The sequence below is a fragment of the Adelges cooleyi genome, unplaced genomic scaffold (assembly GCF_023614345.1).
Source record: "Adelges cooleyi isolate 19-005CV unplaced genomic scaffold, UGA_ACOO_1.1 ACOO_flye_CR_arks_rails_tigmint_CR_PRNA_247, whole genome shotgun sequence".
Classification (NCBI taxonomy): Eukaryota; Metazoa; Arthropoda; class Insecta; order Hemiptera; family Adelgidae; genus Adelges; species Adelges cooleyi.
In genome coordinates this window covers 5,628,709-5,772,887 of record NW_026095912.1, presented here as the reverse complement: position 1 = coordinate 5,772,887, position 144,179 = coordinate 5,628,709, and the positions used below count along the sequence as shown (strand labels likewise).

At 30.6% G+C, this 144,179-nt stretch overlaps 12 protein-coding genes and 2 non-coding genes across 17 annotated transcripts in view; 7 read left to right on the top strand and 7 right to left on the bottom strand.

The window, feature by feature from the left end:
- LOC126837107 (calpain-A-like) overlaps positions 1–30,085 on the bottom strand; it is a 43,184-nt gene extending 13,099 nt beyond the window's left edge. Inside the window, exons 1-2 of one of the 3 annotated variants that reach the window (XM_050570905.1) lie at positions 29,687–30,085; positions 19,467–19,578 (exon numbers count right to left, since the gene is read on the bottom strand). In XM_050570905.1, coding sequence (XP_050426862.1) covers positions 19,467–19,578; positions 29,687–29,790 — 216 coding nt within the window. In that variant the 5' untranslated portion in view covers positions 29,791–30,085. Of the gene's footprint in view, positions 1–11,648; positions 12,071–19,466; positions 19,579–21,918; positions 22,125–29,686 lie in introns of those variants that run through there. The other 2 variants (XM_050570906.1, XM_050570907.1) reach the window with 2 other exon arrangements.
- Positions 30,086–33,281: 3,196 nt separating this feature from the next.
- On the top strand, positions 33,282–37,531 carry LOC126837114 (protein FAM8A1-like). Its single transcript, XM_050570918.1, has 4 exons — positions 33,282–33,779; positions 33,849–33,966; positions 36,236–36,365; positions 36,466–37,531. The coding sequence occupies exons 1-4, from the start codon at positions 33,503–33,505 to the stop codon at positions 36,802–36,804; spliced, it is 864 nt and encodes a 287-aa protein (XP_050426875.1). The 5' UTR covers positions 33,282–33,502; the 3' UTR covers positions 36,805–37,531.
- Positions 37,532–39,099: 1,568 nt separating this feature from the next.
- LOC126837118 (uncharacterized) lies at positions 39,100–41,538 on the bottom strand. The gene is made up of 2 exons (XM_050570924.1): positions 41,455–41,538; positions 39,100–39,708 (listed from the first exon to the last, which is right to left on the bottom strand). Exons 1-2 carry the CDS (start codon positions 41,479–41,481, stop codon positions 39,307–39,309), a joined length of 429 nt encoding a protein of 142 aa, XP_050426881.1. The 5' UTR covers positions 41,482–41,538; the 3' UTR covers positions 39,100–39,306.
- Positions 41,539–42,619: 1,081 nt separating this feature from the next.
- On the bottom strand, positions 42,620–43,681 carry LOC126837117 (uncharacterized). Its single transcript, XM_050570923.1, has 2 exons — positions 43,584–43,681; positions 42,620–43,168 (listed from the first exon to the last, which is right to left on the bottom strand). Exons 1-2 carry the CDS (start codon positions 43,608–43,610, stop codon positions 42,764–42,766), a joined length of 432 nt encoding a protein of 143 aa, XP_050426880.1. The 5' UTR covers positions 43,611–43,681; the 3' UTR covers positions 42,620–42,763.
- Positions 43,682–44,677: 996 nt separating this feature from the next.
- Positions 44,678–46,109, bottom strand: LOC126837121 (uncharacterized). Its single transcript, XM_050570926.1, has 2 exons — positions 45,990–46,109; positions 44,678–45,068 (listed from the first exon to the last, which is right to left on the bottom strand). Exons 1-2 carry the CDS (start codon positions 46,011–46,013, stop codon positions 44,727–44,729), a joined length of 366 nt encoding a protein of 121 aa, XP_050426883.1. The 5' UTR covers positions 46,014–46,109; the 3' UTR covers positions 44,678–44,726.
- Positions 46,110–50,459: 4,350 nt separating this feature from the next.
- On the bottom strand, positions 50,460–51,793 carry LOC126837120 (uncharacterized). Its single transcript, XM_050570925.1, has 2 exons — positions 51,682–51,793; positions 50,460–50,887 (listed from the first exon to the last, which is right to left on the bottom strand). The coding sequence occupies exons 1-2, from the start codon at positions 51,721–51,723 to the stop codon at positions 50,519–50,521; spliced, it is 411 nt and encodes a 136-aa protein (XP_050426882.1). The 5' UTR covers positions 51,724–51,793; the 3' UTR covers positions 50,460–50,518.
- A 4,125-nt stretch (positions 51,794–55,918) lies between these two features.
- LOC126837122 (neuropeptide SIFamide) lies at positions 55,919–63,612 on the top strand. Its single transcript, XM_050570927.1, has 3 exons — positions 55,919–56,023; positions 61,173–61,351; positions 62,611–63,612. Exons 2-3 carry the CDS (start codon positions 61,219–61,221, stop codon positions 62,706–62,708), a joined length of 231 nt encoding a protein of 76 aa, XP_050426884.1. The 5' UTR covers positions 55,919–56,023; positions 61,173–61,218; the 3' UTR covers positions 62,709–63,612.
- Positions 63,613–67,537: 3,925 nt separating this feature from the next.
- On the top strand, positions 67,538–114,621 carry LOC126837110 (uncharacterized). Its single transcript, XM_050570915.1, has 8 exons — positions 67,538–67,993; positions 106,641–106,742; positions 107,375–107,478; positions 107,728–107,879; positions 109,671–109,898; positions 110,742–110,889; positions 112,432–112,576; positions 113,167–114,621. Exons 1-8 carry the CDS (start codon positions 67,906–67,908, stop codon positions 113,406–113,408), a joined length of 1,209 nt encoding a protein of 402 aa, XP_050426872.1. The 5' UTR covers positions 67,538–67,905; the 3' UTR covers positions 113,409–114,621.
- On the top strand, positions 102,985–103,056 carry Trnah-gug (transfer RNA histidin (anticodon GUG)). Its single transcript has one exon. It is a non-coding gene; the product is annotated as a tRNA-His (tRNA).
- Trnah-gug (transfer RNA histidin (anticodon GUG)) lies at positions 105,205–105,276 on the top strand. The gene has a single exon. It is a non-coding gene; the product is annotated as a tRNA-His (tRNA).
- Positions 114,622–115,827: 1,206 nt separating the features above from the next.
- On the bottom strand, positions 115,828–119,271 carry LOC126837111 (E3 ubiquitin-protein ligase Bre1-like). Its single transcript, XM_050570916.1, has 7 exons — positions 119,136–119,271; positions 117,813–117,966; positions 117,384–117,579; positions 117,121–117,312; positions 116,936–117,054; positions 116,586–116,784; positions 115,828–116,426 (listed from the first exon to the last, which is right to left on the bottom strand). Exons 2-7 carry the CDS (start codon positions 117,939–117,941, stop codon positions 116,299–116,301), a joined length of 963 nt encoding a protein of 320 aa, XP_050426873.1. The 5' UTR covers positions 117,942–117,966; positions 119,136–119,271; the 3' UTR covers positions 115,828–116,298.
- A 213-nt stretch (positions 119,272–119,484) lies between these two features.
- On the top strand, positions 119,485–124,169 carry LOC126837109 (uncharacterized). Of its 2 annotated transcripts, XM_050570914.1 has the most exons (9): positions 119,485–119,884; positions 120,761–120,884; positions 120,962–121,089; positions 122,177–122,264; positions 122,343–122,610; positions 122,668–122,792; positions 122,886–123,024; positions 123,089–123,540; positions 123,654–124,169. In XM_050570914.1, the coding sequence occupies exons 4-9, from the start codon at positions 122,196–122,198 to the stop codon at positions 123,810–123,812; spliced, it is 1,212 nt and encodes a 403-aa protein (XP_050426871.1). In that variant the 5' UTR covers positions 119,485–119,884; positions 120,761–120,884; positions 120,962–121,089; positions 122,177–122,195; the 3' UTR covers positions 123,813–124,169. The 2 variants fall into 2 exon arrangements, with proteins under 2 accessions (XP_050426871.1, XP_050426870.1); XM_050570913.1 differs by lacking the exon at positions 120,761–120,884.
- Positions 124,170–128,266: 4,097 nt separating this feature from the next.
- LOC126837115 (uncharacterized) lies at positions 128,267–130,529 on the bottom strand. The gene is made up of 2 exons (XM_050570919.1): positions 129,989–130,529; positions 128,267–129,364 (listed from the first exon to the last, which is right to left on the bottom strand). The coding sequence occupies exons 1-2, from the start codon at positions 130,446–130,448 to the stop codon at positions 129,069–129,071; spliced, it is 756 nt and encodes a 251-aa protein (XP_050426876.1). The 5' UTR covers positions 130,449–130,529; the 3' UTR covers positions 128,267–129,068.
- A 5,157-nt stretch (positions 130,530–135,686) lies between these two features.
- Positions 135,687–143,965, top strand: LOC126837113 (uncharacterized). The gene is made up of 6 exons (XM_050570917.1): positions 135,687–135,947; positions 141,888–142,012; positions 142,094–142,318; positions 143,254–143,389; positions 143,678–143,810; positions 143,869–143,965. The coding sequence occupies exons 1-6, from the start codon at positions 135,696–135,698 to the stop codon at positions 143,952–143,954; spliced, it is 957 nt and encodes a 318-aa protein (XP_050426874.1). The 5' UTR covers positions 135,687–135,695; the 3' UTR covers positions 143,955–143,965.
- Positions 143,966–144,179: the final 214 nt, after the last annotated feature.

The following is a 144,179-nucleotide window of genomic DNA, read 5'->3' as shown; positions in this document are numbered from 1 at the left end:
ATAGTATTGAAATCTCAAGTTTATAATGCCGTAGAATACAATATAGATAAAACATAATAAATTCACTAATATAATTTATCTTTCGGACACAGTAGTTTATCAGTTATCACCAAATTATTTATGCAGTCACTTACACGCAACGACTTATTATGGTTTAATATGTAAACTCATATAATAAAACAATTCACAAAATAATAACCGTTACCATAATTATTTTATTTATATTAATAACGTTATATTATATTATATTACTGCGTAGAATAGTGTCACGTGTTCTGTGTTAAGTAGAACACCAAAAAAATATATATATATATATATATATATATATATATATATATATATCTTTTCGTGTTATTTTTTTAATTATATTAGATCAAAATATTAGCTGAACCTGATAAATGTGACTTTAAATACACAATTGATTTTTGGAAATAGTAAAGTTTAGTAAGACAATTATTTTTTTATATTTTACACCGTCACGGCGTTATCCAGACTGTTAACTACAGTATAATATTTTGTTGTGTACCGATATTTGGCTACAACACAATAAGATAGTAAAGAAAATTCAAAAAGTGTTAAAAAACAATCAAGATAAATAGTTTATACTAAAATAAAAAATAGGTTCAAAAAAGCACGTTCTAGTTTTTATGGCACGAACAAAACAACCAAAAATAGGTCAAACAATATTGTGGCGGACAGAAAAAAATGTTAATGAAAAAAGAAACAATTCTTATTTAATTACTATATTATGTACATTATATTTCAAAAGAGCGTGGACCGTTCTAAGACTGTCTGGGAAATTAGTGTAACGGCCTAAGATCACGATCGCCAATATTATTGTTCTATTTCGAAACAATGCTGTTATTTGTCGACTGAAATAAAATATAGGCTGAGAAAAATATAACGTCAATGCTTTTTTTTCTTCTATTTGCATGCTCTCGTGCGTATTACATGTCGACGACAGCAAATGGTTCGTCTATACGCAACACATGGCCATTTCAAGGAGTAGTCTATAGGCAGCATTACATATTCGGGTGCGCTTAATTTTGCCCAACGATAATAATTTATTGTGTATGAAACACTTAATATTATAATGTATCATATTTTACATTACCTATATGGCTATATCAGTTTTTTTGTTTACATACCAGCCTTAACAAAACATAAAAACCCACCAGCAGTACAACTGAAATTGTATATTATTCAACCATATTACATCCCTTTACACTGTAGTTGTTATTCGATAAAACACCTGTTCGGATCTAACAAATAATTAAAAGGGGCTAACGTTGACGGTGCAATAAACACATTATTATATTATACACACAATACGCATTGTCCTTAATAGATTTATACAGAGATATCAACTGAAGATGGTTTTAACAGGATAGTCGGCTGTTGGCAACTGAATTTGGCATTTAAAAAGTAAAACAATTAATAGAGCAATAAAAACCGTGGTGTTTATCGCTCAAATGAGTAAAAATTCATTAAAAAAAAAAATCTTAAAATATTCACTACAACAAAAGTTAATTAATTTGTCATTTCTTTGTGAAACACTGTATAGCAATAGGAATTAGAAACGCTAACCCTTTTTGTTTAGCAACTAACACAATAGAATTGCATACCCTTTACGTATTGTACCATTAAACTTGACCTTGTTAACGAGCACGCGTTATCAAACTAGCATAATAGTATACCCGAAAAACCAGATATCTATTCAAAGGTTGTCCACGAAATTAGGTCGTGATATAAACAATTTAATGAACAACAATATTATTGTACGCCTAAAGCTTATAAATAAAATCCAAAAGCAACAAATCCTCCAGTGTAAAGCTGATTAATGTTTTTAAAATAAAGTGAAAATAATTTTGGGGAAATATTTTTTCTTGTAAGCATACAAATTTTGTTACCGTTTTTATGATATTTTGCTATAAATATTCGTATTTATGGGAAATAGTATATATCATTTTTTTTTTTCTTTCGGAGGAAAGGAGGTGTTTTTGTTCTGCCCAGTATTATTGTTAGTATTGGATCTGTTATTCATATATACCAAAATATATGGCAACGCATTATATTGGCACAACGGATACAAAATTTACCGACTAACCGTCTCGTGTTTCCTTAACTTAGTCATTACTCATAAGCATGAAACACGTATATTTATACGTGTATTTACACATGTATATTTATATATTTATAACCGTTACATCAGCCCATAAGATCATCACGTGTGCCAGTATTGGTATTTTTTTTTACACGTAGACGACAAGCGCATAACATCGGTTTTTTAATGCATACAATTGTATTACTTTTGTTATGTATCAGTCGCGTAGGCGTGTCAAGAGTTACACGGCTAATCACCACATTTAATGTGTTAAGTGTTCCGACACGTTTGCTGTCTAAAAAAGGAATAAACATTTCACGGTCAAAATACAGACAGCGATCGAATTTTTTATTTATTTTTTTTAAATAATTTGCCGTGTCAAAACAATGCTCGATCGGAAAAGTTTAGGTCAATTAATTCCCATGACTCTTTTGGACGCCTCAGTCGCCGGAAGCATAAGCGACTGTGACTAGGATTCTTTGAACCCAAAATCATTGTCTATCATACCGAAATAAGACCTAAACAATTATAGAGAACCTAACCTATCTTGGTACAATATCTATATTATTATATATCTACACCTGTAGGCAAGGTGACAACAAGACCACCACTGTTGCATGATGTCACTATTTGTGTCCTTGTTGTGAACACCGTTTGAGAACATTCGAATTTATTAGAAACTTAAAGTGTGTTATTATAAAAAGGCGAGGAAAATATTATGACTGAAATTTATAACTTATTTTTAATTATAATTAATTTTTATTGATATTTGATTCTAGACAAATGTTTTCTATTTGTTTAATCCGATATAATTTAATTTAGTTTGTTTAATCTGATTTGCAGCCCTGTTTGCTTTACTTCTACAAATTGTGGTAAAAAAATATATATATTAAAATAGAACGCCTAACAATATAAATATGTTTACAGGTATCAATGTGGTAAAGAGATTTTTTTACAACCACTAAATTGTTTAACATACAATACATGGTCAATTGGACATAATTTTAAATCGCATTTAAAAATCGAAATCAAAAACGTTTATTAAAAATAATCACTACTATAAAAAGTGTTTAATTCCATTTGGCATTAGAGAATAATCAGATAGAAAGCATGAAAACGATTACAGAAAATGTTAATATTTTTTAATATCTCTAATATAAATATACTGTTTAGTTTTTAAAAAATATTTGTTCTGTTAGTATAATATTATGTGGGAAATAAAACAAGGACTATAATATACATATGTTTTGTATTTATAGTATTGGCTTTTAAAAAAAACACCAATTTATTTTAATATACTAATTAAGTAACGAGTAACTTATTCAATGTTGGGCGATAACAATGTTTCATTTGACGGTTAAGTTACGAAAATTAATATTAAGGGAATTGCATGCGGTCGGTTTTTTTTAGTCAAAAAACACAAATTTTATTCCATTGCACAGGCCGAACCAGTGATCCTATTAGCAATCTAAAAACAGATTACCACCTTAATCAAATATCTAACGAAAGACATAAAAGTTAAATATACAACAGTGAATATTTCTTAATGAATTCACCGGTAAGTACCTATAATCATCTTAAATCGAATCCAAAAATGTCGTTAACAATTACTATTGCTTTGTGCATTTCAATATTCTCGGTTCGGGTTTTAAACACGTTCTGCGTTAACGGTTAATCAATTGTTCAATTTAACAGAAAACACCTTGGCCATTCATAGATAAGAAAAAAAATACTCTGCTATAACTGCAGCGATACCGTGTAAATACCGCTTCGGTGATCCGAAGCCGACAGACAGTCTTGACATTACCTTGTTTTTAAGTTTGTTTTTTTTTTTTTGTACTAAAAAACAACGGTTATTTGTAAAAATTAACGTTCCGATACAGTAAATTATAAGTGCTAGTTTGAGTGATAATGCTACTACCGGAAACCAGACGCGTCACGCCTTCAAGAGGGCACCTACTCGAGTCAAGTGTAGTTTTGGGTTTGATAAATGCAAGTTACAACACACAACGTTATTTGGGTCGTATCGATTGCAGCTATCGAATATGATCATCCCGAGATACTTATCAGAAAATAACACAAAAACCGGAAAATTGACATGTGGTTGTTCTTTTTCATACTTAGGCTATGTAGGCAACACACATTATTATTATCATTATTTGTGGTTGAGTATACCGTACAGTTCAGCTGTTGTACATCAAAAGTAACGGTTGCGCCTTTGTGGTTTTCATATTACACGGCAAGCTTAAGCTCAAACTTGTAATCTGAGTTTTTAGGAATCGTGCATCTAAGCGAAATCCTCTTGGGTCTAATATTACAAAACCACATGTTCGATCAATCCGGTCGCAAGGTCCACCACATCATATGCAGAGCATTTTTTTATGTGGTGTAAAATATGCTTAGCCGGGAAAACTCTCACACCTTGTACAGTAGTCTGATAACAATAACTTTTGTTGTTGTTGGAAAGATGAAGACTATGATTTTTGATTACGGTAATAAAACCCAAGAAAAAAAATGTATAAAAAACTTGGAATGAAAATTGGTCATATTCAAACTCTTATTACAGCGTTTGGAAATAGGATTTTTTAAACGAAGTCCGGTTTACCATTTAACTACTCTTTCTCATTTTAACGAAAAAAAACTATAATTATGCCCTTTTTTAGGATTTTACATAGGTTTCGTTCTGTAAATATTAATAATAAATAATTATACACCTATTTTTTTCTCTTATAGTTTACACATTCAGAGAATAGTTTTAAATAATAAAGTAACATACAATTATTGGTTAATGTAAGTATGTTTTATTTAGAAAAATAATCAATATATATTTTTTGTAGAAAGCAATTTAACTAAAATAAAAACTTGTACCTATTATTCATAATTTTGTCCCTAGACAACAAGGATTTTAGGAAAACATGTAGTAACTTATGTGTAAATTGAAACACTGCTTTAAATAATATTATGTGATTCGAACGTTCGAACATGCGTTTGGTAATATTAAATCCAATAGGATTTCGCCTTCATGTACAGATGTCCAGTTTCTTAAAAGCTCAGATTACAAGTTCTTAGTATTAAAAATAGCTAATTGAAGTGCGTTTAAGTTTGTAATAAAATTAAAAAATTTTATGAATCTATTTTTTTACAAATAGGATGTATAAATATATATAATTATACATTTACTCGGGTTATATTTTACTATCTCGACGATAATTATTATTCATTCTGGTTGGATAATAAAATGAAATGTCGATGCCGGCCAAGGGATAAATATAAGAAATCGGTCAATGTTTTTTTTCTCTTCATCTCTCGCATCTTTTTTTTTTTACTAAACAAAAACAGCCGGCACATGTGAACACAACTCATACATCATACATAACATTATTATTTAGGCCACTGGCGGTAAATCATAACGAAATGTGTAATTTCTTTAACCGACCACTTTTTCATTTCGTCTGGATTTCGCAATTAAATGTGCTTGTCACATTTCACGACGTCAGATAAACAGACAACAATTAACGATAATAAGTGTGTATTAGATTTGTATTAATTAATGTGTAACACTTCTCAACGGCTATATTAGTTCTAAAATCTCAGCTAATTACCTTTTAAACGATTCGATGAATTATTTATAATCGAACGAACGATTAACATGGTATGTACATCGACTGTTTTTATTTATTGTTGCAGGTTGGTTAACTTGCCATTCATAATAATCTAAGTCGACAACAAACAGGATTGTAATTTCAGATGAATAAAAAAGCGGACAACATTAGGCGTAATATAAACAAATATATGTTTTATCGAATTCGGGGCTGTTTTCAATTAGTCATTATCTGAAATGGTCATTGCATTTTTTAATACTGAAATAATTAAATACTCAAAGATGCCGGATCGTCATAGTTCTTTTTAAATATACTGGAGTTGAAACGATTAAAACTATAAAAACAGAATTCTACTTTTATCATTACACTAATCGAATTATGACATTAACATTGACATTATTTTGGAAGATATTATAATATTATTTTAATGGTATGGATGGAAATTGCGCTTATCTAATGTCAACCCGGCAACGTTTTGAGTCAAATAGTGGGCTACGGTTGTGTATGAAAAAAATACTGTGTGTGTATATTGTGAAAAATAGAAAATATTATGGTTCCACCGATTAAGTGAAAGAGATCAACGGCCGTAAAACGAATTTCATTCTCAAATAAGAGAGAGAGAGAGAAAGCTGACCTAAATATAAGACCTGGCCGTGGCGCACAAACATTTGAATATTATTGTGTTTTTTTATTATTATAAAAAGGACAGCCAACCTCTGTTCACAATGTTGGTCATAACCATACATAAATATATACTATTAGTATATTGTTTTGTTTGGGTTTAAATGACTTCCGTACGGTGTCGGCACAGTAATATTCTCGGCGGTTATTTTTCTTACTAGAACTTAAGCTTGTTTGTTTTACTTAACATAACTAATCGAAAAAAAATTTATCAAGTATAATGTTAATTAATTGTTGTTGATTTTGGATATAGTAGTCTTATCGTATCATTCGTAATGAACAGAAAATTGCATTTTATTAGAAAATGATAATTGATCATTAAGGACCAATTATAAAAAAAAATGTATTTTCATAACATTGATTTTGGTGAAAAATGTTTTGTATATGGTCTTAACAAAGAACCAAATTACAGTGATATTTGTTTTTACCCGCTAACCTTACGGAGTCATCCGTTTTGTGTATAAGATAATCAAAACCGTCATTTTTCTTATTATTGGTTCATGCACCAAACAGGAAAAAAAAACACTTTTGATATGAACAAATTAATAAATGGCGTCGGTCGGTTAGTCGTCCGTCGTGAATAACACAATATACAGTGTGATCCAATTGACGTAAGACACTTATTTTCGTTGGAAATAATTACAACTTGTAGATTTTCTTTTTGGAGAAATTTTAGTTAATGTTATTTTGCAGTGTGCAAATTTTCTTCTTTTTGGTAAATTATAGAATTTTACCAACTTCTGAAACTTAAATCGTGATGTATAATTAACATTGAGTGTTATACGTTAAATGGGTCACCCTGTATGTTGGTGGTTGCGTTTTCTGTTGTGCGTGAAAATATCTGACGCCGATCTGTTTAGCGTCAGACAAGTGTGTCTATAACAATATTGTTATATCAATATCATAATATATACTAATTTATTCTCTGGGAAACGAGAAAAGAGAATATTTTCGTATAAAATAATCAAACCGCCTCGGACAGACGACAACAGTTAACCGATGACCAAGGTAAAAAACACAATACACGAGGGTTCACCGCGTAAAACAAATAGAAACTCATTCAAGTGCCTGTATCATAACAAATGCATTCTACTCTGTCGTTAGGTAAAATTAAAATAATATTAATATACACTTTTTTGGAATTAACTCTTTTATTTAACTCACGTTAGAACGTGCCGGTCGAGAAGTGTATTTGATATTATATTGCTTAACCGGTTTTTTAATACGCATCTAAAAAACGCGGTGAGATATTCTCTTAAAAATTTCCTAAGACGACGAAGTTTCTTGTTGTGCATCGAGTTCGTCGATAAATAACTCTTGAGTAATTAACGTTATATGCATTCAAAAATAGTAGATATGTACAACAATTTAACGCTAAAAAAAACCAGTAAAATATATTTTATTAATTATTATTTATAGTTTTAAAGCGAAATACCAGGGCTGGGAATAAAATACGTTGACTTGTCGAACTGAGTTTTAAATTAAGCAAGGTTTTTTGTGCTCATTAACTTGACTTTTTACTTTTTGGATTAATAACCTATAACTATCTAATCCATTAATAATTAAAAAATAATCATTTTTTTAGATTTCGTGGAGATAATTAAGTAGAGAATTTTGTGTAGTGAAAGTAAAATAATGAGTTTATTCATATAAACTTAAGTAAAATTACGAACAAGTTAATGTAGGCCTGATACAGGGAACTAAGTTCACTAAACGTTTAATCAATCAAACTTGTAGTTTTATTAATAATTAAGGGCGCAATTTCCCTAATGAAAAGTGAGAAAAACATTAAACTTAGCTTAAACACTGTCAATCTAATATAGAATAAAAAAACCGAAACTTTGTAAGAATCATTTTGTTACTCTGGTTTTAAATTTGTACAAACAAATCTATCTGAAATAATGCCCGATTCTATTCGTCATCAAACACCATTTAGCTATGTGGTAAATACAATCATATTAGATATGTAAAATTCATACAATACTGCTTTATTTACAAGACCTAAAAACGTTTTCAAGTCAACGCTCTTTATTTTACATATTATATTCCAATTCACTTATAGTTACTAAATTGCAACTGTTATTAAATGAAATTAAAATCCATAGCAATCAGTTCGACCAATAAAATATAGTTTTGAATAATCGCCGTTTTCAGCTATTACAACGATTGTGTAAGTAATTGGTTGTAGTCAATTGGTTGTAGTTTTCGTTTGCTACTAATTAGTAACAATCGTATTTGATAATTTTAAAATGTTAACACATTAATGGGTTGTAATTAAAAAGATATAGAAAACCTAAAAACACAAATAATAATATGGTTAGTTTCACATTATTATTATTCGTGTGGTTGAGAAGCATCTATGTTTGTACTTATGTAAACTCAATTCCAGAACGAGTATAATAGTATTATGTGTGCGACTTTTTGACGCTGAACCCGGGCATCTCTGTTGGAACAAGAAAGGTTTAAAATATTCAAAAAAATGAATATACTTAAACAAAAGCGTTGTCGGTGCTTTTGAGTGTGACTATCCAGGCAACACAGTCACGTCTTTCTGGTATAGTCGGGTCCAGTCAGCCGTGCTTAAATAATATATTGACGACGTTTTTCTTTTCTTTTTTTTGGGGGGAGAAATCGACCCGTAATACTATGCATCACAACGGTGATTACTGTAATTACTATTATTGTTAAGAGCACTACCTAATAGGCATAATTAAAACGACTTTGCTTCAAGTATCGTTAACACTGAAAACCATTTTTCTCATGTCAAATCAGTGTGTGGGTATACACGACGCATCTAGAAATACCGTCGACTCATCAAGGATTGGGCTGTGGGCACAATAATAACCTAATAATATTAAACCTAATGTAGTTTAGCACAAACTACAAAGTACCTATGGACTATAATACCTGTATTACCTACCTATCCGGGTAAGACAGCTAGTGTTGTTATTTTACAATAATTATCAACTGTTTAGACACCAACCGTTGACGGTGTATCGTATTTACATTATGCAACAGGTAGGTAATGTACATATTTTATTTATATTAAGTTACAATAGTAGAAAACCACTAAAGTAAACTGGCGACGTCGAAACTGAACCCAAATAAGAACTCAAGGCATTAATGTGATCAGCCCGTTTGTACAGTTGGACAACCAAAATGAGTGTACAAATTTAAAAAAAAAACAGCTGACAACATAAAGTTACAATCGCATAGATTATGATTGCATTACCCTATTTGGATACGTTGTTAAAATTATACTTAAAAAAAAATAACTCTTTTTGTTGGCTTCGTATCAAAGCTAAGAAGGCTGAGCGATGTGTTTTATATTTCGTTGAAAAATTATGATATTTAATTACCAACATGAATTGTAAAAACATTTTTATATCATGTTTTTGATAAGAAAACAAATATTAATGACATAACTTTCATAATATTTTCTATATTTTATTAATTTGAAAATTGTACATGTTTTTTTAATTATTTAAAAGAATTACACCTCCAATATTTCTCAGCAAACTATTTCATAAATATTGTTAGCGTAAATTCCAGAAAAATACTGCGTTTTAGTGGTCAACATTTTTTTTTGTTTTAATCCATTTTTCTTCCGTCAAAAACAGTAATACTATGACATAAGTGATATACGTGCAACATCCTTGAGTTAGAGATGAATTTTAAAATTAGTTAACATAATCAACGCACTTACTGGATGGTAAAGTGTAACGTTAAAATCAATAATAAGTAAAGAACGAATGAACAGCAGCTGCTGTTGTTAAGATAAGTTTAAAAAATATACTTCAAGCATGATACCTATATTGTATTCAATATAAAATGCTGTGTTAGCATATTACAATATTATAATATGTGTGTCTGTTGTTGGTAATTAAGCTACCAAATAATATTCAGCGCCATTATTATATTTTATAGTAACAGTGTGAACGTCGGTGGCCTTGGTACGGCGTTTACGGTACCTATTCCTGGAGTAGAATGTTTTCAGAAGACTACTTTATAATTTGGTGGGTACAACAAAATGAAAAAATAACATAATAACGTCGGTTAAATACTATCGCGTTAAAACAATTATTATTACTCAACCTGGACGGTCGAGTAGTACTCGTCCTTGACTTTCTTCTAGAAAATAATACAGGAGAAGAGGATATCGGAGAAAAGTGTACTAGACGCTCTTTCTTCTTCTTCATATATATTTTTTTAAATATTTCCATTTTAATCGACCACATTGAACCTCTTTTTAAATTTAAAAAAAACAACGCTAGATCCTAATCTTTTAGGTTATAATAACGTTATTGATTGATGAAGGCGGCACGCATGGTTTAAAGACCCAACCGGTATAAATTAATATATTTTAACGGTTCGATAAGATATCTTAAGTTATCTAAACACACACTCGGGCTTGACTTTAAACGTGTGTGCATATAGATGTATAACTTTTAATTTATTCTTTATTTTTTATTTTATTTTTTCAAATATTTTATCTTTTGGTCGCTGCACGAGAAATCCGTATGTTGGTATTCGCATACCAAAATATCGTTTGTGTTTAAAGAAGACTTAAAGCAAATATAATTTATGACGTTTCCGTTGGGCATCGATAGCCGGTAGCAATAAATAATATAATAATTAATATTTATATCTATGTAACCCCCAGTTTTTATTGTTATTATCGTTTGTACAGCTGACCGGTGTAAATGTCAGGTAAATAAACCGTACAGGCGATCGAGGTCGTCAATCCCGGCAGATCCTACATTGATCACTATCATATATTATTACGTTACACATGAAAGGTACGATTTGGTTAATTATGATTAAAAAAAGTCGCTTTTAGGCCTAATATTTTAAGTTCTGTAAGCCACACCAGGTGTTGGAAAGCCGGCAAAATTACTGCCACACGCATAGACGCCCCGGGCCGTTTGAAAATTTCACAGTGCGCCAGGACATAAAAATATTATTGTAGAAAATACTATGTATAAATTAAGGTTTGGTGATTTCAATACATTTCGTTAGAAACCGCGGGCCTTTGACTATTAATTGACTGCCATAACCCATTGCCAACGGCTTTTTTTAGTTAAGTCTCTCAGAATATTTCTGACTTCGGACGTGCTCATAAAAGCCGGTAAGCTGTCATTGAGGGGCCATAGTAAATCTCAATCGGCTCGTTAAAACCAACCCTGAACACGGTAAAGGCATGCCTTAGAGGCCTTAAGATAATAGAAGCATTCCAAAACTCTGGTAGAGTAGATACTCACCACTTTCAGATGTCTCAACGACGGCAAGACCTGTTGCAGAGAGCTCAACACACTGGTTATATTGTCGCCGGTCGAGTGATCAGTGCCGTTCAATAGAGACATGGCGGTGTCTTTAAATCCAATTTCCATCGCCATTTATACCGTCGTGGTTGGCGTTTTTTTTGGAATGTATATTTATTTTTTTGTGTTTTTTTTAGACACCTTTTACGCACAAACACACCTAAACTTCCCGCACTGTTTAATTTTTTTTTTGTTTTCAACGCGACCCGATCATCACTATTGGGAGTGGAAAAAATATAAGTATTCGGTTCTAGAAAACGATATCCCGGTGTTATCCTGCGAGGATCACAGAAAAAAACGCCGCATGTAATCGATATTCGGGCCACGGCAACGACCTGTGGACGACGACTGTAGTGTTGTCAGTCGCCGCCGCCACTTGTTGATACCGCTTCGCCTCCCTCCCCCTTCCCCGGATCGTCACTTTCCTATCAGGTGCCCCACTCACTTGCTTAGGTGTACCCGCGAAGGTATTCTTCCGGCCATCTAACCGGTTTGGCTGTGACTATGGCATAGCGGGTGTATATTATCACGAGAGGAACTAATAATAATTATTATTATTATTAAACATATTCGCGTGTACCGAGTGCCAAGCGCATCACTGTAGATACCTATATATGCACTTGTTTAAAAGAAAAAATATACATTTCATTCTATCCGATACCATTGGAGTAGACGATTGCACGCAACAGCCACTACTCACAGTAGAGCACACTTGGAGATGCTCAATTTAAAGAAAGCCACCGACTTGGGTGCAGTAGAAAAGAGCACGGTTTTATTTTAACTACCAGAAATTACGTAGCCTATAAGAGCACACATTATTTGACCGCCTCAGCATTAGATCAATCAAAAAGGATTTTTTTATTTTAACGCGTATTAACCAATTTTTTTTGTAGAATTTAGTGATAGAACGACATGATTCCTAGAACACTGGAAGAATATTTTACGCTCAAAAGAAACGTATCTCCATAATTAATAGTTACTAATTAATTTAAAATAGAGTAAACTTAACTTTGAATTAATACTAAAACACTGTTACTAAGCTGAGAATATGATAATTTTCATCAGAATTGAAACTAAACGTTAACTTCAACCAATTTTATACCGATGTAAGTTAAATTTGAAAAACATTGAATGTTTCCAGTTATACCACAATGATAATCCTCGGATAAAATTTAAAAAATTTATAATATTTAAGTTATAATTGTTTTTAATTTATGAGATCTCAAAACTATAATATGTATCGTTTATTAAAAACCAATAGACATGCGAAAATCTGACATTTTTCTTTGGTATAACAAAAGTATGAAAATGTTTTATTAAAACTGTACCAAAAAACAAAAAGTCTTATGAAAAATTGCAATAAGAATTGAAGTGACGCGAAATGACAATTTTTAAAATCAAGTTTTTTAGTCTAATCATGATTTTGTTTTCTAATATTTTGTTTACAATTTTCCTTTAATTTTTTAAAGATATATTGAAAATTACGGATGAACATCACCCTTATAAATTAGAATAAATTGAATTACCTGAATATTTTTTGTAAGAAGTTGCTTATTAATACACTTTTAATCACTTCAATCGTAACAGTAAAATGTTTTACATGTCCCATTTGTTTTCTGATCTTTTGCCTGCGATAAAATTTAAAAAAATATTACTGAGAACCTATAATTATCCCATCGATAATCGGTTTTTTTAAATCTCCAAGTCGTTTTATTTCTAAAGCCGCAAAAAAACAAACTCGCTTTGCAGTTAACATTAATGATAATTGCCATATACCTACTGCAATAAGTTGGAAATACTTGAAATCAATGAGATTTATGTTGAACATTAGTTAAATGTAATGGAATTGATTGAACAAAGTAATGTGAAGTATGTTACGCCATGTGAAGTCATGTCGAGTTCAAGGTCGGCTAAATGCACTGGAGTCTAGACGAAGCCCGAATTTAGCGACTGTTCAATGCAACTATTTCAGACTAATTTCAATTAGTTTAAAGGTTATAGGCATGTTGTATAAGTACCTATCTAACATTATCCTTTGTCAACCTTTCTTTATCCAGACGTACACTAGTTTACTATTTACAATCAACTTTTCACTATTAGTATACTATTATTCAAAATATGAATTATAGTACCATTTAGTTGAACGAAAATGATTTAAATTTTCACTAAATAATATATTCATATATTGGTTTTGTGAAACAAAAATTATTATAGTATGCAATGTAATACCATTGAGTATGGTAATACTCATTTACATTTCAGTAGAGATTTTCAAATTTGTATAGCATTCCTTGTTTCCGTCTATTTTGTTATAATTATTATTAAATAAATTAGCTTAGACTAGCAATAAAACAAACAGTATCTTGTACATCGATAAGTCTCCTAGAACGTGAACAACCATTATCGATTGTATCTGACAAAATATAACTGAACATAATTTTTAACATCACTCATTGTACGATATTACTGCTGTGTTGAAAAAACAAGTGGAACGTGACAAGCGGGGCCGGCAACATACTGTTTTTTTTTTTAATTAAAAAAATGTTATAAAAATGCCATCCTTACAAGACCTGAACTGACAATGTAAGCAAACACATTTATAGCAACAAAAAATACAACGTCGGTGGTACTAATTCTAGAACGTTGAATCCCACAACCCTCGGGTCCGAGTCGTGTATCGGTTATAGGTTATAGGTTATTTTGTTTCAAATTGAATTATCTCACAGCGACGACTGACAAAAAAGTAGCGGAACTAAAAAATTGTAAACAAAAATCAACTATAAACTATTGTACTGTTTTCGAGAATCTGTCTTTTGGCAGTTTTTTTAGATAAACGTGTGTGTGTCCCTAACACATCAAACGAAAGTGTATAAAAAAAAAAAAAAATTATATTACGAGTAAATTTCATTTTAGCTCTTTTTCTCTCTAATGAAATTTTATAAAAAAAAAAAAAGAAAATATTTCAGGAAAGTAGCCAAAAAGTCGCATGATATGTTAAGACGGAAGATCATTAATTTTGCAAACACGTTTTTTTCTTACACTTTTAATATATTGTACATATTCTATATATTGTTTACTTTTTTTTTATACTGCCACAGCATCACATTTTTATCGGTTCGCCGAAGCGGTTTTGTTTTAAACCTGAGATGAGTTTGTGTGTTTGCCATATTTTTACTTTTAAGTTTTTAACCGCAGGTAAATTTTGTCTTCTTTGAAAAAATAAACTCTCAGCGTCTTTCCAGCGGTTCTCCTTAATTGACCTACCGCAATAATATTGCGTTGTGTAATACAAATTTTATACTGACATGAGATAACAACATCTTGTTAAACTGTAAGTACCAATTATTAACATTATATTTTCGAATATCAAATATACCTATTAGGTACAATAATTATAATCCACGAGTATCCATGAGTACAAATTGTACATTTAATAACATACTCCAAACTAGCTGTTATAGTAAGTAAATGACTGTGAATTTTTTTCCCCCAAGTCGTCAAGTTATCAAATTATATGATAGACGATTTGTCTGAGAACTAATGATGAGCGTCGACAAACGTGTTAGGGGACAAAACAAAATATTATTTGATATATTTTTTTTTTTACGAAACTGACTTGGTAAAAGAATAACGTGACAACAATCATGTGGAAATAACTAAAAGCCCACGTAGTGCCATCTAAAGTTTTTTGAACTATCATCGCCAAAAACCTCCGCACACTCACGCATAATGCTTTAAAAAAGTAATGCGTGTGTTCGAGTGGGAAGTAAATGTATTAGGAGTGACCAAATATCAAACGAGGACAGATTAATACAGCCATAGTGTAATCCAAAACAACATAGTACTAGGCACACAACAAAATTGTATTTAGGTATAATGTTATTTAGCTTAAAAACATTTTTTACCCCTTTTTTGCAAGACATTGTTTACAGGCAACGATTCCTCTTAATCTGGCTATAAACGTTTTTTATTCTGTTTTGCATCATTCAAGATGCCTAATATCATATTATTAAAATAACAATTTGAATTTTGTGTGCGCACAACTACAAAGTTGTTTTTCTATTAAAATAACACTTGAAAGACACTGCAAACAGTTATCAATAGGTATGTAATACTATTTTTATGTAGTGCATAAAATAATTTATTCTTTGAAATAATTTTGTAGTAAGAATTTCAACTATTACTTTATTTGAATACATTTTTTTTTTGGTCAGTTATTACTTTACCGTTTCTAATAACAAAGTACAACAACATTTGTTATTTCTTTTAGAACAAGAACCAAAATACATTAATTTTATAGATATTTTTCCAGTAAGTCAGAATCTTAAGTATTGAAATCTATATATTCTGGTTCATATTCAAAAATTGTACTATACATTGTAGATTTTTTTATTCAATAAAATTGTTTTTTTATTAATTATACACTACTGGATATACATTTTAATCGATTTTTTAATTAAAAATCAAAATAATTTGAGTTAGTAATTAATTGAAAATTAATTTAAACAAATTTGTATTCGTCAAATTTATTCGTTCCTTCAAATGTATTTAAAATTTGTATTCTTATTTGAGTTTATATGAAATTAATTACCAGGCCTGAGTAATACCTATACTATATGCACCCAAACGAAGTCTATGTACAATCTGCAAATTATAATCTATATGAACTCATTCTTAGGGAAAACGTGATCACATGCGTTTTATTGGTATTCACTGTTAATTTTTTATGATGTTTAATACATTATAGCACATTATTTTATACAGTTAAAAGTAATATTTGGAGAATAATAATGAAATGTTGCTATTAAAAAAATAGAGCTATTACAACTAATTCATTCTAACACACGATTTATAAAAAAATGTAACATTTATTTTTTAGATAGGATAAAAAAAAAGATTAAAGAACTATAAGGTCTCAGAATTCTTTCTTACTCTCTTTATAGGAATTAACATAACATTTTTACTAGAAAATATTCATGTTAAATCGTCAAAACTGCTTGAGCTACCATGTTCGCTTGGTTTTAATAAATAGAATCTTATCAACAGAACTTGACCTTACCAAAAAAACAATTGAACAAGACCGACATAAGGGAGGAAATTGTTACAAAATGACAGTTTAGATAAAGAGAGAAGTTATAAAACTAGTTAGGGTACATATGTCAAATTCGCCGTTCTTGGGATCTATTAAAATTCAAGGTATAAGTTATTTGTCTGGTCGGGAAATTAGAGGAAATTTCAACTGAGGGTAAGTAATCGTAAGTGATGTGTTTAAGCGCGATTCTGCCGAACAAGAAGAAAGGAATTTAGAAAGGTTACCGAAGGAGCCTTGTTAATAATTAAGGATACAATAAATATAAGTTACAGCAGCTATTGTATTGCTAACGAGACCCCGACACTTTCTTTCCGTTGTAAATATTCTATTTGAATCTAATTCCAAGTATGCATGTGAACTCTTTTTATTTTTTTCTGATGTCGTCTGATGTATACAAATAAGTAAATGGGCACGCGTGACACGAATAATGATAACTTATTCTTCAAACGACCCATGCTTGACCGTAATACTGTTACTATTTAAGCATTACTCAAGAAAAAAATGCACCGACAATAATTTCACGAGCTTGCCGGCACTTTTTTAATATTCCCCAAACGCATATACAAACGAAACGTTGCATTTTTTTGGTTTATTAAAGTATCTATAAAATATATACTATGGCAGTTGGATGTCTACTGAATATTTTCTCTCGTCGTACAGGTATACTGAGAATAAATTTAAAAAAAACCGCGGTAAAACAAAAATTCTACGCGAGTTCGCATCTTTGAAGTTCGCCCGTTCGATAAAGCTATTATTATATAATTATAATAATAGCTCGTTGCATTTCAATGGCCCGGCAAACATAATACATAGTAGTATGTAGTACATTGTAGCAGTATTATCATTCAAAATATAATATTATTTAATACCGTATACGTTTCAGTGGTAATGAAAAGAAAATTAAAACCACATTGTACTTTTGCAACTATAGCAATATGGGTTTTCAATATAAAATATCATTTATAGCTGTCATTGTCGCTACTCAATCTTGATTTTCGACAAATCCAAGTAATACATTATAATATTTACTGTGTAAAATATTATAAACTATAATATTGACCGTTGTAAAAAGGGTCATATTATTATATTATGTACAAGAACAAAATGTTTGATTAACATATTATAATAAACAAAGACTAGAAAAACTGACGTTCATAAAATATTTAAATTCTCGAAAACTATAGCTTTTTAGCTTTAATGTGAGTTTTATTAGGAAGGTATTGATTTTACAATGCTATTTAGTTAGTTTGACAGTTAGCTGTTAGAATGGATTTTTTTTGCATAAGCATATTATCTTGACATTTTAAATTAAAATAACTGTCAAAGGGAAGCGGGGAATGATGAACAAAGGGTTCACTGACCGACGCATTTAAAGCACAATCAGGATTTTAATCTTATAAATGAGGAGCGTTCTTCTACCCGACGACAACAGCGTATATAGTGTATATTATAACTACATAAGATGTGCATGGGTTTCAACTTTCACCCATCAGTCCTGGGCTTTAAAATTCAGTTTTTACATTATAATATTACATATACATCTGCATATTTATATGTTATACAGTTCTGAATAACATCTTATTTTTCGACGACATTTCATATAATACGCAATATTAATAGTAATTACTATTTTAACTAGGCCGATTCGCTTCGTAGTGAGTTATTCCACTATATACAATTGTTTAATTAAAATAAATATGATAAACATTTAACATAATAGTATATTTTGTTTGCTATTGATTACAGTAATCATGCAATGTTGCGTTTTATGAAAGTAAATTAATTTATTTGCACTTGCCAACTACGATGGAGTATATTTTCAATTATACAAATAAAAACTGCATTTTTAAAACGCTCTACGCTCGTCTACACACAACAATATTATAAGATAACGTTGTTTAATAAAACGATAAATGATCGTTTGGACGTCTTCCAACAACACTGCCGGTTTACCGAGCCAATGCGATAATAAAATAATAGCCTAATATAACTAAAAAAAACTTATAAATTATTTAGCCTAGTCGCCTACGTCGAAACCATGTTGTTGTGTGACTACTATACATATAAGTTTACTAGAATTTATTTTACATTTTTATCCATGTTATTAAACTCTATTCAGTCGTAAGATTTAGGGGGAATGATCGCTGGTTAAAAGGTGGTGTATTCTTATTCTGAATAGAGTTGTTCCCTTCAATGGAAATATACTCCTCCTTCGTCATTCTTACGATTACACAATGAAGTGATTGCACATACATTAACCCTCTAATTTGCATTTGAATAGCTCACCGAGACCCATGTGTTTTGCAACCTATCCGCCGCGACTTTGGTGTTTCATTTACTAAGTGTTGTTACTTGTCAATGTAAAATTAGTACGTACGATTTTTTTAATGTAAAAATGCGTTATAAATTATACACACGTTGAATTGCAATTTGAATACAGCATTTATAGTTCGGAAAATACTGCATAGAGATTTAATATGCTTTAAGGATAATAATATTATTACTATAAACACATCATACACATAGGTACTTCAGTTTGCCTAACTATTAGCTGGAAAGGAATCGTTTGACGAGAAGGGAAGTAGTAAAAATTACCTATTGTATAAACTCTCAGTGCGGTATACTTGGAATTAAAGCTAGTTAATAATACTTAATTTGTCTCTCACTTTATAAACGGATAGTCCGGGGTATCCTCTACTCCCATATTCCGTCGATCCTCGTCTGGTCAGTCTTTCCTTGAGGTTGTTGTGGCCGTAAAAAGGATCCGTCGGATGCAACCTTGTAACAAATAAGAATAAGATGAGATAGTTTAGATTAGAAAATGTATTAAAGTTTCAATTCATAATGAGCTAAAATTAAAATGATTTAGTAAAATAATTAATAACGTTAAAAATATAAGCAAATTCGAAGTATAACTTTTGTGTATCTTTTTATCGTTTATTTACATAAGATTAGGTTTTTGATTTTATTGTTTCTTTATGTAAACAAATACAAGAGACTGTTTAAAATTATTAACATGTCTTTAAAAAAAAAGTGCAAATCCAGGAGATGGGTTAAAGAGCTTAGCCTTCTCTCCGGATTACTTTTTTAATTTAATTACCCTTACCAACTATTAATTATCATAGTTAAGATTTGTTTTGATACATTTTTGACGTGCATATGACTTATGGCGTGATCATTTTATTGCAGAGGGGATGAGGATGGGTCAGCTTATATTGTATAGGTTCAAAGTGCCATAAGATAATATATTCATGGTTCAATGTCTTTCCTTCTAGTTAGAGGTGGTATTTTTATTTTTATTGTAGACTACTCTTCGATACAGATATATATAGGGTGATTCTTTTATCATGAACCAGTCAATATCTTACTGAGTTTAATTAATAATTGAATTTTTTTTTTTTCATATTGTTTTTATACAATGTGATCTCAATTTTTCACAATATTTTTCGATTTTACCCCCTCCCAACTTAGATTTGTTGATAGCAACTTTTGAAAATTAAATGGTAACATATATTTTATAACTTTTTTAAATAGAGAATGTATTACAAATTTTAACTGGTCGATAACCAGTTTCGGATAACAATTTGTGAAGTTATTAGAGTTTAAAAGTTAGGATGGGAGGGAAGTGGAGTGTAGTATTATTTTTATCTGCGCGCATTTCCCAACCGCACTTCCCCTCCCATCCTAACTTTTAAACTCTTATAACTTCAAAAATAGTAATCCGAAACTGGTTATCGACCAGTCAAAATTTGTAATACATTATTCTCTATTTAAAAGGTAATAAAATATATACGTTACTATAACCATTTATGTGTTAGTGGCCTCTATGAAAACCACTTTTATTCGTATGGCAGACACGCAGAATTATTTTAATGGTTCGGAAATTATCCATACTGTGACATATATGAAGGCCACTTGTAAAAATACCCTAGATGGGCAGAACTATTTTTTTCATTAAAACGTTCTTTTAGAATAGTATTACCATTCGACTAATTATTTGTAACATTTTTGCTTAAGGGGACATCAATGATACTTTAAAATTAAGTCTTGTAGATGGTGGCTGAAATAGATGCCACCAAACTATAAAGGGCTATGAATTTTCCTTGACTTAGATTAATTATGTACTTATTTTATACCTTCATAATTGTAGAAGTGTCGATGTATTATTAAATAAAATTCAATCGCAATCATTGAATGAAAATTATTCTACTTAGCATAAAATTCTGAGAAAATGAGTGTCTTACGTTAGATGGATCACCCACATTTTCGGGACCTATAGATTTAAACTATTTGTGCTCATAAATCTTCTTTGCGCAAATAGTTACCTTAATAAATAATATCCTACTAAAAGCTACAAAATTTATGATATCAATGATATATAATTTAATCATTTTAATTTACTAACATTTTATAATCAGCAATTAAAAATACATTTTTTTCTTAAATAGTTCTTTTTGTATTTTTCTTGAATTCAAAACTAGTGTAAAACAGAACAATCGTTTATCAATAGAACACCATCTATTGCCATTTTTATAGATTTTAACTATAAAACAAACATTTGACGACAGATTTTTTAATAGATATTATAACAGCATAATACAAGTATAATACTTAAAGCTGTGTCAAAAATATGAATGAAAAATAAATAAAAAATGTCCTTCTTCTTATAAGAGGATTAACTAAATTTAACCAATTTTCTCAAGTATAAAACTAGAAATATGAGTCAATATTTTTTTCGAGTTTTAGTTTCAGTTTTAAAAGAAACTTAGATTAGGACTTCGGAAAGTACTTTTAATTTTTAACTACCCTTACCACACGATATTTCTAAATTTTTATTGATAGTACATAATATAGAAAAGACAGTTGAAACCAAGGGTGCTTTAGAATAGAAAATAAACCAATAAAATTACAAATTTGTAGTATTATAAAATAAGATGACACGAAAACGGAATGGCGTTTAATTGTCTGAAGTATTGGATGAGTTAAGGTGTGTAGACACAAAAAAGTTAAGTGGATTATGAGATTTAGTCGGGGTAGGAAAATATTAGAGAAAAGACAAACGAAATCAGCATGTTGAACTTGTGGGTTATGTGCAGCAATAATGGCTTAGACACTCACTTGTTCAGAGATTCTAAGAACTCGGTAAAGAACAGCTGTCTGCTTTTGTTGATCGTATAACGGTGTTCGCTTATGTATGGATAGGCCATGGTTTTTGACTACAATTAAGTTTCAAGTTGCAACGTCTAACGATGCACAACAAAATGCATACACGCGCTACACAATCAGCTCCAACGGCACAGAGCAACATTCGACCGATATCAAATTAATTAAACTGAAATTGTAAAATATTATCATGCACACATTAGTGTGCAAAAACCGAGGTCTAGGTTACGTCATAATAGGTAAAAAAAAACTCAAAACTCATAAGGTTGCACTTTCAATATATATAACCGATAAATAAAATATTATGATATAGGTACACTGCACATTAAAAGGCTGCTGTGCTTTTCCGATAATAAGGCGGCGCACGAACAACAACTGACAGTACAATAGCGATACCTAATATTAATAATAGCCACAATAAGTACAATGTAAGTATGCGGTACGTTTTACAGCAGTAGGGGAAGTCTAAATAGCGTCAAATTGTCTACATGAATAATAGTATTATAATAATAAGGCATAATATCTTTAATAATAACAGTTGTCCCCTGTTCCTTCGATATGAGGTATACCCATAGAGTTTGTACAAACCTTGTTTTGCATACAATTGGAATAATTATATTTATTATTCGCGTCCGGCTCGTTAATACCTGACTAAACTATCGCAACCACAATTTGTACTACATTGTTGCGTTTTTAACAAAAAAAAAAACACCTAAATATCTATTAATGTCCTCAAGTGCAATTATACATAATTAAAAACAGTTAACTTGAGCTAACAAATAATGAATAATAATCGTACTTAAAGAATGAACAATTATATTTTAGAAAACAAATTAAACTTGTGAAAACAAAAAAATGTAAGGCACATAGGCATCTGCCTATAATTTTTAAAATTCAAGATCAGGATTTTTCGGGGTTAATTTTGGTTTACTAGTTTTTAATTTAAATCATTTTTGAGGAGTACTAACAACTGAGAGCGTAGAGACTAGAGTAAGTTAAACTCATAAGGCAGATTGGTGACTTGTTTTATACCTAAATATGTAATGTATTTCATTTTACTAAATAAAAATATATCAATTAAATGAGATACGTTTGTTATAATTAATTTTTTTTCTTAAACTCAAGATTTAGGATGACTAAATCTGATTTAAAATCACTGTAAAATGGTTGTATCAATAAAGGAATATCCAACAGAGGCGCCACACTGTGCCAAGAAAACAGCTTCAGGGAGTAAGAGCGGTTTGCTATGAGTAATATTATTTTTACACCAATGGGTGCTAATGGATACTTAAATAGACTTCCCTGCTGGGAAACGAGGTTGGTCTTTTTAACTCGGCAATGTGTATTTTAATAAAAGGCGATGTTGCTCATTTTTGCGTTTTTGAATGAGTTTTGTTTGTTTTAAGTATAATTATTATGATGATAATAAAATTAATATTATTTCTTATTACGACTTCTACCTCTCCAATGTTGTCTTTATTTTGCTTATTAGCCATTTTAATAGACAGCCTTTTCAAAAAGTCGGATGTAACAATAACGGTCCGATGACCGTTCTCGTTTTTGTTTATTAAAAACAAAATATATTGTATTGCAGTAATTGTATTTAGCCGTTTTTTGGCCGTTTACGCGGAAACTTTTGAATATCCTTAATGGAAAAACGCATTAAAGTAATATTATTAAATTGTTAAAAAATATTGATGCGAAAAACCCGAATTCCATTGGGTCTGGCTTGTTAATAAATTACACACACTTTCGAGCCCTCGCATGCGAATTTCAAAATATTATGTGGAACGGACTCGCTACTTTTTTATTAACGAGATGTAAGTATAAATGTTAATGAGATTATTTTAATTAATTATAAAGTTGTTATATTAATTTTAAAATTATGTATGTGCTTAATATATACTCATACGGTATTGTTATCCCTGAAGAATTGTTTACATAAGCCTCATGCACTGTACATTAGGATCACCTTTATTACTATTATTATTTATTAAAAAATATATTGTCGAATAACACTTTATTAGTTACACCCATCTTATACCTTATTAACAAATATTAATGGTGAATATTTTACATTCAACCAACGGCTGCTTGCATTGTACATTTCAAATGACCGGACGTTAGTCTCAGAGTCATAGATTTTGACGATTAAATTAAAACAGTGTTTTCTTATTTGATGGCCAACGGTTTACAAGCGGAATATAAGTCGAATTTGTCTTTATTTTGACTTCCCTTTAATCATACTCGTAACTTGACAACTAAAATGGCCTTTTAGTAAAATAATTCAAAGCAACTGAACATGGTTGTTCTGCGATTTTCACATTTCTTTCAACATACTCAACTAGAATTATAATAAAAGTATGAGCAGTTTTGTTAGTATTGTTGATAACCAAAAGAAGAAGCGAAACGTCGAGAAAAACATATTTTTAGTATTTAACGACATGGTTTGCAACATCTTACATCAGCCTACTTCCTGATCGTGTAAGCGCATTAATTAAAAATCTGGAAATCTTTTTTGCTATTACTATAGCATATACCAGTACTATGATTTAGTATTTACAATATGGTTAGACGGTTGTGCTAAATATATATATTTTTTTCTAACATGTGTTTAAGTTTTCATGTTGACATATTATATACCACGCCGTACACATTGTTCCTAAATTAATTCAGAATATATATTTTAGTTTCTCTATACACACGGCCGCTTACTGTTGACTATATTTAGTGTTCTCTGTAGATAAATGTATTTATTATGTACTCGTTCTGTGAAATATTTTGAAAAAGAACGGTTCATGCACATGGATCCAACCAAGTTGAGCTTATAAAAATAGTAAACAACTAATTTAATTTATCAGCTAATATTTTGGATCGTCGTATAGACATTTTGATCAATACACAATATTTTTAACAGTCATAGAAAATAATTATAGGATAATTATTTATAAGAACTGCTAATAAATGGATTGTTTTTAACTAACTGATTGCGTTGAGCATGTTGGGAAATCTGGGAGTGTTATTTAAGCTCTATTTGCGTTACGCAAATAAATAATTATTTTTTTAATATTTAGTTACCTAAAAACAATACGTATAACTATGACCTATTTTGAATGTTATCAAAAAACGTATTTTCTATTAGCACAATAACAATTATTGTGATTCACACATTAAAAACATTTCAAACTGCACTGAACAGAAGCAATCGCATCATTCAGTTGACAAAAAAATAATAAACAATTTTAGAAGTTTGTCAAAGGTTTGCGAATTGCGTCAAACGCCATATCTATCTATTTAACTTATGTGTTTTGTGCATTTTAAGAGGGAGTAGGTGACCTCATTCACGAAAAGTGCAGCTGTGATTACCACAAGTTAATAGACCTTTGAACCCGTAGGAAATCAATTTTAATTTATAGTGTACTATATTGTAATATGTTAAATATTTGTCCAACTTTGATAAGGCTAATCAGAGGCGTCGGTTCTCTTAAATTTAATTGCAGTAAAATCTAAGGTCACTTTGTATGGTCGGGGGAAAATGTAGTTTGCAAAATGCGGAACCTTAGCACGAGCCGAACATTGATTATTCGAATATTGTTTTAAAATAAATAATATTTCCTATCGAAATTAACCGATATTAAACAGAAAAAACATGCGTTTGTCGTTAAAACTAGAAATCAATTTCACTAAGACGAGAACTAAGATAATGGCCACAAACAACTTACACATAATTAAGAGCAAAACTCGTTAAAGATGGTTTTCACAACACTGTTTTGTATAGCAATTTGAATGATATAGGTACGTTGGGAATTTTCTGTTGTTACGTGCCAAGGAAAAATAACGACAACATTTTAGCTGCTAACGACATTTTAATTGAAATTAGTCATAATATGTATACAACATTTTCTTTAGGCCTCTCATTTTGTACTTTAATAGAACCATATGTCTATGGTAACATAACAATCTACAGTTCCTTCCTTTTATTTGGAATGCAAAAGACCAAACAATGTTTAAATCACACCGAACAAACAATTTTAGTGAAGAATAACTTCTTCAATAAATTAGTTGAAACATCAAATCCAATCAAATTTGGACCGTACAAAGTGTCTGCGTTCTGCAATCCACATTTTTCACCGACCGTACAGTGAGCTAAAACTAAAATCTATATAATATTAAGCCCTCCTCCTACTGACCTAAGTATTCCCAAAATAATTGTTAAACCCTATTAGCATTGTTTTTCTTATAATTTTTCATCCACTCTCATTATTATAATATAAATCTATTGTTTATATGATCGCATACATGGTTCAGCCCCTTGAGACCAACAGCTATATTCTTTGAAGGTCGTGACCTAACGTATATTGTTATCTAAATTATTATAATAAAAAAATGTCTAGAATTTAATACAATTATTAAAGTGTATTATGTATTGTAAGTGTATTGTGAAATATCTACAATATTTATTGGTTCAGTAAAAGAGTAATTTCATAAGTAATTCAATTTTTTATCAGCCTACCATGACGATCATTTACAACGTTATTGTCTATTGACTTTTTTTTGTCAATATTGGTCAGTTATAAACTATTTTACTTAGTTGGTAGAGATCATAGAATTTAAACATTTGTATCACATTTAAAAACGAATACTTCACGGCGTACATTTCTGTTGTTTTTATACAGTGATTCATTAAGATTACCACTAAAACTAATTTAAGTACACAGAAAGTGAATTAAAAAAATGATCAAGCCAACAAAACAATATCCTAGGTGTGCAATGTGTATTGTTGTATGAATGTTTTCAACATTTTGATAGGTATTAGGTGCCTAACGACTGTTATAAATTGAAATGAGACGGCTTAAAATTTAGCTAGTATTTTTACACCTCAATTACAGAAGTGGGACGTCCATTTAAGAAAAGACTAGTAAAGTAGAAAATCTAAGGTAAACTCGAGACAGAGACGGTTTGTAAAGGGAAGGCGGCGATTTAACGGGGGGGCCACAGGCGCCGAATCGTTAATAATAGTTGTTGTCTAGCGCCGCGGGTGTTCTGAGCTTTTTGCAAATGTAAAATGCTCAGATGACCATCAAAAAGGCAGACAGTATATAAAATAATATATTAACCGAAAATAATTTTAAAAACCGCGACCTTCGGCCAAGTGGATCTGGCAAACGCCTGCCGGAGAAAATTAAAGAAAAACGGACCGTAACACGACTATTATAATATTCTGTCGCCCAATAGGTTTTTTTTTTTTTTTACCACTAATAATTATTATGAGACGTTGGCCGGCAACTAAGTGTATTTTTACATTGACAACACATGAGCCAACACGCCGACGTTTTTCTGGTGATAATGCATAGCACACGGTAAGTCGTAAACGAGAATTAGACTTTCTTGTCAAAATCACATAGCCTTTGAAAAAAGTTTTCACTGACGGCTGTGAGTTTCACGCTAAGTATTTTGTAGATAGGTATTTACATTAAAACCAGACATTTACGGAATTTTGTTTTTAATTAAACCGACCTCGAGTATGTTTACTATAGTGCGATGGAAACAATATAATCAGAAAAAAAGGGCAACCTCTGACACTAAGCAAAAACAGTAGTGTACGTAAGCAAACAAAATAGGTACCTATACTAGTGTTTTGCAATGTAATCATTGTGAGCAGAATGATAGTTAATGGGAGGACATTTTAATTGAATTAAAATCTATTCACATCGTCGTTCATGAGCTTCTCTTCTTTTTTTGTTTTTTAAATAGAACTTGATTATCCAACGCTATTATCAATCGTCTGTGAAATGTAACTTTTTATTCCAATATCCATTTAGACAGCTAATGGATTTGGCTAATATGTATAATCGATAAAAATGAATCTGTATTGTTCAACACAGTTTTCTGTAAAGTAGTGTTATGTAAAGTAGGCTAATGAACTCATTTTGTCATTAGCGAAGTAGGTGTACAGCGCCAAAACACATTATGTATTTCTGCTTTGAAAACACTTATGAAATACGGTGAGTAACGAATTCGAAATGTATGTGCCATATTTGTTGTGTTTTAAAATCTACAGTGGATCCCGACAATTTAATAAAGAAAGAACAGAAGCCGTACACGAAATAACCAAACCGAATGCCTCAAAAACGAATCAATAAACATCCACAACACGTTAAAATGTATCAAACACTATAAAAAAAATGAAAAAAAAAACAATTGTATTATATCCTTAATACTAGGAATTAGACAACTTTTAACTTGGATCACCCTGGTTTCTGCTTAAGTTTATGGTTGTAAAAGCCAATTGTCTATAAAAAAAAAACTAGCAAAGAGTTACGTGAGATAGAATTAAGTAAGACGATATCAACCCGCTAAAAAATAATTTTGTTTAATTAAATTTAATTAATTCATATTTTTAAACAAGAAGGATATAGCTTAAATTACCCCCCCCCCCTGACATGATTAGGTGGTGTACATAAGACAGAAAGAGGATTCATTATACTTATATATATATATATAATATATATTAGTATTACCTGTTAATGTATTGAAAATTATTTAAATAATTTGATTTTTTAAATTAAATTTTTTCTTAAATTCGTATTGTAAAATATAACATTAATTAAGGAGATTGAAGGTGGTCTGTTTTGAAGACCAAAAATTCTGACTTCGCAATGAGTACTTAAGATAGTACAATTTCAACTCTGTAAACATATAATAATTTCTTTGAATATTTTACTAGGTTATTTTAGCAAACAGATTTTTTATTTTTTGATGTAAAAAAAATCGTTTAATTCTAGAAAAATTATTCAATTTTTTTAATTACAAACAAATTTAGTTTTTTAAATAAAATTCTGTTTTCAACATAACTTGGTAAATAACCCAACATTTTCTTATACTTTAGTAGAATTGAAATTGAATTAATCAAAACTCTAATTTTGTCATATGAAAAGCATATTTTTACCACAAAAATGGCTTTTACTCATAGACAAATTATATAAGTTAAAAATAATACTTTTTTCTTACACATTGCATACATAAAACTCCTTAAAACCCGTCAGCTTTCAATCCCAATAACTTTTCAATATTTATTTGAATAAGTTCTAACAGAGGACCAAATTCAAATTTGTTCAGCTTTATAAATATTTGATCCAATTTCATTTGATATTTTTCAGCATGTCAAATTCACTCAAATATCAGGCTGTAATTGGAAAGTTAAATTCTCTCCTCATAATGGAAATTTAAGACGTCAGATTCTGTAGTTTTGGGATTATATTAAAATTTATCAGATTCGGTGAAAACCGAAGTATTCCACTTGATTTTTTTTGTACAAGAGTCAGCCCCTCCCCCTCAACTTAAATTAAATGTACGCACCTAACTGTGAAGAAGGGATTATGTCACATTAAGTCACTACATTATATCTTTCGACTTTACTAGCGGACTGTCAAACAAAAGAACGCTACTTACATATGCACAAATAGTGCACATCTTAAGCACCCCCAGGCTCAAAATTAGGGCACCCCAAAATTTAAACCACAATCCTTGATTTGTACGCATAAAGTTGTAATAATTTAATTTGTTATAATTTTGTTCAATTATTTTTTTTTAGAATATTTTTTATTTCAAATATTTTCTTTTATATCTAATGGTTTGAAGATACCTAAGAATTATGTTTAGTCAGGTGTACATAATTTTAGCACCCCCTAAAATGTAGGTCTTATTGCACAGCCGGACTTACCCATCAATAACAAACGGTCGGAAGCCGGGGTTGAAATAGAAACCGGCGTTATCCGTTCTTCTGATCTTGACGATGGGCGTGTGCTTTACCGGTACGAGCGGCATTGTGGCTATCACTGGTCGTCGATCTAGTTGAATTTGATTGAAAAAAAGACAAGCGACTGATTTTAAGATTTGAACAAAAAAAAAAATATATATATATATATATGCTTCTACACGTATATTGAGTAGTCCCCCAAAAAAAAAAACCGACAAACGCAAAATAACGCCACAGCAGACGGCGACGGTCGTGGCACTGCGGCAGCGTAGCTGTTTGTACACGTTGGCCGAACACACTATACTGCCGTATGGTCGCAGCGCCGTTAAGTCACTGACATACAGACATGATAAGTATATCCATGTGGTGAAAAGGGATCGTCGTAAACAAATCTAGCGATGACGTCCCAAAATAACCATTCACACACACACACAGCACAATTATAGTATACACACACATGTGTAAGCGCACCTCAGTCTCCGCCGGCGCTACCGGCCACAGATGGAAGAGCTGCAAGTCACAAGACTGTGCGTTAACCCGTTGACGAGCTTGTTTCTAGATAAAAAGTCGATTTTCACTAAAAATAATTGTTCTGTAACAATAAATAATAATGCTAAGGTCGGTCTAAATGATAATGTACTCGAACACGTCAAGTTTACTGCGATTAAACAAAATATTCATTATTTATTAAAACACTAAAATAATTATGAACACAATTTGAATGAACGTAGTGTTGTGTATACGGCGATGGGTCAGTACATAACTAACGTGATAACTGATTACTAACTGATACGTTTATACAGGTAGACCTTATCTAATACAACAATTACGAGTATTATATTATGCAATAATGTGCAAAACTATATGTATAATAATAATATATAAAAAAACTTTTATGAAATATAGACCTTTTATAATTTTATAATAAAATAAAGAATTTTTATAAAAAATAAAATTTTACGAAATTTAGAAATTTTATAATAAAAAATAGAATTTTTATGCAATTTAGTAATTTTATAATAAAATATAGAATTTTTATGCAATTTAGTAATTTTATAATAAATCAGAATTTTTATAAAATATAACAATTTTATGGAATTTAGAAATTTTATAATAAAAAATATAATTTTTATAAAATATAAAAATTTTATGAAATTTAGAAATTTTATAGAATTTAGAAATTTTATAATAAAATATAGAATTTTTGTAAAAAATTTAGTAATTTTATAATAAAAAATAAAATGTTTATGTATTTAGTAATTTTATAATAAAATATAGAATTTTTATGAAAAATGGAATTTTTATAAAAAAATATAGAATTTTTATGAAAAATAAAAATTTTATAATAAAATATAGAATTTTTATGAAAAAGAGAATTTTTATGAATAAACTAACCTTACATAACCTAAACCTATTCTAAATCTATTCTAAACCTAATCTAAATCTATTCTTCTAAACCTAACCTAAACCTATTCTCTAATCTGTTCTTCTAAACCTATTCTAAACCTAACCTAAACCTAACCTAAACCTAACCTAAACCTAACCTAAACCTAACCTAAACCTATTCTAAACCTATTCTAAATCTATTCTAAACCTATTCTAAACTTATTCTAAATCTATTCTAAATCAATTTTAAATCTATTCAAAACCTATTATAAACCTAACCTAAACCTATTCTAAATATATTCTAAACTTATTCTAAACCTATTCTAAATCTATTCTAAACCTATTCTTAATCTATTCTAAACCTAACCTAAACCTATATATATATATATATGTATACATATATTTCATAAAAATTCTATAATTTATTATAAAATGTACATTATATATATCGCGTCCCGTATGAATCTAGCAATTCGTGATAACGATTTTCCGTTTGGACTGCAGTGGTTACCGACTGGTCACCTAAGAAATCTCATAATATCTACCGCTAGAGGCCGCATCATATACCGTCACAACTGCCCGGCCGGCGGCGACGGACCCATCGCCGCGGCCCGGCAAACGCGATACCACCGCCGCGCGGCGGTCACCGAACAACTATCGCTACCGTTCTGTTATAGCCAAGTCCCACGGAAAAATATTAAAAATATAACCCCCGGCGAGTACACTTTTTAACTATACCGGTCCTACAGGAAGTTTTCTTTATTACATTACATTGATTGAGAGTAACTCACAATAATCCGACAGGTTTACTGACCTACCTACATTTTATAATATTCAATTCAGCCATATTATTGTATTAGAATATGTGACATCTGTTTTCTGTATGAATTGTAAAGGGTGTTCCCTATCCATTAATATTTGCACTGTCGTAGAAATAGAAATATTGAAATAATATTTTTTTAAATATAAGATTACATATCATAACAAATTAGGCATATTTTAGAAATTAAATTTAATACATTGTAGGAAAATAAGCAAGAGCACTTTGGCGTTGTGAATGTTGGTTTTGCACTTTAAATGAACTTACTTTACCTACGATCTCCGTATTGAAATGATAATAATTTAAAACCCAATTATGCCTAGTACTAAACTAGTTTTTCTTTATTTTTCAATATTTTCATAAAACCCAACTTTTAAATTTCTATAATTATCTGTAACATTGGGAAGTTTTCAACTTTGTGTCGTGTTCTATTATGACAAAAAATCAATTATAGTATATACTGCTAAAAACCATGCCTCGTTCAAATTAATTAATTACATATTTGAATAAATGTTTGATACATAACATCAATATAAAAGATGAAAATCAATTTCATGGCTTGTGTCACTTTTAATCAACAAAAACAAATCTCGAAAAGTCAAGAAATTTAACAGCATAATATAAATGTTTTTAATTTATAACTTAATAATAATATGATAAGATAAAATAAGATAATTTTTTAACCAATAATAAAAAAAAAATATTGTATATTATAATGTGCAATTGATAATAATTAATGAAAAATATACTATAAAATGTATTTAATGAATTTAACATTAAAATTATGTCCTTAAATTTATCAGTAGCTAGTCCAAAATGTTTTTGTAGAGTTGGATTCAGTGGTGGGCTGGACAGTGTTCGGCCCATTATAGAAATTAACTCATTCGGCCCGCCGGCAGTACTAGTGACAACATTTATTTAAATAGTAATTTGTAATTTCCCTGTCTGTACACCTAAATGTGTAAATCTAAGACAAAATACTGTAAAAATACCAAGTAAATAATGAGTAAAATACTGACAATAATATAATATAGTATATTTTCATAATACAATCATAATAGTCGGTGCTCGGTGGTCAAGTATTCTTATCATGTATTGTCGAAGTAAAATACTTTCGTGGTATAACAATATCGGGTTAACTGTTGTATGATTTATTTTATTACTTTACGATGCCGGAATATGTTGAATTCGGACTAACCGTCTAATCGTAGCAATTGTATAATGTTCGAAGTAGATTATATTCGTGGCAAATGACTGATAAAGCAATGTCGGAATAATTTTATGTCGTGGCATGCAACATTCGTGGTAAGTGTGCAAACCCACCACGGCGGTCCATACGGAAAATCGTTATCACAAATTGCTAGAATGGAATTGCTAGTTTTATGCTCGTTCAATATTAGCGAAACTTTCAAAGACGTGTTTAATATTTTGTTTTGCATATGATTTTATTTGATTTCACATTGTTAATAAAGTATTTTATTGTACGTTCCAGTAGATTTTGTCGAACGACGTGTTCGCACTAATATTATCGTTTCGATTGTCTTAAGATTCCGGAGTGTTAATTGCGTAAAATAATGGATAAGAAATCATCTGACAATGGCGATTCGATACCGAACGATGCAAATAACTTCAAAAAGTCCAGTAAAGAACGAAGAGAAGAATATTTTAACCACTTACGTTCATGGTTAGCCACTGTGAACAGTTATCAGGTATTTTACAATCATTTGCAAAAGGAGACATTGCAAAGTATTCAACAACCGAAGCCGCCAAAGATTGCAACGCCTCACCAGAACGTACCTCGACAAGCATCTGCTCAGCAAACGGAGGTCGATCGCAATCATTATTTTAATGGTATTCTTAATTTTTAGTACACAAGTCAAATTCTCGTACATACATTAACCGAGATTTTATTTGAAATAGGTTACACGTGTCGAGTACCATCATTGTGGAAGCGTCTTGCAGCAGAGTTTATTGATTTCATTTTGTTAAGTCTGGTTAAATTCCTGGTTGCTTATTTGGCTATTGATTCTTTGGAAATGTAAGTTACCTTTTGTATTTATGGGGCGTTTTACCATATTTATTTAACTAAAACTACAAATTTTTGATAAAATTCAATTTTTTAATTATAACCATCACCAACTTTATCAAAATGTTAACAGTTTTATATACTTTGTACAAGTATTCCTTTTTATATGTCTGCGGCAGAACCGCAAAAATGAATAAGCAGGTCTTTTTGCAAAATAGACATAAACAACATTATTAATTATAACTCGCATTTTATTTCATTTCGTCAAATATTTTTTCAATATATATTCATTACATATAATACTATATCATTTTCATATATTTTTCAATTGAAAAAATGAATTTATTTATAAGGCAAGTGGAAGTTGCATAAAATGTAATTTATATATTTTATCGATACACCATTAAGTAAAAATACGTTTTATGCAAACCTTGTTTCAAAATATAATTTTTTTAAGTTTTGGTTTGTAAAAACTGTATTGTGGTTTTTTCATTATGTTAATATTTTCTGCCATTTTTGTATATAAGGTGCTGGTGTAACAAGCTTAAAATTCAGTACATTTTGAAAATTGTTTGCGACCAAAGTATAAACTTATTTTACTAAAATTGTTGATAAACATTTATTATACTTCATAAAAAAAATAGATAGTGGTAATTCACGACCCTCCAATCTAATGATATGCTAAATAATGTTTCAAGGATAATATTTAAAGGTTTCTCTTTTAAAAAGTTTAAAAAAAAATTGATTTAATGTTTTTTAAATTAATTTATCAAATAAAGACTCCAGGTGCCTCCTTAAAGTAATGATAGCTAGCTTCGGTTTACGTTGCAAAACTTTTTTCTTTCATAATTAAAAAAATTGCTTACATTTTTTATTCTTTATTGTAAAAAATGCCACTCGCACAAAAGTAAATTTTTTTATTTTTTTAAGTCAAAACTCGGCTAAAATTTTAATTTAGAGTTTGAACTATAATGTATACTTATTAATACAGTAATGAGGATACTTTTTTGATTGCCATTTTTTTTTGTCAGACTATCACAGTCATTTCTATAGGATAAATTAAAAAAAAATTGCCCATCAAAACTAACTGCTTTGCGCGGATTAATATTTTTCAGGCTTCATGTATAGCTAAAGAAAGATATTCATACATATTATACCTGACAAAGTTATCTGTGCTCCAGCATCCATATTTTTTCGACATATCTTATACAACCGACGCTATATAATTCTTAAAAAAGTCCTTTCTTAATTAATTAATTATTCAGATAGAGCACAGATAATGGTGTTGTCTGTATTATGTGAAAATTTGGTTTCTTAGTTTTGATTACAGCCTTTTTAAAATTACGCTGCACAAGGCGGATTTTTTGAAGAAAATAACGAGTGTGTAAAAAATGGCTTAAACTTTATTCCTTTAAAAATAATGTTATGGCATTTTTGCAAAACACATTTAAGGTAATGTTTATCAGTTTTTCGAATGTACATTAGAAAACATAAAACATATCTTACAAGGTGTTTTGCATGATTCTTTAATTAGTTATAATAACACAGATGTACAAAATAACAGTCAATTTATAGACCCGGGAATACATATGTGTTTTTTACGCTTCAATTCCAATTACGTTGGTCGTGACTCGCCATCAGGTCAGATTTTTGAAATTTGTTTATTGGTTGCATTAAGTTGTCACAGTAACTTACAGCAGATATCGTAGAAATTGTACGTACATTTTAATATGACAACTAAAGGGAAATATATAGCTTATCGTTTAAAAAATTACTGTAAAATTGGAGTTCCGTTGTTGTCGAATATCCGTTTTCTATAACCCAATCAGGATTTCTTTCCGAGAAAAATGGGCGATAGAGCGATGAGTAAGAAGAGTGGTAACACCAGATTTCTTCATTGAGAGAAACTAAATAGGTTATGGAATGAAGAAATGCTCAACTATTATAGTTTGTCTCTTACAAGAGAAACCAATGTAAAACAATACGAATGGCTCGTTCCACTGCATTCCATTTCTAATTTTTTGATATTTTACAAATAAAACCACAATTTATACATACCAATTGCTAAAAAAAAGCTCAGCCATGTATGCGGATTTGCTATCAGCGCTATTAATTACCTTTTAAAGACCTTTGGCTGCTTTGGTTTTAAACCATGTAAACCAGTGTAATTAAGAACTATAAGAAAAATAGTTTAACTATTAACCGTCTTAAAATTTTAAAAAAATGTAATTTGTCTAATACATTTTTTTTTTATAACTATTTTTCGTTTAAATATTTTTAGAAACTTCACAAAATATAACAGTATCATAATGCAAGATGACTTTAACGTGGATTACGATACAGCAGTAGAAATGACATCTGAGCTATTATTTCTTGAAGTTACTCATCGACTAGTGGTTTGCTTATACGAGGTAAACATAATATACAAGTTGAAATTAAGTGTCATAGTATTTTTATCTCAAATTATTATGTTTTTTTCAGAAATTAGTAATATAATATATTTTATTTCAGATATATTGGTTGCAAAGTGGAAATTCATTCGAAGGTGGAGCGACGATTGGTAAAATGCTGTTAAACATAACGGTTGTAAACGCCGAGAAAATTTACCATTTACGAGGTCAGCCACCTCATGTCATTGTGTTGTCGCCTGGCGGCGATTTGGGTTGGCAACAAGCGCTATTGCGGTCGTTAACTAAAAATTTTATTTTCGCGTTTTTGTTTCCGCTGCCTTTTATTAGTGCCACAGCCAATCAAAACAGATGTGCTTACGATATCATATGCAATTCTATGGTAGTAGAATGTGTAATACCGTTACGGTGTGAACGTTCAGAACTTCAACCCATCACATAAGTAACTCTCACAAAATAAATTGTTCCTAACTGTTTGTATGACTAATTATATCGTTTCATCGTTTTTTCTATGTATTCTTTACCGTTTTCTTGCTACAAAAATGCAATTACAGTTTTAAATTTGCTAATTACAAGTATAAACCATTGGCGTGAGTTATTTGATGTGATTTATTTCATATTAGTATACTGTTATAATCACATAAAATATATTGTAGAACTATAATTTATAACCAAGGCCACTACGGCCATAAAGTTAAATAAAACTCCTAATTTGTTATCTTAAGATTTAATATTAAAATAAAAAAATTAAAATTTTGTTTTTTTATCGACAACTGTTTAAATTATTTGTGGTAGAATAATTTTCTATAAAGGAATAATTTTAATACTGGTGCATTATGTATTATACTACTTGTACTGTCGTCATTTCAGTCACAAAAAATACGTAAATGTAAAAAAATTTGTCACATATTAGAAAAAAAATGTTTTCTTTTTAATCAATAGCCACTTTTTTCTTTCTATCATTTTTTACCATTATTTTGATATAATTAATATTTTTTCAAAAATAATGACTTAGAATTTGTTCTAAACCCTCATTATTTTTAATAATTTACTCTATTGATATTATTAGCTATTGTTTTTATTATTAGTTATTTACTAATTATTGTTGTATCGGTTTAGTTGCTTACCAAAAGGGGCGTATTTATATTATCACATTTAAATTTAATAACTAACTTTTATTATTGTATATTTTTATTTTATTAAAAAAATTGGTACATGTACGTATAATATAGATTCAGAAATACATTTTTAGTGTCTATTTGCTATTTGTATAGTTTATAAGTATTTCATGTAATGGGGCAATATATATATTTATGTATTACACAAATTGATTGTTGATTTTAATTCCCTGAATATTATTGACCAAGTATTTCAAACTACCGGTAAATTTTGTTTTATTGATGATTACTAAATGAGATTTTTTTTTAATAATCAAAGTTTATATTAAACCATAAATTGTATTTTTAGTATGATTTTGTGAACGTTATATACCAATGATATTTTAACGGTTTAATTATATGAATATAAGACTATTTTTGAACCGGATTTATGACCTTTTATTACAATATCAAACAGCTGTAAACTGTGTGTAAAAAAATGTTAAGGTTCATAGAAAAAGTTAGTCATTTTTACAATTTTAGTATATATTGATGATTACAAGGCAAAAGGGTCCAATCGACATTTATTTTAGTTTTTAGGAAAACTGTGAAAATGTTTTTTGGTGATTTTTTTATAATATTGTAATACATATTTTAATAATAATATTGTATATAAATTAATATTTTAAATACATAAATCCTATCATTGTCATTTAGACCCTATTTATTGAGAAAAACAAATTATTAAGTCGTTTCGCTATTTATTTATTTGTTGTTCTTAAAGTAAACTTAAAGATTAAATTGTTCAATAAATAATGGTCACAGTTGTTTTTGAGCATAGATGAAGCACATTTTCCTACGTCCAATTGATCTAAAGTTGTATAAGAATAATCGCTTAGACCCTTTGCTGTGTAACCGTTAATATAATATCGATCTTTAAATTAATACGTTAAAACATAATAAGAGTTACTCGTTAATCTAAAAGTTACTGGAAAAGGATTTAACTGTCCATCTTAGTTGTTAAAGCACACAGATGCACTAAACAGTTAACACTTAAAACGCTTTCATAACAACATTATCAATTTTAACCAAATATTTACCCACAGGAAAAGCAACAATAACACTATAAATGGGTCTTAAGAAGGTTTATGTTTTCGTCTTTATTAAGAAAACAAACCCGTTGCTTTTAGGTTTGATGTTTGCTTGTAAGAAACTTTGTTGTTAAATCTACAACTTAATATTGTACAAATTATAAACCACAGAACTTGCAACACCATTATGTTATAGATAAGGAAGGTAGTGACTGAAATGCGTTCAGCTCAATTCTTTCAGTTTAAAGTGCTAAGCACAACCGGCATGGTTAACCACCCTAAATTATGTGTATGATTATGACTTACGTTATATCTATATTTCGAAATGCGACAGCAGGATAAAAATTAAATTGATTTAATAGTATTGTTAAGGGATCTGTCTTTTTGACCTTTTAGACCAAAGTTGTTGACCATTTCGGATGGTCTGATTCCATCTCGTATATCTATAAAGATATACGGGTTCTTCGGCTACTTTTCAAGAAACGGAAGAAATGGATAAGTTAAAAATAAGACCTTGAAACTTTAAAAAAAAATTGTATAATCACTTTTTTCTTAAGTATTGCCCATGTAAAACTACTTGAAAACCGCTCATTTCCAATTAAATTATATGTATAAATACTTTGCGCTAATTGAAAAATCATACAAACTAAATAGTTAAATGAACAAAACCGAGTAGACTTTTTTCATATTTTTATATTATTATTAGTTTTAAAGCAACTAATAGTTTCCGAATTCGATTAGATGCATATTAGTTTATTATTGCGTTATAGGACAATTGAAATCATCTAGCTTTAAATCTTTACAGCCGTCTATTTTTTGTTTATTTTGTATTTCGATCATTTCATTAGCGTCTGCTAAGCGTTGTGCTTGCGTCTGTTTATTATTATGAACATTGATGACAGTCACCAAGTTGTTAAAAGCCTGGTCGTATGCTTTGTTTTGTGCCGCAGTTGGGTTCTCCGGGTCCTTAGCCTTCTGGGCTGCTATCCAGTCAGCCACTGCGCCTGTCAATTCATTAAAGTCTCCTTGATGATTAAGAGCGTAAGCGGCCAAAGTTTCATCGCAAACCTGGTTAAATGTATCGAATCTGGTACATTCATTTGGGCCAAATCCATATTCAGCCACGACAACCGATCCGTGTTGAACCAACGCGATTGCCTTTAAAACCAGCATAACATAATATATTTAGTTCATTGGAACGCTACCGCTCTTGACTGTATTACATCATGAACCAAAAAACACACACATACCATAGAGTAAGTGTAGAAGGGACGCAATTTCGCTAAAATAATCGAGAATAGGGGTGGGGGGATTAGCATTAGGAAATATTAACGAATACCCATCATCACTTACCTATGGTATGAAACACAAATAATGTTTGAGGTAGTAAGTTTAAAACTAGGGGTGCTAAGCGCATCCAAGCTATTTAAAATTGCGCCTATGAATAGCAGTGCAGAAAACTACTTATCTGGGTTGACGAAAAAACCCGAATCCCATCCTCCCACAAAAAAACCCCAGTGGGTTTTGTTCAAGTCGTATCCACTTTTAATTATAATAGGTTTATCTTCCTCGCCCCATTTATCTACTTTTCTCACTATTATAACATACAGCAGCTTCTTCTTCGTTCTACCTCTCCTTCTAACTATATATTTATTTTTAACTAGTCAGAAAGAAAACCCGGACGGAGCATATTGGGGAAGGGGAGGTCATAGTTCCACAGAAATTATTATACCGTAAAGTGATAAAATCACTTTCAAATAAACACTTCGATGTGTATCTGTAGATATACAAGCAATATCAATATTTTTAGTATTAGTGTAAATTGGTCATTCTATTCAAAATCACCTGATGTGTGTGCGAGTGGATTTTGCTAAATGCCTCAAACTTATATATCCTATGCAGAATGCAGATAGTTCCATAAAATAAAAAAAGTGAAGAAAAATATTTTTTTTTTGGATTTGGGCGATGCAGTATTCCGTAAGTTTGTTGTAGAAACACCCTAAGTTCACGACCAAGAAAAGTCCTAATGATTAATTATGATATCGAAATGAAACTTTCACTGAACAATTGTAATTTAAGTTTTCTTTTTCAAAACATTTTTTGTAGCTAAAAATTGAAAAACATATTCGACATTTTTTATTAATTTCATTAAATTTTAATACCAACTCAAGGTCAAAATTTAAAAAAAAATTATTCTGCTACACATCAAATTAAATTCTCTTGATTCATAATTTTTTGTGGACAATTTCTTATTTTTAATTATTTAATACTTAAAAATTTGAGAAAAAAAATGATTATTATAAAAAAGAACACTTAAATTACAATTGTTTAGTGAAAGTTCCATTTTGATATCGTGTCGTGAACTTAAGAGATTTTTGACAACAAATTTGCGGAATATATTAGCATCCTCTAAGTCAATTTTTCGATTTTATGTAACTATTTGCATTTGCATAGGATATCTAAGTTTGAGGCATTTAGAAAATTCACTCGTTACACACATTAAGTTATTTGGCATGGAATGACCCGAATACGATTAGGGTAGTCAGTCCAGTTATAATAATTTATTGCCGTTGTTACCCGTGTATTGAATTTAACAGTGGGTAGATATAATGAAAATATTTTTCTGAAAACTATTGAAAGTTGATTTAATTAAATTCTAGTAACCTAGAAACAACTCTCCCCTTAGCTTTTCTGCAAGTTAAAACTATAGATCCAATTTTCCAAATTTATAAATCTATTACAAAATCATAGACGGCCCCTCCCCTAAATTTTCAGCTGCGGGCACTTTTGGGTCCAGGCACAAAAAAATAATAATTAATAAAAACACATCATTGTAAAAACAGTGCCTACCTTCTCAGTTTTCTCAATTTAATTTGTAAAATTTATAACCAATATAATACTTACCGCAAAAATAAAAAGTGCTGCATTCATCTCGGAAAAAACTACCAATAAAAAAATAAAATATATATAGGACAACAGTTATTGTAAAAACTGATTTGGAATTTTACTATAGCGTGCCCATTTATACCTAGGTAAATATCTGAGTATCACAGTGAATCATTGCAATAAAAAAAATAAGTTGTTTTTATTACACCAATAAATACTTTTTCATGATTAATTTGCAATTATGATTTTTTAATTATAACCCTTTTTTTTATTTAGGGTTTTAATAGTTAGTTAGGTAAGTGTTTATGCATTTTTATCAAAATTAACTGTTTACTTAGATAATATTTAATTTTAATATTACGTTCTAATTATTTTATGTGCACAGCTGAATAGCGTAGTATCGTTTGAAACCTTGAAAAGTCAATTTGATTTGAAAAATACAAATACAAAACTTGTAAGTCATTTAGTGAAATTAAAATTGTGGTAAAGTGATTATTTCATACATCCCTACAACACCTAATTATCGAGTAGAAATTATTAAAAAAATAATATATTGAGATTTACAAAAATAAAATTGATAAAGATCGTTATTTTTCTTATTTTTATTTTCCTTTTCACATTCAGTCGGACTAATAGAACCAATAAAGTAAAATCTAAAATAATATTATTGTTCCATTCTAGATATATATTCAGTCTATGTTTCAGACTTAAATCCTTAAAAACGTTGCTTGAAAAAGTGAAATAAAGAAAAAATTGATATCCCTTCTAGAGGAAAGGGTCCCTTAAAATCCCTTTTTGGTTTGTCAATGTTGATTGGTAGTACTCACTGCTATACTTTCTAATTTTCCCTTTTTTAACGCATTCTTAAATGTATTTTAATTTGCCTGTTTAGTGATCTTACTTATTTTTGTTAATCATGGTACGGCATTTTTGTTGACATTGACCTTTTAAGACTAATATGAGCAGAGGTATAGATTTATATAGATGTAGAAGAAGATGAGTAGGTAATTATATATTATGTAACTCAGCATTTTATGAAAATATATTATAATTGGACAACGGATAATTATTATTACGTATATTTCTACAATGGGGGTTTCACTATTGAATAGTGATACTCATTAATTTAGTATAATCTCAAAAATAGTACTTATCTCTTAATAAGTAAAATTAAGGTAGGTAATGTAAATTTCGTAATTAAAAAATATTGGTACAAAATAGAGTGTATTGCTTTTCAATGATATTATAATTATTATTATTAGCGTCGCTAATTTTTTTTTTTTTTTTTGGAATACAATAGCATAATATATATCATAGTTATTGTGGATCAACATACAAGATTGTCTTGATTCAATTTTTTACAGTCTTCGGTATGCTGTTTATTTTTTTTTTCTTGTATTTCGACAATTTGTTTCTTGAAGTCCTGTATTTGCGCTGTACTAAGTGTTTCGCCATACTTGTTGACCGTTTCTTTCAAGTAATTCAGGGCATTCGTCGCCGCAGCATACCTATTGTCATCAGGACTTTGACCATAGAGAAACAGTTTTACAGTGTAATTGTTGGCAGCCAATTTGAATTGTCCCCATTCAGGATGAGTTGCGCCGAAATCGCTCAATGAGAAAGTACAAACCCCTTTTAACGAATCGTACAGCTTACAAACTACAAGAGGTTGAGTGATAGGTTGTTTAGTGTCTTCAGCGTACACCAACGCATTTTGAAATAATGCGATCATCTAAATGTTAACACAAAACATCGACTACAGTTCAAAATAATTGGAAACATTTTTTTCTAAGAAGCTATTCTCGGGCTGATAAAAATAAAATTTAAAAATACTTATAAAAAAAAAAAAGCTTAACTATGTTCTTATAAATTATTGTTATGGTCCGCAACATTCAATACTTTATAGAGAGTTTATCATCAGATTTAAAAAACAACAAGATAGGAGTAACAGTGTGGAAAAAAAGTTGACATGAAAAATAGATAATAAATAGGTATGTGACGCACAGGCCTCTGCTGGAAGTTAATTTTATCAAAATAATTTATTAATGTTTCGTTATGTATTTACTAATCTATATGAACGTTAAATCGTATGCTTAAGTTTGTACAATTTTTGTTTATAATTAAATACAATAAAGTAGAAAAGTTACCGCAATGACGATAAGTTCTGCGTTCATCTTGAAAATAGTTTATTAACTCAGTTGTCCGAAACAATATAAATACCTAATTATTGCATTAACATTAAGCTTACGACTGTGGAAACTGATTTGAATGGCTGCTATAAATACCGTATAAATGTAGGTATATTTACTTCAACTCCAGTGTCATACAAATATCGTTAAATTGTTGTCGACAAAAAGCCTGTTAATTTTTTTAATATTCAAATATAACCCAAATATTGGGATATTGTGTTATTATAAATACTATGAATTATTATTTAATCAATTTTAAATTATATTTTCCGATGAATCCAATACAATTACAGTAGGTATTTTGATGTGCCATTTTGATTTACTGGTCTGATGCCCTTGTCGGTGTAATTTACTCACCTGCTGTTGTCATGATATGATGAACGGTTAAACGGTAAAAAAAAATTGGTTTTATAATATTATTACATTATTAGACTAATTTCATTCACACTACCAATTTATCATAACTGACATCAAAAAAATAGGTTAATTAGTAAAAATATAAAAAAAATCAAATACTTTTTTGTCTAAAAAGGTATTATCATATAAAATCATATTATTATATCGAATATTTACTTCCAAACGATTTAACAATTTTTAAATCTCAGCCTTGAACATTTTAGGTATGGGATATTTTTTTATTTTTAGAAATTACCCTATTAAGTTTCAACCAATAATTAAAAAAATCCTAAAAATAGATACTTCTAAAATAAGTATAATATGATTCGTTTTGTTTTAATATTAATTTCTGAATATTCTGCTGCTGCTGCTGCTGCTTTTTAGCTGACTAAATTTATTTAAGTCATTTTAGAACGTTAGGAAGTTAAACTTTTTTTTTTTGTAAGCTATGCATTTCATATTATACAATAGTATAATAATCGAATATAATAGTATGTTAACAATATATGTAATTACACTATCAATTTTAGAAACTGCAGTTTTTTCGTAGTGTCGTCTCGGAAAATACATTATATATATATATATATATATATAATTAGATAACGATAATGTGAAGTTTGTACTTACAAAGTACAAGATAAATAAGTACACACAAATATTATTTATTTATTTATTTTGTTGTCAATTTACAAATCAAGTCGTGATTCAACACTTGATATCACTTATTGCTATCGGATCACATTCTTTCAATCCGTTTTGCAAATCAACCATTTCTTGTGCTGCAGCAGCTATATTACCTTCTGATATATAGATGTTGAACTGAGTGATCAATTGGCTGTAAGTCACGTCCCTCGAGGCTGCCTGCGGTCTGGACGGATTATCAGTTGATGAAAGCACTTTTAGCGCTTTGATGAAGTTGTCAATAGCTGGACGTAGATATTTCATCTCTGGGTGTTTTATAGCGTAGGCCTGTATTGCCTCATTGCATACTGCACTAAATTTATCGAACTGGGTGCAGCCAAAAACGTTATCAATCAACGCGATTACCTTAAATACAACAACAGGCATTTTCGTTATATTAAAATATAAAACAATTATTTTCCTTCAAATATTTGTATGCTTTTCAAAACTCTTTTACAACAAATTTGGTAGCTCGATCAAAGTTTACTATAAAAGTTATAAATATTAATAGCGGACAAGATGAATATAATGATAGTAAGCCAAGTTCGTATCAGTGTGGTGTAAGGGAAGGAAATTTAAGGGTAAAAAAAGTAAGAATTGCCAGATATAGAGGTATACCCAAAAATAATTAAACGGATGTTATGTATGGAGTGACGAATAGAGGAACATTTTAATATAATTGTATAAGATAAGGCGATTATCTAAGTATAGGAAAAAATATGTAGACTATGAAGTATCAGATTATAATATTTTTCCAATTTTAATAAATAGGAACAAGTGAATTTGATCGTAATCCGACGCAATACCAGGTGATTGGTTATTAGGTATGACCCAGTCAATAACATAAAAGATAATACACTTTTTTTAATAATTTTTTTCTATACTTTCATAGTTATTAGTACGGACAAATTTGGTATAAGTTAGAACGGGAGGGGAAGTGCGGTTGAGTAATGCGTACATGTAAAAATATCTCTACTCTCCACCCTTCCTCCCGTCCTAAATTTTAAACTTTAATAATAAATATAGTGATTTTTTTGTTTATTTAATACTTTGTATCTTCCATAGCCTCGCAAGTCGCATTAAGATGTCTGTTTTTACTTGTATTTTTAGTAGTTCAAAGTTTAAAAATTAGGTAAAATTTTAAATGAATCTTAGTTTGATAAGAGGAATATTTTTTTTTCTAAATAGTTAAGTGATATTTATACCTAATAAATATCACTTTTAAATAACAATTTTTATGTTTTTATACTGGAATATTGTAAACACTCAAACTGCAAAAATACTTACGACAATACTCAGTGCAACTTTCATTCTGAAACAAAATTGGTACCTTATTACCACGTAGTAATTTAAAACCAAAAAAATCTACAGCCAGTTAAATAGGTACTGTGCAAACTAAAATGGAATGCTACCAAACTACACAATTTATACCTATGCGAAACCTATACTCACTTTTTAGCGGTGAGTTATTGTCAAAAAAAACGCCTGTATTTTTTTTTCAATTATAAATTTTGTAAATGTTAAATCAATATGGATGTATGATTTGTGTGAATAATAAATAATTAATTAAATGTGGACTGTGGTCTATATAGAAGGTAAGTACGTAGTTATAAATTACAGAGAGAAATTCATAAATACTAAATAGTGGGAATGTCAATGCTAAGATAACTTTATAGGTTAGATGGGGACGCCAGGCGATATAACTATTATTGTTAATGTTTTGTTTAATCAAATGTTTCGACCACTTAAGTATTTTGTAAAAAATAATATTATAATTATGTAAACAAATTAAAATCACATCTAAATGGTTTTGTTGGAATATTTTTTATTAAACTTAATATTTCGTCACATTAACTTCTTCTAGTATAATACAACAATCGTATAAATTAATGAACAAAAATAGTTTGTTAAAATATAATTAGTTTGATATTAAATAAAACCTAACCTTATCCTCCTTACCCGATGAACAAAACTGAAAACCAATATGTAATAATATTTAGAATAAATATTATGAGAATTGTTTTTTAAATTAAAATAATTACTAATTTTGTATGTTTTTAAAATATCAAGACTATTTTAAAGTAGGTACACGTCATATTATAGAATTGAGAAAAAAAATGTTTTACAATATACCTACTTGTAGGATACAAATCAACAGGCGTTGTTCATTTTTGCAACCTGAATTTCAAAAAAATTCATAGGCAAAACTAGTTATTATGCATTTCTCTACAAGAACTATTGTAACTGAAAGTGATAAAATCACTTTTAAATAAACAGATCACCTAGCAGTTAAACTACTTATATGTATCCTAGAAACAATACACCGTTATATGATTAATATGTTTGTTATTGATTTGATAACGTATCCATTAGCAAACCTCTTGTACTTAGACAGTGACCATTATGGATTTGCAATCGAACGAAAGGCGTGAAGAGTTCAAAAAGTATTTGAGGGATTCGGACATGCTGGAAGCTTTCATCAAGGTGATAATGAGTATATACGAAATGGAAGACAAGTCAGATGACCCTCTGGACTACATCCGGACCACATGACCGAAACTATTGAAGAAAAAGAAACGTTGGCCATGTTGAAAAAAAAAACACGAAGATCTCATAGCACAGATAAACGCCACAAAAGAGGAAAAATTGAAAATAGCCAGAAAGCTGAGAGAGCTTAAGCATTTGGAAAAATATGGAGAGCGGTTGGACGAAATAACCAACGGGGACAATTACTGCACTAAAAATGAAATGGATGAGTGAACGCGATAGGCAGTGTTAGTCCATTAAAACATTATTTACATTATTATTATTGTGAAAAATAAATTAAGATTTACTTTTTGAAAAAAACAAAAACTATCCCAATTACTCGTGAGAAATTTTCTAATAATTATTATCTAAGTATGTAATCGATTATTTTTTTTAATCATTTTTGGTTAATGATTTTTTAATTTTTTATCGCACTTCTGTGTCAAATCACCACTAGCCGCCACTGAGAATTTTAAAATCTTATTTATACTATAATAAGTAATACAATATCAATATGCATTACCCTATGCATTATTATTTGTAATTATATTTTATGCACTTTCATAGTATTAAATTATTATAGTGAACAAAGTATAATTGTACAGGGAGATTTTTTTATCATGGGCCACTCAATATCTCACTGGGTTTAGTTATTAATTACATTTTTTTTCACCTTTTTTTTAACTTACATACCAAAACTGTTTGCTCGAAACAGCTTTAATATGTTATAAATTAATTATCTTATATTAGTGCATTAATGTGTCGGAAAAGCTCACTAGAATTTTACAGAACAAAAATTACTTTTTCAGTTGTTGAAATGCTTAAAAAAAACTTAATCTGCAAGATTATTGTGTTGACCGGCAAACGACGTCGGACAAAAAGTTGTAACGGCGCGACTAAGATGTTTAAACTCATTAAATAGTAAATACCTATAGAGTTGTATTTTAAAATATGTATGATAATCATTTTTTACAACGTCTGTGCACATGTCCTATGGCTTGGAAACAGTGTTGGGAATTATCTAGATAATTTTATCTAGATAAAGTATCTAGATAAAAAATTGTAATTAACATCTTATCTAGATAAAAAAAAGTAAATCATCTTATCTAAATAAAAAAAAGTAAATCATCTTATTATCTTATTTAGATAAACAAATCGGTTATCTGAGGTAGTTAATCTAGATAGAAATTGTAACTATTTTTTAAGTTATTTATTCGTGGGTTTTACAAAAACAGGTTTTGGGATCCGACGAAACGTATAATGTAGTCCTAGCCTAAAAATATTGATATACCTAGGTTCTAATGAATAGTGATTAGTGATATAAGAATATATTATTAATACATTGGGGTTGGCTTGTTAGACAAGTCCAATATTCCATTGTAATCCAATGTATTTTAGTCGATTATACCAAAACGTCTTTTACCTATTTTTAATAGGTAGAAGTAGATAAGAGTTATATATGTATTATCGTATAATTTATTATTTATATTCGTAGTTCTCGACTACAGTGCTCAGTTTTTATTTAATGTTGATAATTTTTTTCCCAGTACTCTCGAAATAATTACTAGTGCTATATAAAACGTGTTTATAAGAATTTTTACGATAATAATTTCAAGATTAACATAGACCAAAATCCCAACAAAAAAAATGGTCGAAAGTGCAGGTGTTTATTTGAGCAGAATGATTATAAATTATATTTTACAAATATATATACATGTCAGGCGAGTCCTGTATCAGTAACTACATATAGGGTAAAGAGTAAAGAACATAAAAGTAAAATAGTAAATAGTAATACAAGTCCAATAAACAATCAGCCGTTTCCAAAAAGTTATTTGTATTTTCAATCAAAATAAAATAACAAAACTTTGTAATAAACATTTTAAACATAATGTGGGCTCTTTGTAGTCCGTAGACCGTATGTGGCCAAAACGATAGTTAAGCCTCAAAAAAGAACAATATGTTTATAAATAGTTTCAACCGATAATGAAATGTCCCGTCATCGATTATCGAGTTTGATAAACTCGTATTTACTTTTTATACCTATTTATACTATTACTGTTGCCTACATAAAAGATGACATAAACAGAGTACATGAAAATAATAAATGACAAATGAACAGAGTAGCCATAAATCACGAAATCTAATATAAGGAAAATTTGCTCTTTGACGTAACTGTCCATTTCTTAGTACCTACGTCTTATTGGTTATTAAATTATTCTGTAATCTGTGAAAATACTTTGTTTCACTCATACATTTTCGTATAACATTTTATGAAGGTTAAAATTTAATTTATCTATTTTTCATCTAGATAAAATTGTATTTATCTTTATCTTTTAGCTAAATAAATGTTAAATGAATAATTTAATATCTTATCTAGATGATATATTACTCAATTATCCGTTATCTTATCAAGATAACTTTATAGTTATCTTTTCCCAACACTGCTTGGAAATAAAAAATTCGTCATGTGCGGGATATGCGTACAAAGTGAGAATATGCCAATCGTTTTGGAATTCGCATTGGTCAGACTAGGATATTTACATAGTATCATATTATTATTATAATATTATTTGGAACAGAGTTGTGGCAATAAAATATTATTTCGGTAAAAAACTCGCATGTAAAAAAAAACATACTGATAAGAATGATACTCGATAAGTAGATGAAAATAAACTAAATATTTTAAAGTGGAACACAGGATTCCCACTTTAAAATATTTTAATTTTGAAAATTTAAATTTTTGATTTAGTTAAAACTTGTTTATGTGTCATGCTTACATTTGCATGCTAATTATTTTGTTGTAATTATTATTTTTAATTTAACAATTTTTGTTTGATAACAGTTATTTTTATATTAATACTATACGTCGTTGTACAGTGTGCCAGTAACATAATGTTACAATTTTTTTTTTAAATTATTCAAAGACTGGTGTCATTTGAGATTTATAGATTTATAATTAGATACACGTTATTAATATAAGAACCAATTCATGCAAATGCTTAAATATTCTTATGAATAAGAGTATTGCAATTTATTTATGTATTATAATATGTAATTAAATGCATATATTATTATTCCACTATATATTAATAGATTAATGATCAGTAATCTTATTTGTGTGACTAACATGTTGAATACATAACCTTATATATGAATAATATTATTAACCTTAAAAAAAACAAATCAAAAGTTTAAGTACACGAATATAAGTAAGGTTTTAATATATTTAATTTATTCGTGCTCGACTTGTGTTAAAAATGTCGAGTACAATTTATGTACCTATTATATTGCTATGGACAACTTAACAGTTCCACTGTTAACGGAACAATGCATTGTTTGTCATCTTTGTTTGCACCGTTTTGTATTTCCACCAATTCGGCATCGTAAGCCAATCGTTTCTTTTCTTCTTGTGAGGTAATTTCGTTGAAAGCTGCCACCATAATTTCGTACGTCTTTTGCACATTGTTTTTCAGGTCTTGGTCAGGCGAGGACGATACCGATGCTTCTATCTTTAACGACAACCAACTGACAAAGGTTGGTTTGAGATTTGGCATATCTGCGGTGTGCTTTTCAGCAAACATGTCTAACGTGGCAGGGCATGCGTTTGTCAATTTATCAAAGTAGGAACAACCCTCAGCGATATGAACCAATGCGAAAACCTTTAAAACAAGAAACAACGTTAATCGAATATAATGAAAAGCCAATAAAGTTTAACACAATATATATATATATATTTATCAGGCGGGATCAACACGATGCTAATAGATATTCTCGTGTAGGTTTTGCTCTACACTTCAATTTGTAGGCAACGTATAAGGTAAAACATAGGTAAAAGATATTACACTTTTATTAAAATTAATATCATCGTTCACAGTGTAGTAAAGTTGCAATAAGTTGTTTAATTAAACGGCATTAAGTTCAGTTTCTGTGTTTTTTATTTATTTGATCAAAAACATATTGTCAACTATGAAATGTACACGGAAACTTGACGAGAATTATTGAATAATGTGTAAAAATTAAATTAGATTTCGTTTCACGTGTAATAAATTTGTGAGAAATATATGTGGCAAAGAAATTAGATTTCTCTTCGAAGTATTTATTGAACTCAAAAAAAGGATTTTGCTTGATTATTCTAATAAAATAAAACTACACATTTTTCCATAAGTAGGTAACACTCACAAAAACGCGATTATGAAGTAAATTTTTCATTAGCCGATTATTTTAGTCAAATACTAACATTTTTTCTGTTAATATACTTAAAATTTATATTTTAAAGCCTAATATTTGTTCTATGATTTCATTTGAATAACCGATTAAAGTAAGATAAGTAATACTTGTTGATGTTCATATTAATAATTTTCTCACGACTGATTGTACCTACTTTAATTATCATAGTAATATAACCAATACAATTTATTATATTATACTATTTATTATTATTATTTATACATACCGCAAAAATAACGTGAGAATTGTAAATTGCAAACTTATACATCTTACTAAAAAAAAATTAAGTTATAAATATGTATTAATTTATAACAAATAAATTAATTCTGAAATAAACGAATACTTATGTAGGTATAATAACTAGGTTAACTTTTATTAAAAAATAAAATGATTTTGTGTGATAAAACTCCATATTACCTATTTATATATTACCATATTACCTCCATATTACCTATGCAATTCTGGGCACGACACTTGTTTGACAGCATTAATAATAATTATTATTCACTTGAATTAATTGCCAGGAAAAATGTGTTTTTAATTTTGTTTTCATTGAACCAACAAAATATGTTAATGATTTATACGCAAATAAATCAATTTGGTGTATAAATGTTAGTTTGCATGCAATAATTTAGAGCGGTAAATATTGGATATGAAGAACAAGTAGGTGCTTTGCAGTATTTCCTATTCAGGCTTTTGAGGTCTGAGATTTATTTGATAGCAAGGGCGTTCAAGAGAGGAGGACAACTTCTTCCCTGCAAGCTAAAATAAATTGTATTCGATTTCCCAAAATCGCAAAATACTTTTTTGGTAGCCACGCTATGCAGATAAAAGGATTTCATAAACAATAATAATTGTTATCCCTCGTAGGGTATACTTTATAAGAAAAGTTATCGTTGATGTAAGCAAAGGTCATACTCATTAACCTGTAATTGATTAAAGTTAAATGAATAACTCTGCTCCGACTCAAAACCTAAACATCCCAAATGTTGGGTCAAATATTTAACGTTTAATTAATGAAAATATATTTTTTTAAATAAATTAGAAACATTTTTAAATTATACATAAATAAATAATCTATAATGATATCTAAATATGAATGATAATTATAGGTTAAAAAAAAGAAGATTACACAAATTGTCTTGTACAATTTACATCTTGTCAATTAGGCGGGAGTAAAAATTAAAAGTTAATGTTACAATAAATAGCATACATATTTATTTTTGTTTGTTTTTTAAGAAGATACCTAACCAAATTTAAAAAGCCCTCGTGCAGAATATGTATAAGTATATAACGAATATGATTATTATCAGAGTACAGCTGGCGTCGAGTTGAGTGAATAAGAAGACTCCATTAGGTAAAACACTTGAACAATTAAAAGTAATGTACATAAAATCTTAATTTCTTTTTGTTAAACTTTGATAAAAACAGCATGTGATAAAGAAATGTCTAAACCTTAGGCAGTAAAAAGAAAAGACAGATTGTTCTAGAGCCGGTTAAAAAAAACGAATTTTATTGTTAAAAATGTATGAAACGTCTGCAAACATATTTAAAGAATAATTATTTAGTTTATAAATGATTCTTCCAAGACGGTCGTTTAAGACGTTACGATGTTGCATTATATGATTTCAGCGGTGATTAACGTTCTTCTTGAGTATATTTTCTTTTATGCATTCTCCTTTTAATGATGACCCTAATAAAGTACAAAAAATAAAGATAAGAACAAAAATTAATTTTATTTCTTTATTTCTTAATACTCCAATAGAATGCCGTGAGTTTATTAAGGGAGCAATACAATCTTTTATCCAACGTATTTATTTTTTTGTTTATATTTAAAACAATTGTTTATTTTTTTAACGGGATTTTCTTATTATCTGGACTACTAAGTAACACCGAGTGTCATCACATCTGTACATAAATTAAATATATCATTCGGACTCAAGCAGATAACAGATAAAGACAACTAAATAGCTTTTACCTAACTGAACTGGCTATCATGGTGGAAATTGTATTTTATGATATTCATTGTGTAGCTTTAACACAACCAAGGGCACACACAGGGAGGAGCAAGGGGGACAACTCCCACCCTCTTAGCTTTTCTGCAAGTTAAAAAAGTATATATCCAATATACCAAATTTGTAAAATCTATTACAAAATAATAGGCCCCCCCTCGAATTTTCACCTGCGGGTACCCTTGAACATAATGAATAATACTATGTTTTTAACGTTTCTTTTATCAACACGTTAAACGTTTAATTTAGTACAAATATTTTTGCAGATCTACTACAAAAAAAATAGCTGTCGGTTTTCTAGACAACAACACGTTTTGCAGTTTAATATCTATATTTTTAAGTATAAAATGGTTCCCCAGCGATATTTAACTTATATAGTATTGGTTAAGATACTATTAAAAAGTGGCCAATAGAAACCATTATTTTGGAGACATTAGCTTTTTACAGTTCATACGTCTAACATACTGTATTATAAAAAACGGACATATAAATAAATATATATGATAGAAGTAAATAATAAAAAAACTATTAGACATATTATACTGTTTTTTTCATTTTTCATATGGCTTCCCTTTTAAGTTTTTATAGTATAAATTTGAATGTATAATATGTTATTACAAAATGATAATTATATAAATGTATTTAATATTATTGAATATATAATTTATGATACTATATTTTTAACCGACAGTAGCCTATTCAAATAATAAACCCTATGTATCATTTGAAATTTCTACTTCAACTTTTTATACTTTCCCATGATTTTTTTTTTATAAATTAACATGAAAAATACAAATTTTTTATTAAACTTGAAAACTAAAAATAATTTTGTCAATATGATTTTTTTTAGCAGGTTATCAAGTTATAAGTTCTTGTCAGTTTCAATTGGCTGTTACTTCATAAAAACATTTTTTATCGCGTAATATTTCAGCCTTAAGAATGTTTTTTTTTTTTTTAATTGACAACAGTTTGATTAGTTTTCAAGTTGACCATTATTGTATTGAAAAATTTTAATTTGCCATGTTGACCAAATACAAAATAAAATGTCCAAGGAAGTACTTGGGGATGAGCTAGAGACCTGAAATTTTTAGTGATTTCTCAGAGATTTCTTATTTGAATTCAACTGGGATTGTAAGTAAAAAACATTTTTTTTTTCCAACAGTAGTACATTTTTTTAATTAGGTGTCTTACAAGTTAAAGTATAACCAACCCTTCCCCCCACCAATTCCTAGGTGTTTGGTTTATTTTTTACACTACAGACTATGTGTTGGCCATACTTTCGCCCTGTGCATGTCTCGTAAAATCGGTGCGACACAAGTCTGATTTTCCGGGACCGACAAGTCCAACAAAACGAAGACATGGCCGGCCGCCCGTTCCTGATAACTATCAACCGGGATGGGGTGTTGTGTCCGGTCATATTTTTACATTTAATGCAGTAAGATGGCCTGATGAACTCGTCCATAGGACGACCGCCCGGACCATAGTGCATTTTCTGGGCCAGATCTTTTGAGCGTGGCGGATCCTCCGGGTTCGAGTCTGGTTATTGTTTCGGCAAAACAATGTTTAGGTCCATCAAGCAATGACTAAACAAAAAAAAACAAAATTACAAAGGGTACAGTTAAATTCCAAACAGTATTTAAAAAAAAACAAAAATTCACAAACGCTTGTTGAAATTTCAAACAGCGTGTCTATGACAATAATCGATAAAAGGAAATTTTACATCTAACAAAATATATATAACTATATTTTCATTGACTTTCATTAGACGTTTTGAGAAAAAAAAATTAATTATAGGATGTTTAATAACTACAATAATTGATATTATGAATTGGTGAATTAATTGCAATAATTATCATTATTGTCCTATTCGTGTCTTTTGACGTCTTATTTCTGTAGACGACATAGTGTTAAATATAATATACACAGTACTATCATTACACGGTATTATTACTATATGGGCGTTGTGTGTGTGAGAGTAAAGATTTTTTTCTGGATAGGTACATTGAACTCGACCACATAGTTGAAAATGTCCGGTACGAGGGATGTACAATATTAATAACAGGCGAATATTGCCAGTGCTCGGGTTTGTCGTGAGGGAAAAGGTATCTTATGTAATGATACCATTATTTTATTATTACATTTTTTTTTTTTTTTTGTAGTAAGTAATTTTGATTATTCCGGGTTTAAAATTAAAACCCGGTCCGGCGTTGCTGTTTGTTATATTATGTTGTCGCTGAATATTGAATTTGGGTGGAAATCCCGAAAGGGCCAACCGCACTCCGACGGGTACTTGGGGTAATCCGTAATTCTGTTATGTCAGTGGTAATTGGTTTCTGATGAAGCCGCTGAAAATACAATATTTTTTCGCCTTTGGGAACCCGGCGAAACAACTAATAAGGGATTTTGCCGAGCTCGGCACAAGACTTTCTCAACTCAATTACGCAGCCGCCAGTCTATATAAGAACCTCGGCACCGGGGTCGCGCCCAAGTAGTCTATTGGCCGTCAAAGAGAAGACAACGGAGCCCCTACCATTGACCCGGTTCGCATCATCGTGGGTAAGTAAGAACAAACGTTTCATTCGACTAGACTTACGTTTCTATTTTATTTTTTTAATATTATTAGAACGGCCAATTTTTTTATTTTTAGAACAAAAGTATTATTACATGCCAGTGTAGGTATAGAAGCGATACAAATTAACAACGTTTTTCTTCCAAGTGTCGAACGCATATAAACCGGACGGGGTTTCTTTTTTTTTTATTGAACAACGCAACGTTACGGCATAGTAGTTTTTAACAACACTTGCTACATTTAACGCGTTATTCGAATACTCAATGATCATTATTGAAATGATTGAAGGGTGGCTTTTCAAAACGTAAAATTGCCAACTGTGGTGCAATAAGATTAACTCTTAAGAAAACCGATTTTGTATTAATATTTCATATTATTTAAAACCATAAGTAAAATAATGATTAACATTTGCTTAATATTTTTTATTTATTTTTTCATTTTTTTACCAGAGTTTTACTAGTTTTGAAAATATCACATTTGAAATGTCACCCTTTCGTTTATGATATTCATACAAATAAATATTAATTCAAATAATTATTAAAAGATACCTTTTCGTAAGCCACTCATTTTCCCTGAAAATATTCACAATTTTGTAGTTTTTCTTTTTGGCCACGTTTTAGTTAAGGGGATTGCATGCGGTTTATTTTTAAGGAGTTTTGTACAGACAATATTTAAGAAAAAAAGAGGTTTTAATAAATTTCGACCATGTCACTTAATTTATCGGTTAATTTATATAAGCTTCAAGGGATTATTTTTAAATAATTTTTTCTACGAGTAAAAGCCATTTTGGCTTATTTTAGACCAAAAAGCCAGACAAAATTTCGACTAAATAGGATGGTCCAATTTCAATTCTGCAAAGAAGTCGATTTTCATTTTCTTGTAATTAAGTAAATTAAATTTGCAATTTTTTCAAGAACTACACCTGATTTTTTACATGTAAAAAGCAAAAAATCAAAAATCTGTTTCCGACATTATCTAGTAAAGTTGCCAAAGAACTCGTATTTCTTGACAGAGTAGTCGAAAATTTGTCTGGTTTTTTGGTCCAAAACGTCCAAAAAACAAACCGCATGTATACCATTTAATGTTATTTTTATGATATTATAATATTAAGTTTTAAAATTTAGAATAGTTTGCTGAAAATGTTGATTGGTCGAGAACCAGTTATGAATACTTACTTTTAAAGTTATTAAGTTTAATATTTATGACGAGAGGTAGAGTGCAGCTGAGTAATACGCGCAGATAAAAGAAAACTATACACTCTATTCTTTCTTGCGTCCTAATTATTATACTTAAATAACTTCAAAAATAACTATTCAAACCTGGTTATCGACCAGTCAACATTTGTAGTAAATTGTTCCCTATTTAAAAATGTATTTAAAAATATAATGTTACTATTTAAGGTACAGAAATTGATAAAACTCTAAAATATACCGAAAAAGATAAAAAAAAAACTGTAAATTGTTTTATATTATAAAACAACGGTAAATTATTTTTTCAAAGAAAATTATTAATAAAATAATAGTAAATTATTAATTCACGTTGGCATATTATGTTGTGTACTTATGTAACATGTTACAATTTGTTTGATAGATGTTTGGGGTAATTTTAATAAGACCAAAATTTAGTCAAACATAATATGTTTCAAATGATGCATTTACTGTTAATAAATTAAGCTTAAAATATTATCAAGACGTATCGGCTGCAACCAATACAATATACGATTTAAATATTGACTTGTATTCATTTTAATTTATATATTTGTTAACATTTTAATTCATACTTGCATTGGTTATCATACAATAAAATATTTTACAAACATTTTTTTTTAACAATAATAAGGGTGACCAATTTCTTTTAAGGAATCTCAACAATTTTTTTTTTATGTAACATTTTTTCCCATCATTAGTACACTTACAATCTGTGTATTTATTCTTACAATACATTACAACGAGCAAAATTTGTTCACATTTCAATAAAAATGTATTTTAAAATGAGTGGAGCCATTCTTGTCATGGCCTTTCGCACAAAATATACTTACATTTTAAGTTTGTCTACATGTAAAAACTGGTCATTAATTTTGAAAAACTAAATCCAAAGTAGGTAGACTGTCAGAAGACTTTCGTATTAAAAAAAAAATCCAATTTAACAAAATCCGTTTTCTTGTCGAGGCGTTGTTACTTTTCACGTACGACATATTTTTAGAGCAAACACTTTTACCTATGTTAAGGGTCTGATCGGATTTCTGACATTTGCTTTTACGTGGCATAAGATTATTGCTAATAAGAGGATTTTTGTGGAGTAAACAAGTTTTTTGCATTTGGAGATTATTGAGAAAAGTTTCTTACGGTACCAAAACCTTTGTTATTTTCAAAGCCTTATCAATTTTTAGACAAAGGCGGCTTTATACTGGGACAGGTACTTTAAAAACAGAAAATTGGACGTAATAAAAGCAAGAAAACAAGAGAAAATAATTGACAGATGTCATTATGTACATGGGATAAAAATATAAAATATAGTATAGCTATACTTTATAGTATTCACACTATAAAGTATAGCTGATTATATTTTTTCAATAATGTCAATTGTTTGCGAAAAAATATGTGTCATTTGATTAATAATTAATCAAATAATGATTAATAGTCTATATAAAATACAAAAAAATAGATTATATTAATCTATTATAAATAACCGATATCAATGTCGGTTTATATGTTGTACAACAATGATTGCAAAATCAATGCGAAATTTTCATACATTTATACTGTAAATGTGCTTATACCGCAATTGATTACACAAATCCTCCATATTGTATACCAGGGACTAATTTAAAACGTATGGTACTTAATAAACAGGGAATAATAAAAAGTCAAATGTATTGGCGTATTTGTTATTCTTGTGCAAATATTGTGTATATTGTGTTATTATTGTTTTTGATAATTTATATTATCGAATTTATTTATATATATTTAATTTCAATGTTATTAATCAAAGCCTTTGATAATGTATTGCATTGAGATTTGAGTCTACCGTTATTATAATAAACATATTTATCGGTTTGCTTACAAAAATAAGAATGGATTTTTTATGCGCAATGACGTCATTAATTTACAATCGTATTACGCGTAATTTAATATCCTAAGTGATAATTAATTATAGTAAGTCACATGTTTAGGCATACCCAATTCTGAAACTTATAGACAAACATTTTGTATAGATGTAATATCTTATTTTGTTTTATGTATAAAACGACATGATACAATTAAATTTGAAGTGTTATTTTACAACCACTTAAAACCCTCTTTTCTCTACTTTAAACAATTTTAACAAAAATATTAGTAGGTAAACCTGTTTTTCAATATAGTCTAACTGACTATAACGTTCAATTACGACGAAAAATAGTCATAACAAAAAAAAAACGTAATTAATTATAAAAATAACTGCTATTCTATAATTTAATAAACTATTAGAGTAGAAACTCGACCTATTGTGGCCTTTAGAACTTTTTTGTACTAATATAACGCTTATTCTACTTATATTTATCAATCAAATTAAAAACGAGTCATTAATAATACTATGAAAATACCAAAAACCGAATTCAATTTTTAAATTATTCTAAGTATGTTAAATAAAAAAATTAATCAAAATTCTATCTATGGAATATAATTTTGTGTTCAATCTTTTATAAATTAATAGTGTTCAATGAAGCAGAGTAGGTAACTAAATAAAACTATAAAAACTAGTTATATGTAAAAACTTTTACTAAATTATGAAGTATACTATTTACAAATACAATACAATTAAGTGACTATAAAAAGAGTACCTTCTGATCAGACGTGGTTGCTTCACCCTAAAAAATGTGTTTTTGTTTAAAATAGGTGTTGTCATTAGTTACTAGTTTGATAGGTCATATTTTTTAAAAGTATAAAAGTGATTTTATTCAAATTATTGAAGATGAAGTAAAATAAATGATTAAAGAAAAAAAACCATCTTATACAGGGTGTCCCATTTTAAAATACTAATCGATTTTTCTCTAAAAATACTAATCCAATCAAAAAGTTGCTTATAAGAGACTTTTAGAGTACAAAAAGGGGACATTATAAAAATGTAAAATATAGGGTCCAAAATTCAAAATGGCTGACTTACGGTCAAAAACATGTTTTTTTTAAATGGAAACCATGTATTTTTTGTTAACCAAAGAAATGTTCTTATCAAAACTAACAACTTTTGTAGGAAAAATTTTTCGGTAAAACCCATAATTTGTAAATTAAGTATCTTTAGCTATTTTTAGTTTGTTATTTTATTTTAATCCATATGGTAACCTTGTCATTTACAAATTATGGGGTTTACCATTTAAATTATGGGTTTTAACGAAAAAATTTTCCTACAAAAGTTGTTAGTTTTGATAAGAACATTTCTTTGGTTAACAAAAAATGCATGGTTTCCATTTAAAAAAAACATATTTTTGACCGTAAGTCAGCCATTTTGAATTTTGGACCCTATTTTTTAAATTTTTATAATGTCCCCCTTTGTACTCTAAAAGTCTCTTATAAGCAACTTTTTGATTGGATTAGTATTTTTAGAGAAAAATCGATTAGTATTTTAATATGGGACACCCTGTATAGCATAACAATCTAAATATAATAATTTCTTGAGATGTATATTTGTTTAAACAAAATGTTTAGCTCAAACCTGGACTATATACCAGAAAATGTCAAGATTAAAATGCAGTTCTTTTAAAAAACATAATTTATTTTTAATTTATTTATGACCGCAATATTTATTTTCCCGAAATTTCGACTTTATAAGAATTGGACAATTCTTTGTAATATTTTGTAAGATAAATTGATGTTCTAGGTTGGCATAAAAAAAACATAATATTAAATTCTATACAGAACAAAATTAAAAATATTTATATTTTAGGGATATAGCAATAATGTTATTATTATAACAAAACATGGACAGTTGAAAAAGTTAACTTTATTTTCAATATCACAAGTAATTTATTAAACTGTTCTAAGCAATAAGCAAATATTTTTTAAGCTAATCACTTTTGAAATATTAATTTTATACTACTCATTATATTTGATAATCTGAAGCATAATAACGTGTAAATTATATTATAAATATTTTCAACAGATTATTAATACCAATAATTAACATCGCCAAACAAGCCAAATCAAAAATGAACTTCAAGAATATCTATGCTGTATTTCTGATGGTCGTCGTACTCATGACCGCCTGTGTTTCTGCCGAGGCATTCAGAAAACCACCGTTCAACGGTAGCATCTTTGGAAAACGAAATTCCCCAGTGCCCGGTAAAGGACAACAGTGTACAAAAATAATAGTTCTTTTAGCTTAGACATTTTTTTTTTAACTTTCGAAGGGGAACTGAGAAAGTATTGTTTTACAATGATGTATTTTTAAAAAAAAAATTTGTAGTTAGATATAGTACTATCTATGGTAGTTGACTAACCAAATAGTATATTATCAAAACCTCTCTACCTTAAAAGGGATAGGAACTTTATTTTTAGTTATTTCATTTTTTCGATGCATGTTTTATGACTTAAGATATGAAAATTAGATTGAAGGTGTGAGGCTGTCACATAAATAACTTAAAAATAAATTCTATTTAAACTATTTTTTCATTAATGAAAAATCAAGAAAAAGGGGAAAACTACACTTTGACCGTATACAGTTGCCAGGTGCTATGTGTGAATGTATTAACGGTCAACAGGTATCAGAAACATAGTTTTATTATATTGTTAATTACAATACATGGGTCACAAAGCCAACAAATTATTATGACAAACAGACGATCAAACCTAATGTTAAAAATAAAATTTTAAGCATATTATAATAAATCAGCTGTTATATTAGACATTACAATATAGTATTTATTTGTATTAGTTCTATAGAACGTGTAGTTATTAACAAGGCATACCGGCTATACGAACTGCGTTGCACTCGTGCGCTGTAGTTTGTCGGCCATAGAGTAATAAAATATACTAACATAATACTAGATTGTATGCGATAGTGAAATAAATAGTAGGGCTAAAACCAATATGGCAACACAGAAGAAGGAAAATGTCCACATTGTTAAGCAATTGTTACTCTACATGATAAAAAAATTGTTTACCCCTTATCTAAAAATATTTTTTGTTTTTTTCAAGGTACTATTACCATTGGTATGTTAATTCTTATCACTACGATATATTGAATGGTATGTTTTTTTTCTAACTTTGCATCACACTAAAACTACTATAGTCACCCCCTTTTGTCGGCCTAAAAACCCAATGTCTGCCAAATAGAGTTTTATTAGGACATTTTGTTGAAATCAAGAACTGAAAACGCATTGGTTTTATATAATTTATTTTGAAGAATACAAATTTGACCATAGCTTTGCATGTCTAGGTTTTTTTTTTGGGGGGGGAATGGTATATTTGTATGTGTTTTGTTGTTGATGTAGAAACATTATAAAAATATGTTTGTTTTTCTGGCGGAAACCGTGTTACCTATTTTAATTTGTTGAATTACTTGTATAGATAATACTAAAATATACTTTGATGTTTTTCAGAGTATGACAATCCGAAACAGTCGATATACACCATGTGTCAAATCGCATCCGAAGCTTGCCAGACGTGGTTTCCCACCGTGGCCGTAGAGAAGAAATAAACATTGTTCTTCATAGTAGTCCAACAGTAGAATCAATATATAACGTTTAGTAGTAGTGATATGAGAAGGATTTGTCCTAAATTAAACGGTTGAGTGTATGTATACGCATTATAGTCATTTGTAGTCGAAACTTGAGCCTGGCAATTATTCTTCTCAATAAACGCTTTAAAAAACACATTATTGTTAATGCAAATATTGTCATGTTTTTAAATTATGTGCTTTTTTTACATCCATCCGACTATTGTTTTATCTACAATAATACCTACTTACAAACTGTATATAGCATACAAATTAACATGTGTACACATTGTGGTCCTATCAAGCCTAATCTACCGCAGTTCTACAATAATGTTATAGTGGTAATTATGGTAATTGGTTAACTTGCTGTCAAACGAAGTTTAAATTTGCGCTTTAATTGTAATTCCTCTTGCTATATTACATTTACTATATGTTTGATTTTCGATAAAAACAATTTTTTTTTGTTATGTACATAATAATATATGAGCCAAATCATTTTTTCGCCCATTTATTGTAACTTCTTTTGTTCGTGACAATTTTTGTAGACTATCGTGAAAGTATAATAAAAAATGTTTAAGTCGTCTGAACAAACTAATAAGCACATAACTGACACCGATGTCTTTAAAAGACAATAATATAGAATGTTTAATAATATGGACAATTGATCGCCAAAAATACACTGTAGTTGTACAACTTTATATAATAAATATTTATTGACTTGAAACCACTCAGAGTTATAGACAGCTTTGAAATCTGATATTATAACTACAATATCTACTTATACCAAATAAAGAGTAGCATTTGCCCTTGTTGACCCAAACCTCAGATATAAACGCTCGAAGCTGGCATTAAGCGTTTATAATAGTGTAACAAATTACTACTATCTTCGAGTCGGTGAAAGAAATCAGTGGATACTTATATATTTATCATATTATCATATTTTTTTGTTGTACATTCTTAAAATCTATAAATGTGTATTGGAAGAATAATACAGTCCAATTAATTTTGTAAAAAGTCCCAAAATTTGCATAGTTAGTAAAGTTTAATTTTATTTGAAGAAGTCTTATTAAATAGGCATTAAACTTTGTCGCATCTAGGAAACAATTATACAAAAATTTTTGGTCCATATTTATACATGATTTATCTTTTCAATTAAAGAGTTTCTTTGTTTATCTGATTTAGATAATAAATTTATGTATTTATGAACATAAAAACATGACGTTTTAAGTTTAAAGAATCTCGTTAATTTTACAATACTGATTTATTTAGCTGTATAATCGATTACATATTTAGATAATAATTATTAGAAAATTTCTCACGAGTAATTGGGATAGTTTTTGTTTTTTTCAAAAAGTAAATCTTAATTTATTTTTCACAATAATAATAATGTAAATAATGTTTTAATGGACTAACACTGCCTATCGCGTTCACTCATCCATTTCATTTTTAGTGCAGTAATTGTCCCCGTTGGTTATTTCGTCCAACCGCTCTCCATATTTTTCCAAATGCTTAAGCTCTCTCAGCTTTCTGGCTATTTTCAAATTTTCCTTTTTCGTGGCGTTGATCTGTGCTATAAGTTCTTCGTGTTTTTTTTTCAACATGGCCAACGTTTCTTTTTCTTCAATAGTTTCGGTCATGTGTGTCCGGATGTAGTCCAAAGGGTCATCTGGCTTGTCTTCCATTTCGTATATACTCATTATCACCTTGATGAAAGCTTCCAGCATGCCCGAATCCCTCAAATACTTTTTGAACTCTTCACGCCTTTCGTTCGATTGCAAATCCATAATGGTCACGCTAAGTACGAGCTTTGCTAAGGGCCCACGTTATCAAATCAGTAGTACAAATATTAATAATATAACGGTGTATTGTTTCTAGGATACATATACATATAAGTAGTTTAACTGCTAGGTGATCTGTTTTAATATTTTAAATACGATTGTAATATAAACTTGTAACAATATTAAAAAAAAATGTACCTATTATTGTCTGTAATATATGTGGGCTATAACGCGTTTTGCACCTTAAGTTAAAAAAAGGGAAGGGGCTATATAAGAGACATTATAATATATGCTTGAATAATTAATTTTAGTTTGGCGACAACATGTTATCTATCAAATATTTAAGTACATTTTTTTAACTCTGTGGTTATGTCGTAGTTGAATTAAAAGGTCTGGCAATTGTTCAAACGGGCTGTCTTTTTTAGGTTTCCACAAAACATACATTTTACTAAGTACTTAGTACATGCAATTGACAATTAATATGAGTTAATAATAACAATTATGTAATAATAATAAATAGGTTAACGATAATAGTACTCTAGATATTATTATTTATTGGTGGCTGGTTATTATAATAATACATCATATTATGGTAATATTAACTATGCTTATGATGTTTTGTACATAGATAAGTTTAAATCGTTTATTCCATCAACAACAATATTAATGATATTGATCACGTTCATAGGAAATCGAAATCACTGACTTCGATCCTACAGGTCCTATTTTAGTTATATTTGTTAATCTTGGTCAACCGTGTAAGAGTTTACTGTATAGTGTGTACACAAAATATATGCACTTTGGGTATTATTGTAATTGCTTCAAACGTGACAGCCAAACAATATTGTTCGTGATTAAAAAAAAAATTTTAACCACACACAATTATAAAATAAATAATAAGTATGCATAAATGCCTAACGTGTAGGATAATAATTATGCTCACGACCGGCAATTTATCAAGCATTTGATTATTGTTTTATTTATTGTCGTTTCTCGTTCGTGAACCTAGTTGGCGGACTTCCTATATAAGAATCGTGTATACTTGCAATATAATTGTAATTACAACTGCAGATGATATTTGCATGGTTGTACATTAATCGCTTGCACAGTTAAAAAAATGAGATATAAATCACTGAAATAACAATAAGGAAATCACAAGCTGTTAACAATATCGAAGTACCCAAAATGACTTTCTAGCCGCTAACCAAAGTGCTAAACCTAAACAGTAACTGTTTTGACCTCGCGGTATATATGAAAAAAAAAAATGTAATATGAAAATAATGTAGACTGCCTAGTGTGACATAAAACTTTTTACAGAAATGTCATAGAAGTTAGAAAATATCAGTAACGCTTCTAACGTAGTAGTTGTTATGTATATATTATTTCTAGGGGTATAGTTTCTAGTGTGCTAGGAGAATTAAGCCCCTAGCTGAGTCATCTAAAGCTCTCTGAATTTTTAAAAAATAAGTATTTTTGCTAATTATTTTTTAAAAGTTAGTTTTTGAGCCTTTTTCATATTGTACATTTTTATTTTAGGTACAAATGTGTTATATTTAAACTTCGGTCAACATATTTTGTTTAAGTAATGAATAACAGCTTACGTTTATTTCACATTGCTGTAGTTAATCACTAAACGTTTTAATTCTAAAATATCATACTTTGTTATTGGCTATTGTCTTTGGTTTACATAAAATATATTTTATGGCTTTATGTTTCTTACTTTATTATCACTGGTTGAAATGTTTTACGCGATATTTATCTAACAAAACAAATATAGCTTAGAAATGGTTTTTATGTATTTAAGTACTTTTTTTGTTTTAATGTATATACTATTATTGCGCTAATAAATAATAAATTATACTTAGCTAACACAATTTTTCATAAACATCATTGTAACGAAAAATGTTTCACAGTCTACACATAACAGAAGTTGTGAAGTTTCATATTCGCTAGTATTTAAAATTTATTTTAATATATAATTAAATATAATTTTTTTCTTATCCAACCTTAAAATGATATTAGTACGTGAAATGTATATTCTAACATTATGCTATGCATGAAAACGTTGTATAGAATATAGTGTAATGTCTCTTTTGCTTTGCTGTAGGTAAGGTTAGGTCAGGCTGAAACAAGTGTCGATTAGTCGGTCCTAACCAAATAATATATAGAGAAGCCGTTTAAGTTTTTATTGTAATGGTTATAATTATAATTTGTTATTTATATATTATTGATTTTTTACCGTAAATAAGTAATTCGATTACATTAAAAAATTATTCTTTAATTAAATCCATTATTTATGAAAGGAGTTAAGTCCATAAAGTTAAACTTTTGGGAAATTAAAATATCTGTTTTTCACATACAATTTTACTAGAAAATTGTTTTACAAAAATACTTTTAATTATTGTGCATTATACTCATTTAAATTTGTGTATATAAATTTTTCAAATTTATTGTTTAACCCACAGTAGGAGTTGTAATTGAACGAATTAAACCATATTCATAAACAAATTTTTGAATCGTTACAATGGCATGAACTATCATACAGATTTGATTCCTTTCAAAAGTAAACGATACGCTTATAGCCACATAGCACATATTTGTTTAAAAAAAAAAAGTAATTTTCAACAAAATTGTGACCTATTGACCTTTCATAACTAAACGGTTCAATTATTATAATGTCGATGATTATAGTCTTGTGAACATTGTACATTAATGACCATTCGGGCTGACTACAGGTGTACCCTAACTGCAAGAATCGAACCGTCGGTAGGTAGGTATATTATAATACCAATATCGTACCTACCTATAAATACCGTGTAACAACAACAATAATAATTATTATTCAAATACACGTCCGCCTCCGCGTGTAGACTTTAATGTGTCATTACTTCAACGTGCACGGAGGCGGCCGCGGTGATAGTGCGGTTCGCACGGGGTGAACGGGCACAAACTTGAATCGCCCCCGCCGACCGGAGAGGCGTTTGGCGGGAGGCGAGCACAGACCATGGTCGCCGCCATCAGCGGCTACGATCGCCCGCCAGTACACGTTGTTCCTGTTGCCGGTGTGTTGGGTGCGTCTCGCCGACATCTCATCGCGTTCGACCGCATCGATCGATTATTAAATAATATTCTACGAATACATTATATATTTATATATAAACAGATATTTATACTTACCCACTATTTGAAAAAAATTTCAAAAAAAAAAATATGCTCTCGCCGCCTCAGCCGTACCAGTCCGTTCGTCCGACGCCCTCGATTTCGGATTAAATAGAGAAAAAAAATATTTGTATAATATACATTGTTTTTAATTGTTTTTTTTATTTATTTTTATATTTTTAAACGGTCGGTATTTTTTTTTTACCCATTTCGTACCCGAAAACATATTATTATCGGTCAACATGTATCCGATAACTACCGGACCCCTGCTGCTGCTGCTGCTCTCTTTGCTGTCGGTTCGGTCCCTGGAATCGCCCAACGACCCTAAAGGTAAGTCCAATCAAAATATATAATATTGTAGGTACGGCCATAAGCCATTCCAAAACTAATCGGGTTCCTCTATTGTGATTATCCATAATAAAGAAGTATAATTTGTCTTTTAAGGTAAATGTAAAAACGTTGTTTCTCCCGATATCCTCGAGTATAGTGTGACACTTGAAAACAATATCATATAATATATAAGTGTATACAAATTGTCTTATATTATACTACTGATAATAATTGATATAATATTATTATTATTATGGTCTAGTGGTTGACCGGATTAACCAGCCAGCGACTTTACCAACAATAATCTACTTGTAACCGTGTTGTGCAACGAGGTTTGGATTGGGTAGGTTTGTTATTGCTTTCGGTCGGCATTTTTTTCTCCGCTTTCGTCATTATTGTAAAAAAATAAATCCATTAACAATATAACATGGCCGTCCCATTGTTTAAACGGACGTATACGCGAAGGTTGACCGTAGTGGTGCCCAGACGACTAAATTATACCGGAATCTGTGCAATACAAACGTGTGTATGTGACATGCAGTGGCGGTAAGTACAATAGGTCGTGGGCCGGTAACTTTTGGATTTCATTTATTATTATTGTGAAAAACTCCCTAGTACTAGCCAGACGGGAATAAAATAGACTTGTCAGGGCGTTTACGGTGGTCATGCGGTGTCTATAATATTATAAAATTATATACAATTAGCTGTTAACTGCCGATATCGCTGTTGACCCGAGAGCGTGTTATGATTTTTATGGTCCCCAGGCAAACGGGTCGGGAATTAAAAATAATAGCTCGCAAACTGCATTTAAGTACATTTCTTGTGTGTATATAAAACGCGCTCACTGAGCATTGGACAACTTGCTCCTCCATCCGAAACCGTTTGGCCGGTTACACTGCGGTGGTTTTGCAATGTAATTAAAAACGTGCTAACCTCAGAAGCAGCGCCAGCAACAGTTTAACCCACGGGGTGACCTCTGAACTTTAGAAGTTAATGATAACAGTGTGTTATTGTCATTGATATTGTCCCATCGACAGCCAATCGCTTTGGGGAAATTTCGAAAGTGATTAGCTTTTCTTACGTTTTAACGCAATACATTTGTATTTTTCAAGAAATTATACATAATTAATCGTCTTTGTATCATTAAAATGTTATCACCTTGCCGCTTTTGAGGATTACTGTCGTTGCATTGAATCATTGAGTCCCGAGATAAAAATATCTCTTGACAGTTTTATTATCATAAAATCTAGAATAATTACGAGCGGCTTCTATTGACAAGACCAGTTTTTCTTGTACTATTCAAAATGCTATGCTCGTATATGCTATGTACTTTGCATACTGCAATAATACCCAGTGGTGAAGTCAACCCTATGGGTAAATACCACAAATTAAAATATCTACTCAACTTCGTTTCTATAATTCTAAGACGCCGCAAATGTCTGATTGTGTGAACAGACAGGATGAACGAATCCTTAAAAATATTTCAGTGCGGCAACGCTCTAGCAACGAGTCAATCGCGGCTAAGCTATCGGTGCATTCCAGTTGGCGTGCCTTTTCTTCTAGAAACCGAGTGACATAAGAGTTTGCCACAATAAGGTCGGCGTGACCGACGAAATGCCTTCGACGGCGACAGTTTGTTGTCTGTGGTCTTGTTTGTCTTATAGATCAAAGTATGCACTGATGGTATCCACCACGGGCATCTACATATAATTTACTTTAAACTAAAGGTCTTATCTGAGGGAATTATGCACGGCGCGAATCGCATGAAATTAAAACACCCTTAGCCATGTGGTCCGCGCACAAACAATGGCTCGGCCTATTGACGAACAAACGCGTGTCCGGCCAAAAGACACTGCTGGTAATAATATTCTATTTGTCATCAGCTCTGTTGTGTAATCATCATCATAATAACAATACTAATATATTAATATACAATATTATCGTTATTTGGTACGTCCGGACGTCCTTCGTAACGCCCCCACGGGGATCTGTTTGGACACTGTCGCCTGCAGCGTCCTCGTCTTTGATACCTCATAGCACTTATTATGCACAACTACAATAATTGCTATTGTGGTATGTATATAAGATGCTGTTGTCGGTTTTGTCACCACGTGTTTACAAACGTGATAATATAAAACAGTGTGATCGTAATAATATTTCCGTTGGGGGAAAATGACTGGCGAAAAATGTCGTCCCACACCGTTACAAAGCGTTATCGACCAAATACGCCTCTGTTTAAAATAATAATAATGACCGAAAATTCAAAATCGACACCAATATCGACCGTGTCCGTTATACAGTACATTTTACCAAAGCAACGTTATTTTAACCGTTTAAAAATCTAATAGATAAATATCAAACAAAAAGCGTTTGATGACAATGTTCTAAATACAATTTAAAAAACGTCTCTTTTGAATTTTCGGATCTCAACGGTTTATTTTTTAATTAGAATTGTTAAATGTACGTTTCCAAGATTAACAAGTAGTAGGACGAGTCTTTATTTTACCACATGACTATACAGAGGCTGGTAGATCACTCGCTCGTAGGACGTTATGCGCTTCGTATCAAAGTGGATTTCGCCCATGCGAGTAGGTACTTGTTTGATGATTCATAATGTTATTACATATTAAACAGCTTTAGGTATAACATGTTGTTTTGACGATAGGCGACCGTTCGCGTGGGTTCCATATAATGTATTGCGGATAAAACAAAGGAGAGGACAGAGCATTATATTAACCGGACTAGTATATTTTTTGTTGGTATCCGTCAGATGTATTTACCGCTAGTATATGGGACTAGTATCGTGGTGGTACGTGATCTGTTTGGCGGGCGACCCAATGAGGTACACACATACACATACACACACACACACAATAGAAAAGAAAATAGGCTATGGAAATAATAACTAAGAAAAAATGATCCTGGTCTGACGGTAAAAACAATACAACAGAAATCATAATGAAAATCCGTTTTCATAACCGGCCGACAATAACGCTATTAGACATAATTGGTTAGAAAAAATCAATAATAACGCACGATTTTTTAATTTATTTTTTACCTTCCAATCATCAGCATTATATAGCGCAGGCACACGGATAATCAATATTGTAGTATATCTTATTGTCTCGGGCCATTTAATTTAACGAAAGTCATATTTTCCTCTCTCGGCCAGCCGGAGTACAGTAATAGCTGCACAATGATCGTTTCTGATGCATAATATTATTTCTTGACAGACGGCGGTCCGTCTTCGCAGGACCTAAACGTTGGATTAGGTCTTGCGCTGATCGGATTCGTCATTGCATTATGAAATAATAATATATTAACCGTGTCCAGTGCACATGCGTTCCCATTTAATATAATACGTACACCCTACGCAATAAGATGATAATATGTTATAAACGTTCATACCGATGGTCATTAATCAGCCGAGAGTACGGACCGTATGGTAATGCCGCAGTCGGCGATTGTTTACCATAACCGTATTATTAAAAATATACATAAAATAAAGCGCTCGCAATAAACACTCTGCCCCGGGTTGGTCGGTGCAATCAACAAGTATGGCAGATACACACTTACCCCAATCATCCCAAGAAGAAATTAACAGCTACACTCATCACTCAAAGGAACATATTAAATGTTATGATAATTTTGTCCATAGATACAAATAAAAACAAGGTGTTTTTAAGTACATTTACGGATAAAATCGTCTCAAGTTTTTTATGCAACCATCAGTTAACCCTCGTTTAAAAGTATTTTTTTGATATATTTTCTACATTTTGAAAATTGAGGAGAAGTATGATTTATAGTTTTAAAATAAAGAAGTATGAATTTTTCGTATTAAGTTTTATATGTAAAAAAAAAAAATCGTTATAAAATTATAACTGAAAATACGAAGATTGTATTATATGATAATTATTACCGTATTACCTAACTATACGGTTATCATTTATTTACAATTCACAAAAAAGTGTCAAAATCGTTGTAATATATTTGTTTAACAATTTAGAATAAATATTGAACATTGTATAAGTAAAATGTTCAAAACGTATTACCTCGTGTATTTTCAATACAAGTATTTCATAATTTTGCTCTTTGTGTTGTTGGAAATTCGACCGTTTTGCTACTATAGGGACTAGGGTTTTGGTAAACTGGTTACTCTATTTTGAACAATTACTATCGTAAACCTGAGCCGTACAACCTCACTTGCTTCACTCTCAAGACTTCTCACGGTTTAGTGTCCAACAGTATGCGTTGATTGCACTCGCTTGGCAAAGACGAAACGCCAAGCCTGACCTCAGACCCGTGTGCTTAAGACCCATACCGACTCATAGGCCAAAGAAACTATGTAAATCGGTTCCTGTAAATCCTCCATAAATACACACAAACAGGATCGCGTGACCGTGTACCGTGTAAGATCAACCGCTTCGGGTAGTGCACACATGTTTGGAATTCCGGTGGTTCGCGTTCGGCCAAAGACATAATAATAATTATTACTGTTTTCTACCAAGACAGCCGCCTTCCGAACACCGCTCTACCGACGGGTCTGCCGATGTTTCCTCCGATTAATTAACAACTTGTAAAATTGGTAACTTATTGTAATTGATTAATCAACGCGACGGATCTGAGAATGCTCACACACCAACACATTATCTCTGGTGTCTGCTATCAAGTTTACCTGTCACGCATACACACGAGGTCTCGACCAATTACATTTATCCGCATACAAACAACCTTCCATTGAACATACTAGGCGTTTTTCAAAATGTTAACATTTATGTATAATAGTATACACTGTACCTACCACTATTATAATAATGGCCACATTGTTATTTATTGTGTTTCAGACATCACGGTTGCTTTATATGACTTATATTGACGTTAACGGTTCCTCAACGGTTTACATTTTAAATTGATTTCCATCAGTATATCTCCTATATCTCTATAGTCCTAAATACAATATTTTAGTGACCATAAATAAGTTATTATTTGTCATTATATAAAAGCAGAGCGATCGTGTGAGTGCTGTTATTTTTTTTTCAACAGATTAGATAACCTTACATAAATCACACATATCAATTTAAAATTGTTTATGAAATAGTTACTCTTCTTGGAAACAAATCACATGGTTTGTCCAAAACTATATTATATAAGACAAAAATACGAATTAAATTTTATAAATAAAAGAACAAATGAACATTTTATTTATCGCTCATTAGAATCATTAATAATTATTAATTATTATAATACCTACTCAGCTTTTTTTAATGCATCATTAAAATATTGAATAAAGTCACAGAGCTATCAATTAACTATACAACAGCTATGGCTACTTTTTTTTATTTATTATATTTTAATTGTTTCAACAGAATCTTGTTTTTACAATATATTAATTAATAAGTTACATAGTTAGGTAGGCATAATAGAGTAATAAAATAATTTATAAATTATTTTAATTTAGCAAATTGTACATAAATTATGAGTTGTTTTAATTAGGTCATTAATCCTACCGATGATGATACCGATGATGAAGATGATGATGATTCTGGAGGTAGTAAGATATCTTGTGGGAGACGTGGCTTCAGTCGGCGGTTTTTGGTTCTTTTCCCAATATGGCTACTTGACTATACAACAAAAAAAAACTATTTATAATACATCATAATATACATTTACCTTGTACGGAACAAGCTTGTCTTTTTTTTCTCGTAATATTTTGCTTGCTAGCTTAAAATGGATATAAAAGCGTGCATGGATTGGTTTTTTTAATCTTGAAAATTGGCAAGCTAGTCAATGTATTTTATTTGTGGCTCGATATTAATTGCCATCAAATAATAAATACATATTATTATTATGTGGTAGGTATGTTTTTATATGCGAACTCGTTTGATATTATTAGTTACCTAATTATATAATTTTATATTATAATTTATTTCTCACACTGAAACGCGTTTTCTGGCGGATATCTTATGGTTTCGTTTTTAATTTTTGTTATTAAGCCGACCTTGTTTACTGTGTTTAAATTTCCCTATGCCGTGTGATTGCATTTTAGTATACATTAACGTACAACGGGTGAAAGGATTTTTGTTTTTTTTTTTTGGACTCGTGACGCTCGTTGCGATAACGAAAAATATACTAACATACCTATAATATTATATTATGTTTCCCCAGTAGAAAACCTATTATGTGGACCGACTAAACGTGTACTGGTGCCCGAATTATTATCATAATGCCGTCGAGGCTGAGACGGTGAAGTAAAAGTTCTCGCGTGCACTTTTATAATAGTATAATAATATAGGTACTATTGGAAATAAAACGATCAGGACTCAGGTTATTGGTCGGACACGTAAAGCCAGTATATTACACACACCTTGTAAGTGCTACTGGGTGATGAAACCCATTGCGGTACACTCTGGTTAAAATTACTCGTAAAATAGTGTGCAGCCCGTTTAAGTACAAAAAAAAAACATACTTTAATATTAGATTGACAGGAGTGAAAACTCAAGGCGGATATTGGAAGTTCTGTCTTCTATTGTAATGTTTATAATGTCAATCTAATTGACCAGAGTTCCACGGACCATGAGACAAGTGTGTACATAGTTTTTTCTACCTATACCTAATAAGCACCGGATTTTCCTACACGGTCCTCCGCACTATTGGAATTCCATATTGTTTATTTTTTTTATATAAGTATCCCAAAAAAGACTATCGTAACCTTGATTTCGTATAAAAAAAAACTACACATTACATAGAAAATAATAACTCAAATGGCTATTTCTACTATTTTAAGTAATGCGAGGCGGAAAAGTCGGCATCGTCTGTGATGATCTTATACTAAGCTACCTACTATATACATGTATTATGCGTGAATGACAGTCCACGGTCACACGATACTAAATTATTACCGATACATTTTATGGTAAAAATCCGTATTATTTATTATTCGGTACTTAATGTTTTTCAATCCTCTCAAACGCAAAAAAAAGGCTATAAAATCATTTTTTTTTATTAGCGTACAATGACCGATAAATTTATGGTGAATTTAGAAGTAAATTTTTAAGAAAAAAATCTTCCCTTAAAGATAAACCACTCTATACCTAAATCATTTAAACGTGACGTCAGCGGTTGAGTGTGCAGCGTTTGTTCAAAAATCATTATCAGAACTTATCATTAACTTCAAACGACAGGTCGAATCGAAACTAGTTTACTTTGTTACAAGCTAATTAACTGTGGGAGAGAAACATGCGAAGTTGAACCAAGGTCTAATGAGCGGAAAGTGTGTGTGTGTGTAATGGTGACACTTGATATGTTATTATAAAAAACCCGTGTGTGACTCTTGACGTTGACTGTAATTTAAAAAAAAAAACCTAACAAAAAAATTGACACTGTATGGGCGTTGTCGTCCGAGTAGGAGGAACAAAAGAGACATATGTAGTATAGTTAATAGTTGTAATTATTGTAATAGTAATTGTAATAAAAAGCCTTACATTTATTATTAATAATATTGTTATGGTCGTTGCGATATGGAAACCAATTCTATTTAGCAGTCATTTGACGTTTTTATTGATTCTATTAAAATTACCTACGTCGATTGTTTCCAGCCGGATAACAGTAAAACAAAAAACCGCATAGCAAACCCGTGGCACCGAGCCATTTTGTTGCCGGTATAAGGCTCGCTTGTCCGGTGCATTGCTATTGTGTTTAGATTTGAAAAATTTCAAAAGTCTGTCGATTCACCAAAGTTATCGCAGCAATGAATTTTTTATTTCTCATGCCAATCCCGATGATAGTCCATCGGATTTAGGGAATTTAATACATCTAAACAAATACATACATACAGTATACAATAAATAACAGTAATACAATAAACAGTACATATATATATATATATATATATATATATATATATACATATATATATATACCCGTTGAATGGGCCAAATCTCACTTTATGTAAAATTTGGCAAACGAACTATTATATAGATGTACAATGTACTACCCCTAGTAGTTTTTGTAAAATTGTGACATATGCCTTTTTTGTAGTTTGTTAATCGTCATATAATTTTTTCAAACTCTTTTGTATACTTGTCGAAAGCTGTACGTAAACCGTAAACGCAGTCAAGACATTCATCGTGAGCCTGATAATACATTAATCATGGATTACAATTCTACTTACATTGAAAATATTGTATACGTTCTCTTTTCTTGTTCGCTTAAAGAGAAAACGGCGGCACGGGCAAACCGCATAACCAATACAGTAATAATTAGGTATGATTAATTGCTTAGCCATAACAGATGTTTTTTTTTATGTCAGAACACAATATATATCGTGCAATAAAAATAAAAATTGCAGTACAAATGGTTGACGTAACATATCACAAGTTAATCTTTGTACCTACTTTTCTATTCACATTCGATCATGTTGATCTGGATAAGTAAATATATTATAAATACATCATGTTCACTCACCGGGAAAACAATTTGATTTTTTTAGCTCATATACATAGACCTCAAGACCAGACAAAAATAAGAGAAAGAGGAAATGATCAGAGAGAGAGAGAGAAGCAAAATATTAAAACATTACACTAAGCAAAGGCGATCCATGAGAACCGACCGGTCGAACAATGATAATGATGATAATAATAATAATAATAATAATAACAATATTAAGTACATTGTACATTCATTCACGCGTGTACGGCTTACACGGCATGTGTGTGCGGCAAATTACTTATAATAATGCATAATGAGGCAGAGATCAAATACCTGCGCCGCACCGTAAACACCTCGTCGGCGTTGTCTTAGAGCGGAAATAATATTTAATAATAACAATAAAAAATAATCATCAAGAAGTAAAAAAAAATACCTATAAGTGCGTTACAGGTATAAAATATACAGTTCCACTGGCCAACGAACGGCATTGGCGCACCGAGCAAGTGTACAACGCTATTAGAAATAAAACAATCATAATAATGCAATAATTATTTTTTTATTTAATTTTTTTAGTATTTTCAACTATTATCTATTATTAAGCAGTTATAATTATGAACTCGAAATAGTTTGAGCACAGCTGTAAGTATTCAATTTTCTATTATGTCCTCTTTCAGTTAAAATAACACCTGTTTAAACAATTATTTTCTTTTGAAAAAAAAACATTTAAATAATAATTTTTTAATTATGACAATTATAAAATATAAGAATTAAGAAGACTGTATAATATTTTGTTTGACCATTAAAATACAATGTTGTCAAGAGGTAACCAAAATTACTCGTCTTCATTTTTGAACGATGATTAACAAATCTGTGATTTTCATTAATAACGATCCTGTAATAATTATTATGTCTACGTCAGAGTGTTGCAGTATATACGACAATAATTATTATCTAGTAAAAATATTTGTTTTTTTAAAACATCTAGCCGGCAGCGTAGGCCTTGGCTCGTGTAGTTTATGAGTTTTACTCGGACTCGATCTGTTGACTTTGTCAATGTTTTTTCTATCAGGAATTAAGAAAAAAACTCCCACGGTAAGTCGTCGCGACATCGTTCTTTGGTTGCTCATCCGTTTACAATAACGATAATGGACTCAAATAAACGTTTACTGTATGTTTTGTTTTGTTGCTAAATATTACATACGCCACACAACAGATTAGCTTTGTTAAATAGTTTTTTTTTATGAGCGAAGGAGGAGTTCAATGTAGATTGTGGTTTCTATTTGTCATTAAGCATAGTCTTCATAGTACTTACAAGTTTTATATTACATTTTACTATGTCACTGCCAACTCGTACATTCTTCAAATACAGTTTTTGTTTATAAAACTAAATATCTATTAATAATTGGTCCATACTATATTGTAATAAAATATACACAATTGCCTAAGTTTTTGTTTTTTTGTAACATTTTTATTTATAAAAAAAGTATTAATGCTTTTTTTTAGTTTTTTAAATCTGTAATATATACAACAGGTAATTCTTTTATTTAGTATGTAATATATACTGAACGCAAATAGGATTGACAGTTGATATATTCTTCTTAATCTATTTGCGTTTTTAAGAAGTATAAACTGGGACGTATCATGGTGACTTTGTAGGAGGAATATACTGTTTTCTTTTCTTTACTGAATTTTCGACATAAAATTATTTCTGATATAACATAATATTATTGGCCGTGTTGAAGAGATGAACGAAACATCTTGCTGACTTATACGTGACTTCAACGACAAGTATTGCTACTATGATCGCTCAAAAGCAAAAAAGAAACGTGCCCGCCTTAAAGTATTTGATAGGGGACGTCTTATACCAGCGTTACGATTACTGGGCATTACTGTGAATGGGTTATGATATATTTATTATTATTATTATTATATCATTTCGCACGATCTCGGTCGATGTATGGTCGGCATACCGACCGAACAATCGGACTTGTATATTATATTTTTGGCTTCTTAGCAATAATAATGTACATATAGAATACACTCACACATGGGCGTCGCGACGTACCGGCTAGATGAACAATTAAGATGGACTCTATAACCGTTAAATTGCCACAAGGGTATACTGGAAAAGTGTCCATAATATACTGATACGGTGTGCCATAGTATACAGGTGATACAGTATAATATTACATTACATTGCTTGAGAGTAACGTACCAGTGGATCTCAGAATTACTGTAACGGTGTCCGTAACTATGCGAAGGAGAATAATTTTTCAAAATTACACTCAAACCAAAATATTTAACTAAACTGTAAACTTATACTAAATTACATTTTAATATTATAATTTTTCTTAAATAATATAGGAAGGCAATAGGTATGTTAATGTGTAAAACCATGACTTGATCGAACACAAATTAAAAACATTTAACGACTAAAAAAATTATACGTATTTTAATAGCTAAGTACTATATATTACATATACCAAACAAATATGTAAGCTACACGGCAATATAACATCACAATTAACAAGTAAAAAAAAACTAAGTGTCGATTCATTTTGCTTATGACCATTATTAGATTTATGTTTAAGTTTAAATTTATATGAAGAAATTATGGGATGAACTTTAATGATTACTAACTGCCATTTTTCTTCTCTGCCACAGTCTACTATTTGGAATCGAATACCCTAGTCTCCGACTTCCACTCATTGATGACTCTTACATGTCACAGCTTTTTTCACCCTTGTCAGCTTCTTATATTACACTACCATTTACCTCTATGTACTTTCTGTACTGTTACTTTCAACATTACTACAGCCATAACGGCTTCATTTTATGTACCATCTACTCATAAAATGGTGGCTTAACCACCGTTACCTATTTTACCTAATTTTCCTAATAAAGACACGATTAAGTAACCTCTCTATTACACCACAAAACACAAATAACCTAACAACTAAACAGTTTAAACCATAACACAGTGGTTACTTCATTTAACTTTAAACTGCTCTCAATTGATCAAAACCCAATGTTGAACAATATTTGATATCGATAAAAATTATTATATGCTAACAAATGTATTTTCACTAATACAGTATTAAATTTCAGGTGATTTTAATTATTAAAAAACCATCTTAGTCATAATTATAAGTTAAGTTACTGCAATACACACTTTCTGGGGCGTTTCAGTCGTCTGGTTTCTTTTTGTATTCTCAACGCAGAAAAAATATTTTATATCTTTAATAAAGTTATTGTACAGAGCATAAATATGTATCTATTATTACTACAAGTATACACAAAGGTGGTATCGAATTCGAATTTCACATGATATTCAGAGATGAATACATACTCTGTGTACAGTTATCAAAATTGTAAGGACATAATATATATTTTTTTAACAATCGTCGTTTTATTAGTGGTTTTGAAATTTAAATGATAAGTAATGGTAAATGACTAAAATATTTTGTTCTTCAAACGAGAATGACTTACCAAATCAAATTTGATGATCAGGATGATCAAAACAGCTCCTAATTTAAAATAATAAACCAGAATCCTAGTTGATTCAGAATATACCTAAATTATAAAACATAAGTAAGTTGGACTTAAAAGAAACGGCCAAACAGGAATTTATTGGCCCAAAAATTGCATGCCAGTTGCTGTTTGAGTCAGTTCTCGTCATATTATATAAGTACTAACTGTCTTGTTTAGGTAATACCTGTGTATGCTTACAGGACACGGACATAGAAAATGCGATTCCAACACTTGCCATTGTTTTCGCTTGGCTCTTCTCGATACTACGGCCACACAAAAAAAAAAAATAATACTTGCTATTATATGATTAACTCTTATGGATATGAAGAAAATTACATTTTTGTTCCCACCACCTAATGTTTATATAACAATATTATCATGCACGAATACATATATGAAATTAACTGCGGCTATTACATTAATTCATCTTCGAAATGTGGTAGGTATGGTGTATATCGTTTTCAATTATTTTAATGCCAGGCAAATAAACATACACATATATATAACATATGTGTTATATACATTCGGTTTTCAAAGTCATTATAATAGATATAAAGGAACGTCAGTGATGCTGGAACGACAGCCTACCGATATGCTGTTCAGTTAACCGTGCCCTGAAAATAATGAGAATGTTTACAAAACTAAGCTATGACTTATGTGGTATAAGTCATTGCGATACGATAAAACGAAAGTTCAGAGTTGAAAAAAAATGCCTAGTGGTAGTTGTTTAAATATAGCTCTTGTTTCACAATAATTGGGATGAGATAGTGTGTCTTAAATAGATTTTTGCCTGAAATATTAATTTTTTTGTTTTATGACCGTTTCCAAGATTGTTTTCCCATTGTCGGTATATCACAAAAGAGACGCCCCTCAAATGTTTTTGGCGCCTTACCACGATATTTTTCAAACCGACCCTGAATAGAAGGTTATATTATTAGGTATTCTCTCTTGCAGACAAATACCGTTCAATATCCCCACACCAAAGCTATGGTTCAATAGAATACATGTTATTGGGAATAGGATAAAATATAAAAGATCAAGGGAGATTGAAAGAGAATAGGAACCAGAGATGAAGTAGTGGGTACAATATATTATATGTTTATGTATGGCTGTTTCAAGATCAAAATAATTGACGACCGACTAGCTCATGGAATTAAATTAGAATCGTCAGACTACAAGTTTTCTGCTTTAATAATACAAAACCCAATCTTGTGTGGGAAACTAATCAGCTAATATTATTATTACCTACGTACGCGCGTTCGCCACTTCTAAACAGCAAAAACTATTTTTTGCCATTTAGAATAATTGTCCATGTAGTATTATTTATTCTACAGCTGCGATGGTCTTGATTCAAGTACGTTTTGAGTTCGGATTAACCTCTATTTCCGGAAACTCTATCCTCGTTAAATGGTTTTGTTATATTTACTCGCTTTAAAATTTGTAGTTAAAATTTAAAAAGCTGCCTTTGATCATTTTACGCATAAGGTAACCTAACCGACGTCAACTATGTCCAGTTTAGCATAAACTAAGTTGACAAAATATTCTCAATCAACCCTTGGTGTAAACAAAACTTTTAAAATATAATTGAAATTTCGTTATTGTTAGTTATTAAATATTATTAATAATACTAATAATAGTAATAGTATTTTTAATTACATTTTTTACCTTCCTGTTTAAATTAGTTAACTTGTTAACGTAGCCGGCCTGAGTCAAGTTAGAAAGGATGAAAATCTATTCAAATATCTGTGTTTGTGTTTGTTGAGCAAAACTACTTTTATTGTTTTAGGATTTAACTACCATTGTATCTGTATTATAAAAACATTAACACCAACAAAAAAACAAATGTGTGTCATTGAGCGGAACTGAGAGTGGAGAAAACGTTTGTTTATTCTGTCGGTCAATGGAGTCTTACTAAAGTGTACCAAACCAAAAATGTTCACATATAAAAAACAATATATTATTTGTTTCATCTTGACCAGTATAGCATAAGCATAGACTCTCAAACCAAACTACAATAGCCGCAATCCAGCTCATCAATGTGTTTGACTTGACCTATGCAGTTTATCCTAAACAGAGGTCATTGTAGTACAACTTGTACCTATTGGTTTTACAATATTATTAAGTTATTGAAATTTTAGCTTTTGCCTACATGTAGATTCTACATTGAAGAACCCGTACTGTACTCAACCACTCTTAGGTGAACTATAGTCAACGCGATTAAGTCCATTAGAACCACCTAGTGCACAATTGAAGCATCATCAATATAATATTATAGTGCATTAACTGGTTGGTTTTTACTGCAGTTCACCAATACAACTTACCTAGGCGTTAACAGGTTATTCATGAGCGGTGACCGGTCGACCAATATTAAACAGAAGGGAATAATGTTTATTTATTTTATTAATTTTTTTTTACATGAGAGTATTTTACCGAAATAATAATATTTTATTGCTTTTTACTGTAAAACGGTAATTTTTATGTTTGAAAAAGAAGCAACTATATGACCTTTTCAAAATAATATTATTAACGCCACAACTTTGTTCTGAATTAAATCATAATAATAATATGTTACTATGTAAATATCTTAGTCCGGCCAATGCATACTCCAAAACGATTAGCATATTCTCATTTTGTACGCGACTCCCGCACATGACGAATTTTTTTATTGCCAAGTCATAGGACATGTGCACAGACGTTGTAAAAAATTATTATCACACATTTAAACGCGTATTGGCACCGGCGTTTATCACGGTCGCGGGTCAACGGACACACAGATCTTCTCTTTAAAAATAAAACTCTATAGGTATTTAATGGGTTTAAACGGCTTGGTCGCGCCGTTTACATTTTGTCCGGCGTCGTTCGCCGGTCAACACATAAATCTTGCGGATTAAGATTTTTTTAAGCATTTCAACATCCGAAAAATGCATTTCTTTTTTCCTGTAAAATTCTAGTGAGCTGGTCCGACACATTAACGCGCTAATATTAAATAATTAATTTATAACATTTAGACTAGTGCTGTTTCGCTCGACCAGTTTTGGTATGCACGTTTAAAAAAAAAGCGCAACAAATGCAATTAAACCATTTGAACCCAGTGAGATATTGAGTGATCACCATATATTAAAAAAATAACCCTGTAAAATGATTATATTTTGTACACTATAATAATTTATTTCTACGAAAGTGCATAAAATATAATTAGGAATAATAATGTATAGGGTAATGCATACAGCATATTGATATTGTACTAGTAAAAATAAGATTTTTAAATTTTTATACGTTGCAAGCTGAGTTTATTTCATGATTAAGATCAGTGCCGGCATTAAGGGAGTGGGGAGCAAGCAGGTCTCATGTTCAGGGCCTCGCGCTAAAAATTTAGAACGAGTGTAAAAATCCAAAATGGTAACAAATAACTAGAATTTAATATTTTTAGAAATTACATTTTTGGGGAAAAAACAGCGTTTTGAATCGGATACTCAAAATAAATGTATTCATCATACCAAGTTCAAAAATAAAATGAGTACAATTAATATATATATATTTTTTTTAATTAAAAAAAATGTAGAATTGATATTTTATTAATGATTTCTTGTAGTAAAAACTTGTAGTCGATTTTACTATGCACCGCACCGTCTCGACAATACCCGTACTCCTCACCCAACGTTGGTATATTTTAGCATATATATAAAAATACATCTAATGTTTAACACAGGCTGCTTTTACTAATATATTTTTTGTATAACAGTCTATGACTTGTAATTGAAAAAAACTGAATATCGAACAAATAAAAAATGGCAAATATACAAAAATTCGAAATTATGCGTGTTTTAACTTTAAAATGCATAAAAAGATGTATTGAGAAAATCGATTTTAAATGTCATAATATAAAATTCGATAACTGCAAAAATATTTTTTGACTTTTAGCCCCATTCTAGATCTACCTTCGGTCTAATTTTCAAACCTTGAGCCCTAAAGCTTCACATACAATTTTAAATTTGCTTGCATGATAGTACCATATTATTACAAATATTATAGTGATTATAAAATGTATGTACAAAAACCTTTAATAGTACTTAAAAATATGTTTTTTACGTATGTCTTGTAATCGTTAACACATTTGTTAGGTTGTTAAAAAACACTTGTTTTCGACAATAACAAGTTCTTAAAAAATCTAAGCAATTTTTTGGACAGCTATGTATACTTGAAAACGTATATTCTAAACTCATATCTTCTAAACTAAGCGATAAGCTAATACGAAAAAAATACAAATATCAATAAAAGCATATTGTACCTAATGACAATTATGTCTTGATTTTTTTAAGTTATTAGCCTATTAAAGTAACTTACAGGTACGATTTCTGATCTATAGAGTTGCTACACGAGATCGAAAGACAATTTTAAGTTATCATTTCTCAAAATTAGGTTAGAAAATCTAGAAAAATGTAAAATGTATATAATATTGTCATCTTTGAAACTAATATTATCCAAGCCATGGTTACCATGTATAATGCCCAACTGTTTCAGTCTCTCGACTACAGATTACTATTTGTTTTTGAATTCATACGTCGTTTATAAGGTGAACCCACTCACATTTTATTTTCTGAACACGAGCTTGGCATTTTCCGTTTTCGCCTAACAAATTGGTAAGCCCGCATATTCTAAGAAATCGGTAAAACATGATTAATATTTATTATCCTATAAAAAATAATTGTTTATTAAAAATAAAAAAATAAATGAAAAACTCTTAAACATGCAAATGTCATCTGCACATTATAGCGATGCCCTGTTGAGAACAGCGTTTCGTCATTTATATAAAATATCGCAAAAACTGTTATTTACCATATTTTCAATATGAAAAAAATGTCCTGCTCTTTTAATCATATATTTTATTATTGAATATATCTTTTCCGATCGAAAACCGAACTAGGGGAACAGTTATAATACCCAGTCATGTGTGATAGTGAGGTGTGTGTGTGTGTGTGTGTATCTGTGTTAACCACGAACGGCTATGTGACACACAATCGTGAGTTTCATGCACTCTTCTTTACTTTCTACAGTGGATTTGTTAGTATAAAAATAAGACTTATATATCTATAGTATTATAGTATAATATTGTAACAAAATATACTCCACGGGAAACAACCGACGCTGGAAGATATTATGCATACTTGTTGATCTGGTCATTTTTTTTTTTACAATTTGAAATTCTCAAGCAATTGTTTGATAACTTGACTCAGTAGATCACAGCTGTGACCGCCGGGGCAGATCGCTGCATTACTATATACAGTGGACACCGTTAAATTTAAAACTTTTAATAATATGAGCAGTTTATGGACGATAAGACCTTATTACGAGACCGTGTGCCATACTAACAGAGACCGTCAAATTCAGCTGACGCCCACGTCCGACTTGGAGCCAACGCTTTATTGGAAACTGGTTTTTTCGTTCATGTCCTTATCAAGCGCGGTCGGACTTATTTTGCAAATAGACCTCGCAGCCGTTCCCACTCCGGACTTAACGGCGACAAAAAAAAAACTATGTCGCAATGTATACTTGATATTAATTTTACAAAGAAACTATCGACCCGGACAACAGTCCCACGATTTGTTGGCAGAATGAATCCTCTCAAGGTCTCGCACAGATAAAAATCTGTCGGCGAAAACAAGAAAATAATAATAATAGTACCGTGGGCTTAGCTTAACATCCAAAATACTAATAATAATATAACAGTTACACGGTCTGTTGTGCGACCAGAATAACATAATTACAGCTATATTTGTTACTATTATTATGTCATGTCAACCGAATCCGTTACTCTAATAACTTTTTTTATTTTATAGTCAACGCGAGAAACAATTGGGTTTGCGTTAGTAATTTTGTCTTCGGGGTCGCATGACATTAAGCCAGAATTTTAAACGGGCCTCGGTGTGTTTAAATAATGAGAAAAAAAACATTGAAATATATATAGAGCTATGGAAAATAAAAAGAAAAGCTATAATATACCGCACCGCCGCCGCATTATACCATTTTAGTCTAAACAATCTAAACCGTTTTATGTCTAGAAAAAATATATATAAATTAAAAACTCGTTAAAAACAAATTAGAGCAATAAGTATAACATTATATATTAATAGTTAATAGCTAATTCAATTTTGTGTGTTTTTTTTTTTAAATAAATATTAATGTAGAAAATATTTCTACCGTTTTATATTACACCATGATATTATGTCATAAAAGTAAACAATAACAATTAACAACTCCATTGGTTATAAATTGGTATATGAATTGTGCATCGGAGAAAAGGAGAACAAAGTATATTATAGGATGTGATTTAAGTTACCAACTAATCATTGTCGTGTCAACCAGTCAAAGTATACTAACAATAACAGTAATAAATACATTTTCTTAAAACATAAAACTAATTTTGTTTTACTATATCTTAAATCTTTAAAAAAAAAATTATTTGTTTACTAGGTATATTTTTTATTTAGTAGCTCTTATCAATCTAAAGTTGTTTATATGTATCGATGCATTTAGGCACGTCAATGCACATAGTTATCGTTAAAATATAGACTAATATCTCTATAAATCGTTTCCTATCAATCCTCGACGAGAAACATTAAGGATATATTATAATATTTATTTCTAAATCGCTGTGAGGAGGACTCGCCAAAGATTGTTTTTTGGATAATAATATATTTTCATGAAAAACAATGTATATGGTGTCGACCGTTGCGCGGTCTGTTGCACCAGCACAACTCCTGCATACAAATGGATGTAATTTATGGGTGACAAAAAAATGGCGTTAAAAATAATAATGGAAAAATTACAATAGGCCATCGACGTGCCGTGATAATAATGTCCGTAGTAAACGGTATAAGGTAATTTCCGCATGTCCGTCGTCCAGTCCAAAAAAATAAAATTAATAATATAAGAGCCTTATCGACGATACCCAATGAACCGTAACCTCGTAACAGTTAATTTTGTTGCCTAGTTTTTTTTATCACCCATTTGTTTGGTACACCGTCGTTGGTCAGATGATTATACGGCCACAAATATTGTGAACATTAAAATAATACCTACTGGCTACTTAATCATCGGGCACGTACCCACGACATTTAATGTAATTACCACCGCACTACTTATAAAAAATTTATAAGTATGCCCAAAAGAAGTTTTTGTTCAATTCTCAAAACAAGAGCATAAAAAGCTATACAATATTATGGTAGTCTTTTTTTTTTTTTAAAGAATTGTGTAATTTTCCAGTGCATGAACATGTTTTGCATAGTTTAATATTTTAAACGACATCTTCGCTATATTGTAGTAGTCAAATATTATATTATAGTCTATAGATGCGTTATTAAAATGTGTACAATGAAAGTTAATTACAAATAACCATTGACAATATGACCTGTGCATAAGTTTAATTATACCACGTTCCACCAGAAAAACAGAATATTTTTTCATTAAAATTTCTAGTCTCGTTATGTCACTACATTAACACACACACTAACTGACTAACTGACAGAGTTGTTAAAAACAAATTAATGTTTTTGCACATACATAAACCCAATAAAACCCCTTTTATTTGTTAAATATCAAACAGTTGGCGGGTTTGGAGTTTTCACTAACTATGGTCTAAAGATAATATTATTATATTAGCTGTAGTTTGAAATAAGAACGACCAATAAACTTTTTGGTCGAAGAAAATAAGACTTCCTATCATTCGGATTATAATGAACATCATCCTGTTTAAAAACTTGCTGCTCAGTCCTCTGTTATGATAAATAGAATAAAAACCTAGAAGTTACATTATAAATGTGTTAAGTGACTGTAAACAGTCATTAATCATCTATGGCATTCGTATAATACTATAATACATTATATAATAAAAAAAAAACGAAAACGTGCGTTCTCGTTGAACACTAAAACTCTTTTGCAAAATATAATATTTTTTTGTTCTTATAATAAGATATAATATGACAAGCAAATTAATTTTTTTGAAATGAAGTTATAAGAAATGATTATAAACTCTTATAGTCAGTGACGTATTTAGAGGGGGGGCTAGAGAGGGCGATCGCCCCGGGTGGAATTTTTTTAGGGGTAGCATTAGATTTTTACACAGCCCATCTTCTATTAATGAATCAATTACCAAAATCAATTATAGGTACGCGTCTAACACCTAAAAATGAAGGATTTAAAGAGACATATACTACCCTCATGAGCGATGTCATGATCATTTAATGCATTAAAAAGAATTAAAAGTTACTTGCGGTCGATGAACAATACCGCATATTGAATCAGACATCACAAAAAGTTTAGAGTATGATGACGTAATCGATGAGTATGGTTTCTCTAAAGCTTGCAAAAATATAATGTAAATTGTAAATATTTATTGTTTTGTAATTTGTGGATAATAAATATAAACCTACTTTATATTTGTGACTAATTTATAAAGATAGCATAGTGTTTGAATTTTGCTTTCTTTTTTACTAAATTTTATTCAACTCCTTGTGGAAGCAAGTCCTTTTATCTGTAAAGCCCTAAGTGCATTTGTCATTTAAATGTTTTTTAGTATACTAAGTATGTAGTCAGTAAATGTAAACTAACAAACTGAGAGCATACACTTATTTTTCGTTGATATATAACCATTGATATAGAACCATTTCATTCATTAGTCACTCTTATATTATAGGTTCCAATATAGAAGAGTAATTTTGTCTAACGACTAAAACTTGTTTAATGGAAATTTTTGAATAAATAGTCAATGTCAACTGGTTCCACCAGAGATTACAAAAAGTGAATACATTAAAAACGAAAATGTAACAAATAAGTTAGAAAGCCCCAGAAAGGATAACGATAACGTACAGGCCGTTATTACGGGTGCTCGGTAGGTGGAAAATGTCAAATACTTTTTGTGGAGGGAGGGGCGGAAAAACATTAGCACTCCGGTGCCAAATTTCTGAAACTGCCTAAAATGGAAAATACTAAAAAAAGAAATGTTTAGTAATTATTTTAATATTGTTAAATAAAATAATCAAGTATATTATAAAAAAAAATATTCAAAAATTGCAATTATTTTCAGAAATATTAAGTTTCTTGACCTTTATGAATCATCCTATATACCGCATGGAGTAACTTAATATCTAGTTTAACCTGTACAGAAATAACGCTTAATAAATTATTTGTTTTTGTTTTTTCGTTTTATTACAAACCGGATACCCATAAAACATTAATCAAACACCGTTTATTTCCGTTATGCATGTACTACACTACTATTTTATCTACACATATACCTATATATTATAAGAATAAATATAAATAGGGTGTATACTATATACTCTAAAAACGGATATATTACATAACGGCCAGTGCGCTAAAAATGGTCACCAGTATGTCATGTAATCTAACATTATCCGACCATCTGGCATATTTGAATTATCATTCAAGCGGTTCCGAGACAAATTGATACTCTCACTGGATCAACATCATTCACTACGGTAACATTCATAGTTTTTATCTGGTCATAAATAAGTCTAAAGTCTTTAGGGCTTACGTTAAAATTGAACGAAAACGCCGTTTTATTTAAATACTATTATGTTGATGGCTAGGTATATGCATGTTTTTTTATGTCTAAAAAAATTACGCATGCGACTACTACTAAAAAAATATATATTTTTATGTTGTTGAACTCTATTGATAATTGTTATAATTGAAACCAGTATCTCACATCTGATTTCACGGTTATGTAATGAAGTACATTGAATACATAAAGTGTGTTTTATTAAGATGTGTTAATTACTGTAAACTATTATGTGTGCACGTACATTAACTCGAACTTCTGAGAAAGAAACTACATGACGTGTATTATGATAAAAGCGTTTACCAATGATAAATGAGAATATAAAAAAAATAATGATATGCTTTAATCAATTGGGAAAAATATAGGTACTTTTATGTCACCGTCGTTGATTACAGATTGCAATCGTATAGCATCGTAAATATGCAAAATATTACGTATAATTAATATATATATATTATTATAAAATTGCTTATAAATTTAATAAATCTGAACTAACAATCTACTAATTATAAACTGGTTGAGTCAGGATTGTACATTTGATATCTTTGTGAAATTATAAATTTTGGAATTTATTTATATGAGTTGACATTTAATGGTGGTTATATTCATTTTTCTTTTATGATTATTATTCTGGTTCAATAAACGTTATTAGTTAACGACTTATCTCCGATCAAATCTGATTCTGAGCAACTCTACCGGTAAAAAATTACCAATAATTTATTGTAGCAAACTACCATGGTGTTGACCAGAAACATAAACAATATTAAACATATTTATTTTTATAAAACATAATACTATGAAGCCATGTTCTGCAGACTTATGGAGTTTTACTTTTAAATTAGCGTAGCGTAGTCTTAAGTATTATTATTGAAAAATATTTATTGACCTACTGGTTTAGGTCGGAACCATCATTAATTACTAAATTATAATTAAAACGTGCTCGACTGTTAGTATGAGTTAGATATGATTCTTAATGCGAGCAGGTTCTGCGTTATGTGTTTTATGTTTTATGTATTTGACTCTTAACTGTAGTCTTAAAGGCGGGACTAACTTGAAACCAAAACCGGTAGCATTTAAACATATAATTGTTTTATATTCACCGCAGGGCATGCTACCACTATTAAAAAACAAATTACCTATTATAAGAAATAGTATTAAAAAGTCGGTTATAGTAAATTAATGATCGACACGTTTATAATTTTTCTTCCACAATATATTATGTATGTAATTACCGTAGTAGTGCCTACTAATAATTATTATGAGTGAGAGAAAGAATCCAAAAGCGATGGATTTTGGAAGTAGTTTGCAGGCTAACAGTTAATATTTGTAATATTATCCAGCAAGCTGACGTTAGTAAGCATAGCTTAAATAATTTTGAATTTTATAAAACTATCAAATTGACAAATATTTTACTTGGAATTTTATTTTTAAGCAAGACAGTTAACAAAAACATATTAGACCATAACAGCTCCGACCCTGGCCATGAGTTAACCCTTCTATATTTTAGGTAGCAACCTCATTGGAGGGGTGTATTAGAGTTTCATCGCTATACCTATAGACATTAATCTGAGTAACTTGTCGGTTGTGGGTCACATCGTTGTCTACTGTACAATGGGTAATAAGACATTGAACATTAAGTATTCAGTACAGCCTTTGAGATGTGACCATTTCTTTTCTTCGTCGTCGTCTAACATATTTTATAGGAAGGAAGGAAGGAAATGACGCGACGCCCGAAGATATACAATGATGATAATAATAGTTATTATAGTTATAATAATAAAAAAAGTCGGTTTAGCTGTGGTATCGTATAAAATTGCATTTTATTAATAATCGTAAACGCACAAGGCTAGTCAGACTTCCATAGTATTATTAATAATATTCCATTATGCATCTTCAACAATGCACCGAATAGATAATAATTATTTGAAAACCCGTTTTCAGTCGAACGTGCTTATCTATTTTATAAGCATCTGACCATTGGTTTCCCGGTGTTTAGAAAAACCGTTGTGGCAGTAATGATTTTCTTATTTTTTTTATCTCGTTCTTTTTTTCTAGTTTTTTTTTTAATCTGCCATGCCTACATAGTTTTTAACGGTTCTACGTGTAAACGACTGCAGTTATGTGTTTTGTTGGTAACAAATATTATCATAACTGTACAACAACACTGTCATAACTCTTGTTTTCGATTTGTATTTTTATTTCTACTTATTAGTGTTCAATACAAAACTGATTTACGCTTGCAGTAACTTGTTTCTATTAGCTTGTAACCGTATAGCTTGCTACAACATAAAAATTAATAATCAAATTTATTTTGAACATTTCTTATTTAATCAAAGAGAAACAACCTGTAGTTAGCGGAACGCCTGACTTATGGGTTGCCATATACAACATAGCAAATCATTCAGACCATTACAACGATTACATATTATTGAAAATATTAATAACCGATTAGCCTAAAACTACCAAACCACAGCTGCTTAAAATTATACGATAGATTTATATTAATCTTGCTTACCAAGTTTATCATTGTTGATGAGTTGAATAAGTTATTTACTCGTTCTAAAATGTTTCCCTGTTTCTTAGAATGTTCGAAAATTCTTTGACATATATCTATTTTGCATTAAACGGTTGAATAACGGTGCACCGTCAAATTACTTTATTATTGTAATTTCGGTTGTTGTAACCTAACATTGAATGTTAGGTTACGAAAGTGTTATTGAAATGTGTAATAAATAGTTATAGATCTATAATAAATATTCTTCTAAATAAGTCGTCCAATAACAAATGAATACGTTACGAACCCGTCAGAATAACGCCAATATCTCACTTTGGAGAACACAATAAGAAAAGTGCTGCCAATTATGGTTACTATTGAAAACAGTTAACATTTACATGTAAGTACTTATTGTAGGAGACGAAAATGTTTACTAGATAGTTTTGAGCTTTAAGGTCAGATTAAATGACATTGGGAAGGTGTAAAAAAATACCTCCTGATCCCTTACTGTTAACATGGTAAATACCATTAATATAGCTGTTACCTAGTTATAGTGTCAACTATATTGCTTTAACTACTCTGTGTAAAGATTGTTGCTGAAATAAAGTATTTTTATCCATTAAATGAAGCGTATTCAGTTTATAATGGTCAGCATCAATATTCTAATCTATACACAGCGTACCTATGCGGTTCTTACATACCTACTGCGAATCCAAAGGATTGGTTAAATAATATTATTCTTATTCCCGGATATGTTGATCTTCAACAATTGGTATCTCGACGTTGTTAGATAGATTTTACAAGCCACACACGTACTAGCCGCAGTAACGATTACATTATTCGCTTATTGGCTTGGAAATATATTTCCAACCTCTGATGTTTATTGATATTTCATCTTCTATCGATAGCCGTCTTTTCATTATCATTCAAACTAGCTATGTAAATGCAATGCGATGTAGTTCCATACGAAGCAGAAGAATAATAATAAATAGAGGTTGTTGGTGTTAATGATAACACATAAAGTTTGGTTAACTGAGAAATGTACCGACCTAACCTGGTTTTAAAATTATATGGCGAAGCGACGGTTTTGCGTTTCATTAGTTTTTTTTAGAATATTGTCCACTTTCCACGCCAAATGCGACACTCCCATAAATTTGCCCCTATTCTCTAACCTAACCTAACATAACCGGTCGGTAACAGGCTAGAAAAAAAAACCTACCAAGGCTCTTCCTCTTATTTTCTATCATTCACTATATTTTGCTTCTCAAGTCGTCGGCCCATTGCGGTACGGTCGTCACACAATGCCTATAAAAAGTAAATAATAAATATGACAGTAACAATGATAATCGCGAGCAAAAAAATGTTTTGGTTCAATAACCCTACCACGAGGTATACATAACGCACGCCTACTAATGAGGTCCAGTATAACTATAGCGTGTGTGTATACCTACACACTATATCCACACATGGCACAATTTAAATGTTGCAACTTGCATAATTAACATAAAAAACAATTGAAAGACGAAAAAAACTTTCACCCGTCCGGTTTAGTTTTTTTACAGTCGATCCTTTGCGCTATTCACGTTAGAATAATGTTCTCACACTGAACACAACAAAATATTTTATGTTAAGCATCGTTTTTTTTAAGAAAATTTTATAGGTACTATAAAATATATTATCTATATTCTATATAAAGGTACTGTTTTATAGAGTGTATAGAAACACTGTTTATATACAGTGTATAGAAACTCAAATATTGACTAATCGCTTCAAGACAGTCTACCCCCTTCAACAATGTTTTATTGAAAAATAACTATTGAATGGTTAATACTTTGAAAATATTTGTGTTTATTAATACTTTACTTCCTGACAAAAAAATAATTTAAACAATTTTTACAGTTTCGGTTATTTGAACTTTGAAACGCTTCGATAGGGACGTTTTTATGTACAACTTATCTTAAGAATTTATGCTATAGAAGTTTATAAAGATGAAGTAAAAAAAAAAAAGAAAGAAATTTTACTATACTAGAAAATATATCGTCATGTTTTTAGCAAAGGCCTTATTTTCAAAAACATCAATTTTCGGTACATTACACTATTTGAAAGAAAAAAACTGTGCGTCGTCTGGTATAATATTGATTAAATTTCAGTGTTTTTTTCCAAGAAATGTGTGATAAACAGTAAGCAATTCTTTATTGAAATAAATAGAATAAATTAGAATAAACATTTTTTCCTATTAGTGTGAAATTTGATATTTTGGAGTTACGCCCATTCGGCTGACGATATGAGTAAACATTTTTGTTTAAATAACTATACCTAGGTTTTTATTTATTTACGTCTAATGTCCTATTGCCATGCACTTACATGGGATTCCGGGCCCTAAAGCAATGAACCGCTTGCAATGATTCCCGTCTATAGTATTAAGTTTGTGTCTTCGCGTCATTCGAGCGTTACTTGTGATAGCCTCGTTAGCATAGCGACCTATTACTATAGTTAACAGGTCCACGCTTGTTAGTAACAATGAATAGTAAATACTGGTTGCTAAATTATATTATGCCGCCTCGTCTGTTATTACTTATTATTATAATAGTATGTTCTTTTTCACTAATAATTAACGTGTGAAAAATGTAAAAAAAAGAAACCAAAAGCGGTTTTTTTATAATAATAATGTCTTAAATTTCGTGGAGAAGTGTTTAAAAAATAATACATAATTATTGTATAGTTTACCTACTCGTGTTGTTTGCTTCGAAAGCAAAGTTTTAACATTTTACAATCAAATAACATTTTTAACAATATTTTTTTAAATTATTTAAATATAGTTCTACAAACAACAAATAAACAATATAAGTACAGACAAAAAACAACTGTATTGTAGCGACGGTCATATCCGAAGCGTTAAAGTCTCCCGGTTATATTTGCAAACATAATGATGTACCATTACATAATGTTTCAAAGTATAATGTAGTATTCTAATTTCTATGTACATTACTGTGCATCACAAGGACGACTAGCGACTAATTACAACCGTTGCCTTGAAGTCGAAGATAATCGCGCTCATATGGCAGTGCATGATGTTAAAAGAACCCTAGACAAGAAGAACAATACACATTATGATCATGCGCATGTATATATTAATAATATAATATTATTTACCTAGTATGAGCGCTTTCGTTATCTGTTACTTCCCTTGTACCCATATATGGGGGACGGCCACGTTGGATTGTTTACAAATTACTTCACATGAATACTATACCTAAGGTAAAACTTACTATAATAATTGTGTATTCTCTGCACACGACAAAACGGGTTTACCTGTAAAAGAAAACTGTATTATTCTGACTATTATAATAATATATATTATACTATATTATTTTATAGTATGTGATCGAGTTTAGTTTTCTGAATTCCCTTGTTGAAATGTCTGAAAATTTAAAATGTTAAAATTAAAATATTATTGTAGTAATGTGTATTGTACATGGACATTGGCGGATTAAATCAGTCAATTAAGCGTCACAGGATCAATAATATACCCATTGGCCATTATACAAACATAATTTTAATAACCAAGCCTATCTGAAGCTTTTTATTTTAAGTATACTTAATTGTACAACAGTTACAAAGACTAAACAAAATAAAATATTATTAATATTGGTTATTGAATAATAACAATAATACTTATCCTACTAACAACAATATGTAAACTATACTTGTAAATTGAAATAAAAGTGTATTATAAATGTGAATTATATTATGAACAATTACAAATGGAATCCTATCGATTAAACTGTAATAAACTATAATATCAATAAGATTTATGGTGTGAGTTAAAATTACAATTTTGACATTAAATTACACTACACCTTTTAAAGAAACTAAGTACAAACAAAAAAATGATTTATTTTGGTTTATATAAAGGTTTATTAACGAAGCTATACTACATACATTTTCATCTTTAGAGCTCAAGACTTGATCTGTTAAAATAAATAAATCTTATAGTCAACCGAAATACCTACAGAGACATTATCTTGATAAAAGTATAAGAACATATTCATAGTAGTAATATAAATTATAAACGGATCAGTCGCAGAGTATAATGATTATATTTTTTTTTTTTTAGAATGTGCGGTTCCAGAACGGACCGTCTATGCATATATTTTTAATTTTTTATGTAGTGTACATTGTATACTCACAGATATACATAGGGCCATTCTTGTTCGTCCCCGTCTTGCATAATAATAATAATAATAATAATATGTGCACAAGTGTGTGATTCCGGATTGGTCGTTGTGTGGTTTTTTGTTGCTTCTTTTTTTTTTCATGAAAATCGTACGATGAATACGAATTAATTAAACTGCTGGCAAGCTACGGTGTGCGTATAATGCGACTGTTGACTCTCTGGCCGCCGTAGAGCAAACGACAATACATATTAATTGTTTTGTATACCATACAGCCGATAAAGTTTAGCCGGACGAAAAATAAAATTTTTTAAAAATGTCGTTCCACTCATTCCCGTCAACCGGACGTCGTTAAGACGTTAAAAAAAAATAATCGTATCGAGCTCAATAATTATTATTCATCCTCAGGACTTAGATTTTTGTTGTTATGCGACCACGTGGCGGCTAATAAGTTACCTGGGCCCCCCTCGACAACGCTGTCTTACTGGTGCAATTTTTTTCTTATAAATCACATCCAACAGCTCAATGTATACCTTCTATATTTCAGCCGTGTGTCACGACCACGTCATAATGTTAATATGCGTTTACTGTTTATACCCGTTTGACCATTTATGCAAACACCCAACGCACGCCTAATAATTGACTGTGACATTTTCATCTTTAGAGATGTCTTAAGTTCTCCTAAGACCTAAGTATTCCATAATTTAAGACTACTTAATGCATAATTAGTAATTTTACTGTTTACGCGTTATGTGCCTGTATAATGTTTTTGACCATTTTTTTCTTGATTATTTTTGGTCAGTTACAGTTAAATGGTTCTATAGTTGTAATTTTTTAATAATATGTTTGCGTCCACAAAAAACAATTATTATTGCCTCGTGCCACCTGCAACCGACAAGACTTGGTATAAAGGCATGAAGCTAATACGATATAGGGGTGCGGGTGTGCTGCAGGAAATGTGTTTTCTGTATAGCAACCCGCAACCCTATAAAATATAATTGGTAGTTATATTTTATTATGTGTAACCATTCACTGCGGTTCGTCTCACTTCGCCTCGCTGTCGACCTGCCGGTGTTAAATCGACTTAAACGGTCTAATAAGTATAATAACACACACAGGCTTAAGTACTAATTTTCCTCAGGCACGTTCTTCAACCGACGACGGGAGACTCGGAGTTTTTTTTTCTCACACTTACAACGACAAGAAGTTACTCATACACACAAGGGAAATAGTCTTGGGATTCGAATAGTAATAATAATAATAATAAGAAGAAAAAACCCACTGGCATATACAAATTAGGTTGGATAAAAAAAAAATTAAAAAACGAAAATTAAACACAATATACGCAGTCGTGAACGGCGTAGTGTGAGGGCAAACTGTAGAACATTATTATGAATAATAATATAATTCCCATTTATGAACTAAGCGAGATCGTGTTGGCCTCCACAGTGAGTCACCACTACATAAGATGTTGGTAATATTATTAATAATATTGTACACATATGCCGTATACGGATGCAGGAGCTTTCCGTCTAAATTATATTGTACCTAAACATCTCTCCGGGCTCGCATTGTGATTGCTCGTCCTGGTTTTCTCATATTATATTAAAATATGTTTCCTTTTTTTTAAATATAATAATACTTGTTTTGTTTTTTTTACTGTTAATCAGCTGTTCGACCCGTCACATTATGTTATTGTATTATTTTCAATCTCAACACAGGATGCAGCGTTTTGGTGGTGATGATGAGGGAAAATATATTTTTTTCTTATTGTTATCTTCCATTTTTTCGTGCGTATCCTGTCTGAAGATAAAAACATAATCTCACAAAATATGCACCCGAAAATCCTCACAAGGTATTTTTTTTCAACTGTGACACTAATCTTTTATTTGTACAAAGCTAATAAATCCGTTAATTTATACTAATCAAGCGCGTTTCGCTTGGGAAATGAAACTTAGGTGTCATTCACGTTTTGCGCTGCCTGAGCAATAAACCTTCTGTTGAACAAGACTGTTGGGTTATTTTGAACAAGAAGATGTAGAATATTTATATATTTGAGAACCGTAAAACGGATACAGACAAACGGCGCACAATGTTCAAAAACCGATGTTTAATTTATTTTTTTCCAACCCACTTAAACTGTAAAATAATATTTCCGTAGATCGTTCGTTTCCTCTGTTCGTTGATCCCGGTTTTGTTTGAGCTGTTCGAATAAGGTATACTCATTTACTATATAATAATTTTTTAAATGAAATTCCATTTATAAAGTATATTACCTACCTATTAATAATAATTCCAGAAAAATTTGATTAAAGAAAAAAAAATAGCACTCACTTTGGTGAGGAGTAAACGATATATTATTAAAATAATGTAAATTCCGTGTGTATATAAGTAATGAAATTCTCGTGTAGAAAACAAAATGCAAAAATTAATATTGATGTTAGATCGCGTTATATAATTATGAGTCTTTAATATCTCGTCCAATTCGAATCGAAATCGGCCAGATAGGTTAGTTTAATTTATTTTATACATACCTAGGTATAAGTGACTGTATTATTATTATTAAAATCTCATACAAACCACATCTCAATAATGCCAATCATGCCAGTGCACGTCCCACAATAAATGGATTAAACCTAATTACTGATATTATTTTACATCACATGCCTTAGCTGACGTTGATGACGAGCACGGGGTAAATGACCAACGGGAAAAAAATTTGCCACTTAAATTAACTCACCAATATTTTCACAATATTGTCAACAATTTTAGATAGTTATTACAGACACTGAGAAAAGTTTATTTACACAATTTCGGCTTTTCGTGTGCTTTTTTTGTCTATTACACATAATTTATACTACATGTTTTTTTTCCATGTACCACTTATTAAATACAAAGCTATACATTATCTGCTTTTGTCAACTTCAACATTTTTTTTTCATATACACGTGAATACTTTTTACCTCATTTTAACAGTTTTTTCGAGTTCACATAATTTCAGGCCTAAAATTTTTAGGTCAACACTCAACTCAAATGTCTCCTTATGGACGTCATGCTAGGTTGAATGTATAAGTTGTCTAGTATAGGTTTTATTAGAGTTTTTTTCCTCTTTGGAAGTCGGTGAAAACTTTGTCGATAAACTATTTGACTTGAAACCAAAAACAAAACCTAACAACGATAGAACATTAAAACAAATTCGGGAATAGGAACAAAAAGTGTGAAGCCAGAAGGCAGCAGAGGCATTAGACCATGGAAAACTAGAAAAACGCTAATACAAACACCGAACCTAGTAAGACGGCCACTGTGCATACCTAATAATAATAATAATAGTAATAATGATAATATTATGTACCGGTAATGTATAATTACGACATAATGCGTTTATTTGGTTTTCTAGTTGTAAGTCGATGCACGTTTTTTATAATATGTAATTCGACGGTTGTTTAATTACACGGTACGGTTTTCGTGTTCCCCTTGCCAATAAACCTGCCCCTTCCCCTCCACAGTGGCCTTACCTGTGTATGTCATCTACACCGAGCAACAGGAGGTTGTAGTAAACGTCACACAAACGGATATCGTCGGGTACAATGGCCGGGGAAAACAAATGAAAACTCACTAGACATAGGATGGAGTTGCATCCGACGAATTCTAGTGCTGTCGGGCATTCCGAGGTAGGTAACAATATTGTTATTATTGTGGTCGACGGTGACTGATTTTCCGAATATAAACCGTTGTTCTGGTAAAAAACAACACTTCACACACACACACCTGATAGGCCATCATAGACACGGTGAATATATGGCTGAAGCAACCGCGTGTCAACGAGATTATTGTTATTATAGCATAACAGCCCGCACCGTAAATAGGTATACTTGTATTGGAATCCGGGTATTATATTATTATTATAGCTAACCGGTAAACGTGACCACAGCTGTGTGAATTCACACACAGTTATGACGGTTATGGACAGTTGCAGTAGGTAGTCTCATCATCAGTATATTCTTATACTGATATTATAGTAGTGACCTAACATAACAGATTAGACGATTGGATCCGTCACAATAATACACAAGACAGTGTCATTCGAATGCCAAAAGAAAATTGTACGCCGTGTAGACCCTAATAGCACCAGCTAGTCCAGTGATATACCTATGGATTATTGGCGCAACTAGAGGGGGGCTAAGGAAGTTCAGGCCTTTTAAAAACTCTGAAAACTTCCTCAGAATTTCAGTAAAAATTATAAACCCTACTTGAGGGCTGTGCTGTCATATTCTTAGTGCCTCAACAAGTTTAGAAGGATTTGAACTTCCCTAGCTCATCTCCAATGCTGTGGTTTCTTTCTGTGCAGAGATGTAAAATTTCTTAAGGATACCAAATAGAAGCCTGTTTATGTCTGTGTACAATTTTACATTTGAAATCAGATTCTACATAGAAAACTGTAATAACCAGGTAAGCAGGTAATTTTTGTATGTGCAACTCTAGCAGGAATAATAGCAAAATGCAGGATTTCAAGATTTTGAAAAACCTCTAATCCATATCCTTTTAAAAGGAATATTGAAATTTTTTAACTTATTTTTATCCTAAAAATCCTACTTTAAACCATTCTGGTTGTGGATATGTCGCCACCTGCTGGATAGTCTAAAGATCAAAGATATCATCGCTGAGATCTATATCTCGAGATCATTCTAACTACTCCTAAAGTTATCAAGATATATTATTGTCATTATGAAAAAATTCAAATCGTTTTTTATTTTATTTTGCTTCTTCATACAAAATTAATGTGTTTTTTATTGTTCTGTGATAACACAATAATTATTATCAAATTACCCGACAATAGTAGGATATAGAACTTGAACTCGGTCGACCCTAAGAGATTCGAAGTAATATAATCTCGTGTATTTACTTATCCGTAAAAATCGCTTCGGTCCCATGCCTCTGGTAATTAGTCACCGGACGTAAACAGCTAATTGAAATCATATTGCAAAATGTTTACTTCAAGTATTAGATGTAACCGTGTATGGTATATAACGGTTGTGATGCAATGGCACTCAGGGGGCCAATGATAGCTCATCAGCTTTAGGCATTTTCGCCTTTTAATTTGCTTATGGAAATTACACGGAAAACCTAAATGTGTGGATTGCTCGCTTCGAGGATTTTTATTGCCGCAGCCCATTCAACATGTACTAGTACACATATATAAATAAACAAACAAAATAATTCACAAAAATACACTATAAACTATTATTGTTGTTTAATAACGCTATGTAGGTTGAAAACATTTACATAAGTTGCTCGCAAAAATTAGGTCAATTTATCCAAAGATCTTTTTAGTTAGTTAAATTAATTTGTTATTGATCACTGAAGCAGATGTATAGTTGGAGACAAACATTCTATCTCCTTTAGGCCGAATAATATGTATAATTTTTTTTTAAATAGTGCCTCATTAGTTTTGATTCTTATATTGTGATAAAAACATGATTTTGTTATGCTTATCTGAGGTCAACGGTCAAATATTTTATGACTGATTTAATATTTGCGTACATATCCTAAAGTGTTTTTTTTTGTAGGAACCATTTTAATGATAATTTCATGGTATTTTTGTCTGCATTGACTAAACCCAGCCGATCGTATAAGCTACCGACTATATCAATCCATGGATAATAAATTTAATTTATATGTATTAATCAACGACACTCGGGTTATCTTAATCCGTACAACGATTTATTTGTTTTGTCAAGTGCACGCTGCCTATATTTGACTAGTTGGTTTTTTCCGGTTTCGCTTAAAATTGGTCGTTCACTCCAATAAACCCAATTCTTACAACGTGACACGCATTGTCTTTTCAAAAATGGTACCTAAATTTAGTTTATTCTGTGCCTAATCATTGTAAAGCAATAATTGAATGATATCGTGTGTACGAAAAAAAAACTGTAACAACTGTGCATATTAACCAAGTTTTACTTGATTCAATTAGAAGGAATCACGTTTTTTATTGAACTAAATGAGCGGATTCTCAGCGAATGATATAATAAGTAATCCCACCTGACATCATCGTTTACCTACTACTTATTAATATAGAATTCATTTATTGCTCTTTTGATGTTCAAGAAGACCCTCACCAACGCATTTGTATTGTAAAACATCATCAATTCATAAATAAATTTGAACAGAAATAAAAGAAATAGTTTTTTTTTTTGTCAACAATTTATTTAAAATATAATTTATTATTAGAGTGCGCTGCAATCTACTGTGTTTTTAATTCTATTGAAAAGTATAATAGACGGCTAATAATGTTTTGGAGGCTGGAGCCTAACTTGTAAATATATGAGAGCTGATCGCTGGATAAGTAATTATCTAGTCGCACTAAAAATTATTCAATTAACAAATCTAACCTTGTAGTAATCTATTTAGCAGACTGCGTATATTTAAAATATTGCGTTTTTAATAAAAATTAATAATTTTTTAACCTATTATTATAGACTGTTGTAAATGGATTTTTTGATCAGACATTTTTTTTATTTATCAAAGAGCAGGGTGTAACAGCTATGCTGTGATTGTGTGTTGTTCTTGAATGACAATTTATCTGATTCATAATTATAGTAACCAGGGTTATTGTTGAGGCGGGAAAAGTATATTATACAGGGTAATATCAAACATGAATACGTCTCTGAATGGTTCCCTTCAAAAAATGATTTCTTCTCGCGTACAGAAATCGTATAACAGCTGTTCGGTCGGCCTAACAAGGTGGTTTATGTAGGGAGTTTTCCTATAGATTTCCCATCGAGCCGTGATCGTCTAGTGGTTAGGACATTGCGTTGTGGCCGCAATAACCCAGGTTCGAATCCTGGTCACGGCACAACAATTTTTGCTGGAAATATCGGAAAAACAATCCGAGAAGAAAACTGGCTGGTGAAAGGCGAGAGGGAGGTATGGCCGTATAGTGTCCAGCGTATACCCTATACCCAGCCATTGTCTCTCGCCACTGTTCACTAAACACTGCCAGTCATTCCCTTCAATACGTTTTTTTATATACGGTTATATTTTTGTCTCCGACATATAACAAAAAATATAAATATACAATAATAATAATATTTATAGTAGAAAAACGTTTATTAAGTTATCTATGGGCAAAACATATTCTGAGCATAAATAAGACGTCACAAATTTTCTAAGGTAAAATTGAATTGTAATTATTAAAACGTTTATAGTTATACCATTAAGCATATTATGGATTAAATTAACCCGGTTAATACTAAAACTTGATGAGTTGAGAAACCTTATTGATCGTAGTAAAATATTCTATACTACTTGTGAACTGTTAGTACAGCAGCTGTCGTTGTCGATAAACATATATTTTTTTTTCATATATACTGAGACAACAGATATAATAAGAGGGCCGAAGGGAAAGTAGAGATTACACGAGTGACTCGGTGGTAAAGTTTTAAAAGCTATTTTTTATCTACTATTCCTTGTTAATCATTAATCATTTGGTACAAGACAGTCATTTTCAATGGAAATTGTTTAGATTTAAAATTAAAAAAACTTAATAGTTGTAAAGTTACAATAAAAATACCCAAAGAACAAAAAAAAATAAATACTTTTTTTTTTTGGAAAAATTGAGTGTGTTATCCATAATGAATTAATGTTATCAAATTCAAATTGGCTCAATATTTCATTTCTATTTATCCATTTCATCTATATCTTTGTTTTAGAGAGCCATATACTCGTGTGTCTAGGATTTTTTAAATGTGGTTTGCATAATTGTGTATCTGCCGTACTATATATTATGTATATACTTATTTTTACTTAATATTGTATCCAAAAAAATATAAATTAGTTTAGTTCTTTCAGTTGTAGGACTGCTATTGGGAGAGTACATTTTTTTATAGGTAACTACTATATATTTTGAGAGGCCAATACATTTATGTAATCTGAAAATTAAGGTCAATTACCCCAAATTTAATTAACTGCGGTTCAATTGAACCCCTAAACCTTCTACGTAAACCAGCCATTGCATTGGCAAGAGTTGTAAAAATTAATACACTAATTTATTTATAATTTCAGTATTCAGGTTTACACGGTAGAATAAATAAATAAATCGACTTCAAATTACCTATTACCGGGCAATAAATAAATTAAAAGAGGTAATAATTACTTATTAGGTTTTTAAATTTTATTATTTAGTTGTTATTATAGGTACTAATATAATATTACCGTTAATTATCTTTAGCTGATCCGCCAGCTTCTTCGTTACCCTCAACGTAGGACAACGACAAAGTTTACAAGTAAATAAGTAATCATCATTGCAAATAGACATGATGAAAAATATGTAAGCAAAACAACAGTAATTACTAATTATATTATGCGCGGAATTATAGTTCGTGTGCCTATATAAATCCCAAGGAAACGACTTTTTTTTTTTAAACAAGCAATGATTGTCTACTTTGTTTTTTAAGTATGCTTTTGGAATTTTTAGAAAAGTAAGATATTAGTATTGACTTCATGATGATACCCCTATTAATTAATACCTTTAAAATGTACCACACATATATACATAATTAAATTTTATTTGACAATAGACATCATTAATCATATGATTGTGTCATAGGTACCTACATTCAATATTGTCAATTTTCTTTAAGAAATATTGAAATTTGGTTAATTTGCGAGGTCCTTTTTCACAGTTTCAGCTTGGGACACAAGTGACACGGTAATAATGTTTAAATATGGAAAAGAACAATAATTGTTTATAATCTCCATCCATTGTCAATTTGATGTAATATTCGAATAACGCGAAAGACACGTTAATATTAATTGCCGTTATAAACGTGTTGGCTGTTTTCGCGCACTGGGAGGTTATAATTATATTATTTGACATATTTTTCTCGGTCAGACCAATTTTATGATGAAAAATAATTGTTAATCTTTAATATGGATTTGTGTTTATTACTAAGAAATGCGTTCCTGTCTTAAATACGCTAGTTTCCAAATAATTTCCCGTAGCGCCGTGATCGTCTAGTGGTTAGGACATTGCGTTGTGGCCGCAATAACCCAGGTTCGAATCCTGGTCACGGCACATGATTTTTTGCAGAAAATAACACAATATAAAAACCATTGTCGACGGTGGTGGGCCGTGTAGTGGTTGTGGTGGTGGTGGTGACTGCGACCGTCGCAGATACACATAACGTATCTTTATATGGACGGACTGTGACTAAATACAATTATCATTCAACACGGTGATAAAAAAAAAATATTTGATTTTTATTTTCTATATCTCAGCCTAGGAACCAACCTAACTCGTATTAGTGTTTTTACAATATTTTTTGTTTATCAATTTGTTTAATACTCGTAAAAAATATAATAATTTTTTCTATAGATGTTTGACTTTATTTTTATTGATCTTGTATGTATATTTTTTTTAGAAGCCATATAGCGCCATTTTTTTTTAATTTTAAAAATATGTACATTTTTAGGACATTTTTTCCTGGATTTTGAAGAGGACGGGGTGAGATTTTTAAATATTTTGCTCAATAAAGTACCTTTCAAGTACGTTTTCTGATCTATAGGCTTGTTACATGAAGTAATCAGCTCCGCATCAAAGCTAAAATAAAAAAACAAATTTGAAGTTATAAACAACGCTTTAATGGATAATACCTAATTGTAATACTTTTTATCATCACATGACGCATCGTAACTAATTTTTAAGACTTATTTTACATTTTTCTCCTAATGATACAGAAAATATATTTTTAAATACGAATTCCAAGTAGCTACACCAATTCGATCGTACGTCTGACCTACCTTTAGCAGGTTCGACCTGGGTCGTGAGTATACAAAATTTGGCTACTGAAATCTATTGAACTCTTGTGTACGTTCATTGTGTCAATGGCAAAAAAGACATTCGTTAAACGTTGTGGGAAATGACGAATGGTTTTTTTTTACGGAAACTACTCGCTGATTAATTATTTGTTCAGTGGTCCAAATACCGTCACAGGCAGCTTATCGGGGTTACTTATATCAATTTCGAATTCCTGGTGACTTATAATCAAGTAAGTTAGGACTCTTTACGAACACAATACCGCTATAATAATAATATTATACTTTGTAGAATGTAGATGATTATCGTATTACGGCTGATTGTACCTAGTCCATAACTATGTCTTGTGGTTTTCAAACGAATCCATATACATAATTCTGTATACAATTATAATATGCGGTCGTGTTGGTCTAAATCACGATTGTACCCTGTTTACAACTGTAAACCACCCATTTAATATAGGAACTTACATTAATTATTAATACCAGCCGAACAATTTCTAAGACGGTCAAATCAGAAACGATACAGTTTTATCTTTGGCCTTTACTAAGACAATCGTTATGCTTTAAACGGTTTCAAACCAAAAAATTACAAATTTAACATTTGTGTTTGTTTTGTTACAGTGCAATATAAAATAAACTGCGACGATGACGTCATGACCATCGATATCAAAAGAACAGACAACATCAAAAGCGTTTACCTGAGTCAGTTGCAGTTCTATCCGGGTAAGGCCATAATTATTACCTAAGATAATTAAACTGATAAACAATTGCACACTATAGAAGTTTTTTCTTGTGAAAATTAAAAAAAAAACACTATAAATGAACGCCCCTAAATTATGAACATTTTCATCTTGAAAAAATTAATTATTCGTTTTTTAATAACCGATAGCTCTTAATGATATCTTAATCATGGATCTTATCCTATAAATTATCTGTATATTGTAGCGTAGCAAAATATTATATTTTAAGATATTTCATACTATTGAAGTACTAATATTAAACATTAACAAAATAATAATTCTTTTAAAAAAAATGTTTTTTTTTTTTAATTGAGTCGATAAGTTGCAAAATGTTGGTATCAACTTTCAGCCGAAATTGATACCTATTTTGCCATTTTAATGTTTTAATTTTATTTACTGTTAGTATTTACTGTTAAGTCAACTAGACAAAAATTAAAAGAAAACAAAATTGCAATATTTCATTATGAAACATTGCAAGTATATCTTAATTATACTGTGGTAGATAGTCCTTAGATATTATGTGGGTAGACTCTAGACCTTATTGTTTACCGTATATGGCATTACTATATTTGTATAATATTTTTCTATTACAATTGCATTATATTACAATTACAGCTCCAGCATGCAAACCTACTTTCGACAAAGATCTCATCTCTTTCAAGCTTTCGCTCAAGGACGTTTACCAGTGCGGCGTAACTAAAGTTACCAACAAAGCAACCGTAAGAACTTTTACAACATACATCTATTGATATACTAATTTAAGAACTAGTGAATTTTATTTAACACTTAAGGCACCTACGTTAACGCTAGGATTGGCAATATTTGTATTTATTTCCGTGCATCACAAAATAACATAATATCATTGGTTATAATTACTAGTATATTTTAGTATTTATAATCATAATTCATAATATATATATATATATAAATTATTTTGAAAATATTAATAAATTTTTATTGTTTAACAGGGTGCCGTCACGTATTACCATCAAGTGGTCATTGAAAAAGACGGCGGATCTTACAAGTCGTTTTTGGACTTCAAATGCTGGTTTGGCGGCAAAAACGGTAATCACACGGTTGCCAAGAGGAATGTGCTTCCGGCCGGTTTCCAGGAACCAGAGTAAGTGCACCAGCACGTTATCCTAGACGATAATAATATGATAATAACATACATTTTAATACTATACTGCTAGTGTTGAGTACGTTATATAAAACAATCGCGGAAATGTTTTTTCGTGCAAATCCGATTCCCGTGCATAGAATTGAAACTAAATACATTTTTATTTGTTGTTTTTATCCGCAAAGTGGACCATTGGATTTCCTTTCTGTTTAAAGCGCGAGCGGTAGACCGTGTTTTAGTGCGATTCCCCGTGGAGCTCATCAGGCACATTTTATTGCACTTAAAATGCACATTGTAGTATGTGCACTGTAGATAGGTATACACACCTATAAGTGTACTCCGTAACCGTACTTGTATAAATAGGTACATTATGATACACTCCGAAGGTAATTAGTGTTAACCGTACTTAGACTTGCGTATTAAATTATATTCTTTTTATATAATTTTTATTGTATGGTACATAATAATATACTTTACATTAAGCGGTCTTGTTGGCATCCACTAGCTATCCTCGTCGTTTCAAAGGTAAATGTTATATCGTTTTATGCGCTGTAGCTAGTAAAAGAAAAAAAAGAAGAGAAAACTAGTTTAAAGTAGGTCTCATTTACATCTATTATACCTATAATATATTTGAAAATGGCAATACGGTTATTGTTTTTTTTTCTAAAAGCACAAAACGACCGATTGTTTTACAGCACTCAAACGTTTTTAAATATGAAAAAGTATACTTTGTGTAAGTCGTCGACCGTCGTTAAAATCGCTGTATGACGTATACGGTCTTAATATTTTTCATATAACTTGAAACAAAGGCACAAACAAATGCACTGAGACGTGTGAAAATTGTGTATTATGTACACTACACGGTTGTACGTTATTAAGTAAATACCAGGCAAATGCGCTGTGTAACAAAATTGTTAAAAAAAAGGCCTACCTACCTATATTTTGGTGCACAGCTTTCAGTCTAGTTAAGGTTACTTTCACGTGTCATTTGTAATATTTAGTCATTACACAAGTTTGTAAAATAAGTAACCAAAAAATTGAAGTACAGTTGGAAGTCATCTTTCTAATTTTCGGTTTTAACAACACCTCATGTGCGTTGTACCATTGTGTGTAAAATATATTGTAGAATAGTAGTTTAATTTTCATAGCTTAGTTACTATTCGGTATTTTAACTAGTTTATATAATTTGAATTCATTGTTTAAAGTACTTGTTGTTGCCTCATCGTTTTTTTCTCTGCATCAGTTATTAAGAATATACGGGGTTTTTTTTGTTGACATTTTTGGAGGTTAAGAAAAATTAAATTTTAGATTTTTAAAACTGAATTACGAATTTATATAAACAAAGCAAAAATGACATGTTGAAGCTTAAAGCCGATATTGTACCTGCATTTTTTTTGAAAATTGCTATGTTGATTTTACATAAAATGTATTTTGTGAAGAATCACTTGTTATGAGGGATGGCAATACGGCTTTTGGAAGTATTTAAATTTTAGCAAAACTATAAACGTTTGACGCTACGCTAATTTATTCTGTGTATATCTAAAACTGAAAAAACGTTATGTCATCTCAGTGAACGTCCATTGGCCATGCTCTAATTTCACAAATCACAATGCCTACCATATACCACCGATTGTAATCAATAGATATCATAGGTATTTACTAATTAAATTATCGTCATACGTTCGGTTGATTATCGGCCGGTTGTCCATTACTAGTTTCGTTGCGTGAACCGTGTACATTCGTTTAAAATTAGTAGGTATATGATATTATATAATGGATATTGTATTGCAGAGACCTGGAGATCACCACGTTGACCAAGAACGCCCCCGTGCCCATGTTAAAGGTCGGCGTGCGACAAGGCGGAAGCGTCGTGGACGGAGAGCTGAACGTCAACCCGGGCACGCCTTTGCAGATGGAAATTTTCTTGGACAAGGAAAGCGCACCCATTTACGGGCTGTTGGTTAGCTACATGCAAGTGACCGACACCAAAGCTCAGGAGGAGACCATCATATTCAACGGGTATGTCTTGAGCGAGCCACGGAGAAACTCGCCAGCAATGGCGTAACCAGGGAGTCAAGGGGTCGAAAGGTTTCATAACTTCTTTCGGACAAATGAAACTTGAGGGGTTGGGATGGAACAAAAGAATCATTTTGCCTCCTCCAAGTACAAAAAAAAAAATTAGTTTTTCCTTTGAAGGAAAAGCATTGGAATTGAATCATGAATAAGTCTTATGGTAGCAATACGAAGGAATTTTAGTACAACAGATAAACCTCGCCCCCTTACTTCAAATATGTATTCATGTTCATGTTCATTTTTCTTATCTCCCTTTATCTACTTTATCTAACTATAATTTGTAATAATACATTGCTTTCTCTCTACACTTTCCATTTTCCTCCCCTCACTCAACAGTCAGCTCTCTTAGCATAATCAAATACCAGCTGATTCTATAATCAATCATCGCCTCTTTTCTCCTTCCATCACCACTCTTTCCCTCCTCACTCTTCTCTTCACCATCGCTCTCTTTTTTTTAATGTCGCAAATTCAGGTTTGGTTAGATGTCGGTTTGACCAAACTCACGACAAAAATTATGTAAAATGAGTTATTGTAGACATAATTATTATATAAATAATGCATTCGTCTATGAGTTGTGGCTAACTCTCGCTCTTCTGGGAATATTTAATTTAACATTTGTCACCCATTACTCCCAAAATAGTTTTTTATTTTTCTGTACATGACGCTTTTCTACTTGACTTTAACTCGGGCGATGATACCGACCTGACCTAGGAAATAGTGTCTGGTTGTGCCACTGACTATGGCATTGAGTAGGTACTTGGTGTTTATTTATTTTTTGATTTTCTACAGCTGTTCAGTCGATCCGTACTTGTTCGAGAACTTCAACACAGTCGACGGCGATTTCCTGACCGCCAAATTCAGGGCGTTCAAATTCCCAGAGTCCACTTACGTGCAGTTCAAAGGCACCGTCAACGTCTGTTTGGACAAATGCAGAGGGGTCAGTAAAATAATAATAAACACATCGAATGTAACGCTAGACACATACTTACGATTTTCAAAAAACTACCGCGGTGACTGGTAGTCCCTCAAAAGTCATTCCGCATTCGATAAAACGTGATAAGCATGTCAAAACGTTGCCACGAAAAAAAACAGACGGACACGTACAATTCGTTGGGATTAAGCCACGATAGACGTCCGTTTGATGTAACTATGCATTGTGCAAAACCAACCATGTGTGTATGATGATAATCTATAATGCACCATACTAATACCGGCTGTAATAGCTACCACAATAAATCTGTCATTATTAGTGTACACTCTTCATGGCAAAACACAACTAAAATATTATAAGTTCTTTTTCGTATCAATTTTTTTTCTCTTCATAATACGACTCCACTGATGCATAAATGTTAAGTATACATTTTTCTGGCAAAGAACCATACAAAGATACCGCATCATATAATTTCTTATTACCAAAAACAAATCGACATATTGTTAAAAATATTGTAATGGAATGATTGTTTTAAGATTATTTAATTTTTTTCTTCCTCCTTGCCTTGTCCCAAACAAACGGACATATCTTACATAGATAGTATACCTCCTCACTTCTGGGCTCATCACAATGCTATGCATAAAATTGCCCTTTTTGACATTTTTCTTATGACACTTTTATACATAGTACAACAAACCATTTAAAATTCTCATCCAATGACACTTAAAACTTATCAAGTGTATTAATTAACAAACTAAATATTAATTGATAGTTGCCATGATCATAAATCAATCTCAGTTTCATTCAAACTATTTATGACTCTTGTTTAACACAACCAAATTCTAAGTACAATATCTATACCTATCTTAAAAATTAGCGTAGTAGAATAAAAAAAATAAGCCCTATAATATAACTGGGGTCGGTAATTAAAATACCCTTTTTTCCATTTTTATTACATTTTTAATTCGGTAAAATAGAAAATATAGCTACCAGTATCTACTTACCTATAACATTAGAATGTACAAAATAATCTTACTCTTGTATTGTGCACATTTGCACAATGACACACTTTCGAAAAGTGCACATAATATCCAATTTAATAATGTACTTTTAGTAGATTTCATCATAAAAAAATTGTCGCATTATTTAAATTTAAAATGAATAATTCATTTTAAATTAGAATTTACCTAATGAGTTTGTTGAACATGACGTATTATATATTATAATGTACATTGTACTAGTTCACATCATACATTTGAAGAAAAAAAAGTGGTTTTGCTGACCTTGTTACTTAGTTGATATATGCGAGAATAGAACAACTTTCTTTTATTTAGCGTCCATATGCGAGTATTTATTTAACTGGCTGATTTATTACGTTTTTTATTCATAAGAAATATTACTTTCAGTATTCTTATTTACACTAATTAATCAAAAATGTAATAATATAATAGGCAGTGAGCTATATTGGCCTATAATATGCCCTATATATGATTAAAAAAAGAGCGCACTGTACCATATTGTATTGTCTGAACTAAAATGTTGTTTTAGGTGGACTGTAGCAACGGTAAAATCGGTTATGGCAGGAAGAGGCGTGAAATAAGCAGTATCCCACCGGATCCCAACAAGGTGTTTGAAGTCTCCATGACCACGTTCATCAAAGTCGAATACAAAAACGAAATTGGCCACGAAAAAGGTAATAATATGCATTGAAGACAGTATCAACCCCCTAGAAACGTCTTGACCGATATCACGAGGTCTTTAATATTGTATACATGAAATTCGAGTCGGTAAATTATTAGTTTGATTCAACTATAGAAAAATAAAAAAATAATTTTATAACTAACAACCACTAACGAAATCGCCTGTGGAGTTATTTTTCAGTATTCTATCACAAGTAGGTAAACTGATCAGTTTTCCCGAAACTCGCGTCTAACATGTTTTAACACACAAACACGTTTTCTCAAATTTTACTCCTTGATAAATATGTAGCTGCTGCTAAAATATGATTTTTTTGCAACCAGCTAGAAATTTACTCAACGTATAATTTTCATTTTTTTTCCCTTTTAAGAAATCAGTTCAGCGGTTTAAAAGATAACGTGGATATTAAGACGCTAAAAAGAATAAATTTAAAAAAGAAACGTCGTAAAAACAATACCTTCTCGGCTCCGGTTCGAAACTAAATAATATTAAGACATTTTCTTGTACCAGCACTACAACAGCTGTGGTTCCGTTTGTACTTAAGAACTTTTGTCCAAGTACTAGTGCTGATTTTTGTTTTTGCAGTGAAATTAGAAGTCGAACAAAACCAGACCAACTCCAACAACTTGGACATAAGACCCAAAGACGGAATTCGCGGTGCCGACGGTAATGACCACATGCGAATGGACACCGAAGAGATCCGGGAAGAGCTTAAGTACACTGTTTTGGATAACCCGACCTCGAGTCAGGCGACCATCGTGCCTTGTACGACGGCTGTAGTGATCACCACAGTGGCCGCGTTGTTGCTGACAAAAGTATTTTCATAAAACGCACAGTTAATGATAATGGCCATCATTATTTAGAGTGTATTATTTTTTTTCTCTAGATCTAACCATTCTAACCTTATTAACTTTCCTGTTTTATAATAAAAAAAAACACCAACAACATTACAACTGTATTCCGCTAAAAGGCATGCGTCCATAAAGGCCAATGCCTATGTATTTTATAATATCAAATAAACAATATACATTATACTATCTGTCTCCTACGACAATAGGTTTTTCTTATAACGCTCGAGTATTTTACACAACCTTTGAAGGGCCAGTCACAGTCGATAATCGATATAAGTACAATATTAACAATAGGGGCGTAGGAAGTTGGCAAACAACAGTTTTTATTTTTAGTGGGCTGTTACTAGTGCTAATTATATAGCAACGCAAGATGAATAATTAATAACGCGTTCTTGTGACATATTTCAATGAAACTATTATTAATACACAAAAGTACATATAAATGATAACTTTTATTTATTCCAACTACCTACCATATTAATTGAATGCCAGAATAATTTCTTTCTCCAATGTGTAATGTACAAACTACCTACATTTTTTGTCAGGTGAGTGAGTTTTTTCACATAAGTGAAACTAAATAATAAATGTATTTATACATATATTTAAAATTACTCGAATATAGAATTATATGTCGAAAATCAATAGGTATCTCTGATCATTACACACTTAATACTAGACAAATTTAATCATATAAAATTTAGTCGAAACTGTCGTATAAACAATCCAGTATTTTATTTTTTATTACGATATAGTATTATGGAATGAATGATTGTATACTAACTGTTATGTTACAATACATAATAGGTAAGTAATTTGGTTCAAGTTTGGACACGTTGCTAACTTACATTTTTGATTGCTCACGTTTATATTTTACATTTAAGTGTTTTTTCTTGTGTGCATAGAATAAATCTTGTTAGATAACGTCTCAACAAACGGTATTGGTACTAATAATTGTGTTTCCTTTTTTTAATACTGTAACAATTAATTTTTGTATGGTTTATATTATAGCCGAGTAATATTAATTTTATATGCATATAATTTATTTTAATTTTTCTAAAACAATTTATTTTTTTAGTGCAATATGAACTGAACTTGTATTTTTTTTCACCTTTTTAATAACTGTGATAATTGTAGTCTTAATGTTTATATTTATATTATACTATAATAAAACATAACTACAATAGATGAACTTTTTGTGTTGTTTGTCTAAATTAAAATGTTTACACATAGAACTTTTAATATACTATTATAATAACTAATTAGAACAATATTATTGCACTTGGTCTTTTAAGATTATTTCAATTGCCTATATTTACATATATATATGCAATTTAAATAATCTTTAGTATATATATTATATACATTAAAAATTCAGCAAACTACTAGAAGTTTTTATATAATTTCACAATTAATTGGGTAAATGAGTAAAAAATGTAATTATTTATCTTCAAAAACAGATGCGGCACATATGATGCTTATCAGGGTATTATTTGTATATATTTTTTAATTTGTATTAAAAATAATAAACAAATTAGATAATTTTAATATTTCAATTGGAATAAAGTCTATGAATGATACCTACAATAAAATACATTTTTATTATTGGACGAATTTATTTAAATAACAAAACAAATTATATTTACATAAATATTAAATTGCTTACTTAAATAATTTTATATTAAAATACGAATAATACAAATACAAATTAAGTACAAACAAAAAAATAGTTTAAATAAAATAATAAATATTAACAAAAAAACTTAAAAAAAAATATAAAAATAAAATATAATACACGTATTTAGTTACTCCAAACATATATCAAAATAAAACAAATGATTTTAAACAGTATATATTAATATTATGACTAAAATAATAAAATTATGTAATGCAATTCATACAAATTTATTCAAATAATTCATTATAACAGTCCTTTTTGATTGATTTATTTAGATCACACACAAGTTAAAAATTATGGTTACATGTTTGAGGAATATAAGTTGTTAAAAATAAAATAATATGATAAATGTACACTAATTTATTTCCTATTTTTAATCGTATAGGTTTTTAATTCAATCATACTTTTACACTAGTCTTTAATAGTTTATAATTAAGCAGATTCAAATTTATTATGTATTTAAACAAGAAAATAACAATAATTGGCTTCTTACAATATGTATTCACAAGTTAAAAATTATGATTACAATATTTTTGAGGAATATAAGTTGTTTAAAAATAAAATAATATGATAAATGTACACTAATTTATTTCCTATTATTTAATAATCGTATAGGTTTTTAATTCAATTATACTTTTACACTAGCCTTTAATAGTTTATAATTAAGCAGATTCAAATTTATTATGTATTTAAATAAGAAAATAACAATAATTGGCTTCTTACAATATGTATTCAAGTATCTATGTCTACAAATATAGTTCTAATAGTATACCTTAATTATTAATTGTGTATAATATTAATAATTGCGTTTAGAATTGACTTTATTATATATTTTTTGGTGTTTTATTGAGATACATTATGAAATACAAGAATACTCTTGCTATTAATTAATTTAAGAGACCAGTACAGAGTGTGTAGTACTCACTTTAGTCAGCTCCGCACTCGGTAAATTCAGTTTAATGGCAACAGACCAATTATCCCTCTCCAAAAACCAAATGTGTCCATAAACATCCTCCTTGAAAATTACAACGATGGTCCTTAACGGGTCACTAAAATTAATTGGCCACTTAAGCTAGTATAGTTTGAATATAATAAAAGTAAAATTAATAAAAGTTTTAGCACAAAAAGAATACAAATGTAATGTTTATTTAAATGTATAGTATTTTAAACTTTTGACGATGATTATTTAGATTAAGAAGTATTAGCATTATTGTCACTATCATCGCTGTCGAAGGAGTCGTTTTCAACACATGGACTGTTAGATAAATTCAATATTGTTTTTACTAATACGTCTAATTTGTCTAATTCGGATTCTCCATCTGTAACAAATGTGATAAATGATAACAATGAATCAAACGTTATAAAAAACTTAAGTCGCATTAAATGATATTTTTTAAAAATATAATTTAAAAGTACATTCAAATTTTAAAATTGTATATATATTATCGAAGCATACCTACAAAAAATTGTTTACTCACAATTCGGTTTCTCTTGTTCATGAGCAGTTTTATCAACGGTTCCCATTGTTTTGACTTCCAATGATTCAGCCAATTGTGTTTCAAGTTGATTGTTTTGTTCTAGAAATAGTTTGTTTTCATTTTGTAGTTCTTTGAATTGGTTACGCATTTTTTTGAGTCCCATTTCTTTTTCTACAGTAGTACGCTTAAGACCATCCAACTGAAATAGACAAAATTACAATTTTTAACCTAAAATTGGTATAATAATATATTTAGTAAATCTCTTAATATATTTTGATATATTTATCTCATTTTATTTTTTTAATTATTATAAATAGGTAAAAATAGTAATCAAGTTTTAAAAATTCTACCTGGGATATCATATCCTTGGACAAGCAAAATAATTTTGAGTTTAAATCTTGTAAGTTTTGATTCTCAGTGCAAAGTTGTTCATTAATCTCTTTGATTACACTATACATTTTTGGCTCCCCTGTAATATTAAAATATAATAAATACTAGTCTTTGAACATTAAAGAAGTGTAATATATTAATATGCCTTCATCCAATTCCAATTCCCCTTTTATGGCAAGTGATAATTTTTCTTTTTTTTCCATTAGTTTTTCAAACGTTTCAATGATTTTTCCTACTGCTTGTTTAGATAATTCCTGACGATTAGATAGATTTTTACTGAACTCCTTTACGTCCGCTTTTGGAAAGTGCAATAAACAATCAGTATTTTCCCTTTTATCTAAAATACAAAGAAAAAAAAATGAAGTCAAATTTAAAATTTACCAACTAAATAATTAATAAATTTCATACCTTGGCGTTTGAAATTGTGTACAGATTCACTGTCATATTTTTGCAACAGTAAATGAAAATCTTCGTCCCATCGATCCCAATAGCGATTTATTGCTTTAATGACAATTGAAACTAAGTCATTTTCGGTTTGGCGCTGATCAAGGCGGGTAATTTTGTTTCTTAATTCTACCACCAGTTTGTTTTTTTGTACAAGTCTCTAATTTAATGTATAAAATATAATTATTATTATTTTTTTATCATGATAGTAAACATGTGCAGTGGATAAGGCGGCAAACTAATGGCATGGAAATTATTATTCGTACACCGTAAACTGGATGTTGTGAACCTCGGTGTAGTACCAAGTTTGACACCATATATCACTGCCCGAGTAATTCATTACTTTTTTATGTAAATAAACAATATATAAGAAATAAAATAAAAAAATCCAACCTGAGCTAATCTTTTATTGTCATATTTTGAGAATTCGGTCGATTTACTATTAAGTCCAACTGGATCAAAATGTGGTTTTTTCCTAGGTCGGCTTATAGCGACTTCTTCATCGTTATTTCGCTTGGACATTTTTTTTTTTTAAAGTAATTATCTTCTAAAAAATATAAATCAACAAGGTATTAAGTATTGTATGTTTAGAAACCATACATATATTTATATATATATATACACATCTACTTATTACTCTCGTATGTGCCTGCGAATACAGGAGTGACACGTTTTGGTTCAGTGCACTACTGTTATCTCGTGTGACAGGGTCTATAATATAATACAGTCCCTATGTATCTTTTTTTTTAAATAAAGAACAAGCAATTATTTAAAAAAAAAAAATAAAAACTCATATAAATTAGTTAAAATAAACAAAAATTAATTTTAAACTTTTATACTTTTAAAAAAATAATTGAATTTAATGAATTGGAAAAGTTAAGAAATAATTTTTAAGAATGATGACAAAAAGCTAAGCATAATAATCAATATTTGAATGCAATAAACGGTGTAGATGCAAACCATTAACGGTAAAATAAAAAAACAACGCAACAGTGGGATAAAAATCTCATGCCAGGTTGAAAGTTGAGCCGAGACGGCATAGTACATTAAAATTACTTTTTGGCTGCATTGGCAAAATAATAATCTCTATTGTTTTGAAAATTATTATTAATATTTTTTATGAATATCAAACAAATATTTTTTCAAACAAGACTTCAGATAAACTCTATAAGTATGGACTTTTTAAAAAAATTGTAAAAGCTATTATTTAAATTGAAAATGGTTAAGAAATCTCCATTCAAGAAAGGCAGTGTTGAGTTTTAATGGCCTAATTAGCTAAAAAAAAAATTAACTACTCGTTTTATTATAATATAAACAAGTAACAATATGGGTTTTCATTTAATACAATTTTACAGCAATTGATTCTAAATTTTTGGCCAGCTTCAGATTTGACCTACCGAACATCAACTTTTTCGATATTGATTTTGTTGAAAAAATATATACATTTTTGAACAGATCTACGTGCTCACTGTACATTGTACTATGCAACTTACCAGGCCAAGAGGATGGCAAAAAAAAAAAATTAACAATAAGGTGGCTAAATATGTCCACCACGCACCCTCATCGCAAAATGGCGCCCGCTAAATGTTAATTATTACAATTATTATAAGATTTTACATACAATATTATAATAAGACTCCTAAACGAATTCCGGGGAAAACAAATATCAATCGACTGGCAAGTTGTGACGGTGTAATATATTTGTCGAATACTCACGTCTGGAAGAAGCCGGATGATGTTATTTTTGATGTTGGTATACAATTATACACCACAGCCGTTTGTCAAGCCCAGGGTGAAGTCGAGACTCGAGCCGCGGCGCCGGTCGACTGCGGTCTGCGCGGGCGGCCGGCGAGGGCACTGCTGGCCGTCGATCAATAAACAAGCGCTGCGTTTATTTTACATTATAATTGTATTATATACTTGGGGGGTAGGTTTGTGCGCCTTATCAGTGTTGCCGTTGATGTGCGACACAAATCACCGAACAAAATGTCAAAACCCCCCCCTATAATTGTAAATAATAATATTATTATCATTATTATTAACTGTTGACTGCACAATATTTTTTTGAAAAACGACGAAATTCGCCGTCCTGTAAAGTTTCATTTTTTACCAACACGTTTTGTTTATTTTTTTTTTTTTCCAAACGTTAAATATTACATTAGTTATTTAAATACCCGGTAAACCGCCAGTGTAATCTGAACTTTCGGCCTTTGTTTACACTTATACCATTAGCGCTTTCAAACGTCGGTGTCCCGAAGTACATCTTCCCATCGATCGAAGATGTTCACTCACACAGCTTCTACACTTAATGCCGTTGCGACTGTCAATTCTTTGGGCGTTAAACGGAATTTTTTCATTCTACTCTACCGAAGATTGTTCAATTCATTTTGCGTTTGCACCATTGTCGTCGTCGTCTCCTTGTTGTATTATCACGCACGAGAGTGGCCAGTTAACCGCCGAAATTTGTAAGTAAACTGATATTTACTACTTAAATATATGCTTAGGGCTTACATACGTTCCCGTGAAATTAAATGGGTCACCCCTCCAAAGGGTTGGAAATGGTCTCTTTTTGTTTTGTTAAGGCATTTGGTGCCCGCATATTATTTAAGGGGTTATTATGCGTTACAAAATGCATTATTAGACATAAATTAAGTTATAGAAGGCTGGTTTTAAAGTCTCGACGAGACCAAGCGAGGCTAGGCGTGTCAGAGAGGGTGCGTTCGCTTTGCCTTCATTCCGTCTCGTATCGGTTTTTTTGTTGCTAGTCAAAGAATTTTAAGCAAAGCTAGAGTGCGAAGTTAGCATAAGATATATTTGATTAGGTATAGCAAGAGCTATAGTAAATTCATAGATAGACCACTTGTCTAGGGCGCGCCTAATACTTTTTTGGATGATTTTTTTTTTTTTTAAACAAAAACTGCAAACGGTTAGAACAATTGCACTTTACCAGACACCCTTTTTTATAAAAAAAAATTGTTTTGCCATAATATAGTGTTTTTTACGCTCTGCCGCCGCATACTGTAACATAGGGGAAATATGCAAACTTCAACTAGCTATAACTTTTGAACTAACCAAGTCCGCCTAATTCTGACTTCAGATTCGTAACCAGCGTAAAAAAACACTATAATTTGGCAACAAAAAAAAAGGGTGTCCGGTAAAGTGCATTTATACTAACGGTCTTAAATGATGCCGCAGAAAATATTGCTTGTCAAATCATTAAATCTGTCTCTGGACAAGAGCCTAATAATTTAGGATAATGTTTTAATAATCTTTCCATATAATTAAACAAATCTGTGATGACAAATTTTTAATTTTTAACTTCTTTTTTTGTTGTTATCGAGGCAATTAAAACCACCTTATATTGTGGGTTGATGGGCTCACAAAAGTAATAACTTCCTTTTTGGCCAACAAACTGGTATTGGCTATTTTTCTGACTTTTGACTGCCGTTGGATTTATCTACTGAAGTGTGTAATAATTAAGTATTAAATTTTATTTAAATACAAAAATGTTATTCAAATGAAAATTTTGTTTTTTTTTTTAGGCTGTTATCTGTCAACGTTTTAAATTAATCTATTGGTTATGTCCAATTTCAGAAAATTATAAAGGCGCTGGTAAACTTGAAAAACAATTATTTCAGTTGTACAAAAGTACTACTACAGTATATATAAGGTACAAATACTTTGTTTTTAAAAACATCCTAAGAGTCCTTGAGTTGAAAATGTATCTTGTGTTATAATTCAGCATCTGCACAATAATTGTCGAAGTAATTTTATAACATTTTTATTTTAAATTATTTATACAAAATATTTACAATTAAAAATTTGCAATTATTTATGCCTCTTAAATATTAAATTATATCTCTTTCATAACCATTTTACAAATTAAATTTAACTTTACCTGTATCCATAAATTTGTAAAGTATTTTAAAGTCTTTTTTCAAGTCTTCAATTGATTATTACAAACTCAGCTAACTTGAAGTTTTTCAAGAGACGTCATAAATGACCACATTATTAACCTGATCATGTTTCTAAATGTAATATGGACATTTTAATAGAAATATGTCTTAAACGGTAATGTTAATTTGGACTACCCCAAATGTCCTACTTAAAACATTTTCAATATGTTATTATATATATATTTTTTTTATTAGCTTAGATCTTAAATATATTTTAAAACTATACTTAAATATGGTGTACTAATTCATTTAGTAAATTGCAAATATAAATACTTTACAATTTTAATGTAATTAATTCGTTTCATTAACTGTAAAAAATATTGTTCAAGATGCACTGTAGTGAATAGTCTGGTTTTGTAACACACACAAACACAGTTTCAGAGTTACTTTGACGTATAATTAAATTTTACAACAATATATCAAATTAAAGGTGACAATTTGAAACAATTATTTAAAACAAATAAATGACAAATACCATAAAGTTATCAGAACAAGTTTAACATTATTAGTTTATTATTAAATAGAAAAACTTCAGTTAAGTTGGTTTGTTTTTGCACTAGAGCCATTTATTACCAGTGACTTCTTAACAAAATTGTTGTTAATTGTAGTTACTGAGATTGTATCATTACGTTATTTTATTTATCTAATAGTATTCTTTTATCTAATCATATAATTTCACTTTCAAAACTTAAACTTTCATATAATACTCAAGTTATACTTGTACTGTGCAACTGAAACATACTAACAATAACATTTGTATTCCAAATGGTTAACATTTTTCTGATTATTTTTGTATTCAAGTTTACTGTGAGCGGACAATATGCCTAAAAAACTAATTATTCCTAATGACATAATAAGGGAATTGATGTCTAAATCAGAGGGAGATAATGTAAGATATTTTTTTATCATGTATTTGATATAAAGTTGTTTAAATTTAAAATTTTGTTTTTTCGTTTTATTTGTTTAGGCTGCAAGTAATCAGCTACCTGGTCCATCTAACGCTTTGAGAAAAAGAATTGCCAGCTCTTCTCTTATAGCATCTTGTTCTGCGAAAAGAAGTACATCAACTATAACATTTGGTTATTCATCTAGTGAGAGTTCATGTTCAAGTTTAGATTATCAATCGGATGCTCCTACTCCAAACCCCCCTCCTAAAATATTAAATAAATGCTGTATATGTTCAAATATATGTCGAGGAATTGCATTTGAGCAATGCGCGTGTTGCAAAGTTAGGGGTAATAGTATAAATTATTTTAAATAAACACGTATTTAAATGTTGTATTATTTCATAGTTCACAACAACTGCCTATGTGCTCATCAACCCTTGTGGAAAATCAAATTGATTATGTGTCCATGGATCTGTAAACAGTGTCTACTAGTTAATTGCGGTAAATGTTTATCTGAACAACCCAATATGGTTAGTATTGTGTAACTACGGACACACAGTCTATTATGTTTGTCCACATTTTAAACGTGGTTAGATGTTTTCAACCTTTTTCATGTTTTACAGGCAAACTTACGCCGTTGTCATGAATGTAAAGTTGGTGTGGATGAAAAGTGCTATGACCTATTTAAGCCCATGCTCATGATAGAGTGGGAAGAGAAATTCTTATGTATGACATGTGTAGCTTTTAAAATGACAGAACAAAGTAATGGCCAAAATATGTTTTATTATATTATATATTAGTAATATATAAATGTGTTCATTTTCAGGATTGGATGAACTGCACTACTCTGGTGAAGAAGATAGTGAATCTAGTTCATCGAGTTCATCAAGTTCATCGAGTTCCTCTAGTTCCTCTAGTTCATCTTGTTTATCTGGTTTTCCTTTTTCAAATGATTTATCAGAAATCAGTAATAGTGGTTTCACAGTCACAAGTATTAATCACTCTTGTAATAGCTCTCCAGAAACAACAGAAAACGAATCGTCATCAAATGAATCTTCATACTCCTTTGGTTCATCAATAGAGCATACGGAAGATGACTCATCATCTGATTCATCAAGTGAATCATTAGATGACCTATTGCCACCAGCAGATTTGTTGTTATCTTATGAGATGGAAGAGTTTGTTGCTATGGATGTAACCGATTGGGATAAACAAGATTTAACTGTGTATTTGGCCTCGGTGTTGCCTGAAGACGTTTTATCGAGAACTATACAAAGAGTAATAATAATTCCTTCATCTATAATATTATTCTGTATCAATATTTTATATAAAAAAAATGTCTTTTTTAGAAGAAGGTATCTGAGTATAATATTTCCAAATTATGGTTTCAGGAAATCGATGGACATACTTTGCTGTTAATGCGAAAGTCTGATGCTAATTTAAAAATCAGATTGAGACTTGGCCCATCATTGAAACTTTTTAAAGAAATTTGCATAAATAAATTCCGTGCTCTTGCATACGGCGTTGTATATTATGATGACGATTTTTAAATTATGGTAAGGTGACAGCGATAGTTTTGAAGTTCTTTATAATACTTGTAATTACATTTTTAAGTGACAACACTTTTTTCATTAAAAAAACCAATTCAAATTTTAACTTACAATTTTTAGAAGACATTTTATATAATTTATGATCTAGCTGGGTAAGATTAGGTTAGGTCAACTATTTAAGATATTTTAACATAATATGTACTTTTTAGCGTAAATATTAACATTTTACTGATGTTTAATTTACATATATGTATGCCGTATACAAATTAAACTTATTAATGAATATTGAAAATATTACTTTTGATTTGGAATAATTTTTCCGAATTGTATGTATGCTGAAAATTCAATCTAAGATTTAATTAGATGCTTTGCTTTGATAATTATATACATTAGTTCTAATATTTAATGTATCCTTATTTTGTGCCAAACTAATACTATAATTTATATTATTTATAAATTAAATTGAACCTAACTCTTTAATATTGATGCCAACATATGTTATTATCTTGATAATGAAAGATTTTTAGAGCAAACACATATTTTGTAAATAAGCATGATGTACAATTTCCCCTATAAAACCATTTAGCATTTTTTAAAATTTATTAACTTGTGTATAAATACTTCATTCTATAAGCTATCAACAATAAATTAACTTCTTGGTACATGACTATTACTTAACATCGGCTATCATTTTAAGTTACCATCAAACATGATTAGTATAGCTTGAAAATGCGTTTTAAGCGAAAATTTACCAACAATATTAATGCAATATTACAACGTTTAAAGTGCTTCTTTACCAAATTGCAATTTTGAATAAAATTGTATTATTATAATTAAAATTATACACAAATGTGTATAAAAATAAGTTTTTTTAGATTTAATTACTAGTTTATGTTATATTATTATTACAATTGTATAAATTATATATATTATATATATAGTGTATATATTATATGTATTAGTAGGTTAACAGTAGATCTTAAATATTTTAAAATTTTAACTACTTACTATAAATTAAAATTTAACATATATTATTACTTATTATCTAATTCACGTTTGACTCTTATAACATTACAACCGTGCAACGGTCTAGAACATTTCAACTACTTAGTGAGCACTTTACATAATTCAAATATTGAACACTAATTTTTAGATTTAATCAAGAAATACTTATTATTATGTTATTATTATATACGTATGTATTTTAGAGTAGTTCTTAAAAATTTTAAATCCATTACATCATTTCTTAACGTAATATCTTATCATGGCTATGTGTGTTTTTATTTCTTAATCACATTATACTATTTGTATCTCACACACCTTTGGCTTTTTTTATATTTAAAAACACTTGTAATTCAATTGTCAAATGCATAAAAAAAAAATACACTAGGTATATTGATACTATCACTTTGCTTATTATGCTTTAATGTTTCCTTTTGGTTTTTATATTAAGTTGAGACGTACCTACAGATTGTTCAACTAGGATTTTATTTTAAAAATCTTAAAATGTATAATATATTTTGTGACTACTGAACTGATGTTATCTACACACATTTTGTTTTTTGGTCAAAGGTTAATCGTTCACGATTATTAATTTTATTAAACAAAAATCAAAGACTTCTATCCTTCTTAAAACAAATAAAACTATTATCAAAATCTACAAAATTGTTCAAATTTAAAGTACCTGAATAATTGTTGTTTTTATCAAATAAATAAAATAATATACAATTTGTAAGGTCCTTAATTCCAAAAAATGACAAAATAAACTCTTGATGCGAAACTGAGGATAGTAAAAATTAATCAACTTTAATATATAAATCATACCTACTTCTTGTAGGCAATAAATCATATGAGATTTTTAAGTTTACCATAAATGTCATAATTTCTTAATCGGTAAGGCATGTACTAGAAAATTCAAGTTGAAGATTTTTACTGTTTAATTAGGAAATTAATAAATAAGAGAAAAATATTCTATGTATTTAAAAAAAATTGCTTGTCTTAAGTTAATCACTATATGTATACCTAAATTAAAAAAATGTACAACAAAGATAAGTGATTAATGATTTTTAACAGTTAACAATATTAGATTTTATAAGACTCGTTGCTTAGTAAGAAAAAAAAGTTTGATTACAGATTTTTGAAAGCCTAATTTTCAGATATATAATCCAAAAACTTAGCATGAAAAGTTTTCACTTCTTTTAGGAGTAATGGTGAATGATATTTTCTTGGGTGCTCACGGACCACTGTGCTATATCTTAAGATTATCCCTTAATAAGTTTGGAGCTAAATGGAATATTTATTAAAGACAAGGTGGATAATCAACTTGGTAATAGCGTTTGGTAATTTTTAAATAGAGAAATGTTAAAAAGTTTAATTGAAAAATAAGAGTGATGGTTTTTTTTGATTTTGAGAAAATTGGACACATTTTTTCCATTTATGGCTTTAAAAAGTAACTTTTGTATACGATTTCTAATCTTAAGATTTCCTACAAAAATAAAATCTGCTCAGTCGGTCAAGAAATATGAGTCAAGACAAAAAATATAAATAAAATCACACCATTGTTAAAACAAATACCTTCTAGGCAAATATTTTTTTTTATATTTCACTTTCACTGTTGGTGCATTTTCCAAGTGTAGAAATAAAGCTATCTTTTCTGACGTGTGGCTTAACAATTGTCAAAACATTTTTTATACAAATATTTTCGTTAGAATTAGCAAAACATTATTATAGTAATTTTTTTTTTTTTTGTAATATGTAATATTTTTTTGTACCAGAAAAATGCTTGTTGTAGAAATTACCAATTAGTTAATTGACGGATTTTTAATAATTGTTGTGTGTATTGTACACAAATAACTGTTAAGATTATGTTTAACTGATAGGTACCATAAACAAAAATTTAATACGCTGTGTAAACTACGAAATTGCAATATACTCGCCAAACCGAGTAAAAATAAATGTTACCGTCAAGGTCAATTAATAATGTATAATAATCACATTGGTTTAGTATCCTAAGTAGTACACAAGAGCAAACAAAAAAAAATAGTGTACAATAGGTACAGACAATTAAATTAACTAATTGCCAGGAGTCTTGTTAACCTAGTTGAGTAAAACTCTAAGAACCCATTAAAACTTTAAGGTAGATTTTTAGGTAAAAAAAAAAACATGCGATCATAAGTGCATAACGCATATTAAATAGAGTTGTGTGTGCTTTGCCCAAAGTACTTCATGTTCTATTAAGAACTTCATGCGGATAACTTTCTTTTGGAATGAACGATGAAATAAAATTATCGGAACTATTATTATCATTTACACTGGCCTATCTAATTAACAATAATTGAAAATCTTAATATAACGTAGGTAAGTTAGAGGTAGGTACTGAAAAAACCACCTAAGATCAATTATAGAATTTGGAAAACCTTAAATATATTTTTAACCTAGTTTTGTATAGTTAGTGAACGCCTGTTTACAGTATATTTAGATAAACAATAATATTAAATTTGTTTCAACAGAGCTAATTAGGTCTATAAAGACGATTTATTGTTTTAATTAATAATAAAATAAAGTACAAATCTAATAATAATAATAATACTATTATGACTAAGTACCTACTTAATTGAAATAGTATTAAGTATAAACTTAAAATATGCCACGAAATTGAAATTTATAAACATCTAGGCAATACTTATTAAAGAGATTTGCGTTACTCGGAAAGATATATTATATATTTATAAATAATTTGTTATAATTTTTAGAATAAAAACATATCTTATAACATGATTTGTTATAAACTAGCAATCCAAAGCATCTTAAGTGTAAAACATTGCAAGGTACTAAAAGATTAGTCGTTTCAAAACTTGAAGATTCAGCACTAAGAGTAAGAGTACTCGTAAATCGTCAATAGTAATCCACGTATGGCCATTTTTTTAAATTTAAATATTTTAATTATTTATGTATGTATGTATGAGTTACACTACAATAGTTATGTGTCAAATATTTATTTATAATAAATAATTATAAAAAATATTTTTTAAAAATAACGACTGATTACCTAACCCTATATTATTATGAACAGTGCCAAATTGACTATTGAACATTTCTTTGTCTTAACCATATTATTTTGTTTAAACAATTACCTACCTAATACTGCAGACCTAGGTGTTATTTTAATAAAAACTCAAAAATGATAAATAATATTGTACTTTTATTTAGACGAATTGAAATAACAAGTAAAACATTTTTTTTAAATAACAGTTTAAAAAATAAAATAAAATACCTACATTATAATTAAAAAAAAAAAGATTTAAAATACCAGGTTGTTTAAAAAAGTCAAATAAAAATGTATTTAAATAAAATATTATTAGAAATTATAAATAATAAATTATTTCAAATACAAATTTATTTCGAATAAAAAAATGTTTGATAGGCTAAATTAAAATGTATTTCGAATTATTTGTCATTTTCAATTAATTGTTATTCAAATATAAAATGTCTAGGTTTGCCTAATGGTTATTGTTTTTGGTATTATAGCTCATAGCTATCCAAAATGGATTTTAATTTAGGTGCGAGTTTAGACATCATCACATATTTAAAAAAAAAGTGTACAAATTAGAAGAGTTCTTATAGAATTCCGATGTCTTCTTGCCAAAAAACTCATGTAATTTATATACTTTAAAAACATTATGTACCTATACACCAAGATCAAATGAGTGAACATGTCTATTAAATTAACATGATATTAAAGAGCATACCTATATAGGTATTATTTATACCATCGTGCGTACCCATTTGTCGAATGTAGGCCATAAGTGGTTTGTATGTTCGTTGGGTAGCATATAATTATGCGCCAGAGTAGATACCATATTCCATCCGTAAACTCTTTGTTACCATTATCAATACAGTAGCTGGTAGGTAATTATATATATAAAAAAAAAACGTTAGAGAGAACATAAATTAATTAAAATAAAACAACTTGATCGAATTTTTTTTATGCACTTGAGCGTTGTGCTCAAAACTATTTATTAAGTACTTTATCATTAAAAAAAAAACATATTAAATCATATAAATCACTTTGTTAAAAATTATCTAAAAAAAAAAAAATATAACTTAAACGAAAAATTGTTGCGAACGCGTTCGAAAGTCACACGCCGTGTAATTATTAAATATATAAAATAAATAATAGGAATCAAATAAATAAGAATAAATTAATAAATTATTAAGTCGTTGTTTAAGTTAAACGGCGGACGTCTCGACGGATGTTTACTGCTGTTGTGTTTGTTGAGCCGAAAAGGCCATTTTGTGAGCTGCTGTTGAGTCCAACTGCAGACTGCGGCCGTAATGATGGGACACGGACTCGGACTCGTGGCTCTGTTGGGGCTGCAACAGTTTCTTGAGGGCGATTATGCCGGACAGCACCAAAGCGATCTTGCTGATTAACAGAGCTTTGCCGGCCATAAGGGCGACCATTTTGAAAGCCATAGGTCCCATGATCGCAGCGGCCATCATACCGGCCATCATCATGGCTTGTTGCATGCCCTTGTCCTTCTTTTTGCGTCCTGTACGGAATGAGTCCACGATTAGTATACAAACTTAACATTTTTAAACGATGATAGACATGATGTGTATATTGTGGCAAAGTGTTAATAGACAATTCAAGTCAGGTCTAACAGTCACAGCAGTACGCCAGTGAGACAATATTTGCAAAGAAAAAACTGGGAAAGCGTTTAACAGACATGGGCTTTCAAATTCGAATTTCCTCTATAGAAATAGAACCGGAATTCCAAGAAATAGTTTAAAATAACACAAACATTTTGTAGACGTCATAGTCCTTCGAGAATCTTAGTAACCAAGCATTTAACCACCCGATTTGTTTATAGATCGGTTAAAAAACTACCAACATCACTAATAAATTTAGAAACTTGTTTTTTCTATTTAAAATTTTTCAGGCTAAAAGATAAAATACCGAACAATTTCAAAATGCGCATTAAAACTCACGAGTTCTAGTTGATTTTTATCAAATATACAACTTAACAATGGGAATAGTAAATTATTGGCTGTTGTTCCAGGACGTACGTGCCAAGTAATGTGTATTCGATTAACGCATCGTCCGAAACTAACGGCCGACCGCGTGAGTACTCGAAAAAACAATGAAAAATACTATACAAGATAAAAATGTTTACCTTCTTGGCCGAGGAGCCCGTCCAACACAATGGTCCTGGTGGCCATTAGTCTGTCCACGCGGTTGGCAATCATATCGTCGAGCAGCGCATCCTTCTGGTCGGCGTCCTTGGTGGCGTCCAGGGCGGCGCGGTCCTTTTCCTCGTCGTGCGGATCGGCCACGGACTTACCGGTGCGGGCGGTCAGTGCCACGCCGTCCACGATGTTCACCGTCGGCTTGCTCAGGGCCCGGTCGAGCGCTGTCAACGCCCGGCCTTTCAGGCACACCGTAGGCCTTTCGGACGATTCGCCGCCGAAGCAATCGTCGAACACGGACCACAGGACTTTGCCGAAACCGAACACGGTGTCTTCCAGCTGCGCCGTTTGGGCCGACGCATCTTGTTGCATGGGTACGGCGACAGCGACGGCGACGAGACCGAACGCGGTCACGCAAACGGCAAGCGGCAATCTGAACGCGGACATCTTGTGTGTGTGTGTGTGTGTGTTGTGTTCGGGTGAACCGGTATGTGTATGATGGCGAACCGAGTGTTTGTCGTATGAAGACCAATGTGAATGTGATGGTTTCTTAGACGGCGGTCAGGTTCTTATATATGCAGAAAACCGTGAAAAGCGCCATAAGGATTGTGGAAAAGCGGCGTTAACTCTCGCCGACCGTGTGTGGATGGGAGAGAGAGGTGGGAACTACACTGGAGTATATGGTATATGGGAGTTTAACCCCGGCACATACGGTTTTAATCGGCTGACCAACTGACATAGTAATATAATAATAATAATAACTTCGTACATCAAAGGTGAAACCGTTTTTGTGCCTCAGACCGTGGCCCGCCGTACGCTCCCTCGATAATCCGCGTTTTTTATTTTTTCTTAATTGCCATTATTTGGATACTAGCAACGCGTGTACATACTTACAAACATAATAATAATAGTATACGGTAATCAGACCATGCGGTGACGGCTCGTGGAAAGCGCCGCCGTGTGTTCCCGGCCAAGATGAGATCCGCCAGCCGAGTACTCGACCGGAAAACACCCGTAATAGGTACCTCCTGACTACACACTTACACCAGCTAATAATACATTAACCTATGGACATCAATGGCAGGCTACAGGTGATAGGACTTCCAAGAAATAGATCAATCTTGGTTTTGTGTTCGTGCGATGCGAAGACATCGACAAAATCCATTAGTCGGACAAATGTCAGGGGGCTGTATCTATAATTATTTAGTTCTATTTATAAAAATATTACAACTATTTATTATTTGAATTATATTTACTAAGTACTAAATATACAGTGAATGTTCCAAGAACACAGCGGATATCTTTAAACAAACACACAGGTACTCAGGAGTACAAGTACTCACTAAAAATTAGTCAAATTTCTGAAGCTATAAAACAATTATTTTAAATACTTCTTTTTTTATATACTATAGATAATCTTTCGCTCAATTTTATTTAATTTTTCAAAAATATAACCCAATCCCTATATGTTAAAGCCTTATTATGGACTTAACCTTTTTTAATGGTAGGTAATTAAGATATATTATTAACTTTTTTAATTAGGAAAAATTTGCTGAAAACGTGGACTTATCGATAAGCAGTTTTGGATATTTACTTATAAAGTTATTAAGGTTTAAAATTTAGAACAGAGGAGGAAAGTTAGAATGCAGTATTATTTTTATCTGTACGCATTACTCTACCGCACTCATCCTTCATCCTAAATTTAAAAGACTGGTTATAGGCCAGCCTACATTTTCAGAAAATCTTTAATTTTCACAGTTGAGATATTTAAAAATAAACGTTACTATTTATAAATCTTAAGTTTATAGGATTTTAAAACATAAGTGATGGGGTTATATAGTAGGAAAATATATCAAATTTTAACTAACCAATTACTTTGAATGCGTAAAAAACGATAGTTAAAAAAGGTCTAATATCTTTTAAGATATTGACTGGCTCAAAAATATTTCAATTATAAATTACAAAATATTTATTAATTTCTACTTACTAATCATAAATATATAATTTTTTTTTTTGTAGGCACCTACTCGGAGAAATTGACATAGAAAAACTACGCCTATTTTCTAGTCGAAGTCGCGATGCACCAGAGCCCTGTTGTATTTGGCGTACCAAATACTCTTCTATAGTTTTTATTAATTGAAGCATTAGCACGCTAATGTCCTTGCGGTATAGTAACAGTTACAATGACACTTTCAATGGATGTCCGGTTTCAAAGTACTGCATGGCAACGTCGCCGTTTCGATTGGGAATGTAATGTATGAATACATAGTGCTTGTCCGCTTGGAATATTACCTTGAAGACACACACACAAGCCGCCGCCTTGAGATAACTCTTAGTGCAATACGAGTCTTTCAACATGACAGTCGTGGGCATCACTCGCAGTAATTTCTGGTCTTCGTTGTTGCAGACTTTTTCGCACATGTTCACTCCTTTCCTTGTGAACCGTACGACGCTTAAACCTCGGTTGTACAGGCAAGCCTCGCATACTGTTTTGGCTATGGACGTATTAAAATCTTTACCTGGATGTGGAAAATACCGTATTTTGATCGGTTCATTATAGTTTTGATTATTATATGCGATAATTTGAGGCAATATAACAACATTAGTTTTTCCTTAAAAAAAAAAACGCTGGATCATAAATATGTCTTATGGTACCTACCTATATAAGAAAGAATTGTATTATAACACATAAAACGTGCCATGTTCATTTCCTTCCCCTTCAGGCTCTATTTGCTATCAGCTGTTTATAGTATTATCACTAGCTGTATGGTTAGGTTTGCGTCATGACATATTAGATGAAATTTTCGACAGACCCCCAACCGTAAGACATATTCATGTCAACTCAGTAAGATTAGTTTACTAGTTGGGAATACATATTCCAAAACATTTAACCCTGGTCCCAGGGTGTCATGATGTCACTGATCGACTTATGTCTTTTCGAAATTTGATTTTATTTTCGTTCTACTATATTCTTTAATATGTAACTATAGTTACCCCATACGCGTTCGGGAGCTTGGAACTCCAAGTTGCATTCGCACCGGTCGCTCTTGTGACACGATAATTCTTCGGACTCCAGTTTGGGCGTATCGTGTGATTTGGGTTTGGCTTGACTTGGTTTACTGCTCGAAGACCTTTGTCGGAAGGGCCGTCCTGCGGAATTACGGAGTGGGGCTCGTATTACAACTATATCCACTTTATTCTTGGATAGATTTCAAAAAAGTCATCGGTGGTTGAAAAACTGGAATTTTGTAAGAACTCACGAGTAGTAGAACCACGGGTAGAGTACTGCTTGGTTGTTGAGCGCATCAATGGCTCAAATGGATTGTTCATTAATGCATTATCGATGTAATCCATTGTAGAGCAAACGGATAGGAAAACAACTATAGTACAGATGTATATGAACATGATAACATAGATGATGAATAGTACTATTACTGTAGTTTACAATAATAATGTGTTGAAACATTGTTGTTTTCATGTTATACGCCGAACAACCATGGAGATGAGTATTCCAATTTGGCCATTTATAATAGAGAAGTAATTGAGAATTTGTATTGTAACAGAGAAATTTCAAAATTAAAATGCTTACATATAAAAGTTATTTAATGCGTAAAAGTTGGGGTCGCCAGGCTAACAAAAAGCTATACAATTGGCAGTTAAATATACAATATCATTCCCAATGTACTACGCATATTTATCTAAGAATACAATCTTAAAATTAGTATTAATAAATTGTTTTAGATCACATTTTATTAAATCAATTTCGCTAGCCTGTTTCAGCATTTTTCTAAGTCTTCCTTTTTTTTTAATCGCTTTTTCAAAGATATATAAAAAAAATTGAATTTCATAATAATTCTTCATAAGTATAAAAATAACTGAGGGGTGAAACGACTAATGTCAGTGCCACCCCCCTAGGTCTTCATTCAATGTAAAAAAAAAAGTATAAAAATAAAAAAAAATTATACATTTATTCCGTTGTCATTTGTGTAAATAATAATAAGAATTGATAGTTTTATTTAATAAATGCATTCAATATGCTTACCAGCTTACACAATATAACTATAATTGTTTGGACTAATTAAACTAACAAAATGATAGACGGATTCTCAGATAGTTAAAAGTTAAAACATATTTATCAATTATAGTGATTTTTAATTCAATTACGACTAAAAGATAACCACATAGAAATCAATATATATATTAAATACTCGTATATAAACATCAAACAAAACTATTTTAATAATTGTTTCAATAATTCACATTTGTGTTTTATTGCATTTATATCTATTAGTCCACACAGTTAAATTCAAATTAATCATAGATTTATCATTTATCCTTAAATAATTTATAGCTGTTTCAACTTCCATTACAATGTATATTGAATTTGTATAAGTTTATGAAATCTAGTATTATACATTTTGAAATAATTAGGAAACAAATATTATAGTTGACAAACATTAAAGTTAAATTAAAATTATAAATAATAAAAATTACTAGTGGTAATAAAAAAAATATATAACAACGTCTGTCTTCTGTTTTTTCTCTTTAATGAAATTGTGTTCTATGGAAATTTCCTTGTTTCCTATCAAAATCAACGACTGATGCAAACAAAATATGTTTGTAAAAATTGCAATTAAAAAAAATGCTTAACTATCGAGTTGCCATATATTATGACCCAAACGTATACCCGCGGGTTCATGAAATATTTTATCTGTGCACTATAACACCTGAACCTACCTACCATAACTATACGATTTCTAGATATTTAGATATTATATCTATAACGAGTGAAAGTCGTTGATATAGGTGAATTAAAAAAAAGAAAGGAAGTGGATAAATATGTTACATTTTTCACGAAATAGGTATTCGAAAAAGGTATGTACATTGTAATTAATTATTTTAAATTACAGGTTAATGAAGTTTATGGACCTTGGCCTACCGTAGAGATTAAATATTTTTTAAGATAGTCTAACCAAATATTTGTCGCCATCCTTCAGCGAAAGTTAAAAATTTTAAAAAATGTTGAAAATAATTTATATCATTTGTAACTTTTAAAATAAAGAGTTCATCCTACCTATTTTAATTTTACACCTTGTATGAATATGACATACACTTCATCCTTCCAGGACAGGAGTCCTAAACTTTAAACTTTATTAACTTAAAAAGTAAATATACAAAACTGGTTATCGACCAGTCAACATTTACAGTAGTCAGTAAATTATTCTTAATTTAAAATGTTTATTAAATATAAACGGTCCTATTTAAATTTCAAGTTGATATGGCGTTCTGGAAAAAATGTAAAAAGATAAAAATTTGAATATTTTCTAATATTGTACAATAACATAAATTAAAGTATCTCAAAAAAAAAAAATAATAAAATTATTTTAAGTGACAATGAGTATTTTATATTTATTGAATTACTCTGTAAATATATATATATATATATTTATCTATTAATTATTTTCAATCAAAAAGGTTTTCTTGAATGTCTTATTGCATTACCTTATATTTTAAAATAGAGCTTAACGTTTTGTAAAGTGGCTAGCTGTGTTAAAAAGTTAGATGGACTTGCGACGTTGGCTTCCGGTCGAAAACCGAACACTCCCGAAGCGCTCGAGGGCTAATCGTCCGACAGCCGCCCTTTGGAGGAGGTCACAGTTAGTTGTTGAACTTCGCCATCGTACGGTGTGCGCGATGACAGAGACTAAACGAAAATTGAGAAAACTTATTTCGGACGCTAAAGACTTGGACAGTGTACTTGATGCTTTGGTCGAAGCTCGGGATCGACGGCTTTGTAGATCTGTTAAAGATGTGCTGAGCTGTTGTGCGTTTGTCTTGGCGCTGTCCGCCATCACGGGATCCAATAACTGGAGCATCCTGTCAGACGCCTTTTACCGGGGATGGACATTGACCGTCGGCCCTTTGTTATCTGGAGGTCATCAACAGGCAAGTGAACAAAAAAAAATCTATTGTAGACAAAGAGGTGTTTGTAAGCTAATAATTATAAAATAAAACTCTACTTAAGACTTCAGTTCATTTTAATGCCAATACCGTGTTCCGCCCAAAATGTATAATTTACACTTAAAGAAGTTTACACCAGAAAAACTTTCAGAATAAAAACTGAAACAAATCGTTAATGATGACTAGGTTAAAAATACGTTTTGTTTTTTTAATGTATAAAAAAACAATTTGAACCCTTAAGAAGACCATATTGTCATACTCATATAAATACATATTATTTTAATATAAGAGTAAAACGTAATTTGGCCGTATACTTGAGCTCGATATATCTTAATAATTTTTTTTGATTTATAATGAAATCCCCAATAAAACTTTTCGAATAAACATCTCCCAAAAAAATCAGAAAAGGATTGTGTGAAGTTCTATTATTTTCAAATAGTATGCTCAAAATTGTCTCAAAATATGAATTTTAGACATTTTTAGTAATTTTTGACGAACAATTATTGTATGAGAAATTGTATTTAGCGAGTCAAACTTTCTTTAGGTTTGCCTACATTTAAAAATTTAATTATTTACCACTTGTTTAAACAAATAATTATTGAATGGGATAGTTTTAAGTTTAATATAATGTTATGTCAAATTGTTGGAAATATAATTCGACGCTGCTACTCGCTAAAAATATTTAATGTTTACATTATATATATATTATTAATTTAACTGTATTGATATTGTTATGTAAATGTCTACTTAATACTTGAGCGTTTTAATTCTCACAATTATATTACTAAAAAGCAAAGTCTCTACTTTAAATTTGTTTTTTTTTTTGTATGTAAATAATTCTAATTGTGCGTCTGAGGGTATCGAATTATGGTTAAATGCTGTTTTGAACGATAATAAAACATTTCAAAAAACTTTTATGATCAGTAATTTGGAAGCTAAAACATATTTATTAGTCAAAAATACGTATTTTTACCTCCCCAAAGAATAAGACTTCTGCCGATTTGCAAGTATCCTACAACATAATAATTATATAGAGGCCACTCACCGGAATTCGCCGACAGTGATTTTGTTTGGATTTTTTATTTTATTTTCGTGTAACCTAATTTTTATTTGTAATTAATATCGTTCGTTTTTTTACTAGAATGAATTAAGTTGCTAATTGGTCATGCTACGAGCAACCCGTGTACTTGACGTGTAAATACATCGAAATTGTAATTGTTTTGCGCTGTATAAAGCAATATAATTGACTGGAAACAGCAGTTTTCGACGGTATTTGATTTTTGATAAATGTTTAATTGCACTCACTGTGTTTCATACAGTGCGATCTATTCGAATGCGTGTCAGGCAGATGATTAAAACCCAAAAGCGTTTGAACCAACATAATATTCTCGACTCGTTTAAGCTTACTCTATAGGATTTATTTTAAGTAAAAAGTAAACAGATACTTAAACATTATAACAACTTTTTTGCACAGTCCAATGTCCATTTAAAGCAATTCTCTTCCCTGGGTTTTCTGCTTGGGACTTTTGGGTTTTTTATTTTTTTTTTATAACATTCAAAGCACTACTAAAAGTTTATGGTAATTACATTCAACCTAACGTGTTTCTTCTCCCGTACAGTAGTTCACCAAAAGGCTGAAACCCTCAAAATCATTCATTGTGGAATTATTGTTCAGTCGTGCGGTACACCAGATAAAGTGTCCTCACTGAACACATCAGTAACCAAAGCCAATCAACTATGTTATTGCACGATATACTCTATAATGTGTTTAAACATAAACTCGAGTTAAAATATTATATACTATTATAAGGTGCCTACTCATTTATTCTCTAACGAGTACACATAATAACATATAATCATAAATTTAGTTTTTACTTGATTTATGTATATAACGATGCCAATGCTATAATAAACTAATAAAATTACTTTAAGAATATCAAACATAAATTCAAACTCTCTAAAAAGGGTCGGTATTTTTTTTTATCCAGGAAAGAACAAAGTTTAAAATGTTTTTAAATCTTAAAAAACTATCATTTTTTTTATTTAAACCATTTTTAAAATGTACGTTTTAAACGAGCCAACCTGGTTCACAATTATTATTTAATGATTTTAAAACTCACGAAAATATGATGACTGATTATTTTGCCTTTATTTGATGTATAAAAATCTAGGTTTTTATCATTTGATGAACTGGCAAAACAAACATTTTATATGTATTTCCAAATCTCACAACACAGTTGTTGAGCCAATATTTTACAAAAACGTCTCGATTGACCCCTTAAAGAAAAATAGGCCATTTTAGCGTAAAAATACATGTGTACAAAACTAGAGATGAAGACTTCATCTAGATTTTGACATGGTCAATTTTCGATAAACGACTAACAAATGAATTATGGTTGGATTTTTACACAATCGAAAATGATTCCCGCAGACACGTTTTTACTCTAAAAAAAATAGATCAACTCCAGCCCCCTTGTTCATTATTGGCGAATCTCTTAGAATTTTTGTTTTCGAATGTTTAACACGTTCAAACGAGTATTGTTTCAGGTGTTTGAAATAAGAGTTTTATTCTAAAAAAAAAAAGACAATTTCATCAGGTGTTTAACCTTTTGGCTTACTGAATTTCTATATTCCCAACCATCAACTCAAGCCCTGTTCATGATATTTACTTTATTAGAACCACAGATATCTATCGTCGTTGGTTAGTTTACTGATACGTTTTCATCTTGTTTCTCACACAATCGATAATTTCTAGAACCGTCGTTCTTTATTTCTGGAGTGTTCACCTTTTAGAACCTAATGCAGTCCATATCATATACATATATTTCTTGTCACTTTTCCCTGTTAATTGCCAAAACAGGACAGTCAGCCGACGGTTTTATTTTCCCACAATATTTTTCACCTGATCCTCCATGGTCGTAGTCGTCTCAAGCGTCTTTCACCCCATGGAACTCCAAGGGCTTATATTTGCCCCAAAGAGATTGTTCCCGGGATCACTAATTTCGCAAAGCATCCAACCGGTTGGAAGGCAACAATTAGGTGTCTATGGTGTTGTTGCTCTTATTTGCCGGCTGCCAGCAAAACGTGCAGACAACGGCAGTGCCATGGTAACGACGGTGGGCGCGTAGTGTAAACTTTGTATGTTTGTATAGCGAACAAAGGTTAATACATACTCCGACTGTCCAATTGTCAAAATGCAGAAGTGGTGTGTTGTCGTGTTGATGACGTTTGTCCGGGTTGTCCAGCTAAAGGCCGACCCCTATTCGCTGTACAATATAAGCGATGTGCCGCCATTGTGTGGCGTATGTGGAATAACCCAGGAAGAAATAACGGCCGCGGAACAGCAGAGGTATAACAAACAAAATTCCAGGCAAACACGTATTTACCATTTTTTCGGGTACCTTCGTCCATCCCTAAAACGTGTATGGAAATAATATTGAGCATAATAACGATTGAATTTGTCTCATCTTAAAAGACTACAATGAAAACTACTCGTACGAATGAAAATAATATAAGATAAAACATTTGTTTTTTCAACGTCTCCCCGACCGACCAACGCCTCACCACTGGTGAACAGCCTTATGTATAGGAGAGGAAATGAGTACGGAAAGTTTCCGAAAAGAGTCCTCGTGCCTTGTGTGCCGGAGCTTCTTACCTCTATCGATGGCATAATGTTCAGGTTTGATAAATGCATTTTAAAACATTTTACAGGAATTAAGTTTGAAAATTCCTAATGACACATCATTACATAATATTGCATTCAACAGACTCCCGTATGACTATCTGGTTTTCATTATTTGTACACAACGTGTAGGTGGGTATTATTAAAAAAACGCTAGATTTATGACACCTGCGCATATTTACTGGGAATAACAGAGATCTTAGGATTTTCAGAAAAGTGCAAGGGCTCTCGTCTATGAGTTTGCTGAGGAAAAATGTGCGCGCCCAGTGACTTTTCTATACCTTACTACTACTGCCTGTACTTCACTGCCTGTCTACCCGATATTATCTCACTCGTGTGGCGTGTTTATTTTCCACAGCAACTGGTGTTGTGCGAACGAAAAGGAGGTGTGTTCAAGCTTTGAGTGCATCGAGAAACAAGAGAAGCTGGTCGACTGTCTGGTATACGAAGAGACGGGCAACAAGCAACTAGAAAAACAGCTTGGCCTGGACGTGCAGGCGCTGCAAATCCAGCTGTATACTAGGACGGACGCCAAGGAGCGGGCGGTCAGCCATCTGTTTGATGTGATCAACGAGCTGAACAAGGGGCTGGGCAATTTTTACGAGCTGGTCCGGGCGTACGAAGCGACGGCGAGGCAAAGGGCCACACAGCGGACCGTGGTTACAGATAGGAAAGTGTGCTTTCTGAAAATCCGCCGGGAACTGTGCCGGGCCAAGGAAAAGCTGAATATGTACAAGCGCCTGGACGCCATGGTGGCGTTCAAGAAGAACCCGTTCAGCTTGCACGTGACCGGTTGCCATCCGTGCACAGACTGTCCGCCAGACGACGGTGGCCGCGGCGATTGCTGCCCTATAGCCCAAAAGCAGCCTTTGAGCAATGAGATGTCTAAATCGTGATTTTTGTGTGTCTCGTGTTCCGTCATTTGTGTGTATTGGACGGTACACTCCATAGCCTTAGACGCTGTATAATCTTGTTAAAACTGTACCTAGTAGTTTATTCATAATATATTATATGTACTATTATTATGATGTAACTAACAGTGTAAAATAATTGAGTGCTTATCTTGGTAGGAGGTGGTTTAAGGGTTAGACAATTTTACATTTTTTTAGAGAGCCAAATAATTAGCAAGTCCGGTCAGGTAGTCGAATATAATTGCAAGTATTTAACCACTTTAGTTGGGATCGAATGACAATATTTAAACCATTTTAATATTTAGTAATATAGGAATCGGTGTACAAGAGGCAGTTTGAGAGTTCAAGCAGTTAGTCGTCAACGGTTTTGTATCTTAAGCCCTCGCTTGTATTGTTTTATAACTGATGGACTTACAAAGGTCGTAAAATGTATACATAGTAAAGCTAACACGGAACAATAATGAGTATTTTTTTTTGTGTATTAAATGTGTCATAAGAACAAAAATAAAAAGGTCGGGCATAGTGGGGACGGAGAGATCACAGGTCTACAGATTTTATTATAACTGAAAGTGATAAAATCACTTTTAAATAAACGCGTTGATGCGAATCTGTGGATAGTATGTTCAAACCAGTTATAGCGGTTTAGAAGCTATCGTGGGACTAGCAATATTGTACTTAAAATTTTAAATTTAGTCTGGTGCAGGGTGGATATGATAAGGGTTAATCGTCTGTCTTTAAAAATGTACTGTCATAGTTACCCATATATCGTAATTAACAATATAATTAAAATATTTTCATTACCTGTTGACTGTTCATTCACTCGCACATAGCAACCTAGAAACTGACTACGGCCAAAGTGTAAATTTACACTATTTTTGGTGTTTTTTCTTAATAAAAAAAAATTTGACTACAGATTTTTGAGAAAATTGTATATGTTATAGTTCCATTTTAGATCTACCTTTGGTCTAATTTTCAGATCTAAATCTCTAAAACATTGCTTGAAAAAGTGAAATAAAGAAAAAAATTCTGTCCCTTCTAAGGGGTTTATATGATATTTTTTTAGTTTTAAGCTAAAAAAGTTATGAAGTGCCCGCATTAGTTAAAAACTATTTATTATAATATAAATAAATAAACAAATATAAATAAAAATTAATATAACGTTAAAATATTTTATATTCGATTTTTAGCGTTAGATAAAAATTATTATTCTATCGGTTCACGTCCAGGTCATTATGTTTTGTGTAAAGGCCGGTCATTATTCTGCATAATTAATAACGTGTACAAAAAAAAGTATCTATTCATAGATTTAAAGTTGACATGGTATGATTATAGTGTGCTGTGGGATTGCCGGACTTCTTGGAGGACGTGCTCCGACCACCGATTGATTGTTCGTTTTGCATTGGACTCGAAGCCATCGACAAAGTATCCAACATGTCGGCCGATACTTTCGAAAAAGAGTGAGTCGACCAGTTTGGATGCCATTGTTTAAGTCGGTATTTTGTTTTGTTTTTTTAAAGGCCGTTATATACATTGTTTAGGTACGCATACACCGGTCGGCCGGTGGTCGTTACCGGCGATCCGAACTTGGGCCAAACAACGGGTCTTGGTTTTGAGTTGTTCAAAAACTTATCTAAAGCCAAACAGCTGAAGTCTTGTCAGTACTTCCCGTACAAAACGGAATTCCAAACGCTAGAAGAGGCGCTGGACATGGACGAGAGACGAGCCGCCCTCGAACCCGGTTACAAACCGTGGTACATCGGTTGGTGAGTATTTAAAAAAAAAATATATTATTATTTTTTAATTATAAAAATACTTATATGAGGTGGCTTCGCCCTCTCCCCTTCCCCTGAACACTTCTTTATGTTCGGAAATTTGCACAGATACTCTTAACAGCTCAAGACTGACTCGGTAGACTAGCAAATTAGTATTGTGATTTCGGAGAGCACCAGACCGAAAAATTAAAAATAATTTGGACGAGCGAATTTTCTCTAATCTTGCTCCTGCGAAAACGCGCCTATTAATTGTCTATTCTGTCAAATTAAAAAACACATCTGCTTCGGTAAATAGAACTCTGGTTGTGCCTGACTTCGCGCGGTAGGTACAACTGTGTTAGGCGCCTTCGTTCCCCTCTCCGGACAGTGTATTAATTTTTTTTCTTATGGGTTAACGCACAATGGCCTAGGATAATCCATAACGTTATTAAGGTCTGTCTAAAGCAAAGGAATGTGATGACCGCAAAAGCCATTGGAACGGAATACACACAACATGGCAGCGTTTATAATTACTTGTTGAACCTTTTGAATGATCATCATAATAGCTTGTCGTCGACAAAGCGAAAGTAAAACATTACATATAGGTACATATTGTGTATTAAAAACAATTACTCTCTTCAACGAAAGTAAACAAAGACGCGTGCACTCGTATTCTGACATTATAGACGTTAAGTTATAATCTCTCCCTCTCTCTCTTTCTCTTAATGCCAACAGCATAAATTGTTGACAATAAATTACAGAGGTCGGTTTAGCAAAGTATACCAATTAAACAATACACATATATTATAATAATTATTTTGAGAAAATACCTATTACCGTTTATAGCCGCATTATCGTACTATAGTTTACTGGTACAACAAAAACCCCACATTATTGTCATCATCGTTATTTGTACTTTTAACAAATTTGATTTTGATATGCTATAGGAGCGTTTGCGATTACAATACTGTTGAAATTCTTAAAAGGCATGTGGACTCACCGAGATTTTTGCCAGTTGACTCGCACTACAAGCCAACCTTGTGGATATTCATGGGTACTCCAGGTCACGGAGCTCCAATGCATGTACGTATAACAGTACTATGTCCCAGACAACAAAACATAAAATTAATACTTCAGAAATATCATTGAGGCATGTCCCCATAATATGACAATAGCCTTATAACCAAATGTTATTTGATCCAACGCTCTAAGAAGGGAGCTTTTTCATATAATTTTATTTTTTAAGCGTAAATTTATAGACATACAGGAAGCTTGCACATAATAATTGTAAACATAATAACTGTATCGATAACGAAATAAGACTATAGTTCCGACTTCGTAGAAATTAATTATATATACTCCCACATTTAGATAGACAAAGTCGCTTATCCTTCCTGGCAGGCTCAACTCAGTGGATCGAAGAAATGGACTTTGAGGACACCGCTCGAATGCTTTTTCAAGTGCAAACGCCAATTCGAAGTCAACATGGAAGCTGGTCACATAAGTAAGACAGTGCTGTTAAACCGCTTACGAAAATTAACAATATCTTTATTTTTTTTCAGTAATATTGGACACGAATGTTTGGTATCATAAAACCGAAACTATCGGCCAAGATATCAGTATAACAGTAGGAGGCGAGTACGATTAAGTACATCGACGAATAATACGAACAAAATATAATAAAAAAATAACCAATAAAAAAAATAACTAATAAATTGTCAAAAAACATTTCAACTCTGTTAAAATTTTCCAGCTTTTTTTAATATAATTTATTTTTTGGGATGTTTTCCATTAGAACCCCCAAAATAGGGTTAGATAAAGACCGGATTGGAATTAGGCTTATACTTCACCTCTGAATACATTCACATCAGTA

Excerpts from the sequence above, each read along its gene's own strand:
- LOC126837114 (XM_050570918.1), top strand. The coding sequence starts at position 33,503 with ATGGATAAGAAATCATCTGACAATGGCGATTCGATACCGAACGATGCA. Across the intron at positions 33,780-33,848 it reads TCGCAATCATTATTTTAATG|GTTACACGTGTCGAGTACCA; the intron begins GTATTCTTAATT and ends TATTTGAAATAG. Across the intron at positions 33,967-36,235 it reads GCTATTGATTCTTTGGAAAT|AAACTTCACAAAATATAACA; the intron begins GTAAGTTACCTT and ends AAATATTTTTAG.
- LOC126837118 (XM_050570924.1), bottom strand. The coding sequence starts at position 41,481 with ATGAATGCAGCACTTTTTATTTTTGCG. Across the intron at positions 39,709-41,454 it reads CAGCACTTTTTATTTTTGCG|GCAATCGCGTTGGTTCAACA; the intron begins GTAAGTATTATA and ends CTGGTTTTAAAG.
- LOC126837117 (XM_050570923.1), bottom strand. The coding sequence starts at position 43,610 with ATGAACGCAGAACTTATCGTCATTGCG. Across the intron at positions 43,169-43,583 it reads CAGAACTTATCGTCATTGCG|ATGATCGCATTATTTCAAAA; the intron begins GTAACTTTTCTA and ends GTTAACATTTAG.
- LOC126837121 (XM_050570926.1), bottom strand. The coding sequence starts at position 46,013 with ATGAAAGTTGCACTGAGTATTGTC. Across the intron at positions 45,069-45,989 it reads AAGTTGCACTGAGTATTGTC|GTAATCGCGTTGATTGATAA; the intron begins GTAAGTATTTTT and ends GTTGTATTTAAG.
- LOC126837120 (XM_050570925.1), bottom strand. The coding sequence starts at position 51,723 with ATGTATAAGTTTGCAATTTACAATTCTCACGTTATTTTTGCG. Across the intron at positions 50,888-51,681 it reads ATTCTCACGTTATTTTTGCG|GTTTTCGCATTGGTTCATAT; the intron begins GTATGTATAAAT and ends CTTGTTTTAAAG.
- LOC126837122 (XM_050570927.1), top strand. The coding sequence starts at position 61,219 with ATGAACTTCAAGAATATCTATGCTGTATTTCTGATGGTCGTCGTACTC. Across the intron at positions 61,352-62,610 it reads ACGAAATTCCCCAGTGCCCG|AGTATGACAATCCGAAACAG; the intron begins GTAAAGGACAAC and ends GATGTTTTTCAG.
- LOC126837110 (XM_050570915.1), top strand. The coding sequence starts at position 67,906 with ATGTATCCGATAACTACCGGACCCCTGCTGCTGCTGCTGCTCTCTTTG. Across the intron at positions 107,479-107,727 it reads AAGTTACCAACAAAGCAACC|GGTGCCGTCACGTATTACCA; the intron begins GTAAGAACTTTT and ends ATTGTTTAACAG. Across the intron at positions 110,890-112,431 it reads GTTTGGACAAATGCAGAGGG|GTGGACTGTAGCAACGGTAA; the intron begins GTCAGTAAAATA and ends ATGTTGTTTTAG.
- LOC126837111 (XM_050570916.1), bottom strand. The coding sequence starts at position 117,941 with ATGTCCAAGCGAAATAACGATGAAGAAGTCGCTATAAGCCGACCTAGG. Across the intron at positions 117,580-117,812 it reads ACAATAAAAGATTAGCTCAG|AGACTTGTACAAAAAAACAA; the intron begins GTTGGATTTTTT and ends ACATTAAATTAG. Across the intron at positions 116,427-116,585 it reads TGAACAAGAGAAACCGAATT|ATGGAGAATCCGAATTAGAC; the intron begins GTGAGTAAACAA and ends CATTTGTTACAG.
- LOC126837109 (XM_050570913.1), top strand. The coding sequence starts at position 122,196 with ATGCCTAAAAAACTAATTATTCCTAATGACATAATAAGGGAATTGATG. Across the intron at positions 123,025-123,088 it reads TTTTAAAATGACAGAACAAA|GATTGGATGAACTGCACTAC; the intron begins GTAATGGCCAAA and ends GTTCATTTTCAG. Across the intron at positions 123,541-123,653 it reads TATCGAGAACTATACAAAGA|GAAATCGATGGACATACTTT; the intron begins GTAATAATAATT and ends TTATGGTTTCAG.
- LOC126837115 (XM_050570919.1), bottom strand. The coding sequence starts at position 130,448 with ATGTCCGCGTTCAGATTGCCGCTTGCCGTTTGCGTGACCGCGTTCGGT. Across the intron at positions 129,365-129,988 it reads CGGGCTCCTCGGCCAAGAAG|GACGCAAAAAGAAGGACAAG; the intron begins GTAAACATTTTT and ends CATTCCGTACAG.
- LOC126837113 (XM_050570917.1), top strand. The coding sequence starts at position 135,696 with ATGACAGAGACTAAACGAAAATTGAGAAAACTTATTTCGGACGCTAAA. Across the intron at positions 142,013-142,093 it reads GCCGATACTTTCGAAAAAGA|GTACGCATACACCGGTCGGC; the intron begins GTGAGTCGACCA and ends TACATTGTTTAG. Across the intron at positions 142,319-143,253 it reads AAACCGTGGTACATCGGTTG|GAGCGTTTGCGATTACAATA; the intron begins GTGAGTATTTAA and ends GATATGCTATAG.